The sequence below is a fragment of the Sorex fumeus genome, unplaced genomic scaffold, assembly GCF_029834395.1.
Source record: "Sorex fumeus unplaced genomic scaffold, SorFum_2.1 ptg000128l, whole genome shotgun sequence".
Lineage (NCBI taxonomy): Eukaryota > Metazoa > Chordata > Mammalia > Eulipotyphla > Soricidae > Sorex > Sorex fumeus.
The window spans coordinates 17,441,351-17,585,529 of NW_026606185.1; the positions used below are offsets into that span (position 1 = coordinate 17,441,351).

The following is a 144,179-nucleotide window of genomic DNA, read 5'->3' on the forward strand; positions in this document are numbered from 1 at the left end:
AAATAGGAGGAAATATTGACTGCAGAGGAGGTCCTTGTGCCCTCAGAGTTAGGATTGGGGACAGGGAGGTAACACATCTCTTTGGCTTCACAGTTGTATTTAAGTATGGATGTTCTGTGCTCTTGATACAGAGGCAGCCCATACACCCAGGTACTTCCTTGGATCTACAAAGTTGCTTTGTTTCATTAAGTTTAGATGCAACCAATTGCAGAATGTGCCATTATTTTATCTACCACTCATCAAAAAAGTTGTGCTGCCACTTCTAATTGTGAAATGCGACCACCACTATGGCATGCACCCTGTTTTCAGAGATGTGAACTTGTAAAAATGGGGAGAAGTGAAAATCTATCTCAGCATTGATGAAAAATAGTACTCATTGTTTGCAACTCTACTGTGCAGACTCTTGAAATAAAATAAGGAATGAACACAATCTAAACCTCTCAAAGACAAAACAAATGCAGAAATCCCATTACAGCAAGAGTCCTTAAAGACCAGAGAGAATTCAGAAGTTTGTATGAGGAGTTTGGGGGTTGTGCTTAAGGTGTGGGAGTCGGCACAGAATCTGGTATTGCTCAGGAATCTAGGTCGGGAGGCAGATGAAAATGTGTATTTGGAAGCTAGGGAAATAATGCAGCAAGTAAAGTGCTTGTCTTTCATTGCATAAAGCCTACTCGGGTTTGATCCTCAGCCCACATCCTACTCAGGTTTGACCCACGAGCACTGCCAGGAGTGATCCTTAGGTGCAGAGGCAAAAATAAACCCCAAGCACAGTTGGTTGTAGGAAGGAAGGGTGGAAGGGAGGGAGGGAGGGAGGAAGGGAGGAAGGAAGGAAGGAAGGAAGGAAGGAAGGAGGGAGGGAAGTAAGGGAGGGAGGGAAAGAGGGAGTGAGTGAAAGAGGGAGGGAAGGAGGAGTTGGGTCTTAGAGTTTCATGGGCTCCATGATGTGGAATAACAGCTTCACGACAGCAGGAAGGGTATGAGCTTGCCCACAACTTGAACTGTGGTTACTGCTTGTCCTGCAGCAGGATGGCAGCAGGAAGCTTCAGAGGTGTCCGGGGCTAGGAGCAGGAAGAGAGAGGTTGCGCTCTATCTTCAGGTTGGGTTTATAGTAGGTAACTTCTGGACAGGGTCATGAGACCATGTTTTTGGTAGTTACTTTGTACTCCATTCCCCTACTTAGGATTCTTGATGGAAGCTGATATAGAAGTAGCTATTTGAATCCACTAATCAATATGACTGAATTTTTGGCTCATTCAAGATAAGTATAAAAACAGTATCATTCTGATAAAGGAGGAGACAAAGATATGTGAGAATGAATCTAGGTGATAAATATTGTAAGGAACAGAACAAGAGCAATAGGCCACCCAGGATCACAGGACTCCAGAGCAGGAAAAATGGGAAAATCTCCATGTTTCTGTTTCCCAATTACTTCTTGGCTATACACCTTAGGTAAGTTACCTTCCAGGACAGGAAAAATTTACTTTGGACCATAGATATTGCACAAGGGTAAGGTGCTTGCTTTGCTCACCAAGTTTGATCCCTGCCTCCCCTAGGATCCCCCAAGTACCACCTAGAGTAGTGATCCTTGAGCACAGAGCTAGCAATAAGTCCTGAACGGCTAGGAGTAAGCAAATAAAACTAAGTTATTATGCTTAGGAGGACCTCTCTCTCTCTCTCTCTCTCTCTCCTCAGTGGCTTGCTGGAGGGTCAAGAATCCTGGTTTGTTTTGCTTAGTAAACTGAAATGCATTTGCACTTATGCTTGATCTATGGTTAAATCATAGATCCACAGGCTTGGTAAGAAATCTTTCATGTTAGGGAAAGAGATGGCTATTAAATAAGAGTAGACTCTAGATCAGACGGGGAGTAAGTTCCAGGAGGAGCTGATGGAGACAATAGGACAAGGCATCAGATATTACATTTAAATGTGTTTTTCAAAACTGATCAAGCTGAATAGAAATTAGAATGTGCAATCTTCAAACTTCAGTGAGAACATAATAAAATGAGGCGAGGAAGAGAATGCTCTCAAACAATACAAATATAGACCAGAAAGGGAAAAAATAGCAATCTAGAAGAGCTGAGACAAACAGAATGTATAAAATAAAACTAAATATTGTGGATGTGAGCTGCATTCACATACAAAAGTATTCACCAACAATAAGAATGTCTTAAATTTCTGCCAGACTAAACACACTCAAAAATCAGTTCTAGGTTGTATTTAACACTATAAGACAAGACTTTGAAAAGCTCTGACATACAAGGTGATCAAACGTATGCCAGGGATGTCAGTCTGTGCTGGTTATACTTGAGTTATGTTCCCAGACATCCCCTTACTGCTAGACCACAGCCCTGAATTCTAGATCCCTACTTCTTCTTATAGTTCTGGGCCAATTGTCTTCACTGACTATTTCAGAGTCTGAACAGCAAGAGACATCAGTTTCCTCATTTCTAGACAGTGCTGTGCTGCTCTGTATCAGACTTCTACTCCCCATGAAGGATCTGAGCAAGCCAACATCAGGAGTCATGGTCAAGTTAAAGGCAAATGACTAGCACTTGCTTTCCTTGAGTTTTCAGTCTCGGGGTATGGGCCTCTGCGTTCAGGGTCTCCTGCATCCCATTCCTCTCCCCATTGATCTTCTTGAAGTTCATCTGCATTTTCCATCTGTATGGTCCTCGTTGCTCACCTCCATCTACTTCTCACTTCCTCTTCCTTCTGCAGCTACAGCTTTACATTTCCCTCAAATTTTCTAACCTTTCTTTCTTCTTCCTCAAGAGACAATACATGAACTGGCTAAGGAATCAATTCTAAACATGTTAATTTTATGTTAGAGACATTTCTCCAACTAGGAAATAACAATTCAGTAAAATTTGGATTGAGAATCTGCTATGTATAAAACATAGCAAACATCAAACACTAGTAAAGGAATCTGTGAAACTCAATCATGCATAAATTTGTAATTCATAAACATAAATAAAAAATTAAAAAATATATAAACCCTTTAGCTACCCGTCATGTATTCGATATGCCAAACACAGTAACAAGTCTCACAATGGAGACATTACTGGGCCCACTTGAGTAAATCGAGGAACAACAGGAAGACAGTGTTACAGTGCATAAACCCTTTAATTTCTGGTCTTGCAGTTTTTGGAATCCAATGGATTAGCTATACAAGTAAGTAGCTATGTTTTGGGTTTTTTGCTGTTGTTTTGGGGAACACATTTGGAGTTTTTGGGGATACTCCTGGCTTGGCACTCAAGAATCACTCCTAGAAGGGATGGGGGAGCAATATGGGATGCCAAGGATGGAGCCAGGCCTGCTGCATGCAAAGCAAATGCGCTACTTGTGTACTATCACTTTAGTGTGCACCTGTTTTGTTTTGTTTTTAGGTCTTCTGGCTATCATAGCAGTAGAAGAGAAATATCCCTGACTTATCAGGGTCAAGGAAGGCTTATAGAATAAACATCCAGAGAAGGGTTTCAAGGATGAAGATAAATAAGACAGATATAAGGACATTTCCCACAAGCAAATTAACGTGAACAAAGCTAATTTGATGAGAAAAACATGAGAAAAACAACAAAGGCCTGGCTTAGGAAAGTGCGTGCAACTTAGTAACACTTTGAATGGAGTGCTAAAGAAGATGGCTGAGAACTGTATGTGCAGCATTTAAAATTTACCCGCTACAGAGTGGGAAAGTTTTATAGTAAAAATAACAATTGGCAGGTGGAGAGAGAGGTACTCTTTTTGAGGGTGTTGCAAATGTCTTGAGACATTTCCTATTTGTTGGGACAGGATAAAAGGTCAAATCCATGTTTGACTGGAGCATGAACTATCTAAAGGTACAGAGGCTGTGACAGGCAGCTGCCTGTCAGATCGTAGGATTGGATTCAGGAACATGAATGTCCCCATGTGGCTATAGCAGGGTCTGTCAGGCCCAAGGGATGCATGACCGTCTCCATTGTATAAAATTTGGAGAGAGAGAGAGAGAGAGAGAGAGAGAGAGAGAGAGGAGACAGACAGACTCACACATATGTCTCTATCTCCTCTCTCTCACTCCAAATTATATATATGTATATATATATATACATATATATATGAGCTGCAGTAATAACACAATGGGTAGGGCGTTTGCCTTGCACGTGGCCTACCCAGGTTTGATTTCTTCATCCCACTTGAAGAGCCTGACAAGCTACCAAGAGTATCCCGTCCGCATGCTAGAGCCTGACAAGCTACCTGTGTTGTACTCGATATGTCAAAAACAGTAACAATAATGAGCCTCACTTTGTATTCCTGGAGCGAGCAAATGCCACTGGGCTACACTAGTACATGACAGAGATGAATGGAGATGTTACTGCTGCCCGCTCTAGCAAATCGATGAGCAATGGGATGACAAGTGATACAAGTGATACATGTGTATGTGTATATATATATATATATATATATATATATATATGCATATGTATATATATATATAGAGAGAGAGAGAGAAAGAAGGGGGTTTGGTGTAGAAAATTGGGGACAGAGATAGAACTAAGAACTAATCTGGAGAGGTAACATCAGCCCAGAAGAGAAGATACAGGTGATTGTGGTGCCCATACAGGTGTTAAACCTCCATCAGTGCAGGAAAGAAGTACTCTCTGAGAGCCCACAAAAATGCCCGAGTACCAGCTTCCACACGTGCATGCCAAAGTTCAGCAAAGTTGGCCCACTCTAGCCACTCAGCTCCATTTTGTCCAATTACTTCTTCCTCCCTTCCTCCTGCTACTCCCTAAAGCAGGAAGGAGGCAGTAAACAAAGCCTTGTTAGCAGCTGGAAGATGAGAAGAAGGTAGTGCGGTGGGGAGGGGGTGGGGAGCCTGCCAAGAACTCCTTTTCTCTGCAGAGGACAGTCTTCTGAAGGTCCTGTTGAGACCTAATGTAGCTCTCAGGGCAATGCATGGCCAGCAATTCTAACTAATGACACATTATTTTGTGATGCAAATAATGGAAGGACTAGTTGAGTCATGAGAGTGAGCAGAGACATTATGGCACTTGCCTTAGAGCATATCTAATAAGCAAGAAGGAACTCTAGTTATTACATGGGCTTTCTAGTTATTACCTATGCTTGACAGCAGGCAAAAAACAAAAATTCTGGCTTTGAGAATGTTTACAACAGTTATCCAAGTAGGAAAGGAGCGAGTGACCAAAGGAACCATAACTGATTTAATGAGCCATTCGCAGTTTCAATGTACCAGTCGTGCGTACCTAGACATGCATGGCTTAGTCTTTGAGACAAGCATATTTTAAGGCTGGAGCAATAGCACAGCGGTTGGGCGTTTGCCTGGCATGCAGCCAGCCCAGCTGAGCCTGGTTCGATTCCTCCGTCCCTCTCGGAGAGCCTGGCAAGCTACCGAGAGTATCTTACCTGCACAGCAAAGCCTGGCAAGCTACCCGTGACGTATTCAATATGCCAAACACAGTAACAAGAAGTCTCACAATGGAGATGTTATTGGGCCTGCTTGAGCAAATCAATGAACAAGGGGAGGACAGTGTTTGTTTGTTTGTTTGTTTGAGAATGTTTATTTCAAGGTTATCTGTGGATGCTTCATACTCTACTGGAATTGCCATATTTTGCTTCAGATCAGAGATGGGGGTAGGAATATCTCAAGCTGGATCCTGTTTCATCAGTTCATTCTATACTCATGAAGTGATCTCTGATGATAAAGAGATCTGTGGTGAAGGACTCGATTTCCCTAAATTCAACTTTATGCATGAACTGAAATCAAATGAAGGAACGTCTGTTTATGAAAGGTTTAGATCTACATCGCCCAATACAATACCCATTAGTCACACCTGATAGTAAGCACAGGAAATGTAATGAGCCTGAATTTAGATAAGCTAGGAACACACATCAGATTGTAACAGTTTAGTATCTGCAAGGATCATGGGTACACTGGCACACTGTCCTCCCGATGTTCATCGATTTGCTTGAGCGGGCTCAGTAACATCTCCATTGTGAGACTTGTTGTTACTGTGTTTGGCATATTGAATACATCACGGGTAGCTTGCCAGGCTTTGCCATGCAGGTAGATTTTTAAAAAATGTTATTTAAATTTACTTCACCCACTTCTTTTTACTTATTTTGTTATGTCTACTAGAAAATTGAAATTATGTATGTAGTTTGAATTATATTTCTGTTTGACAGCAGTGACCATGCCTGAATAGTAAATACTCAATAGATGTTACTTCTCATTACATCACTTTTTGCCTTTTTAATAATGTAGGAGTACTGCTATTGGGCTGGAGCGATAGCACAGTGGGTAGGGCGTTTGCCTTGCACATGGCCGACCTGGGTTCGATTCCTCACTTCCATTTGGAGAGCCTGGCAAGTTACTGAGAGTATCCCACCTGCACAGCAAAGCCTGGCAAGCTACCTGTAACATATTCGATATGTGAAAAACAGTAACAAGTCTCACAATGGAGACGTTACTGGTGCCCACTCAAGCAAATTGATGAACAACGGGGGGGGGGGGGGGGGCGGGCAGTGTTACAGTGCTACAGTGCTACTGCTACATTTTCAGCCACTGATTAAGCTGATTGAATTGGGCAGGAACTCCACATTACTTTTTTTTTAAAATTATATCTCTGTGAGATAAAGTTACAAAGCTTTCATGTTTGAGATTCAGCCATATAATGATGAAACACCCACCCCTCCACCTGTGTACATTTTCCACCACCCACATCCCAATCCTCACCCTGCCTCTATGGCAAACAATTTTCCCAATACTATGTCTCTAATTTTGGGCATTATGTTTTGCTAGAAATTTCCCACCACCATTCAAGCCTACCTGCCAGGGGCAGATGCTAGAAAATTTATTTTCCACTGCTCATTTTGAATATCATGAGATATTCACATGATATCAATATCATGAGACATTATTGATATTGAGATATTCACAGCCACAATTGTAAATGTAAATTTCTAGATTGTTAAATGCTTGGGTTCCAGAGGCATCTCTGTATGGCACTAATCCATTTTGGGATTTAATTTGGAGTCTCTGGGCCAGGACTGTTGGTACACTAAGACGGCACCAGGAGGCAAGTTGTGGGCATGACCGTCATTCTACTGGGCAGGTGAGTACCCTGACAGTCCAGGTCTTCTGCTGCCATGTGGCCTGGAGATTTAGTCCTGGAAACCAAATTCCTGTGCCTTGCTTGTGGAAACTCTTGGTCACAGGATTCCATCTGGAGTAGGCAGAGACTGCACCTACTCTGTCTGGGGTGCCCTGGTGAAATTGGCTTGGTATAGGGCCTGGAGAGATCTCTGGTACTGTAGTGTCTTCCAGGACTTGCTGCTATGTCTCTGGGTCAGGGCTTTTGGTGCACTAAAATCCACATTACAAAATCTTCAGCAGATTATAACTTGGTGAAGTCTATCCTGAGACGGTGGAGTCAGTTTGGGGGTGTAGCAGTGATTTTGAATTGTAGCAGCAAGTGGCTACCAGGGCTCTGCTTGGGGGGGGACAGGCCAACCTGCCCCCCTCCAATTTACCCCAGTCTGTTCAGCCATGCACAGGTCCGAGCTTTTCTGTGACTTTTGATCTCTTTCGAGATTTATCTATGGGTCTCTGAAATAAGGTCAATAATGAGCTTGTATAGCTGAGCCGGAGATGGTTTGTGTCATCCACACTGATGCCACTGTTCAAGGCATCAGTATGGGGGGTGTGGGATGGGAGAAAGGGGAAGACTGATCCCAGGTTCTAATATTTCCCATTGGGAACTTTCAGTTTGCAGAGCTTACGTACACCCCCCACCCCATACACACACACTTTATTTAAATATCATGGTTTACCAAGTTGTTCATAATGATTTGCTACAGGCATTCAGTATTTCAACACACATCCCAATACCACTGTCAGCTTGGTTTCCACAGGCAAGGCCCAGAAATCCTGTTTCCAGGACTAAATATCCAGGTCACATGGCAGCAGAGGACCTGCGCTTTCGGGGAACTCACCTGCCCAGTACATTTGCTGTCATGCCCACAATTTTCCTCCAGGTGCCATCTTAGTGTACCAACAGTCCTGGCCCAGAGACCCCCAATTGAATCCCAAATGGATTAGTGCCATACAGAGATGTCTCTGGAACCCAACCATTTACAATCCCACATAACCTAACTTTTCGCCATTTAGTTTCTTAGTAAACTTGGTTCCAAGTTGTTGAGGTCCAGTCAAAGACACAGCAGCAATTTTTGAGGTATCAGAAGCCTGAAGGCAACATCAGGCTGCTGATTCACTTGCCTATCATGACAGGTTTACCTGCTGGTGGCACCATACCCCCTCTCATTACATCTTAAGATAATTTTTGAAAGCCAGAAAATATAATAAACTTTTGGTCCTGAGTAGTTAAAAATGTCTTAGAAGGTATTCAAATAATGGGTGAACCAGTCAATGCCTACCTAGTCTAAAGGCTGTCAACAAATATAGGATATATCTCTTGACTCAGTGCATTCTGTTGGTAGGTACCAATGGTTAATTGTACAAATTCTTCAGTAAACTACCTTAATTTCACCCTTAATCTCAATGATATTTGTTACTCAAGTATCACTTCTTCTAGAAACCTATTCTCAGTTCAATCTCTTTATTATCTCTATAGTGGAAGCCATCTCTCTCTTGTGTCCATCTTTCCACTGTAAAATTTTTCAGAATTATTTGTCCTAGCATCCTCACTTATTTCTCACAATCTTTGGCCTTCCATAGAGGTCTTGGACCTTCCACCCCTGATCTATTTAGGAAATAGCCTTATTATCTTTCTCAATTTAATACACCTCTGTGTTTAATATATTGATGTGTGCACAGCTTGGGGTTCAAGCCAGATCTTTTTTTAACTGAGCTGGTATTGTTATTGCATTTTTCTTATATCCTTATTTAGAGAACTTAGCTTTAGGATGGACATTTAAGAGTCCCAGGATGAATAACCTTAAGTGAAATGTCTGCTAAGTGGGGCGAAGTTAGGCATAGTTCTGGTGGGCCTGGAGACCATCCTTCTCCAAGTTTTGAACACTGACACCACTGTTCAAGGCATCAGTGTGGATGGGTGTGGGATGGGAGAAAGGGGAAGACTGATGCAAAGTTTGAACATTTTCCTTCGGGAACTTTCAGTTTGCATAGCTTATATATGCCCCCCACCCCATACACACACTTTATTTAATCATCATGGTTTACCAAGTTGTTTATAGTTACAGGCATTCAGTATTTCAACACATATCCCACCACCACTGTCACCTTCTCTCCACCATAGTCTCCATTTTCTGACTCAAGCCTATCCTCATGACAGGCTCAAAAAACTTAATTTTATATTGCTTATTACCCATAAATGGCTAACAGAGAGATAAAAAAATCTTCGTAGAAGAAAATTAGTAAAAATTGTTGTGTCTTACTGGGTGGATAATAAGTCCTTGTCTGAGGGGTTACTAAAATGTTACAACCTAAGTTTCTGTCTTAGCGTTTTTGTTAGTCGAGATTGTTTATCTTTTACATCACATCTTATCCAATCTGGTGTGCTACTATTGGATTGTCAATGTTGTGCAGTTTGAAAAGGTTTCCAGAAAATCCAGAGTTTTTAACTGGTCAGTTCCATTGAAGTTAATTTTTTTACTGTTGTGTTTATATGACAGTAGAAGTGGTTCATAGACATGTCTGCCTGTGCTACTGGAAGTACAGGGAAGTGGGGAGAGGTAATCCATCCTGATTCCAAGGAGGCATGAAGCTTTCAGTCACAGGGACATGAGTACCTGAGGTTTTGGCCAGGTTAAGTTCTCTGTGAGGCTCAGTAGTTCTAAGGCAATGCAGTCTGTCCAGAGGAACAGTGACAGCTTTGGGGTGTGGAAGTCAACAGCTGCTAGGGCTTAGTTTGTGTCCCACAAACCCCCTCCAAGAACAGCCTTGGTGTCTCAGCCAGAAATTTTTGTGGCTATTTGACATTTTTGAGATTCATTTATGAGTCCTTGGAACAAGGTCAGTAAAGATAAGCTTACCTGGCAGTGAAGGTGGTTTTGAGTACGTGTGTTTGATCAAGCATGAGCCCTTCTAACATTTACCCTCCTTTGCTCCCTGTCACAATTTAGTATTATATTTGAAAATCCGTGTTAACTAGTGACTTTCTCTGGGACCATAGTAGTACTGAGGACATATGTTATGATCTAACTCCAAGGTCCATGCAAAGCAAGGTTCAATAATTAGTCAATACTTAACATTAGTTAAAATAAACACAATGAAATAAAAACTAAACCATGATTACTGTGCAGAAGACAGTGAAACTGTACTCTTAATAATTTAGCATATCTTTACAAACACAGCAAAACAAAACAACAAGCCCCCAAAGCACTTCTTCACCACTAAAATTAAAATTTTAATTCAGCTACTTGCAGAAATTTCTTTCAAATTCTTTCTCTAGGAGAAGGGACACATAACCTGGAAAATAGCAGAGAAATTGGCCTGCTTAAGACCATATTGGGCAAGACAGGTTTTCAGCAGTTCCTTGTGCTGACTTTGGGGTCAGAAAGACTAGGTTTCAGATCTGAATTCTGCTACCCTCTGCCTGGACAGTTCTTTACAAATGATTCAGTCTGTTTGCACCTCATTTTTTCTGTTCTGTAATAATCACATCAGGTGACTAGATCTGAGAGCTGCTGTGTGCTAAGTGATAAAGGCTTCATCAAAGACTACAAATATTATTATTATCCTTGTTTTATGGGATCTGAGGTACAGAGAGGGTAAATAACCACCCTTGTCACACTGCATTAAACTGAGTTACTCTGTGCTTTGAAGAGTCAGAGCACTCAGCAGGTAGAACTGCACAATTGAGACGCAAGTGCTTGGCTTCCAGCAGGCACTGAACAGAGTAGAGATACACACAACTGAAGCCTCTTCACCTGCACCAGTGCCTGGTCCCCCTTTTTATTGTAATCTGTTTTAAGGGGAAAAAAAGCTAAAAAATTCTTAGCTCTGATTATCAAAAGAGTTTCTCTTGATGATCTACTATGAAGCAAAGCATATAGTTTTGACTTAGAGCATATAGTTTTGTCTCCACTTATGCTGCTAAAAATTAAGCATCATGAAAATGTTCCCAGTCACATTCTCTCTTGTATGGATAACAAGTTATTAATTTCCTAATCCTCTTGGGTCCTTCAAACACTAGGTGCAGCTTTTTTTGTCCATATAGAAAGCAGTTTTGAGAGACAGCTATTTCCTTTTTCTGATACAAGATGACACTCTATTTTGTCTTTTAAAATGATCATCCTGGTGAGGAGTTCTTAAGAATGCTTTGTGAAATGAAGCCAGGTAGGAGCTCAACTGGCAGCCCAGATACCTGTGGAGAATTAACTTGTCAAAATACGATCCAATTATTAGACATGCTCTTTTTGTTTCCCTCCTTTGTCTTTATACCATTCCAATTTTAGACCAAATCAGGGAACATGAAAGGGAGATGAGAGTTGATAACTCACAGTCTATCCTAGCCTGCTGCTGGACATTTGGAGACTTATTCATTCTGGCTGTAAACTGTGCATAGATCATGCCTGAAGTCCCTGTATTCAGCATCCTGATGAGTCTTAGTACTCAGTCAGGCAAATCTTTCACTATTTGCAGTGACTGTGGGTTTCCAAGCTCAGGTGGGAGCCCATGTCACAAAAAGTGCACCCAGAATATGTGTCAGGCTAGAGAATGTGAAAGATCATGGTTTCTCAAGCAAGAAACAATGTGCTTAACCAACTTGTCTCTAGAAACTACGTTTATTTAATCACATGCTGTTCATCTGGCAAAATATTCCTTATCATTGTCATCTAATTACTGAAATATTAATCATTGACTGAATCTGAAAACAATTTAAACCAACCCCCCCAAAGGATGGGGCTCAGCATTCCCAATGTCTTTACTGTTATCATTATATCTAGAAAAAGAAAATAATACAGGATAATGTGCTATTGTAATGGAGATCAGGAAAAAATTGCCTTGGTGTTTTGTTGTTGTTGATATACTTTTTTTTTCAAAAAAAAATACAAAATCCATGCCCCGAATTCATTGCCTAGAATACATCCTCAGTATGTTGAAACTAGAATATGACATATAGAGAGTTTTTTTAAAAGACAGTTTAAAGTAGAAAAATTTCACATCAAAAGGGTTAATGAACCAAGCTGGTTGAATAATAAAGCTGAAAACCTTGAAGATGCTAATGACAGGCCAAGGGGCACTGAAGAATTTCACCTTTCCAAAGACAGCTGCAAAAAAATGTCTCATGTCCCAGCTTTTGGCTTCCATTTACTGGAAAACAAATAACAAATTAGTCTGTATTGCTCACAAAAACTAAATCCCAAGAAAAGAAGACTTTCCCTGACATCCCGTTTTTGCTTACTCTTTCTCCCAAACCATAGAAAAGGAAAAATCAAGAAAGAAAATCACTGCCCAGAACATTTTTCTCTCCTGCCTGCCCCTGAGTCACACTTAGCTAATTCGTACTTGGCAAAGATGCATTCTGTTTCCATATGCGTGTGCTCTCACACATGCTGCAGATGAGCAACAGAGATTTCTCTGGGCACAAAGAGGCTTTCCAGGGAGACAGAGAAACAAGTCTGCTATAGATGTGGGAGCTCACACTCTTTCACCTATGTGGGAGATTGATGACCTGTTTATAACAGAAATCCACGTGGAACATTTTTTATTATAGAGCAAGCAGCTAATATTGTGCTACAGAGCCAACCATCAAGGGAACAGAAAAGAGAGAAAGAGAGAAAGACTCTCACATTAGAAAGATGTGATTCTGCTCTGACTTCTTTCCTTAAGGCATGAGTGAAAACATTTTATATTTTATAATTGAGGAAAGTCCTGCTAAATGTTCTCACTATGCTGTTTAGGAGTGGGTCTAAATAATGGTCTATTTGGGACTCTTTTGATACCGTTTTCTGTAGTTGAATCTAGAGGTATTAACTCTCATTCTAAGCCCAAATACAAGTTGAAACTGAATTTGTGATTGAGAGAGAAGGAATGAAGGGGTGGCAGCTTTAGGACTTCAGGGCAAGCATGAGAACCAATGTTTGAGGTCACTCTTAGTGTCATCTCCCAGGTACATCCCCAATCATGACTGCCCTGAAGGGCACCTTTGCTCCATGGTCGCACATTTCTTCACTCTATTACTCATCCTATACATACATCTTAACCTGATCTTAACCACACAAAAACACACAGTTAACAACTCTAAAGGGAAAGATCATGATGGTAAATCAATGCAGAAACCCACCAGTCTCAGTGACCAATGAGAATCAAAAAGCTATATAATCTCTATGATAAGGAATTTAGAATGGAATTTTTAAAAAAAATTTTTATTAGTGAAACACCATGAGGTTTCAGGTTACAGTTGTAGACTGACAAATTTTTATGCTTGGGTTTCAGTTATGCAATGATCAAATACCCATCCCTCCACCAGTGCCCATTCTCCACCACCACAAGTCCCAGTATCCCTCCCACCCCCCATCCCCTCTACCACTACCACTACCACCCCCTACCACTGTGGCAGGGCATTCCCCTCCGTTATCTCTCTCCTTTTGAGTGCTGTGGTTTGCAAAAGAGACATTGAGTGGCAATCTTGTTCGGACTATTAGTCTACTCTCATCACACATTTCCCATCCTGAGAGAAACCTCCCAACACCCTTTATTTGGTGCTCCCTTCTCTATCTGAACTGCCTTTTCCCCTAACGTGTGCGGCTGTCCTCAAAGCCATGGAGTAATCCGCCTGGTACTTATCTCGGCTATTCTTGGGTGTTAGTCTCCTATTTTGTTACTTTATGTTCCCTAGATGAATGCAATCTTTCTATGTCTATCCCTCTCTTTCTGACTCATTTCACTTAGCATGATACTTTCCATGTAGTACCACTTGTATGTAAATTTCATGACTTCATCCTTTCTGACAGCTACATAGTATTCCATTGTGTAGATGTACCAAAGCTTCTTTAACCAGCCATCTGTTCTTGGGCTCTCAGGTTTTTTTCAGATTCTAGCTATTGTAAACAGTGCTGCAATGAACAGACAACTGTAGATGTCGCTTCGACTATAAATTTTTTGCCTCTCCGGGGTATATTCCCAGGAGTGGAATTGCTGGGTCAAATGGGAGCTCAATTTCTAGCTTTTTGAGAATTGTCCATACTGTTCTCCAGAAGGGCTGAACCAGTCGACATTCCCACCAGCAGTGAAGGAGGGTCCCTTTCTCTCTACATCCGCACCAGCACCGGTTGCTTTTGTTCTTTGGGATGTGGGCCAGTCTCTGTGGTGTGAGTCATTGTTGTTTTGATTTGCATCTCCCTGATGATTAATGATGTAGAGCATTTTCTCATGTGTCTTTTAGCCATTCGGATTTCATCTTTGATGAAGGTTCTGTTCATTTCGTCGTCCCATTTTCTGATAGGGTTGGATGTTTTTTTCTTGTGGAGTTCAACCAGTATTTTGTATATCCTTGATTTCAACCCCTTGTCGGATGTGTATTTGGTGAATATCCTTTCCCATAGAATGGAATTGTTAAGGATGCATAAGGAGTTCAAAAAAAAAACATGGAAAGCACCGCCAATAAATGGATATGAGAGCAGAATTGATGAAAATGCAAATGAAAATACAAGCAGAAATGACAGACCTGAAAATCATGGTGAGTGAAATGAAAAGATCACTGAAAAGCCTCAACCGCAGAATAGCAGCTGCTGAGGACAGAATCAGTGAGTTACAAGATGAGGTACGGAGAACCTCCAGACTACAGCAGAATATGGAAAAGACCCTCAAAATAAACCAACAGATGACAAGAGAAAATTGGGACAATGCCAAGAGGAACAACATAAGAATTATTGGAGTACCAGAAGGGCAGTAAGAAAACTCCGATGAAGAAGCAAATGTTAAGGATATCATTGGAGGTGAAGAATGCATACACCCAAACCAGGAGGCCCCAAGGGTACCAGCTAGAAAAAAACAAATAAGAATACCCCAAGACACATCCATATCAGAATGATGAAATTCATAGATAGAGATAGAATACTGAAAGCAGCAAGTTCAAAGAAGGAAATAGCTTATAATGGATCATTCCTAAGATTCATGGCAGACATATCAGATGAAACCCTCCATGCCTGAAAATAGTGATAGAATATAGTGAACTTTATTTCTTATAATATTTCTAGCAATGTCATTTTGTATGAACACAGTAAGAGATATCACGCTTAAAGTTTGGCTCTTTCTGGGGACATCTTGCTATATATTCCAGACCACAGGCCTCAGGCAAGTTTAGTCTTTCCTAACCCCAGAAGGGTCCTCATTCAGTTACTTCTTTTGGGCCATGACAGAGTTTATCCATGACCGTGCTTTTAACTTATAGTCAAGTACCATGGTGCTTGGCCTGGTTCATTTTGATGCCAAGGTAGCTCACAGCTTGCTCCGGGTTCATCCAGGCAGTCATTGGGACCCTATTCTTAGATTGCTAGGAACTAAGGGCAAATGAGGCTTAAGTCAAGCAAATATGGATGCCCAGGAAAAAATAGTATTTTGGAGTCAATTAACTCCCATGTTAAAAAAGCATAGCATGAGCCGTCTTCCTGTGTCTATGCAAAAAGGACATTGTTAAATAAACCATGCAAATAATAATATTTATTTTGTATGTACACAGTAAGAGATGCATTAAGCGTAAAGGATGGCTTACCTGGGACATATAGCCATAGATCTCAGACTACAGTGTTCAGGCAAGATTAGTCTTTCCTAACCCTAGCAGGATCCTAATCCAGTTGTTACTTTTTGGATCATGACAGAATTTGTCCATGACCATGCTCTTACCTTATAGTTATGTATTATGGTGCTTAACCTGGCTCAGTTAGATGCCAGGGTAGCTCACAGCTTGCTCTGAGTCCATCCAGTCCCTCATAGGGACTCTGCTTTTGGGGTGCTAGGAACTAAGGCTAACTGAGGTTTAAGTTGAGAAAACAGATGCCCAGGAGTGAATATTATTCAGAGTCAATTAACTCCCAAGTTACAAAAGTCCAGCATTTACTATCTTCCTGTGTCCATACAAAAAAGACATAACTCTGAAGTAATCATGCAAAGTATATAAGAAGAAGAGAAAGGCAATATTTTACTTACGAATACAAGTCCAGTGTCCTTAGAAAAATCTGGCCTTACAAGTTAACATAGTCTGATTAGGTGAATGACTGGTTGGGGAAGCAGATCACAAGAAAAAGTTACAGATAAACACAGAATGGGAGTGACTTGGGAGCATTTTGATGGGTGTTACTCAGTAAACCTAAACACCTTGCAGTAGAGGAGAGGGGACATATCAATGTTACCCTACATAAATCACACAGAAATGAATAATCAAATAAAACATCTGGAATTTAAGCAGTTCACTACTGAACAACCAGTGGGTTAAAGAGGAAATCAAAGAGGAAATCTAAAGATTCCTGAAAACAAATGAGAATAAGGACATGAGCTACCAGAACTTGTGGAACATAGCTAAAGCAGTATTAAGAGGAAAGCTTATAGCTCTGGAAGCATTCATTAGGAAAGAAGAAATGCCCCACATCAATAACTTAACCTCATAGCTTAAGATCTTGGGAAATGACCAAGAAAAGGAGCCCAAATAAGGCAGGAAGAAGGAAATAATGGTATTTAGAGCAGAAATCAATGAGCTGGAATTTCAAAATACAACAAAACCAAGAACTGGTTCTTTGAAATGATGAACAAGATCAATAAACCATTAGTGAGACTCAGAAAGAAACACAGAGAGAGAAACCTAATAAGCCATATTCAAAATGTAAAGTGGGACATCACAACAGAAAGTGCGGAAATCCACAGGATCATCAGAGATTACTTTGAAAATCTTTACAGCACAAAACAAGAAAACTTTGATGAAATAGATAAATTCCTGAATTATTATAGCCTCCCAAGACTGAATCAAGATTTGGAATACCTGAATAGACCTATCACCATGGAGGAAATTGAAATGGTAATTAAAAGTCTTCCCAAAAGAGAAAGGTCAGGCCCAGATGGATTCACTAGTGAATCCTTTCAAACCTTTAAAGAGGACCTATTGGGACTGGAGCTATAGCACAGCAGATAAGCCGTTTGCCTTGCATGCCGCCAACCCAGGTTTGGTTCCCAGCATCCCATATGGTCCCCTGAGCACTTCCAGGAGTAATTCCTGAGTGTAGGAGCCAGCAGTAACCCCTGTGCAACACCGGGTGTGACCCAAAAAGTAAAAGCAAACAAACAAACAAAACGACAACAATAAAGAGGACCTATTGCCAATCCTTTTCAAGCTTTTCCAGGAGACTAAAGAAACAGAAGCAATCCCAAGAGTTCTTTTTTTATGTAAGACTATTGCTATTTATTCAGCCATTGATTGGGTGATTGAATTGGGCATGAACTCCACCTTTCTTTTTTTTCTCTTTTTTATTGAATCACTGTAAGAGCAGTTACAAAGCTTTTGAGTTTAAGTCTTGGCCATACAATGAAACACCCATCCTTTCACCAGTGTCCATTTTCCACCATCAAAAACCCCAGTATACCCCCATCCCACACCCTCCTTCTACTTGTGGGGCAGATGATTTCCACATTATTCTCTCTCTACTTTGATTACATTCAATATTTCGACAACAGACCCACCATTATTATTTGGGATTTTACCCCAACACTCAGATCTGCCAAAAAGGCAACCATAGACAATCTATTTTTTATTGCTGGTTATGAATAACATATGATGTCACATGGCCGCAGTAGTGGCTGCATGGTTTTGGAATTCCAAAATTTTAACAATTATATCTGGAGGGATTTCTGCCAAAACATGCTGCATTCACAGATTTGTTTCTGAGTCTCTTGGATCATGGCCGTTAAGCAGCTTGATCAGGAGCCAGAGAGGCCATTTGTGGGTGGAAAATCGGGAGCTCTCGTTGGAATGGGGAGGAAAAGGCCGGCTCCACACCCATCCCGTGAGGCCCCATGGGCCCAAGCCTGACCATCCAATGACCTCTGGAGGATGGCGACCCCCGAGCCGCTAAGGGGCAGCAGGTGGAGGGACAGCACCCTTTCCCCCCTGGGGTGGCATAGTGCCAGTAACCTACTGTGGGGACTGGATGTATTTCTGCCAAAAGCTGCTGGGTTCCGAGATTAGTTTCTGAGTCTATTGGATCATGGTCATTTAGCAGCTTGGTCAGGAACTAGAGAGACCATTCATGGGCGGTGACTCAGGGTCTCATAGGGGTGGGAAGGAAAGGGCCAGCTCTACCCCCATTTCATGAGGCCCTGTGTGTCTCGTCACTGAGGGTCCAAACTTGACTGTCCAATGGCCTCTGGATGATGGTGGCCACTGAGCTGCCAGGGGGAACAGGCCAAGGCATGAAATCTATTTCCACCTGGGGTGTCCCAACGCTGGTAACCTACTGCAGGGTCTGGACACATTTCTGCCAAAAGCCGCTGGGTTCCGAGATTTGTTTCTTCTGGGTCTCTGGGATCATGGTCGTTAAGCAGCTTGATCAGGAGCCAGAGATGCCGTTTGTGGGCAGTGACTTGGGGTCTCCTTTGAGCCAGAGGAAAGGACTGGCTCCATCCCCACTCCGTGTGTCTCATCACTGCGGGCCAAAACCTGACTGTCCAATGGCCTCTGGAGAATGGCGGTCACTGAGCTGCCAAGGGGAAACAGATGGAGGGACAACACCCTTTTCCTCCTGGGGTGGTCCAGATCCAGTAACCCATTGCGGGGACAGGACACATCCCTATCAAAAGCCTCTGGGTTCCAAGATTTATCTTTGAGTCTCTGGGATTATGGCCATTAAGCAGTTCGATCAGGAACTAGAGAGGCCTTGCCTCCAATTATGTAGCTGAGCCAGAGGTGGTTTGTGGGTGTGTCTCCCACAGACCTAACTTTTGGTCATTTACTATCTTGGCAAACTTTGTCACAAGTTTTTGGGGTCTGGCCAAAGGCACAGCAGAAATTTTGGGATATCTGGAAGTCTGAAGGTGCCATCAGGCTGCTAATGCACTCTCTTCACGGGTACAGATTGACTTTCTGGCGGCACCATACCCCCTTTCCAAGAGATTTTATGAGGGAAGTATCAGCCTGAGACCCAAAGCAGACAGACTACACACACACACACACAAAAGTTTTTCAAACCAATTTCCCTGATAAACACAGATGCAAAGATCCTCAACAATATCCTAGTAAATAGAATCGAATGACTTATTAAAAAGATCATACACAATGAATGACCAAGTAGGATTCATTCCTGGGATGCAAAATTATTTAAAATTCACAAGCCAATAAACATAATGCACCATATAAACAAAAGAAAAGTCAAAAAACATATGATATATATCATTAGCAGTGCAGAGAAGCGATAAAGGAAGACCTCAAAGAGAGAAGAGCAACACTGCTGGTAGATGTGGCAGAAGACAGGAAAAGCATTTGCAATGCCTGCTGTCCTTCGCCAACTACAAGACCAAGATTATTGCCCTCCAATGTCCTAATGGATCTATAACATCTTCCAGAAGAGCAATGGAGAAGAGACCTGCTGTCAGTACTCATCAATACACTGCGTCGGCTCTTCACACGCTACTTGTCTGAATGCGAGTTTCCATCCCAGTGGAAAACCAGTGGGACTGTACTACTGTACAAAAAGGGAGACATCCACGACATTGGCAACTATTGCCTGATCTGCCTGTTGTCTATCATCTACAAGCTGTTCACTCGAGTGATCCTGAATAGGATTGGCAGACCACTAGATGAAGGACAACCATGTGAGCAAGCACGGTTCCACAAAGGATTCAGCACCATCGACCATATCCACATGATAACCAAGCTCATTGAGGTTTCTCGGGAGTTCAAGATGCCGCTCCGTCTAACGTTCATTGATTTAAAGAAGGCCTTTGATTCTGTTGAGATGGAAGTGGTCATCGAAACCCTAGCCAATCAAGGCATTCAAACTCAATACATCAGGATCCTTCGTGAGCTGTATTATGGATTCACTACCAGGATCTCACCATTCTACAAAGAAGTGATCATCCATGTCAAGAGAGGGGTTCAGCAGGATGATACCATTTCAAACTCTTCAGTGCCACCCTCAAGAATGTCATGCGACGACTGGAATGGGAAGGAATGGGAGTGAAGATAGATGGTCGGCAACTTCACCACCTCTGCTTTGCTGATGACATTGTTTTAATAACACCAAACATTAGTCAAGTGGCACAAATGCTGGCTGACTTCGACCATGAGTGTGGAAAGGTTGGATATAGCTGAGTCTCACAAAGACAATGTTCATGAGAAACAGTCACATTCCTGACATTTCATTTGCTCTCAATGGAACGACCATCTCCGAATGCAACAGTTATGTGTACCTAGGTCGAGAAGTCAACATGACGAATGACCTGTCACCTGAGTTATACAGGAGGAAGAGAGCAGCTTAGAACACTTTCAAGAGCATCGAAGAAATAGCTAAGAGGACAAAGAACCTTCAGCTCTGGACTCATCTCTTCAATTCCACTGTTCTTCCTGCATTAACATACGACTCAGAGACCAGGGCCCTATTAAAGCAGGATGAGAACGCTATTCGGGTCTCCCAAAGAGGAATTGAAAGAGCTTTGCTTGGAGTACCACGCTTCACTCAAATGAGAGAAAGAATCCGGAGTTCCGACCTCCCTTTACAATCAAGAACCAGGGATGCTCTCTTGTTTGCCAAGGCATCGAAAATCAGATGGGCTAGACACATAACGAGATTTGGAGATGACTGCTGGACTAGAGCTGGTACCAACTGGATTCCATGGGATATCAAAAGACTGCATGGCTGCCCACCTATGAGATGGTCAGACTTCTTTATCAAGACCCTGAACGATTGGTTTGAGGCTCTTCATTTTTCTAGAATGAGCAGATGCCATTGGGCTACACTAGCATGCGACAGGGACGAATGGAGACAGTACTGGCGGCCGCTTGAGCAAATTGATGAGCAACGGAATGTCATGTGATCAAGTGACATATCATTAGATGCAGAGAAAGCTTTTGACAAGATTCAGCACCCTTCATGATAAAAAGTCTTAACAAAATGGTATTTGAAGGAACTTTCTTCAGTATAGTCAAAGCCATCTATCACAAGCCCACAACAAGCATCATTTTCAATGGGGGAAAATCTAAAAGCTTTCCCTCAAAGATCGGGAACAAGACAAGGTTGCTCACTCTCACCACATCTATTCAAAATAGTACTGCAATTACTTGTGGTAGCTGTTAAGGAAGAAAAAGGTATTAAGGGCATCAGATAAGAAAATAAGAAATCAAGCTATCACTATTTGCAGATTACATGATAGTATACTTAGAGAACCTCAAACCCTCTACCAAAAAGCTCTTAGAAAAAATAGATTTATATAGTACAGTGGCAGGTTACAAAATCAATACCCGAAAGTCTATGACTTTCCTACATGCAAATAATTAAAGAGAAGAAAGTGATATTTTAAAAAGTCTTATTCACAATTATAACACAGAAAATCAAGTACCTTGGAATCACCTTAACAAAGAGATAAAGGACCCGCACAAAGAAAACTAGAAAACACTCTTTAAAAAATAAAAGAGGACATGAGGAAATGTAAACACGGACCTCTGCTCACAGATTGGGAGAATTAACACCATCAAAATGGCAATATCCCACAAAGCATTATACAGGTTCAATGTCCCTATAGGTGTACCCATGACATTTTTCAAAGAAATTGATCAAACACTCCTGAAATTCATGTGGAACAATAAACCCCCATGAATATTAAAGCAATTCTCGGGAAAAAAGAAGATGGTAAGCATCACCTTCTCCAACTTCAAACTCTACTACAAAGTGGTAGTAATTAAAACAACATTATATTGGAATAAACAGAGATCTGCAGACCAATGGAATTGAGTTGTATATCCTGGCACAGATCCTAAAATATACAATCACCTAATCCTTGATAAAGGAGTAAAAAATGTTAAGTTGAGCAAGGAAAATCTCTTTAACAAGTGGTGCTGGGAAAACTGAACAGTCACATGTAAAAAAAATGAATCTGACCTCTACCTAACATCATGCACAGAAGTCAGATCAAAATGGATTAAAGATCTCAACATTAGACCTAAATCTATAACATACATAGAACAAAATGTAGGCAAAACCCTCCACAATATTAAAGCTAAAGGTATCTTTAGCTTTTTAATTAAAAATTTTTTATAAATTCAGCTATTTAATAAAAGATGAAACACCATTGACCAAGCAAGTAGAAGCAAAGATAAACAAATGGGACTACATTAAACTAAGAAGCTTCTGCACCTCAAAAGAAATAATGACCAAGATACAAAGCCCATGGAATTGGAAAAAACTATTCACCCAAGACCTATCTGATTTGATTAATATCAAATATATACAAGACACTAGTACAAGAAAAAAATCTAACTTCATCAAAAATGGGGAGAAGAAATGAACAGAAACTTCCTCAAAGAAGAAATTTGAATGGCCAAAAGTACATGAAAAAAAATTCTCTTCATCACTAATCATCAGGGAGATGCAAATAAAAAAACAATAAGATGTCATCTTATGCCATAGGGACTGGCACACATTCAAATGAACAGGAACAACCAGTGCTGGCATGAATGTGGGGAGAAAAGGACACGCATGCATTGCTGGTGGGAATGCTGACTGGTCCAGCCATTTTTGGAAAACAATACGGACATTACTCAAAAAGCTAGAAATTAAGCTCCCATTTGACCCAGCAATACCACTTCTGGGAATATACCTTGGGGGTACAAAAAAAAACCACACAACAGAAACACCATCTGCATTTCTTTTTTTATATTTTTTTATAATGTAGGAGCACTGCTGTTCATTCAACCATTGATTAAGCTGATTGAATTGGGTATGAACTCTATCCATCTGCACTTCTATGTTCATTACAGCACTATTCACAATACCCAGAAGCTTGAAACAAGCTGAATGCCCAAGAAGAGAGAGATAGATAAAGAAACTATGGTACATCTACACAATGGAATACTACACAACTGTTAGGAAAAATGAGGTCATGAAATTTGCTTATAAATGGATGGAGTTGGAGAGTGTCATGCTGAGTGAAATGAGTCAGAGGGAAAGGCACAGTTATAGAATGATGGTATTCATTTGTGAGATGTAAAAATAAAACCCAGTATGAAACTAATTTCCAAGACCAGGGAAAACAGGCTAAGGGGACTGGTTAATGGTTGGTCAATGGTGTGGGAGATGGAGGGTAGTTAAGACAGAGGAGGGTCCATTATGACAATACTAGTTGGAAAGGATCACTCTGGACAAGAACTGAGTGTTGAAAGCAGATAAAGGAATATAGATGATAGCCTTTCAGCATGTGTATCACAAATCATAATGCCTAAAATGAGAAAGAGAGAGAGAAGAGAGATGCTTGCTATAGAAGCAGGATGGAGTGGAGGGTGGCTTGAAGGGGTGGGAAGGAAAGTGGGGACACTGATGCTGGGAAATTACACAGGTGAAGAAACAGGTTTTGAAACATTGTATGACTGAAATGCAATCATGAACAATTTTGTAATGCTCTATCTCAAGATGATTCAATTAAAAAAAAACTTACCTTGCAAAGATCTAAATTTCACTCCAGAAAAGTGTTTTTAAACTTGTATTTATCTTTCTGATTTCTAAGACACAGTTGGGAGAGCTCTAGTATTTGGGGTCTGGCTGAAGCAAAATGAAATGGCAACATGCTGGTGAGAGTTCAGAGTTTAACACTGTAGGGGAAAAATGGCTTTAGAGAGAACTCAGCTGAAATAGACAAGAATCTATACTCACAAGGACATCAAAGGAGCAGAGAGCCAGGCCTGCCGAGACCCATTGTGCGGTGGCAGCTCTGGAAAAAACACAAACAATCTGCAGGAATATTGGCAGCGACCAGAAGAAAGAAATGCTTTCTCAGGGCTGGTGCTGCAGAATTATTCACCTATGTACAAAGGGACAAGAGAAACTGATCTCTGACAGGGACATTGCTGCATCAAACAGAACTTCAAGAGACTGCTTAAAAATGGGTCTCTGCAGTTCCTTCTGTGTCCTGATTTATAGGCAGTGGGAGGGGAGCTGTGGAGATGGCTTCAGTCCAGAACTTGGTTTGCAGTGCTGAAACATAACAAGTAATGAATTTAGAGGGTCCCAGAAAGAGAAAAATATCTATGTGGGCTATACAGTGAACCGCTATGATGGCCTGGCGTGAGTGTGACAACAGTGACTCAATGAATGGAGCTCTACCAAGGGACCCCAGCTGCTGCTGCCTGTAAGGTTCACTCACCTGTGGCCAGACCATGAAAGGGCAGAGACTTGACCTGTGCAGTTCTGAGAAGCCAATGAAGGGCCAGGCTTCCCTGCAGCTGAGATACTGAGGATTCTTCCAGGTCAGAGCCTGCAAGCTGAGATAGGACATAGAGACTGCAGGATGCTTACACAGGGAACTCTGGGATCTGCCACCAGTCAGGCAAGGTAGGAACTAAAGGATGGAAGGCGGGGAGAGTTGCCTCTGTATCTTCAGGGTGCATAAAAAACTAGGCTTCTCAGGGACAAATAAGAGCACTTTTATTGATGTACCTAAGAAGAGTTTTGAGAATTCTTGGCAAATAACTAAACATTAAAGTAGAGGACTTAAATAGCCATGATTTTAAATGGTAATATTAGTTGAACTCCTAGAAAATAATTGAGAGGTTATAGGAAGAGGCACACCTATTTAGAGAATTTGCTGGAGAAGATTTCAAGTGATTATTATGTGTTTTTTGTTCCAGTAATCACAGCTCTATTAGAAGCAATGTAAACTATGAATAGAAATAATAATATGGAGTAACCCAGTCACAAAAAGAATGTTGAAAGCTTATTTCTTTTTGGTCAAATTTTAGATTTTTCAATAAAAGAAAAGTAACAGGGATTGTGGTTTTAAAAACAACAATTTTTTCTTTTCCTAAAAAAAAACCATTTACTTTATGATTAGAATTTTTGGTTCAATACAAATATAGATGTATGGATACTTAAAATTCCCAACTGATTCATCTTGCTAAGAAGTCAGTCTCTCCTTAGGAAATTTGTCTTTAAAGGTCTCTTTGGGGATTGGATAATTCAGCTTCTTGAATGCCTAATGTTGGGCAAACTAACACAGGAGGTAGTGTCAGTGGTAAGATAGTCTTTGTTGTTTTAGTGGATACAGGTTCATTTAGAAGCTGCTCTGGGAATCAGGAGACTCCACTGGGTATTCCTATAAGTTAACCCAAAGCACCAGCTATTTAGAAACCTGTGAGCAGGAGCTGTGATTCAGATTCAGGTTGATACATTCTAATCCAGTTCAATTCAATACCTATTTCTAGAAGAGCCTGCAATCACAAGGAGATATAGAGCACTAGACTCAAACGTTTTTAGCTGAGATTCAGTGCAGGCAAGTGTAATGACTCAATTCATTTCTTTGCTTTGCTTTTTTTAAAAAATGCTTTGGCATTTGAGGCCTTGATTATGGAAGGAATGAATTTCTCAGGGACAGCTAATTCCACCTGGTAGCCAGAAACTGTCCTGAAAGATGATCACAAAAATACCATATAAACCAACCAAATGAAGAGCAAAGATCTCTGTCCTCTTCATCAAACTCTCAGATACCAAGCCAATATTCCCCCTGCCATAAGTCGCCTGATGGTCATGAAGGAACAATCTCCTAGCTAGAGCACTCTCCAAAAACTTCAACTTCTCCAATACTTTATTTAACCAGCATTTCTGCCCTGTCATATCCCATTCCCTTCTGCGAAAAGTCCAATCAGAGGGACTGGACTTGACTCTCTCCCTTCCAGATCTACCTTCTGGACCCTGTTCCTTCTCCATGTAGCTCTTCCTGGCTTCATTCTAGGGATCTGTGTCAACTTTTTCCCTTAAGACGAACAGTTCCATGTCTGTTGTTTACAGTCTTGGTTAAAACAGATCCCAGATATGTTTTTAACACAACAGGGCTAATGATCATGCAAGACTGGATTCATGATGTGCTTACCAAAACCTGTGAAAATGCGTAGCATGTAGACCCTGATGCTACAACTCCTGTGTTGGGTGTGGGGGCTCCAGGAATGTTCAAGTAATTGAGCTAAGGAGCGTAAGTGACAGAAATAACAGAATTTAAATATCTGGGGAGCAGAAACAGGTCAAAAGAAAGTATTTTACTTAAAATACACTAACTTTATGATACACTCTCTCCAATTCTAGACATTTTTCATAAAGAACTAACAAGATATGCACAAACATCCCTGGAAATATTTTATATTGCATAATGTTTGTAAGAGAAAATAAGAAAATCACCTTCAGAAGGTAGTGCCTATATTTGTTAAGTATATGATGAAATAAATAAATGATAGATTACTTATTAGTTGCCAGATATAATGTATCACATCATATTAAAATTATTATAATGGTATTGACCATTTAAAATCAGGTAATGCACATCTAATGACATAATTAATTCTTATAAAATAAACAAACAAATAATTACAGGTTAGAAGCTAAGGTTATCTTTGGGCCATGGCATGTATATTAAAATTGTTCCTAGGACAGAACAGATAAGTCCTGAATAAGCAAGTGATATCTGTAGAAAAAAATATGGAGAAAGAAATGCTCTTATCCTAAATATTAGAGCATCCTATGTTTAAGATTTTGAAAATGGTGAAGATTCAATACAACCCAGGAATTTTGGCTTATAGACAAAGCATGAAAAGTTTGTTTCCAAATTTCACCTACTTGTGAATGAGACGTTCCAGAAACAGACTTCTAAATCAGGTGAGGCTGATGGCTCCAGGTAATGAAACTCCCCTGAACCACCATCCACAGGGGTGTTATTAGACCCAGACAGGAAAGATGGTGCTCTAATGATACTCCAGTTGGTGGAGAGAACTCATAATTAACAACAGCAGGGTTTCAAAACAAGGAGCCAAAAAGAAAAGAAAGAAGAAATAACCTATCAACAAAGAGTAAGAACAATCCTCTCATGAGGTTCTCAATCCCTTAATAGTTATGGGACAATTGTACTTGCATTAAATGCAAGTTAAAGAGAATCAATGCAAAGACTATGATAAGAATGGAATAATTTGGAGAAGGATAAACATAATAGCATACAGTAGTTAATTTGCCTACAAGGAAAGGAAATCAATATTGATCAATTCATTACAAGACAAGATCTCCATTTTCATTAGAATACCATTATTTCTAAAATTTAAAGACCATGCTTGTAGTGCCTGTCAAATTCAATCCTTCAAGGATGCCCAGAGGAAAAACAAGTCAGGGAAACTCAGGTCCATTTGAAACAAATGCTCAGAAAATACTTGTTGCCTGTAACAAACCATGTGGCATTTTTATAAATTATGAACAATTATCATTAAAATGCAGGAATCCTAAATTTTAACATGCTATATTCACATGTCATGTGCTTTCTGACAAATAACCTGCGACAATTTCATAATGTTGGGTTCAGAAACCTCATTAGACCACATGCACGGTGCAGCTGAAGCACACGATGTTTCCAAGGGTTTGTGAAAATGTAATTAGGCAAACCACAGGCATCTGCAAATGTGGCACTTTCCATCCAGAGGGTGGAATCTCAGGTTGTCCAAGAGCTTTCAGGGGGACAATTTTCTCTGTGTCAGCGAATCAAACACACACCTAAGATGTTCTTTTAGCTTTTCCACAAAGAAGCATTAACAAATGCTTAAATTACATGAGGACGACTGTCAGGACTACAAAATGGAAGCACTTTGCCACTTTCAAATGGGTCCTTGCAAGATCTGTCTACAGGATTGGATGCAGATTCTAAGCAAAAATTACCATTTTATCTTAATAGCATGAATTCTTTCTGTTCCTCCCACAGTCAAGGAAGCTTTATTGGCTATGCTGAGGGTAGGGGTAGTGAGTTCTTCATTGGCTATACATTCTGGAGAAGCAAAACGTAATTGCAGATGGCAAGTAAGATGCAAAGACAATGTCTGAACAAGATTTCTAGAATAAAAAGTACAGTTCAAGGAAACCAGGAGAATGTGCATAGTAGACAAATCTCAATGCAGCCTTTGCCACCTGACAACTGAGTCTGGGTTCTGAGTATGCCACCTGCCACTTTTGTGATCTTTGATGTATTTATTATTTTGCATCCATGAGTCTCAGTTTCTCTTCAGTAAAATTAGGGTGGAATTATTTTCCTTATGGATTTTCAGTGAGGATTGGGTAACTTATAGAAAGATTGTTTTGAAAAGTATTAACTGATATGAGCTTCCAAATTAACACACAAAAACACTCTTTTGGCTTGTTTATGCATTACATATTCTGCTAATATTGAGACTCCATAGCCCCAAAGAAAGCTGAACAACAGAGAAATAAATTAAATTTTAACTGTTAATGAAAATAAATCAAACAAATAATTCATTCTATAAGAGAGGGAAAACTTGAGAAGAACAACTTCTTTGTTCCCTCTGCCTCCATTACAGTCCTGAACCTGAAACTCCCCGGTATACGAGACGGAATAAGACAGGCCAATGTGAGATCAATGACCTACTGAGAACTAGGCACAGTGGGTGCATAAGGTTCCCTTCTTGAAACATAGAAGTTGGGCAATAGTGGTGAAAACATTCTTGCTCTTTTATCAATACTAACAATCGTGAATAATGTTATGAGTATGGAAGTATAAATATTTCTCAGGCCTCTGCTTTCAATTCTTTTGAGAACATGTCTAGAGGTGGAATTTCTGGATCAATAAATCTATACTTAAATTTCTAAGGCAACGTCATACTGTTTTACACCACATTTGTGCCATCACTGGTTCCCACCAACACTGCACCAGGATTCCTATTTCTCCGCACCTTTGCCAACACTTGTTCTTTCTTACTTCCTCTTTTTTTTCTTCTCCCTTAACCTAGTTTCTGCCTCCAAGTATAAAGCTTCTGAAAATGCTCTAGTAGATTTGAGTATTCACCCAAGACTGAGATCCTCTGTTCTAGTCTCTGCTGCATGTACTATAGAGACTTAGCTAAGTGGAGACTCTGCCACCTTCTCTGACTAATCTCCTGGAATCCTGGCATAGAGGAGGAGACTAAAACTAATAGTATTAAGAAGGTTAACAAAAGAGTCAGCAAATATCATAATCATCTCTGAATCAAAGAAGTTAGTAAAATAAATTGTCCTTAGTAGCATAATAAAAATATGCTGGGATGATATTGTCACAAGACTTTTAAAGAACATGGTCATTGATATGTTTCCCTGCTCACAATCCCTGCTAAGCATGGCTCTGATATCAACACTGCTGTCTTTCATTTCCTTGAACAGTAGATCTTTGGCAGAGTAGAGAGGTATGGAATTAGAAAGGAACAAAGTCAAATATTTAACTTTTAAAATAAGAACAGCACATTTAGAAAAAAGATGTAATGTTTGCCGAAAAAAAAGATTATGATTCCACTTCCTCTCATAGTCAAATACAATTCCTCTGAAGTAGAAGTGGGGCAAGAGTGTCAGGAAAAAACAAGGGGATTAGATGGTATTGGAGCTTTGGTGCAATGGGTCATATATAGGGTCATGATAAAGTAAAAAAAGTAAAGGCCCTCCCGTTGTTCATCGATTTGCTCGAGCGGACCCAGTAACGTCTCCATTGGAGATTTTGTTGTTACTGTGTTTGGCATATCGAATACATCACGGGTGGTTTTCCAGGCTCTGCTGTGCGGGCGAGATACTCTCGGTAGCTTACTGGGCTCTCCGAGAGGGGCGGAGGAATCGAACTCGGGTTGGCCATGTTGGCTGCGTGCAAGGCAAACGCCCTACCGCTGTGTTAGGCTCATAATAGCAATGCTATAATCAAAGGCTGAGAACTATGGCCAGTGCATCTTGGACGTCTGTGTGGACAGAGCTAAGAAAGACACAAAGGGGGAATGGTGCCACCCAGCAGGGAAACCTGTACCTGAACGGTAAGTGCACCAGCATCCTGATGGTGTCTTCAGGCTTACTGATACCCCAAAATTGCCACTGTGCCTCTGCTCAGATCCCAACAACTTGGGACCAAGTTTCCCGAGAAATGCTAAAATTAGGTGTGTGGGAGTCATGCCACAAACCACCTCCGGCTCAGCTATACAAGCTCATCTATAGGCCTTGTCTCAGAGCCCCAGAAACAAGTCTCAAAAGAGATCAAAATCAGGCCATTTAACTGCATAATGGCCACGATTCAGAGAATCACAAATGAATCTCTGAAGAGAGTAGCATGCCTCAGAGATATCTCCTCACCCTACACCAAGCTGATATCACCAGGGCAGCACAGTAGAGGCAGGTGCATTCCTCCTCCTGCCCCAAATGAACTCCAGCAGCCTCAAACCTCCAGAACCCAAACACCATCACACTCATAGAGGACCTCTTACAGGCTCGTCCAGAGCCCTCCAATCATGAGAATGAATCCACTGAAAAAAATCCAGGTATCCAGAACTAGTGACTGAAACCTCCAGGCTTCATGGAGTCAGGGATGGGGGACCTCCCCCATTTCCCTGCCCTTCCGGTTCCTCTGGGCACCATTTAAGTGCTTTAATGACCAGAGATGCACAAATGAATCTTGAAAGAGAGCAGTAAGCTGCAAAGATGCCTTCAGACTTCAAATATTAAAAAAATAGAATTCCAGGAATGCTCAGCCACTTTTGTGGCTGTGTGACATCTAATAATATTCATAATAAGCAATACAAAAAAAGTTATTTAGCATCTGCCTATGGAGCAGATGAGGGTTGTGGTTGGAAAATTTGAAATAATGGTGGTAGAAAGGTATAATGGTGATGGGATTGTGTTGAAATGTTGAATGTAAATAATTATTGTTAACTACTTTATGAAAATAAAATTAATTTTTAAAAAGAAAGACAAAGATACTCTGCACATTGTAGTTACAGCCCCCCCCCCCCCCCCCCCCCGCCAAACCCTACTTGAAACCTACTTCACTTGGCCACTTTCTTTTCAGTTCTTTTCTACTACCCATAGGGCAGGGTTTTATTCCTGTCCTCCAATTGAAACACATAAGAGGGTACAAATTCCACAGATAAAAAGTCAAGTGTGTGTGGAGATAGAGAATAAGGTGTTTGGCTTGCATGTGGCTGACCTGATTTTGGTCCCTGGTAACACATATGATCCCTTGAGCACTGCTGATCCCTAAACTGACTCAGGGGTAAGCCCTGAGCACTGTTAAGTGCGCTTCCCTCAAAAATTTTCAAAAAATTCAAAAAATTTTCAAAAAGCAAAGCAAATATATAAGAATGAAACTTAAATTTTTTCACAACTGAATTTAGTACTTGAGTAGCCATTTATGCTAAAGAAAGATCCTTAAATAGAAATGCTTTACTCCCATAGAACTCCCAAACAAATTACCCTGTTGTTCTAGCAATACATTAGCATTAATGTCACAGAAAAATAGGCATCCAAATTGGGTCACTACGTTCTACACATCAACGTGTAAGACCCATCAATTTCCCTGTCTACTTTGTCTCTGCAAAGCTCAGACTTCTTCACTTTTAGTTTTTTTCCACCAACATTTCAGTAAAGTTCATAAAATAGTTTTTTCCAGATATTATTTTTATAAGCTTCATGGTCATCTTTGGACCAAGGTCATTGACCAATCTTCAGTCACTTATCAATCATTAGCTTGTCCCTCATCTTTTTGAAAATTGTAATTGGGGGGTGTGGTGTTATCCTGACTGATTTCACTCTTTCAAGGTGTGATGATCTCCTGTGTGCCCTAGTCATTGGAACCCTGCACTTTGTAAAGGCCTATAATCATTCTTCAGGAAACCCTAGAACATTTTGCTTCCTGTCTTTAAAAAATGCAACAAAGAACTAATTAGTGAAAAATTAGCCAAGCAAGTGACCTTTAGGGCTGAGCATAATTTTTCTGTCCTCGTAGACTCCAAACTGCACTTGAATAAGAATTATTTTAATTATCATTCTGAAAAAGCCACAGCCCTAGGACTAGGAAGCAGAAGATAACATCTGATGTTCCTGCTGCTGCTGGTGTCCTGTATGCCACTTCACCCTGAAGGCTAATAATAGATGTGATGCCTCCTTATTCTGATCCATGAATTTCCATATGAATAACTGATTGCCTTTATAATGAGGTGATTGTCTTAGACATGTTCAGTAACAAGCAATGAGGTGATGCCAACCAAGACCCGTGACTATCGGTTCATCTTTCTTTGCACCCATTCTATGGAGTTATGTTCCTTTCCTATTTTTAAGCACAAGCAAGATATAACTAATCTATATTTCTTTACAGATGCATGTCAGGGTGGTTGTTTTTTATTATTCTACTAAAATAGCATAATTATGTACCAAAAAATCCAATGAAGGCTTTGGAAAGGAACAAAGATAATAGTTATTGTTAGCTTATTTTATTTCTTCTTAGAGTGACTTCTTTTTGGAACACAGAACAACTAATTTTTAATGTGTCTGATCTACTGGACCATACAAAGGAAATTAATGTCAAGTGTGACAACCAATCCCTGGGCCATTTCAGGTTTTAATACTCTACAACTGTAAACATTTTTAAGATTCTATTCATAAAGAAGATTTTAACATGCTGATGTCCATGTAATTCTTATACTAATGGATAGTTTTCAATTTAATAACACCTTTGCATTTAATTTGACATGGGTAGTCTTTAAAGATCTGTCAGTCAGCAGTCTTTTATGTACCCATAACTTTTCAATAAAACAGACAGAGGTAGCCTCCCTGTTACAGCTGGGCAACAGAGATCAAGTTCCAAGAAACATAAGGGCTTGCATGGCTGAATAAGTGCCAGAACCCCACTAGAACTCAGTCATTTGATTACCATAAAAACTTAACGTGCATGCGGGAGAGTCATATTTGCTGTTAGATAACATATTTAACTTTAATCCTGGATTTGTTACTTATTACATTTGGAATTGCTTATTTCACTGAGCTATCGTGATACTACAGTGAGCATATGAATATTAAAAAATCATAAATGTGAACTATTAAGAATGAATCCAGACAGTATGGTTACAACAAGAAATATGTCCCTTCCACTTGGGACATATTTTCACAAAGATTGGTTATAATATTTTTATACCAGTTATTCTCAAGGGGGCAGGAGCAATGTCTGGAAACAGGTCTGGTTGAATCAAATTTGGTGAGGAGTAGGGTGTTGCTAGTATCTAGTGAGTTGAGGACAGGAAGCTATTAAACATCCTTTAATACACTGGATATTTCCATAACACACAAAAAGTATAGCCCCAATTTCAAAGTTGAGAATACTTTCACTGGAGCAGACCTTCTTAACATGTGTTCTGCGAACTCATGTGTGTTGTGAAGAAGAAACTTATTGTTTAAACATTGTATGATCAACATGGGGGTGAGTGTACATATTTCAGGTGTTCATGATTATCAGTAGATTCTCAGAGAGGTATATGGTTTAGGAGTGACTATGTTTTTTATTCTAGTTCTGTCTTAACACCCAGCATAATTTCTGCTTACACAGCTTTGTGTCTGAAGTTTTCTTTCACCTTTCCATTATAAACACAAAATAATTTTAAAATAGGTCATGGGACCTCCCGTGACCTATGTTATCATCAGCAACAAATATTTGTTTACTTAGCTCTGTCGACATTTAACATAGTCACAATTATCCTTGGCTTTAAATAAGGCAAAACTACACACAAATTCAATATGAGATTATACAATTTACTTAAGATTCGACAAGTGGTAATATGGCAGAGTTTCACTGAAATCTTACTTCTGATACCTATGTACATATTGTACTCGGCTTTTGGCTTTTTGTGTTTATTTGGATTGCATTTGGTGGTGCTCAACACAGGGGCCATTCCTCAGCTGAATCAACCCTTCAGCAAAGAATTCTTTGCTTAGAGACCATGTGGTACCAGAGAGAAAACCATAGCCTCCATGTGCTCCAGTCCACTGAATTGAAGCCCATCTCTTCTGTTCTCATTAAGTTTGTTTAATGAATAAACCAGCAATCCCCCAATAGTCACATGTTCTATATCTGCTTACCATTTTTCCTTTTCTCTCAACCAAAATTTAAATGCAGTGGGATAAAGAAAGATATAATGGGACTTGCAGCAGAAGGCGGAGTTGGCTGAGCCAAGACCAGGTGGAGAAGAGGCTGGGAGAATATTATTGCCACTCCACTTTTCTCTTTATTCAGGAAAAATTATGACCCTTGAAGGTGTCTATGTGGGAGGCCTGCTTATTTGGTGTGGAAAACTGACTTTTTAAAGGGCAATGATGTACTTTTGTTTAGCTCATTTTCTGCTGTGTGCTTACTTATATCCTGAGAATCTTACCTATGTTGTTTCCTTTGAGATTGTTTAGACTTTGTGATCATTTGAGACCTTAAGGAAGTATGCACTTACTCCAGGTCTAGATTAGACTTACTAGCAGAAGAGAAGGATGTCCTTCTGTAACCTAATAACCAATTCATACCTTAGAGCTAAAAGACCAGCAGATAGATGGTGTCATGATGAGAAAAAGTCAATACTTTGCTAGAGCAATGATTCATAACCTGGCAAACTATAAACATCCATTTAAGTCTGATGAAGCTTCAGTCTTCTCCTTAGAAAACTTCAGACATGCCCCAAAAGAGACTTATTAATGCCTTTTCAACACAGAAGTGCTCGTTTTCTCTTTGATACACAAGAAATTACTTCTTGATTAGTGCAAGCACGTACTTGTTTGCCCCTATATTCTGTAATTTTCTTTCATAAGATCTCAAATCAACACTAGCTTTTCTCTAGCTTAACTTTCTAAATTACCCTCCTAGATTTTTTGGCAGTTGGGGAAAGTAAGATAGAAGAGAACAGTTCAGGATGACTTTCAGACAGAATACTTTATTTTAATGGATATGGGTTGTTAAATTGTAATACATTTTTCTCCTCTAATCTCTATGCATTGAACATGTCCAAAATACAAATAGTTATTGCTGGTGTTATTGCCCATTTCATATTGTTTTCAGTGGTGCATGAATTCTATGAGTGAAAATAACCCATTTTTCTTTGTCTGTATCATGACTATTACTCAAGAATGCCATGACAGTAGATTATAATCCTTACCTTCCATTTTATTTGGGATTATTTAGTTCCATGTCCAGGCCTCAGTCACAGAACATAAATGAAGTTTACTGCAAATGAAACAGTTATAAAACCTGTTAAAGACCATCTTAATGTGAAGGTAATCCTTAAAGAAAAAAATAAAAATGCTAACCATATCTTCGGGTAGAAAATGGATAAAATAGAGAAGTACTAAAGGGTTATCAAGTTTATCAACCTGCGGTTTGCATCATCCAATCCTATCGTAGCTGAAGGTATTCACATTGTTTTATAGCCTCTCCGCTGCCTCTTTAGTCTCAGCCCAGCTTCTAATTCAGGAGCCCATGTTACAAAAGCTACTGTCAGCTGCCATTGGCTCAAGAGGGAGCAGTTGTGGAAGCTGAACTCTCTTTCCCTTAGTGAGCACTTCAGGGTAGATTTTGGGCTCATTAGTTGTAACAGACTATGACCCTAGTCACACAGTCCCCTTGCGAGCATAAACTGAAGAAACTTGTTTCTCTAGAGGTTTCAATACATATCTGTCTTTGCAGCAAAACTCATTTAAAGATGCTGAAAGAAAAACAATGTGTCTTCCATTAAACGTGTTGGTAATCCAGGTGAAAAAATAAGGGCTCCCCAAAGAATGGAAAATATGATCAGATCCTGAAGTCTATTGTTAGTTGTTTTTTATAGGCTAACTTCTTCAGATTTATTCCCTTCAAACTTTTCTGGAAACTTTTGGGCCCACCCACTACTATGCAAGGGACTACACAGGCTGTGGGTTGGTCCCCCATCTCTGACCTGCGGAGCATGCACTCAGCCCATTGAGCCTTGTTCCCTACTGATGGGAACTTATTTTAAAACCCCATCTACATAGTTTAGCTATTTTCATTGAATAATCAAATATTTTTTAATAAAACGCATCTTTTAAAAATTGTATTTTGGGGAACAAAGAGAGAGTACAGCAGATAGGGTGCTCACCTTGCATGTAACCAACTGGCTTTGATCCCTGCCATCCCCTATAGTTCTCTGAGCACTAGCAGGAGTAATTTCTAAGTGCAAAGCCAAGAGTAACCACTGAGCAATGCTGGGTGTGCTCTCAAAACTGAAAATGATACTTAATAAGGGTCACTTCTAACAGTGCTGGACTCATAACAGTGCTCAGCCCTTATCATGACGACCTGACAGTTTGATGTCAAACCCAACACTGCTCTGGGCACTAGAGCCATGCCTGGTGGTGCAGACCAGGTGATGTGGCACTAGGGATTGAACACATTTATTACTGAGCTATCTCCCTGCTGCCTAAACAGTTTTTTTTAATCAAGGGTAATTTGGGTGAGAGAGATAATACCAGGTTAAGGTTCTTGCCTTGTATGTAGCCCACCCCAGCATCTTATAGGGCTTCTGAGAACCACTGAGTTTGGCTCATAAACAACAACAACAACAAAAAGAAAGCAAAAAGTAATTTGACGTTTTTAAATTCCTTACTGAAAGTGAAAAATTTGGGTTGGGCCAGCGAGCTAGCCCAGGGTTTAAGTTGCTTCCCTTGCAGGTAACCATCCCTACCTAGTTCGATCCCCCTACTACCAGGAGTAAGCTCTGAACATGGCTGTGTGTGACCCCAAAATCCAATAAATTTTTTAAAATACAGTTCTATCATGATTTCTACTTTAAAATTGTAGCATATTGGGGCTGGAGCAATAGCACAGTGCGTAGGGCATTTGCCCTGCAAGTGGCTGACCCCAGTTCGATTCCCAGCATCTCATATGGTCCCCCGCCCCCAGAACCGCCAGGAGTAATTATTGAGTGCATAAACCAGGAGTAACCCCTGTGCATCGCCGGGTGTGACCCAAAAAGCAAAAAATAATAATAATAAAAAATAAAAATTGTAGTATGTTGGGCTGGAACGATAGCACAGCGGGGAGGGCATTTGCCTTGCATGCGGCCGACCTGGGTTCGATTCCTCTGCCCCTCTCGAAGAGCCCAGCAAGCTACCAAGAGTATTCCGCCCGCATGGCAAAGCATGGCAAGCTACCCGTGATGTATTCGATATGCCAAAAACAGTAACAACAAGTCTCACAATGGAGTTTTTACAGGTGCTCGCTCGAGAAAATCGATGAACAACGGGAGGACAGTGACAGTGACAGTGACAGACACAGGTGACTGAAAAGGGCAGAGAATGGCAAATCCAAAATATAATATTTCCAAAGAATCAGACCATTTACACTAAATATTCTAGAAGCAGGAAAACAGGTCTAGTCATGAAATATGCAGCAGAAAATAAAGTTGTTGGTGTGTTTTAGTTTAAATTAAGTATAAAGTATTGAATATATAAGGCAATGAAAGTCCTTGTACATATGATTAAGAGTGTATACACTGCAACCATACATAAGGTCTGAATTCTGAGTTTTTATTACCTCTTGATGAATGATATTGGAAAAAATCACTTCACTAAATATGCTCATCTGTAAACTGGTATGCCCACAATATTTGTTGTTTGAGTTGTTGAAGTGTAGGTGGTATAACATATGTAAAATAAGAGCTGATAAACAGCACTAAAAACATTCAGTCAACAAATGATAATTGGGTCTGGTGCTACATTTTGTCACTTGGAGAATTTCAATGTGTTAAATAAAGACAAATATCAGACACACCTGCTTCAACAACCAAAATGCTTACCTTCCACAGTGGGTGCTCAGTAAATATTCACATTTTATAACAAACATTCAATTAATTGATCTATTAATAATATAATTGAAATTTTCTACCATGAAAGGAGCGGTATTCCAGGAGGCCTAAATCCAGTTCTCTAGGCAGCATGCTCAGACAATCTGGCAGCCTACAGAGAATTTCGCTGCTTTTTTAATGACCATCCCCCATGTTTCCTGGACGTGTTTCATATTGCTTTAACTATGGCATCATCAGACTTCTAGGAAAACTGGTGTGGCTCATAGAACTGCATAGGTGCCAGGTTCTTTGTCACCTCTCAACACAGATGCTCCTTCTGTTGGGCACAGAGGCCCTGCCAGCAAGGAAATAAGCTTCACTCACTATGTTGCAGAAAATACAAGATTTGGGCTGCTGTGTGACACTTGAGCCTATCTGTCTTGATAGCCACAGCCCCTCTTGACCTTTAGCATGGCTTTGTCCCTACTTAGTGAAAAATGTGAATAAAGTCATTGTTGTCTTGTCTGACTGACAGCATGCTGGCAGGTGTGGGTTCAGCCCTTCGTCCACAAGTCACAAAGGTGAGAGGTGCTGGTTAAAGATACCTGAGACAAGGCCATCCTTCATCCCACAGGGAATGGACCAACCAAAATTGCTGACCCCTTTCCCAATACATTCTAATTTACTAGCGTTAATCTTTTTCACATTTAAGACTGCATGCACAGTTATGCAAATTAGAAATCTTATAAGCCCAGGATTTAAAAGAAATTGAACAGATCTTTAAAAAGTCGATGGACAAGTGAGAATTTAACTAAAAATTTAGAACACGATCCACAACCTTGAAGGAATAGCTCTGCCTACCACAAGAAAAAAATTCATATATTTGTAACTCTGTATATATATATATATAATTATAATACCTTTATGTGAAAGATCATTTTATATTAGTATAATGTCTTTATGTGAAAGATCATTCTAAGGTACCTAAGAAGCACAACGATATTACATTACAACATATATGATATCATAATATAATTACTATGTCTATATGCACACATGCATTACACATGTTTCTATAAATACACATGTAAAATGTGAACATATGTGTGATTTACTTAAATGGTATACAATTTGATGCATGGACATGCTTTATATGAATATAAACTCAGCTTTTGAGGATGGTGTATCTTTGGGATATTTTACTGATGCTTGTCTCATTAAGTAGGATATTGTGCAATCAATGAATTTGAGGGGATGAAAGGAAAGTAATATAAAAACTGATTTTGTGATTCATAATTATTCTCGTATTCCAAAATTAGAAAATATTCAAGTATGAAATTAATATACATATTTCTTATTGCCTTTAGTTTGTTGTATGATTCAATTTTTAAAAATCATATCATTTCTATTTGGTTAAGTCTGAGGCTCTGACAAATTTACAGTTTCTTTTGTTTCATTTAAGTTGCTGCCAAAAATTTCAAAAATTTAACTTTCATTAAGAGAGATCCATTTCTTTCACAAAATATTTGCAATAATAAGTTATAGAATGTATTTTTTGAGTTTTCATTTGTGTCATCAGTGACTATTGAAAAAGAAGGGGAAATAATACAATCCACAGATTAGATCAAAAACTGTACAGTAAAGTTGATTTGATAATTGACAAGATTTATGTCTTCCAAATTAAAAACTGAGCAAGAATTTGAATAAAATGTCAAATTATGTTGGTGTTAAGCCAGGACATTAGGACGAGCCTCTGGACGCTGCCCTGCAAGCAGGAAGCAGAACCAAGGCCCCACTTTTACATTAAGTGGACAAGATATAACTTGTGAGTCTAGATTATCTGGAAAAGTATAGCATGCTTTCATATGCCCGCCTGGTCATATGTTATATTGGCAGTACAAAGCAGTAGTTTCCACCCCCTCTTACGCATCCTTATCTGATTTGACCTTCAAGTATCAGTATGAGCCTTTTCTTTGTTTTTTTTGTATAACTGACCACAAGAATGTGGGGGACATAATCTGTAGAGCCTACATGTCCGGCTCCATATCTTCCTCTGACGTTTTAATCATTACAACATAGCTTTGACAAGACAGCTCTAGCAAGACAATGTATACCCTGATTCTTTTGAAGAACGCTTATCCTATAATTGTTTGTACTCTCCTTAGAGATTCTTTCTCTGTGTTGAAGTCATTAGGATGTAACCGATAAATAATAAAATAAAAAGAGGCCTCTGGCAATTGCTCTTCACCTTGAGCCTAAGCAAGCCTTGGCCCTTCCTGCTTCTACATTCTTCTTGTGTGTCTTCTCGCTGTACCTCTGACCGACTGATAGATATCATTTCAAGGAACAAAATTATCTATGAAAAAGGCAGAGAAGTGCTTTTGAAGTTTGACTTGTCCATCCCCTCCTAAATTGTTATTAAAATAAAAGTAGATGTTATAGCCTTGCTTACAAGTTTAGTTAAAATTCTATATAAAATGGCATTTTACACTTATGTAGGTAGTCAGTTAGGAATAAGATTCTAAAGGACTCACTCGTTTCTCTTTTTTTCTTCTTTTTGATAGAAGACATGTTAGAAAATTAGAATTTCTCTATAAATTGTTTTTAAAAAGCCTCTTTAAATGAAAATGACCCAGCTGTTAGGTTAAGAGATTTTCATTGTAGGGTCCTGAGAGAGAGTATCGTGGGTAAGATGACTTACCTAAGCTGAATCCCTGCTCTCCCTTATGGTCCCCAGAACACTGTTAGGAGTGATTCCAAACACAAAAGCAGAAATAAGCCCTGAGCACAGCTGCCAGTGTCACCAAAAATAAAAATTGCAGTTTTAAAGTAAAATATATAACTTTTCCCAAAAAGATAGTATCTTTCTCCTAGATTTAGCAATAAATACCTTAATACATTCTACATTTTTGTGTTTTTTTATTCTTAGTTTTCACAGCCTGATCACAAAGACAATCAGTTAAATAATGGTTTAAAAGAACCATAGAATAAATGAGATATCATTTATGCCACATAACCCAGACTAAAGGAAATATTTGCAAGAGATACGAAAACTATAAATAATTCTTTTACAAATATTAGTTCTCTACTTTCATTACAGTTCCTTAACTTGACTTATTAAAAACCACAGTTACTGATTTAAAAATTTTATTTATAGGAATTTGTAGATCTGCAGAGTCCATTCAGAATTATCTCCTCACTTTACCCATGAAAGAAAATAGATTGTGGAAGTGGAGTCACTTACCTGAAACCACAGTTAGAAACTGCTCAGCTTAATGTTTTTTTAATGTCCAGGATACACACTGAATTACTTGTCCTTGTTATCAAATTTGAAATGTCTAAAATACCTGGGAGAAGAAAGAGGGAGTATCTGGTCCCCATTCCACCTCTACTATTAAACTGTTCAAGTTCTCCTCTTCACCTATGTCCTATCTGTTTCGTGTAACATCAGAAAAATGAGAAAGACAAAGTGAAGACTAAGTTTCTCTAAATTTCTGTGAATTCACAACTGTGAATGACACAAGCACTGGAGGTCTTCCAATATTCTCACAGTGGCTGCCTGGTACTCCTCACCAAAAGTGGAAGCAAAACATATTTCTTTTATCGACCTTCCTTCCTTCCTTCCTTCCTTCCTTCCTTCCTTCCTTCCTTCCTTCCTTCCTTTCCCCACACCCAGCCATGCTCAGGGCTTACTCTTTGCTCTGCACTCAGAAATCTCTCCTGGAGGCCCACCAGGGATCAAATGAGATGCCAAATAGAACCCTGGTGGACCACATGCAAGGCATGTGCCTTATTCATTGTACTATCTCTCCGGTCCCATCAAAACAAATTTTATTATTTTCTTGTGGTTGTAGGTAAAGGGAGGGGTAGATTATAAAGGACTAAGAGTATTTGAGAATGATGAAAATGTTCTCTTTAGTTGTGGAGGTATTGTGGTGTTTTGTTTAGGAATCGGTAGCTATCAAAGCTTGCAAATCTGAATTAATGAATTTATTAAATAAGTTCATCATTTAAATGGAAAAGTCCATTCATTTAAATGAATCTTAAATGAACTCAGATTTGTACAAAACTTCTTCATGAAGTTTTATTTAAGAAAACTGTGTCAGTAATCCTATCATAAAAACTTCTTAGTTAATCTCTCTTGACATTTAGTGATCAAAATAAGTTTTAGTATTGTTCATGAAGTTTTAATAATATAATCCTGAAATAATTTTAAGCAAACAAAACCACCTACCCATATAAGTATTGGAAATAAAAGATATCTAAGTATTTCATTCATTTCATTTCATTTCATTTCATTTCATCATCCTGTTAATCGTCGATTGCCTCGAGCAGGCCCCAGTAACGTCTCTTTCATCCTAGCCCTGAGATTATATTCACGGCTCTTTAGGAGAATGAGACCCATCATTGTTACTGGTATTTGGCATATTTGGTACGCCACGGGGAGTTTGCCAGACTCTGCCCTGTGGGCAGGCTACATTCGATAGCCTGCAAGTTTGTCCAAAGTAGGAATGAGATAATAAGATGTCATAAAGAAAGATGTCATCTAAGTATTAACACATTTTAAAATATAAGACTCTAAGAAGGTGAATTCCATTCAAGATTCTACCCTTTCCTACTCAGGAAAGAACTGGAAACTGATCTTTGTGGATATGAGAAGCAGTCCTATCTTTTTACCTCTTCACTGACCAAGTGTCCACTTCAGTCTGCCGCTATCCACAAACAAAATGAGAAATATCTTTTAAAAGCTTACTCCTCTCCTTTACTGATTTTATATTTGCCCTGATATCCAAAAATACACAGCTATGCCATTGTTCCCTTTCTCCATCATGGCAGATAATTAATCTACCATTCTGGTCAACGATGTTAAGTTCACGAATTAAATGCTATCTTTGAGCAGCATTTCATTTAGCCTCTGCAAAGTCTCTAGGGACAATGTCTAAATGCTGTGCCCTATTTTCATGCAACCTAATGCTCCTAAACTTGATACCATCTCCTGCATCTTGGATTAGGCTTGTTGTGGAAGGCAGAGTCAAAGAGCTGAAAAAGCCTAAATGGTCTCATAATACCCTGGAGAGTGGACAGGAATATTAAGAATTGGAGTTTTAGTACATTAAAATGGATGGAATTTTACAGAGCAAATAGTAAATAAGACCAATTTGACCTCTCAGCAACTGCAGTTGGATATAAGATCAGAAGCAGAATGCCTTCAGGGAGACATTGTCTGTGTACATAGGCAAAATGGAGGGTCTTACTAGCCTGCTGCCCAGATAGCCATATCTTAATCCTGGACTCCCCAACCAGTCAGAGATACACTTTTTTCCTGTTTTTGAAAAAATTTAGTAGTGGCTGGAGAGATAGCACAGAGGGTAAGGCACTTGCCTTGTGTGTAGCCTACTTGGGTTAGAGCCTTGTCACCCACGATGGTCCCCCAAGTACAGCCAGGAGCAATTTCTGAGCACAAAACCAGGAGTAATCCCTGAGCATTTTTGTGTGTAGTCCAAAAACAAAAACAACAAAAAATTTAGGAGTATTTATTTATAAATTATTTTGAAATAATAATAATAAACTTATTAACAGTTAAACATAAGTATAACATATTTATAAAAAAATTCCAAATGGAGAAAATTAAAACGCTGACATTATTTCACATTTTAAAATATCATTGTTGTTTAAAATAGAGTTGGATTCTCATACTTGCTTCTACTTCCTAGCAGTTGTAATATGCTGTTTTAATAAAAATGCATGAATGCATGGGTGCGAACGCATGTGTGTGTATATTTGTGTGTGCTTGTATGAAGAAAATCCAGCATATATATATATGAGAATTTTATAATTGTAGTATATAATGTGGATATTCTTTTCTATTATACCAAAATGCAAAAAGTGACTTGGACTCTAAGACTCTATCAATGAGCTTTTCATTCTCTGCTACATTAAAATTCTTCCATCTGAGACATGATTCTTTTTGTACTTCTCACCTCTGCTCTGTTCCTATAGAAACTCACATAGTGCAGCTCAAGAGAACTCAGATTAGGCAATTTAGTGACCAGAGAAGTATTTTTCTTTCTCTGAAGCCCTTCCACTTAAGTCATCATTGAATTTTGGAGTTGTGGTTTTATTTTATACTTCCATAAAAGAAGGTAATGTTTATGAAATATCTTTCTCTATAGATAAATACTTCATCTATGTTCATAAAGAGATATAGTAATAGGGATGGCTCTCAGGATAAGGGAAAATCAAATTTGTTTTTTTGATTTATTTTTTTAAAAAATTTTATTAGTGAAACACCTTGAGGTACAGTTGTAGACTTACAAATTTTTATGCTTGGGTTTCAATTGTACAATGATTGAGTACCTATCCCTCCACCAGTGCCCATTTCCCACCACCACTGATCCCAGTACCCCTCCCACCCCCTATTCCCCCCATCTTTGCCTTTGTGGCAGGGCATTTCGAAAATCAAATTTGTTATGTATAAATCATAGCTATATCCTAACTCGACATTCTTGTTTTGTACTGGTGTTGCTTAAGAAGGCAGGAAAGCTCAGAAAGTGTTAGGAAAGACTCCTGCAGAAATGAATCAAACTCTGATACTTGCTTCTTGAGAAGTGTTGAGCACACATTTCACTCAAACCATTTCCACATTTGAAAGGGAGAAAATAATTTACCTTGTAGTTATTAAAACAACACAATGCACAAAAATCTCCTAATTTTACTAAGGTAAAAGCATCATTAATTGGAAACTCCAGGAGTTGACTTTCAGTTGACTTCTGAAGACACCATTCCCCTTTAAATTTCAAGATTCTGCTAGTTTGAATAAGAGATTATTCTTTTATTATGGAAATCAACATCTCACATTGTGGACCAGAGCACCTACCACAGTGGGAATTGCAAAACATTGTTCTAGAGAGACAATGGAGCCTGGAAAAAATAGCAGGAATTTGGAGACACAAGACTGCAAAAGGCAGAGAAGCACCAACAGATACACAATATGATCATCGAAAGAGGTTTTTTTGTTTTGTTATTGTCAATAAAAATGGTATTCCTAATCCACTCTCTAAAAAATGAACAAACAAAAAGCCAGAATTTTGATATACAGACTTGGTTTTAATACCTTATTTTATTTTTAATTTTTTTTAATTAGCAGGTAGGGCGTTCGCCTTACAAGCAGCCAACATGGCCGACCCGAGTTCGATTCCTCTGCCCCTCTCGGAGAGCCCGGCAAGCTACTGAGAGTATTCGATATGTCAAACACAGTAACAACAAAGTCTCCAATGGAGACGTTACTGGGCCCGCTCGAGCAAATCGACGATCAACGGGAGGACCTTTACCTTTTACCTTTAATTTTTATTAGCAAAACACCATGAGGTACAGTTGTAGACTTACAAATTTTTGTGCTTGGGTTTCAGTTATACAATGATCAATGCCAAACTATGCAACAGCAACTGTTTACAATGCACTGACACCTCAGTTGACAACAAATCAGAATCCAAAGCTAACACCAGAAATGGGTTGAAGATGTCACAGGTGAAACATCAGTGCAACAGGAAAGAAAATAAATGGGAAGAAATCACCGTTGGGAAAAAAAAGTGCCTGGGGGTTGGAGCAATAGCACAGCCGGTAGGGCGTTTGCCTTGCATGCAGCCAACCCAGGTTCGATTCCCAGCATCCCATATGGTTCCCCGAGCACCGCTAAGAGTGATTCCTGAGTGTAGAGCCAGGAGTAACCCCTGTGCATCACGGGGTGTGACCCAAAAAGAAAAAAAAAGTGCCTGTGTGAAGCATTGGAAGCAAAAAGATGCAGGTCAATAGGAAGCTTGGAGATGTGGTCAAATTTACTAAAGTAAGACTTCTCTTATGCACGTGAAAATGGTGGTGGGGGAGGAGGGGATGAGGGAATTTACTGAATGTTTGGAATTTAAGATTTTTGCTTCACAATTGAAAAAGGAATCTCAATAGTGTTTAGCATTTGTGAATAGATCTCAGTGGACAAAAAAACAATGAACAATGGACATACAGGGTGAGAAGACTCAGAAAACAACCAATCAAGCTAATGGCCATAGTTATTTTCAGTGCACTGCTTGTTCTTAGAATTGTAGTTTCATATTAACAACAGATAAAAGAGTCACATTTTCCTATAAGAACCGTGGTAGCTAAGATCCACAGTCTGTCTGTCTTCCAAGAGACTAAGTAAATGTTTTAAAATGATTGTTTTAGTCATCCTGATTTACAATACTGCTAGTGAAAAGATTTCATGAATAAAAAATTCCAGTCTTACACCTTAGTCCCTTTAATCAAATGCGTTTTAATCCTCCAACCATCCAAAGACTGGTTTCAATCTTTGGATTGAAAGATTGATTGGGTGCAAGATTGGTTTCAAATTTCAGAAAGGAATACTTTCACTAACTCTGTAGTCAGATAACACAGCAGAGTAACTAGCAGGTATGTGATGTTGACCCTACATCTCTTTACAATAGAAGCCAATCTCTTCAGGGTCTGCCTTGCAAGCAGCTGACTCCAGTTCAGCCCGCAGCACATGTATGATCTCCCTATTCCTACCAGAAGTGATCCCTGAGCATAGAGCCAAGAGTAAACCCTGCTGAGTGTGACCCCCAAGCCAAACCACCACCACCAACAACAACAACAACACCCACTTAACCCCCTCCAAAAAAACCTCTGATTTCTTCATTTCTGTCTACACATCTCTTTATCGCCAAACTAGTCTTCAGTTCAAAGGGCTGCTTTGGGGGAAACACAGAAAAGGAGATAGCTGAAAATATTATCTAAAACAGAAACTATTTTACCAATCAATGTGCACAACAAGATTACCACGGGCTAATTATATGCTAGTTAAAATTAATTTTAAACTTTTTGGACATTCAAGCATATTACTAATTTTTAATGTTAACTAAGATACTTCAGCCTAACATAAGTTATTTAAATAAAACAAATAATTAGCATGGAAGAAAAGGTTTGCCAGTGTGGCTAAATCTCAAATATGTAGCACTGAGAATAAAAAAGCAAATAGTGGGAAGTTATATACTATTATTTCTCCTGTTTGATCCAATCTTTAGCATACAAAGTGAAACTATATATTATATATGAGTAAATAAACATTTGGTAAAGTTATGAAACCATGGATCATGTTGACATTCATATAATGCCAGCTGTTCTAACAGATAGTTCTTAGTTTTTAATGGTTTTAACACAATGAAAGCTTATTTTTATTTTATCGCCATCTAATGTGTGTGTATTCTTAGTTTCACATGGCCACCCCAGGTCTCTGACTTATTCCATCCAATGGCCCCACCTCTTCAAGTGGCAAATAGGGAGGATAATGAGAAAAACATAGCGACCATGTCACTATCTGTGCAGAGTTCCATCCTTATTCCAGTGGTGAGAACTCTTAATCACACACTCACCCTAGCTACATTGAAATGTGGGTGACTAGCTTATCTCTTAATCAAGATTTCAGCCCTCCTAGAAATATCTTGCTATGGTGAGTTGCCATAGATGGAACAGATGCATGTACATCTGGATTGTTGCTATGTGTAGTCAGAAAAAATGGGCAAGCTAAACAATCAAGCAAATTTTTAATATATTTTTAAGCTATTTGGAGAAGGGAATATAGCTCTGTGGAAGAGTACTGCATGTGTGAGAGTCTCAGTTGATTCCTAGCACCGCAAAAATACATAATAATAATCAAGCTGGTGAAGGGCAAATGGGTATTGTTATTCTCTATATTTCTTACCATTCATTAGCATGATTTAAATATGATGCATGTCAGTTTAAAAAAGAAAAGAACTAGGACTAAAGAGATAGTTTAGCAGGTAAGGTGTTTAGCTTGCACACGGCCAACTAGGGTTTAATTCACAGCACCACATATAGTACCTTGAGCTTGCTAGAGTGATGGCTGAGTGCAGTGCTAGGTGTGGTTAAAGAAAAGAAGAACAAAAATGTACAGAATAAACATTTCCTTAGATACTAGTTTTTATTTTTCCTGGATTTCCAGACTTTTTTTTCTTTTTTTCTTTTTCTTTTTAAGAAGTTTTTTGGATCACCGTGAGATACAGTTACAAACTTGTATGATTTACGTTTCAGTCGAACAATGCTTGAGCACCCATCTCTCCACCAGTGCACATTACCATTCTTCCCAGTGTCCCACCTGCCCCCACCCCACCATACTCCCTGTCTCTGTGGCAAGTACAATCCTTCTTACTTTCTCTCTAATTTGGGGCATTATGGTTTGCAATACAGATTCTAAGAGGTCATCATGTTTGATACTTGGGCTACATTCAGCACACATCTCCCATCCTGGGCAATCCCTCCAATCATCATTTACTTAATGGTTCCTTTTCCATCCAAACTGCCTTTTCCCCCAGCACGTGGAGCCAGCTTCCAAACCATGGCGTGGTCCTATTGACCCTTGTCTCTACTGTCCTTAGGTGTTAGTCTTATATTGTACTATTTTATATTCCACAAATGAATGCAGTCATTCTATGTCTGTCTCTCTCTTTCTGATTAATTTCACTTAGCATGATACTCTCCATGTCCATCCACTTATATGCAAATTTCATAATTTCATCTCTTCTAACAGCTGCATAGTATTTCATTGTGTAGATGTATCAGAGTTTCTTCAACCAGTCCTCTGTTCTCAGGCACTTGGGTTTTTTCCAGATTCTGGCTATTGTAAATTGTGCTGCAATAAGCATACAAGTGCAGATGTTATTTCTACTGTATTTTTTTTTCATCTCTGGGATATATTCCCAGGAGTGTTAATGCTGGGTCATATGGAAGCTCAATTTCTAGTTTTTGGATGAATGCCCATACTGTTTTCCAAAAGGGCTGGACCAGTCAGCATTCTCACCAACAATGAATGAGAGTCTCTTTCTCCCCACATCTGTACCAGCACTGGTTGTTCTTGTTCTTAATGATGTGTGCCAGTTTCTGTGGTGTAAGATGATACCACATTGTTATTCTGATTTGCATCTCCCTGATGATTATCTATGTAGAGCATTTTTTCATGTGCCTTTTGGCCATTTGAAAAAAATTTTTATGGAAGTTTCTGTTCATTTATCCTCCCCCATTTTTTTGATGAGGTTAGAGGTTTTTTTCTTGTAAAGTTCTACCAATGTCTTGTATATCCTGGATATTAAGCCCCTGTCTGATGAGTAGTGGGTAAATATTTTTTCACATTCTGTGGGCTCTTTCTATATTTTAGTTACTATTTCTTTTGAGGTACAGAAGCTTCTTAGTTTAATGTAGTCCTATTTGGTTATATTTTTTTCCACTTGCTTGGTCAGTGGTGTTTCATCCTTAAAGATACCTTCAGCTTAAATGCCATGGAAGGCTCTGTTTACATTTTCTTCCATGTACCTTATGGATTCAGGTCTGATTCCGGGGTCTTTAACCCAATTTGATCTGACTTTTATGTTAGGCATTAGACAGAGGTCTGTGTTCATTCTTTTGCATGTAGTTGTCCAATTTTCCTAGCACCACTTGTTGAAGAGACTTTCCTTGCTCCACTTCACATTTCTTACTCCTTTATCAAAGATAAACTGATCGTATGCTTGAGATGCTGTGTCAGAATGTTCAACTTTGTTCCATTGGTCTGCGGGTCAGATATTAGTTATTATATAGTTACCTCACCTGTGGTTTTGATAAAAAGGAGTTGTCAAAATAAAGCCAATAAGCAAAGTTTCTACATAACTTAAAGTTTCTACATAACTTAAGGTAAGGTAAAGGTAAAGGCCCTCCCGTTGATCGTCGATTTGCTCGAGCGGGCCCAGTAACGTCTCCATTGGAGACTTTGTTGTTACTGTGTCTGGCATATCGAATACTCTCGGTAGCTTGCCGGGCTCTCCGAGGTAACTTAAAGTGAAATAATAAAGGTCTATACAAAAGAGAGTATGTCGCTAAAAGACTAAAATATTTACCATCTTGGCCTCCCATAGAAAAATAAGAAGCTGCTAACCTTTGTTCTAAAACAATAAAAACATAATTTTATATCTTAAAAACATAATTTTAAGACTATGAAATTGTTTTAGATACTTTATGAGTGTGTATTTCCAATTTCCACATTTTATGAAAGTGTATTTCCTTTTATCTTGAAATTTTTTATCCCTGTGCAAAATTTATGTCATATAGTCAAAGTTCTTAATATCTTCCTGTGAAGTTTTTTTAATTTGTTGCTGGCTGGAATCAAATTCCTCACAAAAAATACATTCTCCATTATATTATTCAATTGATTAAAATAACAACTGTGAAGCAATGCTCACATGAATTTCAAAATATTTAATCCTTACAATAAGAATTTCTTGTCAACCATTTTCATGATAAATGTATTATCATATATGCATGAGATATTATATGCTAAATATATTCTGTTATATAGAGCTATTAATGTATGTAATTAATTATCATAAATTCATTAAATAGTAAATTAAAGCACAGAGAGGTTACGTGACCACAAGACCACGCAGCTATTAAATGAGATTTAGTGAAATTCAAATCCTGACATCTGGTTCTAAACTCAAGGTTCTTCACCATTGTACATTCGTCCCCCCCAATTTATGTTTTGACTTCTTATATATTAAAGTATTTTTTGAAGAAAGTATTTTCTTAATCTCTGTGATGAAATCATATCATCATTAATCCTGAAATTAAAGTTCATAATGTCGTAGGTTTGCATTAAATTTTTATTTGACCTTTATATGTTCATATAAAGATATGAACATATATCTATACATTTTTAGCAAATGATACAGAGTCAATGCAAGCTACCGAGAGTATCTCGCCCGCACGGCAGAGCCTGGCAAGCTCCCCGTGACGTATTCGATATGCCAAACACAGTAACAACAAAGTCTCCAATGGAGACGTTACTGGGCCCGCTCAAGCAAATCGATGAACAACGGGAGGGCCTTTACCTTACAGAGTCAGTAGTAGTTATGCTAACTACTAATTTTGCTTCATAGTAAACGAAGCATTGTGAAATATTTACACTTAGATGTTGTAAATGACCTGGCAAGAGAGTCTTGCTGCTAGCATAGGTGATGCCTGAAAAACTTTTTTTTTGATTAAATATACTGCATTGATTCATAACAATATATCATAAATGTTTTATCAAGCTATTTAAAACTTCAGAAACATTTTCAATGACTGCATAATGTTCTTTTTATAAAGTACTATTTCTTTACCATTTTTATTGAGATACTGGGATGAATAATACTGTTAGACTTTTCATACTTTCTGTTAGGTGCAGGAGGCTTCTTTTGTAGAAGTCAAGAAGATGCAACCGAGTGAGCCTGCAACCAAACTATTGCACCCTAAGTGGAGTGTTAGATCTTTAGAGTCCCTGGAGGTCGCCAATGAACTGGGCTCTCTTCTCTCCCTCTCTGTAGTATCCTAAAGGAAATTCTCACTCAGGGTGCCAAAGGTCATCTTCCTTCACTGATCACATTAAACAGCATAAGTTCAGTCAGGTGGAACTGGGGGCAGGCGGAGGGAGTGCATGGGAAGGAATGGGGCTTTTCATGGCATCTAAATGGACATGGTGAGTTTTAAGACACATTATCATTTTTATGTCCCCCCCCCCAAAAAATTAAACTTTAAAATTTTAGTAAAATTGTAACAAGTATCCTGGTTCCTGAGATATTAAGTGTGAGAAGTTTGTCCCTTCAAATTGATGAAATACAGCATATTCAGAAAGTGAGATATGGGATGTTCATAGATTGAGTGGAGGAAAGGTTTCAGCATGAAGATGAAGACACATAAAGGGAGACAGTGGGATCAATAATGGAGTGAGGTCCCTGCAGAGGTCAAAGGAGACAGAACAAAGTTATCATTGTCCTGAAATCACTCTGAGCTAGGAGATGCAGATGGAAATAAACGTAGATGAAAGAAAATACGTTTAGGATGCTCAAGCTTTGGGCCTTATTCTCCACAGTTATTATGAGGCAATTTTTATTTCATCTTAGAATTATTCCAGGATCTTTTCATATGAATTCTTTTATAAGCTTAGACTCATGTTTCTGAGTGATAACTGCATTTTACCAGTGATTTTAAGAGATGGCTGAGAACATAAAGAGGTAGAATTTAGTGTTTAATAAAGCACAAACAAGCTATAATACAAAAGTGCTGCTTATATGATTAGGCTGTACTTCTAGCAGAATTTTTAACAAATTTTATCTGATCTTACCAACTGAGGTGATCTCCAATCATGTTGTTTAATGAAAATATACCATGCTTGAAAGTAGAACGCTAGAAGATCCAGAAAACCTGTGCCCACGTGATCACTTCACAAAGACCTAACTGTTCAAATGAGCTCATCACCATATGCAGGTGAGGAAATGAGGCCAGCAGGGAACAGAACTTGCCATTCAGAGTAAATGGAAGGAATCAGGACTTCGGAGCATCCTAGAGCACTCGTAGTCAAGGGTGCTACCTCCACTCCACTACATCACTAACTTGACAATTCTGTAAGTTCTTTCTTTAGATTTGTATTTTTATTCATTTTGAATAGTTGTGTGTGTTCACAATTTTTTTTTCTTCAAAAAGAAATCTTACTGCTTTTAGTAACTAAATAGCTAATTCTTTAGGTCAAGGTGATGAGATTCCTGAATTTGGGATTTGACACTCAGTGTATCAGTGCCACATTGATGCATCATTTTGAATTATTGTCAATAGACATAAGAGCACCAACAGAGGTGATGAGTTGCAACAAAACACCTGACATTTAGTTAACATCTGTTTGCAGGTGCTGACGCATCATTCTACGGGCTTAAGAATGATGCCAGGAGCTCCAAGTTTATAGTCCAGTGAAGAAAAAATATGCCAGGCATACAACCACACAAAAATATGTCCATTATCATAAATGGACTGAATAAAAAGGGAATCCTCTGCACTGCTTGTTGGTTTTGAAAGGGCCCTTTGGGAAATCAAAAGCCAGAATGAATTCTAAAAGCCCCTGAAGTTGCAACATTGACAAGTTCTTCATTCTCAACAAATTTCATGGCATTTCCTGACCGGATCCTTTGGTCCATGGTGTCCCTGCATCTAAAAACTGCTATGCACCCGTGCATTTCCTCTTATAAAGTTTCTGTCCTTTGAAATGTTCCTGGATATTCTAATTCTTAGCTTAGGGTCATCTCTTCAGAAAGTTTCCCAGTTTTGGGCCTCCAATGACTTCAGGGCACGAGGAAACTGCTGTCATAGCATTTACTACACTGTGCTAACATTACCCACTTGAGCACCATACCCCAACCATGTTCTTCAAGGCCAAACACCTGAATCTCCCCATTATACCCAGACTCTGTAATAGTTTATGTTGAAGAGCTATATACAGGAACTTTGCCAATGTTCTTGAGATCCATGATTAGTTTATCCAATGGTTTGAAGGATACTGGACAGTTACAATTCTCAGTGGTTGAAACAAGTATAGGAAAACAGAATTTGGGGATGAAAATTAGCTTTAACAGAACATTTTTAAAAATGTGTGCTTGTCCACAAAATTTGTAAGTCTACTACTGTATCTCATGGTGTCTCACTAATAAAAAAATAAATGTGCTTGTCTGTTTTAAAGATTTCAAGACTCAGGAATTGTTTCTATATTTGGGGGATCAGACTATAAACCAGGGGGCAAATCTTACAGGGAAAAGGCTATGGATTTGTGGTCACTCTGTCTCAGCTCAGTGTCCTGTTCAGCTGTGGGTCTCGTGTAAGCAACTCCCTTCATCAATGGTCCATGTTAGCATCTGCATTAAAAGAAATGCGCCATTATCTGTCTTTTAATAAAGCTCTTAGAGGAGACAACAAGTGTAGTAGTTGTTTATCATGATAATATTTATTTGTTATATGTAAAAGCATTGTTACAAAAACCATGAAAATAAATTTTCGCCAAGGCTGTCATTGCCCCCTCCCTCAAAATATTTTTTTAGTTTTTTAAAAATTTTTATTAGTGAGACACCATGAGGTACAGTTGTAGACTTACAAATTTTTGTGTTTGAATTTCAATTATACAATGATCAAATACCCATCCCTCCACCAGTGCCCATTTCCCACCACCACGGATCCCAGTATCCCTCCCACCCCCCATACCCCTCCATCCCGCCCTGTCTCTGTGGCAGGGCATTCCCTTTTGTTCTCTCTCTCTGTTTGGGTGTTGTGGTTTGCAAAAGAGGCATTGAGTGGCAATCATGTTTGGTCTACAGTCTACTTTCAGCATACCTTTTTTTTGGTATTTTTGGTATTTTTGGTAACATTTTCTAAATAAAAAAACTGCAAAGTATTTAATTTTGTCTGGTTTGAATTTTGATAGTCTTTAGGGAAATAAGTAGGCACAACAGTTAAACTAGATTATGTCTGGTTTCTGGGAAGACAACAGAACTAAAAAGGATTATACCATTCATTTATGTTCTTTTAAAAATTATTGTATATTCAAAATCTATGGTTGGCCAAGAAAAATTATGATAAAATTTCTTACCATGCAGAGACAGCCAAACGGATCAAAGGAACATGAGAGTGAGAAGGGTTCTGATTAGATTTCAGACTAGGCTCCTTAGAATCCAGTTGTCCAGTTGTATGTTGATGTGTGTGTGGAGAGGGGCAATGGAGTCCTCTGGAACTCAATGTCATTGTTGCAATACAATCCAACAGCCATTTTGTGCCCCTAACACCCATCCCCATAATAAACTTTCTTGGGAATGTCCTCTTCTTTGTCTCTAAAGCTCTGGTGATTCATGTACACTTATCTACTTCCCTGACACTCCAATTAATTTATTCTAAGGTCTGACTTGAATATGCACTGCAAAATGTTGATTGCTTACTTAACTTATTACCCTCATCTGTATCCTTCAGACTCTGTCTGCTCCTTTCCAGGAGGAAACCTCTGCATTCTCATTTGATACATAGTGACCTCTGCTAGATTAACATTCTCAGATTTGGAAGACCTATGAAATTCTGTTTTATTAAAGTACTATGCTGGGCTGCAACCTAAGCTGAAATGTACCAGGGCATGTGTGCATCATCTTTGGTGGATGGGTATGTAAATGGCCCCTTAAACCATGTAGTGTCTAGCACCCAGCAGGTCAGAGGGAGACATACAACTCATTCACTCCATTAAGTAGGAATCATTAACTGATTTTTTAGAGTTAATTGCAATAAAGTAAAGAGTTTTAATAATTATTAAATATGTGTACTTAGTGGCAAATATTTTGTTCAGGAATTCTAAACAGATCATTTGTGATTGATCAGTCGATTATGAAGGTTAATTATATATATATAACAGGCACATTTGCCTAGACTGTATCCTACAATGCCAACACACATGTGTATAATCCACCCTCCCCCCCCACCACCCAACACACACACACACACACACACACACACACACACACGCACATGCACACCCCAAACCCTTGCCATTTCAGGTACTCAGTCCTACAAAGTATAGTTTCTAATTTTGCGTCCCAAAGCTGCAACTTCAAATGTTTCTTAAATTTGTTCAGTCTTACTTTCTTCATTCCTCATTGCAGAATTTTCTATCCTTTCTCTTATCAAACATTGTGTATTCCAGAAGGCTTATGACACAGATACCTGGATTTTGTACTTGTGAGTGTTTGGGGCCAGCAGTTATCAAATTTCAGCAGATATGGAGGGTGATCAACTGTTCAGGATCTCAGGTATTCAGAGGTAACTGTGCACTAATATAGAGAGGCCCTGAGTTGATGAGCCCTGATCACTTAAACCCAACATAGTCAGGGTTTAAGTGGGCAGAGCCCAGAAGCCCTCAGGTTTCCCTGCTGTGGTCCACAGGCCTGGGAATGATTGGGAACCTGGGGAGGGTGACTTTATGGAGAGGCTAGAGCCTTGCCTCAGAGCGTGCTTTTCAGGACGAACAGCGTTGAGGTAGTAGGAGCCCCCTTGCCTACTGGTTACATGCTGGGAAGACTGCTCAGCGCTCTTTGGGTTAGGAGCTAATGACTGCTTGATAGATTAGATGTGGCCAGAGATGGTCAGGATCTGTTTGTCTTCTAGGCTTAAGCAAGTGTCTCTCAGCCCCAGTTAGCTCAACCATTAAGTTTGGGTGAATGAGCTCACCTCAGAAATTTGATCTCATGGTCTGTTAGAGGAGAGATACAATATGCCATGGCCATGTATCCACCAGGTTGAGTTATGACCCCAGAATGGTGTCTGCTGGTAAATGTTGCTATGGCAACTGGAAAACAGGATGGTACTCACCAGCAAGATTGCTTGAGATCAACGAGATTAAGCCTGCTGCGATTCCTATCCCTGTTTCTACCCTATAGTGTCTTGCTTCTCATTTTAGTGTTGTAAGTATAGGATTATAGGACAGGGGTGCCAGGTATTTGGTGAAACTCTCTCTGTTTCAGAAGACAAAATTCCATCCCTGGTAAACCTCTTTCTGATTCAAGTTTGTTGCTTTTTGATGGTGTTTTGGGGAATTCCTCAGACTCCTGTACATTGGGAGCTCCCCCCACCCCTACCACCCTGGCCATCCCCTGTCTATTCCCTGTATGCCCCTTGTCAGTTCAGGCTTCTGCACATTTCTGTGATTAATCTAAGGTTTGGTGTAGTTTTGCAGTGCTTACTGAGGGAGATAGACACAGGTTCCCCCTATTTGTCTATCTTGCTTCCCTCATATGCAAACAGATTTTAAAATACAATTTTACTTTAGAATTAACTTTTATTTGCCACTTGTGTGTTCCTGCCATTATGTATTACCTCTTGAGGCAGAGATGATATTGGTCAACGACTATCAGTTTTCCTATCTAAATTATAACCAAAGTATATGGTGGTCAAGACACTTAAAAAGCACCAGTTGGACTCAAGTGTTTGGGTTTTTGTTCTTTTTTACTCATGTTATACATTTTTTATCAAAATTTTAATTTTTATGAAGATACCATGGTTTATAAAGTTATTCAGGGTTGAGTTTTAGGCATATTATGTTCCAATACCAGTCCTACCATCAGTGTCAAGTTCCCTCCACTAGTGTCATCAAGTGACCCCTCACCCCCACTCCCAGCCTACTTCCTCTACAGGCACATTTTAAAGTTTGGTTGCTGTGGTTTGGATCTCCTGCTTTCAGTGTAGTTGGCTCTGTGGTTTGGATATACAGCTCTAGGCTCCTCTCTATATTTGCCCCATGCCCCCCATGACTTCAAGTGTTTTTAAATGATACGGTTGGTTTTAAGCCCACTATTTTTCTTTCCCTGTGCCACAAAGATGACCGTAAACTCACAACTTTGAGATTCTTTTACTAATGCATTAGACACAGAAAGAAAAATGCCTAAATTGGTCTTTTAGCTTTACTTTTCCAAACTGAGGAAAATTCAGAAAATTTTAAATATAAGAACTTTTTAAAAAATAGCCTGTAAATCTGACCAGAAGTCTTCTCCTCCTCTATTGCAGATTCCTACAGAACAAAATAAAAGGGGGAACATAGGGCCGTACGCTTATCAGTATCCATAGAGACAGACTCTAAACCCTGGCCTGGGAAGCTGGTTGGAGGGCTGGTGTTCTCAGTGCAGCAGAATGAAGAGAAAAGCTTTTAATCTCTCCTCTTCTTCATTCCTGAGCCACTCCCCTAAAGCAAAGACGTTTTGAGTCACATAGTATTTACAAAAGCTAGGTGCTCTCAAATGTCTAATTGTCCAAAAGGTTTCTGGAAAACTCCCTAATGTTTTGGGGCTGATTTTTAAAAATAAATTTCTAAAAGGAACAAGAAGAGGCCAGAGAAAGTACAGCAGGTAGGGTGCTTGCCTTTCATGCAACCAACATGGGTTCAATCAACCAAATCCCATAAGGTCCCTGGAGCACAGCAGAGAGAGCAAAACCAGCAGTAATCCCTGAGCATCACCAGGTGTGGCCCAAAAACAAAGCTTGGAAGAAAAAGAAACAAGATGAAGAAGAAAATAAGCAGTAAAACAATAACTTTTGCTAGAGCTTTCAAGTAAAATCAAATATAAATTCTTATATAAATTCTTGATGGACTAATTATCTATGACAAAAAGACTAATTTTTCACTCTTATCCAATTGTGAATATAATTTTTACCTTATGGAACTCTTTCAATTTAATTTGACTCCTCTTAGTATTGAAGCTGGCACTGTAGCACTGACCTCCCATTGTTCATCAATTTGCTCGAGCGGGCACCAGTAATGTCTCACAACAAACTGTGAGACTTGTTACTGTGTTTGGCATTTCGAATACATCACGGGTAGCTTGCCAGGCTTTGCCGTGAGGGTGAGATACTCTCAGTAGCTTGCCGGGCTCTCCGAGAGGGGCAGAGGAATCGAACCTGGATCAGCCGCTTGTAAGGCAAACGCCCTACCTATTATGCAATTAATAAAGATAAAAGACAAATTGAGTCTAAGCATTTGTCTAATGGCCTTCAACAATAAGTCAACTGTGGAATGAGAGTGATAGTACAGTGAGTAAGGTGCTTGCCTTGCACAGGAATGACCTGGGTTTGATCCCTGACACCCTATGTGGTCCCCAGAGCCCGCCAGAAGTAATCCCTGAGCACAGAACCAGGAGTAAGCCCTGAGAACTTCCTGAGATGTGTCCCAAATAGTAAGTTAAAATTTTAATTAGAATAAAATCTTTTATCAGAGTCAGATAACTGCAAAGAATGTAATTTCTGACATATGAATACCCACACTGCCAATTAATCTGTTGGCATTACTCCTTTTCAGAAAAGGCATTACTCCTTTTCAGAGTAATGCCTGTTGGCATTACTCCTTTTCAGAGCCCCCATTGGTGATTTGTGGCTAACCAGGCCAGCAGTTCAGTCAGTGCAAGGGCCAAAGGATGTCATGTGATGCTGCTTAGGCCCTGTGGTGCTGGGCTACCCAGGCCACTCCTCAGGTGCTGGGGAACTCCAGGTCATAGTGTAGTAACATCACTCTTAAATCTGTGCGGTAGAATCCAAACCCTGGAGATGTGACATGCACCTCAACCATGTATGTGTATAGATGTGTGTCTATGTGCATGCATCTGTGCTGCCAAGGATCAAACCCAGGACCTCACACATGCAGCAAGAGCTCCACTGCCAAGCACAACCCCAGCTCTAAATGATCCTTTCACACCTTGCGGTTTCCCCTTGAGTACTTCTTTTCATTCCATTTGTCCTGCATGCAATACTTTTATGCTCCAAAGTCTATTATTAATCAGTCATACAAGTCTGTGGTTTAAGTAGAAATTTTTCTAAATTCCAGTTGACCAAATAATTTCCAAAGTTGCTCTGACTTTAACTCCATTTACTGGTAACAGGACAAACTGATTTAAATGAAACATAGATTTGAAGGCTGGGGACAGAGCTTAGTGTAGAGTAAGTGTACTCATCTGGAACATGTGTTGCCCTGGGTTTTGATCCCTGGGACTGCATGGTCCTCCAAGTAGTACCAGAAGTGATCTCTGAGCACAAAGCTGAGAGTTGTTCCTGAGCACTATCGGATATGAGTGAATTCCTCTCCCAAGATAGATTTGATAATAATAAAATTTAAATTGGGGGATGGGCAAAGGACTATACCCAGTGCCACACCCAGCAGCATTTACAAGTCGCTGCAGAGATGCTGCCTGAAGTGTGGGCAACAAGCAGGGTTGGGAAACAGGCCTGAAATGCTAGCATACAAAATAGGTACTGCAGCCTCTGAGCTCTCATTCCAGCCCCACACACAGGTGAAATTGCTACTGGACGTATTTTTCTCTTTTTTTGAGTGAGATGATCTGTATTATACCTTTAAACTCTGTCTCCCAGGACTTTTGTTGACGCTGCAGTGGCTTTAAAGAGCTGCTGTAGCCACAAGGAGTTCAGGGGCTAGTACAGCAGGTAGGACACATGCCTGGCACATGGCAGACCTGGGTTTCATCCCCAGCATCACATACAGTTATTAAAGCTCTGTCAGGCATGATCCCTGAGCACAGAGCCAGGAGTAAGCCCTGAGCACTGCTGGGGTGACCCAAAAAACAAACAAACAAACAAACAAACAAAAAGGCAGTTTCCTTGAGTCACCACTTGTCTGTCATAACTGATATGCAGCATGTGGGGGAAAGATGGTTCTCAATTAATCTAGCTTTTTAAAAAATTTTATTATCAGCGTGGCTAGGAGTTTACAATAGGTTTGTTACCAACAAAAGATATTGTGGAAGAAATAATTAATGATCATGATAGAACTAAATATGAAAAAACTCAGCTGTTTTTAGTGCCCTTTCTACCTTTCCAAAGAGCCTGACATGCATATAACACCATTTAATTCTGATTAAGTTTTACCTAAATATTACCCAGAAGAAACACATGGTAAATGTGTTTTTTTAATGTATTCACTAAAATTGAATGAGTTATTGCAAGAGTTACCTTTCTTTGATAGGTACAGATTTTGTATAAATGAAATTAAACTGTTAGAAAATGATAAGTAGATATAAAAAAGGAGACTGAGGAGAAATGGGAATATGGACTACTTTACAAAAATATAATTATTTTTCAATTTTATTTGTTTTCTATTAAATTTTACTTTTAATTTATTTACAGTTTTATTTACTTATCTTTATTAAGTTAATGTCAGTTTATAAGACTGTTTATGTGTTAAGGGTATAATTTCAACTATCCTAAAAGCATATATTTCAACACCATAATCATTGCCACTGAAAATGGGATGATCAAAATTGGTCTGATATAAGTGGTAACACTTGAGCAAGGACTCAACAAACCATATAGATCTCAGGCTTAGGCACAGAGAGTGCATACATCCTGAGCTTAGTGGCAGCACAGCAATTAGAACATCATGAATGGTCTGAGTGAGTACGTGAATGGTGAATACAAGGAATATTGTATCACAGAGGTTAGATGAGCTGAGAGTTAGAAGAGGAAACTTAGAAGAGGAAATAAGAATTCCATTTTTACCCTCTTAGTGAGTTAGAATACTTAAGTAAAGGAATTATAATGAGATCTGAATTGCTTTCAATATAATCCTCTTCATCTTAGGGCTGAAAATAAGTAAACAAGTATGTGAGCAATTTTGGAGAGTGACCTCCTATTAGAAGCATATTGCAATAATTCTTGTGAAAACAAAAATATCTGGGCCAGTATGTTTTCCCCCAGCTCATGAGGCAGGTTTCCAACCATGGAGCAATATTCCTGGTCCTTGTCTCTACTACCCTTGAGTGTCAGTCTCTATTATGTTATTTTATATTCCACAAATGAGTGCAGTCATTCGCTGTCTATCCCTCTCTTTGTGACAATGCCACTTAGCATGATACTATCCATGACCATTCACTTATAAGCGATTTCATGACTTCAACTTTCCTAACAGCTACGTAGTATTACATTGTGTAGATGTACCAAAGTTTCTTTAACCAGTTGTCTGTTCTCAGGCACTCAGGTTGTTTCCAGATTCTGGCAATTGTGAACAGTGCTGCAATGCACATCATGAGCTGAGGGAGGAGGCAGCTGGAATAGAGAAGGGATCGCTGAGTCACTGATGGTTGGAGGGATTGTTCAAGGTAGGAGATGTGTGCTAAAAGTAGACAACGGATTAAACGTGACAGCCTCTCAATAGCTGTATTACAAACCATAATGCCCAAAAGTAGAAAGAGCATATGGGAGAAATTGTCTGCATAGAAGCAGGGGGAGGGGTGGAAGGAGGGAGAATACTGGGGACATTGGTGGTGGAAAATGTGCGCTGGTGGAGGGATGGGTGTTCAATCATTGTATGAATGAAACTCAAACATGGAAGTTTTGTAACTTTATCTCATGGTGGTTCAATAAAAAAAATACACTAAACGTAATTTTGTAGTTTTTCCATAAATAAAAATATTTCAGTAGCATCATTAAAAAAAAAAAAAAAGACCCTCTGGCTACTGAACCAGCTGCTTAAACCATGATCCCAGAGACTCGGAAACAAATCTCAGAACCCAGCAGCTTTTGGCAGAAATCCATCCAGATTTAATTATTAAAATTCCAGAATTCCAAAATTGTGCAGCCGAGACATCATATGCTATTCATAATCAGCAATAGAAAAACAAATTATCTAATGTTTCCTTTTTGGCAGATCTGAGTGTTGAGGTAAAATCCCAAATAATAATGGTGTTTCTGGTGTCAAAATATTGAATGTAATCAAAGTCGAGAGAGAGAGAGAGAGTAATGTGTAAATTATCTTCCATATAGGTAGAGGGAGGGTGTGGGATGGGGGATATCCTGGGGTTTTTGGTGGTGGAATATGTACACTGGTGAAGGTATGGGTGTTTCATCACTGTATGACTGAGACTTAAACCAAAATCTTTGTAACTGTTCTCATGGTGATTCAATAAATAAATTTATAAAATACAAAAAGAGTTGAGGGCAATTCCAAGTTGGTATGCAGTATTCTTGTCTTACAGGCAGATTCTTGAGAAGTGTGATCCCATTTATTGACATCTTTGGACTAGATTGTTTGTCTATTAGAAAACTATCAATTTACATTTCAGTCAGCTGTTTTATATGTGTTCTTTAGTTAGTACTAAGCTTAAGCTTTTTCATATGTTTATTAGAACCTTTAATTTTTATTATATAATCATTTTCTCCTGTGATATGAATATCACATCATAAGATACTAAATTTCAAATATGCTAGATTTATCTTTTGGCTTTTTATTCTATACATTCTCAATCCATTACCATGTTCCTTTACATATTGCTTATTTACTTATTTACTTATTATTTTTATAATATACCTTAATACCTAATAGAGCTTTCCCCTAGTGCCCTATTACATTTTATATGCAGAAAATTAATTTTTTCAAGAAATATGATGTTGTTTTCTTTAAAATGCCATTTTGCTATACTAGAATCATATTTAATTTGAAGACTATTTTAGAGAGAACTTGCATATTTCCTTCAAATATCTAATTTTTTATGCTTATTTTTTATTAACCACTTACAAGTTTTCTTGTTGTTTTTAACTTCCATCCATTTTTTAATTTTGGGTTTTTTTTGTTTTTGGGGTCACATCTGGCAATGCTCAGGGGTTACTTCAGGCTTTGGACTCAGGGATTACTCCTGATGGTGCTCGGGGGACCATATGGATTGCTGGGAATTGAACCCGAGTTGGCCATGTGCAAGGTAAACACCATACCCGCTGTACTACTGCTCCAGACCCTTTCCATCCATTTTTAATTCTAGGTTTTTGGTATGTAAAAGAATGCCATCAGATAATAATAACATTTTCTTCTTTACTTTGTTACTAAACTTTGTCAAATTACATTTGTCTTTATGTCCAGATTGATTTTAAAAGAAATTTGTTTTAGTTAAACATAAACTTTTTCTAACTATAATTGGAAGGCTAATTAATGTGTGGGATTTTAATTTTGACCATTGTTGCTACTTCTAATTTTATGTGTGTACATATAAGAATGATTTTTTAGGATAAAGATTGGCTTTTGAAGATGACCTTTTGATTGCTATTTATTAAATATTTTTCTTTTAGCCAACAAGGTAAATTACAATGATAGTTTTTATTATAATGATCACCTTTGCTTTTCTGACTTTGCTTTTATGAATCCCCTTTGGTTAATTATTATTTTAAAATAAACACTTTTCAATTAATGCTATAAAAATAATCACCAAATCAGTACAACAGCATGTGCATTTTCATCTTGTATATAAAAGCACCTATTAGGTTAATTATTAAAAAGAGCTACAGATAAAATGCATTTTAATGTTACATTTTGTATAGTTTTGAGAACATAACACAGACTGAAAGCAAAAGCTTACTATTTCAGCTTAACAATATAAACTAAAATATGAGATAAAACTACTTTAGGTTTTAGGTAGAATAGCAAATCATTATGCAACATTCCAAGTAAGAGGATGAAAGAAAAGTTATGTTCCCACTAAGTATATATTGGAAAAGGCCAGCAAGAAGAAACCTGTGACAAGCTTTACTTTCCAAAATATATATGTTTAATCAGAAAATTCAACATACAAAAGAGCAAGCTATTTGGTGCTATAAGTTGTTATCTGTCAACCTCAAAGAAAAGGAAAAGAAAATCTCTCAGAGATGCATTTCAGCAAGGAGCAAACCAAATTTAATTTACTTTCTCTCATTGTGTGATTAATTGGATCAATTTTCAATCTCCAGTTTTGATTTAAAAGGCAGCAAAATGAGACGGAAGAGATGAACAAGAGGAACAGAGAGTATTTTTAGGGAAGTAAAAATATTCTTTGCAGTACCATAACGATGGGTACATACCCACCATTTATACATGTTTCCAAATCCATAGACCAAGTGAGTGGCCTGTACTGTGAGCTCTTGGGAGATAATTATGCATCTGTATAGCTTCATTGATTTTAAATATTCTAGTGAAGGATATTGGTAATGAGGGAAGGTGTGCATTTGTGGGCGGCAGAGGGGCATGAGGAAAATCTTTGTGCCATCTTTCCAAATATATATGAACTAAAATTGCTCTGAAGAAAGTCTTACTCAAGTAAAACAGCATGATGAAGAGTCTTCCAAGCACTCTGTCTCTTCCCCACCAATCTGGTTCTTTTAGTTTTCCTCTCAGCTTCTGTTGCATCCAGTTTCTTCTCAGGTATTTCCAAAACACAAGTTTCCATCCTTCCCTTTTAGTATTCTCCCACCAACAGACCCACTTCCCTCCTCCTAGAAGCTCTTAGGTCAGGTGAAAATGACACTTTCTGGTTGTCATGGGAAAAGTTAGGGACAATATCTAAGGGAAAAGCTCACAAACCACTTAGAGGGTGAGGGTGAAAGACAGCTCAGGTTCTGCTTCAAAAGCTGCCTTCAATATTTATAAGGCTGGAAAGTAAATTCAATTATTCAACCCTGAATCCATAACACTGATCAAGACAGAGAGACAATGTTGTGCTTGCTCCTGAAGGTCCAAGCCTCATGCATAAACGCAGACAAGCAGTTTATAGTGAGCTGTTCTGCAGAGTGGGATGCCAAGCCTATCTTCAAAGCGAGAGAGCAAATTTTGTTTACCAGATAGAAAACAATTTTTTCTCTTTCAAATATGCATTTTAAAAGATCTTTCAATTCTAAAAACGTTCTTGAAGGCATGAGTTTAAGGCCTTTTTCATCTGTCTTTATGCAGACTACTTTTATCTGTCTTTATGCAGACTACTAAGACCTTCCTGAGGTGTCCATGTGATTCCTAGGGAGAAGCCATGACTTGTCTATTTATCTTCCGCTTTACAGAATAGTGGGGACACCACGTTTGCTGTAAAATGGTACAAGTCTTGTTGTACTTCTCTTCTCAATCCAAAGTTACACAATTAAAGGGTTTAGAATTGCAAACAGTACTACTATTCTTGTGGTTGGGTGTCTAGAAGTTTATCACCATGGAAGAGATAAGCCTCCCCAAGTCTGCATTCAGATCGAAAGGATTCACCCAATGGGCTTGTGGGGAAAACAAAAATTCTCTTTTTGACATAAAAATGGATACTTTAATATGGTATTTGTGGTGTTTTATGATTCCCTGCACACATTTTTTAGGGATGGATGCTTTTGCTTCTTAAACCTGCCCTTTTGTTTCTCTTCTTCCTCTCAAAAACATAATAAGGGGCTGGAGCAATAGCACAGTAGGTAGGGTGTCTGCCTTGCACACAGACAACCCGGGTTCAATTCCCAGCATCCCATGCCCCCCAAGCACCACTAGGATGAATTCCTGAGTGTATGAGCCAGTAGTAAGCCCTGTGCATCGCCGGGTATGACTCAAAAAGCCAAATAATAATAACAAGAAGAAGAAGAAGAAGAAGAAGAAGAAGAAGAAGAAGAAGAAGAAGAAGAAGAAGAAGAAGAAGAAGAAGAAGAAGGAGAAGGAGAAGGAGAAGGAGAAGGAGAAGGAGAAGGAGAAGGAGAAGGAGAAGGAGGAGAAGGAGAAGGAGAAGGAGAAGGAGAAGAAGAAGAAGAAGAAGAAGAAGAAAAAGGAGAAGAAGGAGAAGAAGGAGAAGAAGAAGAAGAAGAATTATTTCCCTCCTCATTACAAGGAACGTTTGTACTTATTCCCAGACATATAACTAAAAATAAAAAATCCTATGCAAAAACATGAATAAAATAGACAAAATCTTTAGTGACCAATAAAAGAAGACACAAACTACTGATATCACAAATAAATTATAAATATTATTTAAAACTCCACAAATATAATAAGTGAGACCTGAGGGAGGCCTCGGGGGTAATGTACAGGGTAATGTACATGAGCCTACCCTTATTCAGTCAGTCCAGAGTCCCAGACTTGCCATTACCAAGTGGATGAATCCCACACCCCTGACCACCACTGGGGATGGTCATTCTAACATAATAATGATGAATAACCAGAGAATACTATAAGCAACTATGGCTATATGGTGAGCTACAACAATCTTCACTAACTTTCTATGAAGGAAACATTTGTTGATCGTTTTGATAGCAAATTATTTATGATAAGCAACATAAAATAAGTTACTGAGGGCCTGCTATGGGAGCAGGCTTTAAGTGGTAGTTTGAAAAATTGAAGACAATGGTAGAGGGAAGGTGTAATGGCATTGGGACTGGGATTGGAATATTGAGTGTCTGTAACAGATCATTATGACCAATTTTGTAATCCATCATGTTTATATAAAGTGTAAGGGGGGATTAACAAACTAAATAAAAGTGAATATATGTATAAATCAAAATTTTCTATGAAATTCTTTAGTGTCTAATTTATGTTAAATGAATAAAATAAACAAGAGATTGTTTTTCAATGCTTTTGAGTTAATGAACTCTTCTCTGGGCAGGGGTGGGGGGAAAGGAGGGGGCAGGAACTATCAGAGCAAGGAAAAGGGCACCTAGTAATAAATTATGTGTCCCTTCCTAGTTTCTGCCACAGGCATTTAACATATCTAATAGATTGTAATAGAGACCTGGGCCCTACGAAAACAGGATGAGAAGGCTATTCGGGTCTCCAAAAGAGGAATCAAAAGAGCTATACTTGGAGTATCATACTTCACTCAAATGAGAGAAAGAATCTGGAGCTCTGACTGCCATCGACGATCAAGAATCAGGGATGCTGTCTCATTTGCCGAGGCATCGAAAATCAGATGGACTGGACACATAATGAGATTTGGAGATGACCACTTGACTAGAGCCATTACTGACTGGATTCCACGGGATGTCAAAAGATCGCGTGACCGCTCACCTACAAGATGGTCATATTTCTTCGTCAATAACCTGAATGATTGGTTTGAGGCTCTTCGTGTTCTTAGAATGAGCAGATGCCATTGGGCTACACTAGAACATGACAGGGATGAATGGAGACTTACTGGTGTCCGCTGGAGCAAATCAATGAGTAACGGGATGTCAAGTGATCAAGTGAATATATTGTAAGGCTATGAGAAAACAGTTGGAAAATTGTTTTTCTATCTTTAAAATCTATTTGTAAAATCCTCATGAGGGCCCAGAGTAATGGTACAGACGATAAGTCACTTGCCTTGCATGTGACAGAGCTGAATTTGATTCCTGATACTCCGTATGGTACTCCAATCCCTGCCAGGAATGATCCCTTAGTACCGAAGTAAGAGTAAGCCCTGAGCTTACTCCAATATTTTTTAACAAAAAATATTGTACATGATACATATTTGCACTGCTTCTCTACACTGCTGAGACGTGATAAAGGAAGACCTGAAGAACCAGCCAGCAATACTCATCAATACACTGGCTCGGCTCTTCACACGCTACCTATCTGAATGCAAGGTTCCGTCCCTATGAAAAACCAGCAGGACCGTTCTACTGTACAAAAAGGGAGACATCCACAACATTGGCAACTATCGCCCAATCTGCCTGTTGTCCATAGTCTACAAACTGTTCACTCGAGTCATCCAGAATAGGATTGGCAGAACACTGGATGAAGGAGAAGTTTGCTAGCAAGCCAGGTTCCGAAAAGTATTCAGCACGATCAACCATATCCACACGGTAACCAAGCTCATTGAGGTTTCTTGGGAGTTCAAGATGCCACTCTGTCTAATGTTCATTGATGTAAGGAAGGCCTTTGTTTCTGTTGAGACTGAAGTAGTCATTGAAGCCATACCCAAACAGGGTGTTCAAACTCAATACATCATGATCCTCCATGAGCAGATTCACAGATTCACTATCAGGATCTCACTATTCTACAAGGGAGTAATCGACATCAAGAGATAGGTTTAAGCAGTGATACCATTTCACCAAAAATCTTCACTGCCACCCTCGAGAATGTCATGAGATGACTGGAAAGGGAAGGAATGGGAGTGAAGATAGACCGTTGGCAACTATACCACCTCTGCTTTGCTGATGACATTGTTCTAATAACACCAAACATTAGCCAAGTGGCACAAATGCTGGCCGATTTTAACCGTGAGTGTGGAAAGATCAGACTTCAGCTGAATCTCACGAAGACAATGTTCACGAGAAACAGACTCGTTTCTGACGTTCCATTCGTTCTCAGTGGAACAAACATCTTCAAATTCAGCAGTTGTGTTCCGCGATCAAGAACTCAACTTGACTAATGACCTGTCACCTGAGTTACGCAGAAGGAAGAGAGAGATGTGGAATGCCTTCAAGAGCATTGAAAAAATAGCTAAGAGGACGAAGAACCTCCGACTCCGGCCACATCTCTTCAACTCCACCATTCTTCCTGTATAAACATATGCCTCAGAGACCTGGGTCCTACGAAAACAGAATGAGAAGGCTATTCGGGTCTCCCAAAGAGAAATCAAAAGAGCTATGCTTGGAGCATGAGGCTTCACTCAAGTGAGAAGAAATCTGGAGTTCCGACCTCTGTCGACAATGGAGAATCAGGGACACTGTCTCGTTTGCCAAGGTGTTGAAAATCAGATGGGCTAGACACGTAATGTGATTTGGAGTCCACCTCTGGACTAGAGCCATTAAGGACTGTATTCCACGGGACATCAAAAGATCACATGGCCGTCCACCTATGAGATGTTCAGACTTCTTGGTCAAGACCCTGAATGAACGGTTTGAGGCTCTTCATGTTCCTGTAGTGAGCAGATGCCATTGGGCTACATTAGCACATGACAGGGATGAATGGAGATGTTACTGGTGCCCACTCAAGCAAATTGATGAGTAACAGGATGTCAACTGATCAAGTGATACATATTTGATGCTAAATTTATCACTGTCACTGTCCTCCCATTGTTCATTGATTTGCTTGAGTGGCCCCAGTAACATTGTGGTAGACTCAATTCTATTCCTAATCCTCACTGATTGTGGTAATTGCCTTTCAACTTTATAAGAAAATCAGTAACATAGTTGTTTGAGATGTAGTCACATTGGTGATAAACAGAGTTAAGGAAATGAACTAGATGACTTTTTCTTTTCTTCCAGAACTTTTCACTTAAAATTCCTGCTCTCCAAAACTGTTGCACTATAGACCCAACCCATTCTTTCCATCTATAATAATTAGTTATTGGTATAACACTCTTAGCAATGCTGAACTCTTTTTAATGAAATTGAAAGTATATCAAGAGCCCCAAGATCTTTCTGGAGATAATTACCCGAAGCATGGGTTTTAAGGTAATTTCTATACAGAAATTTCATATATGTATATATATAATTATATACAATTTATGTATAGAAATTTTATATATGGAATAATTTCTTTAAAAGTTTAAGCATTTAAGAAAATAGTCAACAGTGATATATAGATCCAGCTATGTAAAATGCCTTTACAAAGGCACGTACTAGAATTATATTTAGATTACTGCTTCCTAATATAACAATTAAAACGCCATATCAAGTAACACATACTTCTGCTAGAATTGAATGAAAAGGCAGTGTTCTCCCAGTGCGACACGCCTTTGGCAATTCATTCCATTTGCAAAAGTCTCAGGTGCCAAATTTGCTGCTAATCAGGTTTTCTATCTCAGCTGACAGTTTTGGTAGAGTGCCATGCTTTTATTTTCTTGAGCTATTTAATGTCATGATTCAGAACTTTAGAGAAAGTGTAATTATCTCTACTTAGTACACAGTGTAAAAGGACAACCAGGTTTTCAATGCGTTCTCCCAACCCCTTCAGCTCATTTTCTGGAGAAAAAAAAATATTGATAGAAACTTTTAAAATCATTCCCAGAGCATTCTAACAATTATGCAAATTTTAGAGTGTAATCAGTTCAAGGATCATCCTTTTCTTAGAATTATCAGAGCCAGTGAGAGCCCATCTCACTGCATTCAATGCACAAAGCCTTAATATTATGTCTGGACTAAAATACAATTCCAGGGGTTGTCAGGATTCCGAGATGGATACAATAGTATTTAAATATCATTGATATTTCTTCTGGATTTTTATTAATTGTGTTCTGTTTGAAGGACTATTCCACATATTTTCTGAAAAAAAAAGAGCCCAATGGAGCAAAAAGCAAAACAGAAGCTTTAATTTCACCTATTTCTGCATATTTTTGTTTTCTTTGTCTTGTTTTGTTTCAGAGCCACATCTGATGGTGCTTAGAACTTATGTTTGACTCTGCTCTCTGCACTTGGGAGACCATCTGGGGTGCCCACTGTCCTGTCTCTCAGGTCCCTTTCTGCAATATTTTGATTAGTAAAAGCAGGTGAAGTCTGAGAGAAAACAGGAGATAAAGTAATGCCGATGTGACTGAACTTTGCTGGACTTCCAGTTGATCTCATGACTTCTCATGTGGAAATGATCCATTGTTCCTTGAAGATTCTGGGAAGGGGCATTGTATGGAATCAAAGTTTATTCATGTAGTCTTTGAAGTTTATCTTCTAATGCATTGGGACTTTTGTTTTCCCATAAGGCAGGAAGATAATGGAGCAATTTTTCATTGGTGAGATCCGGGTTCTTGGTGCATCGTTTGATTCATAAGCAAGACACATGACAAAATGAAAAAAGAGTCTGTATACTCCTAGAGCAATCAAGACATGGATGTAAATGAAATGCTGGGTAATTTGGTTTATGCCAAGCTTCTCCAGTCACTCTGACTGGGATTTGCATATTGAGGTCAGGCCATATATATGAATTTGATTCACTTTGTTGTCTCCTTTCTCTGAACTGCCCATGATCTACAATACATTGTTATCAATTTACAACCTGCACATCATGCATTCTGAGCAGTTCACACTGGCTGCAACACAAAACACATACTTATTAGTGACATAAATCAAGACTTTCTATGCTCGAATAAAGATTAATCTACAATCCATATTCCAAAAGGAGAATTTGGAAGCAGCGCAGCCTGACACTGAAGAGATCACTCCATTTCCTGAACACAGACCTCATATTTGAGAAGGACAAAGAGTAAAGTCTGTCCATAGTTAAACCCATTTAGGAGTTGGGATATAGGAACTTTCTTTTTCTTAACTATTATCCATGCTTACGATGGAAAGAGAACTGGAACACAAGAGATAAATGATTGGCATAAAAGATATTTTCTGGGACAGAGCTAACTTGTTTGTTTCTGTAAGAGTGTGAGTCAGGTGAGCAACTTGGTTTTAAAGGAGGCAGCTAGTGGATTAATAAATATTCAGTGACTTTCAAGGTTCCAGTGAGACCTTGGGCATTTGGGAGTCAAATAACTAGGAATGGTGAATATTGCTTAGAGGACACCTAGAAAGCCTGTGAAGGTTTTTGAGAACTTCCATAGCAAACCCTGAGCACTAGAGTAGGAGTATCCCTGATCACACTAGTTGTGGTATCAAAAAAAAAACTCAGAAAAGCAGTCCAGATTCTGGGTAGTCTCCCTGGCCATGTAATCAATGATACTATTAACATGAATAGGAAATAGAAGGGAAATAAATGGATCTCTTTGAATACTCCTTGACAGCTGATGAGTATATTGCCTTTATTTATACAAGGATAACTGGAAACATGTCATCCTAATGGGCACATAATAAGTGCAAGGTCAAAAGAATAATCTGAATAAAGGCACCCCAGTCCCCAGATCAGAGTTCCCAAGGCTGTGATTTGTTAGGTATCTTTGAGGTTAAATGTGTTGATTGTACAATACCTCTATTGCAAACCACAACACCTTAAAGGAAAGAGAGAGGAAAAGGGAATGCCCTGGGTGGGGGGGATGGTGTGGGGAGGGCTATTGGGATCATTGGTGGTGGAGAATGGGCAGTGGTGGAAGGATGTACATTGTATAACTGAAACCCAAGCATGAAAGTTTGTAAGTCTACAACTGTGCCTCATGGTGTTTCACTAATAAAAATAAATAAATAAATGTGTTGAGTGTAGAGGGTCTATGTGAACACACTTAGTTCTCTCCTAAACCACTTTTCCAAGAGGGCTATTGATATAGTCAAATCGGAATGAAATCTGCTGTAGTCAATGGTGAACTCCTCCACACCTTTTGCTGTTAGAACATTCTTGGAAGAAACAAACTTTATGCTTAATTGGAAGGAACTTAAAATGTTCACTGTTGTCACATTTATTAGGTTTTTTCTCTTCCCACATACATTTGCTCACAAGATGGGATAAGCAATGTATGAGGATCTTGCTCTCTAGCAAGGTGTATAACTTTACTGTATGTGTAGATTGACATTCCTTTATTTTGATTTCCTTTTTTTACAGGGCCATGTAAACACAAAAGAAGCAGGATCATTTCTTTCACTTCAAATGAACCAAACTTCCTCCCATCCAGTTGAGACCATTAAAATCAGCACCAGGAAACAGAACACACTTCAAGCTCAAACAATATTGCACTGAAGAAACAGAAGCCAGTGAAGGCTCTGATTGGTCTTCTGGCCATGCTTTCACAATGGCCAGCTTCTGAAGTCATGTCCTTTCCCCCCATTACTATGGCTAAACTGCACATGCATTTCTCTAAGTTGGGCCCACCTCTCAGGTCTCTCATCTTTTAGGTGTCTCTCCAGGTTCGACTCCCGCTTCTCTCCGCACACAAAAGCAGCTTTTACTATCACCTTAAAAAAGGAAACAAAGAAAAGAATTCTTATTAACCATACCCCAGATCCTACTGCATCTGTGTGCTCCTTTACAACAAAGCACCCGAAGGAGTAACTATGCCTCAAATTCCCTCCTAGTCTCTCTTCAGCCCGATTTATTTGAGCTCTTGTCTCTTCCGTACACCACCACTGTTCTTTCGAAGGTAAACAATGCCTATCTGCAGTAGGAAAAGGTTCTTCACATCTCTCTCTTCAAAACTATTCACTAGATTCTAGTGAGACCTCATTTTGCTGTTTTCCCTTCAAATTCTCTCCTTTTTATTATTCTTCTCTGCTGGATTCTCTTCATCTGGCTGGCTTCTTGCCTGAAATGCTCTATGCTCCAAGATTTGTGATCTTATCTACTCTTTTGATTTCAAATACCAATGGAATAGCCAATCTTTTAATTTCCTTGTGCCAATGCTCTGCCCTTGGCATTGTGGAGCTAATAACCATGGAAGGACTGCCCATCCTGGTGGTGAGTCAATCTGAAGAAAGGGTAAACAGCTTCCCTGCCTCCAAATGCACCTCACGAAGCAAACCAACTGATCCAAAACCACCATTTCATTTCCTGTTTATTCCAGGGACCAGGGACCAAACACTTGCCAGGCACCAGGTATAGAATTTATGCCTCAGATTATTCCAACTACAAGACCTGCTTACTCTGCATTGCCCGTTTTGTCCCATAAAAGCCACAATAAAAGCTCTTGCTCATAATTTCTTTCTTTTCCCACCTATCTCAACTTGTGCTTCCTTCCAGGTATGATCCTGTGCACCTTACTTCCTGTTTTTAGGGAACTGACAGCTATAGGAAACTTCGTCGCTCAAACAATAATTCCTTGTATGTCTTGTCATACTTGCATATAACAAATTTCATGTATCCTTAAAAAGTCATAATCACACAGAAACACACACAGACAGAAGCACACCTGCAAGCTTAGGTATCTACCCAAGAATAAGGTAAACTCTGACTCATATATTCATTGCTTTCCTATTCAAACTCTGATCTTCTGTTCTTCACCCTAATTGGGCCCACCATAGTCTTCCCCATATTAGTTCATAAAAATTCAATCCTTCCTATTGCTCATGCTCAAAAAAGAGCCATGTCATCATTCTCTTCCTCTTGTATTTCACATAAAATCTATTAAAAATTCTGCTGGTTTTACCTTCAAGTGATATCTAGAACTTATTGTTACATCAATCTTCAGTTTATGAAAACTTACCTTGAAGATAGAATATGCTCAATAGTTAGTTATGCACCCAATGACTCTCAAAGTAAATATAATCTATATATTTTATGAATAATTGATAAATTAATATGTCCTACATTATTTTAAATGAGACAATTACAGCACTTGATTTTAATCATTTTAGACTTGAAAACAGATTAAAATGTATTGTCCCAAATTAAGCTGAAACTTTGAAATCAAGATGAGATTGATTCAAGTCCAATTCTACTCTTCTTAGAAGTTCAAATGCTTTCTAGAAGTTTCTGAGAGGTCCCAAAGAGTCTGATTCTCAGGAGCACTTCTTTCTCTCATGTCATGGAATTGAGTACATCTACAAATTATCTTTCCAATATATGAATTGTATTTTTTATAACATAGAAGCAGACCCCTGATTTGTTTTTGAGCATCATTTTGAGCATGACACAATTTAATGAATAATTTTATTTCACAGAGGAGGAAAATATATTTTGGCAATGTAAGCAATTTCAAATGGAATTCAATGAGTTAATGTTGATTCCACAATAGGGATTGTTTGACGTCCATTTCCTTCTGTGCAGGCTACAGCATCATGTTTTTTCCCTTCCTCTCCCATTTCCTTTCTCTTAGATTGTTGCAATAGCTCCCTCTGAAGTTTTCTCATTTGTTTCAGTAGCAGAATAAATGAAGTTTCATCCATCTTACAAAATCTTCCAAGGGTGGGAATTGAGGGTTTTCTTGCTTGTTTTTATTATGAATTGCTTCTTATTGTGAAAATATTCAAGTAAAATGATAAGGAATAGGGTTAAAGAGATACTACAACAGGTAATGTGTTTGCTTTGCATACAGCCAACCCAGGCTGGATTGCAGACACTGTGTATGTTTCCCAGAGCACTGCCAAGAGTAATCCCTGAGCACAGATTCGGAAGAAGGCCTCACTAGTCAGATGTGGACATACCCCACCAAAAAAAGATAAAGAACATTGGTATATCATTATATTCATATCTAAAGACTGTAAATATTTTGTCAGACTTCCTTTACCTATATTTTTGCTAACCCATTTTAAAGTAATTTATATATAAGTCTAATGTTTTGTACCTCTAGCATTATCTTTCTTCAAATGAGAATATCCTCACATATAAAAACAAAATGGTTTACACATACAGAATATTATTGGTATTCCTTAATTGGTATTCCTATGTCTGGGCTGAAGTGATAGCACAACGGGTAGGGCATTTGCCTTGCACACGGCCGACCAGGGTTCAATTCCCAGCAACTCATATGCCCCCCGCCAAGCACCATTAGGAGTAATTCCTGAGTGCATAAGCCAGGAATAACCCCTGAGTACCGCTGGGTGTGACCCAAAAAGCAAATATACATATATATATATATATATATATATATATATATATATATAGCGGGCTGGAGCGATAGCACAGCGGTAGGGCGTTTGCCTTACAAGCGGCCAACATGGCTGACCCGAGTTCGATTCCTCCGCCCCTCTCGGAGAGCCCGGCAAGCTACCGAGAGTATTCGATATGCCAAACACAGTAACAACAATATGCCAAACACAGTAACAACAAAGTCTCCAATAGAGACGTTACTGGGCCTGCTCGAGCAAATCGATGATCAATGGGAGGGCCTTTACCTTTTACCTTATATATATATATATTACATATGTATAGATATTATCCTATGTCTGATTCACTTTCAGATTTCTCTGCTTTCTCCTAAACTGCTATAATTTGAAACAAAAATTTTATTCATTTTCTTAGCTAAACTTTATTTAAAACAACAGAAATAATACACAGGTTAATTCACTTGCCTTGCATGCAGTCCTTTCTTTGGGCACCACCTGAGTAATCCCTGAGCACAGAGCCCAGAGTAACCTCTGAGCACCACTGGGTTTGCCACAACACCTCCATAAGTAAAAATAAATAAAACAAAAAATCAATTATTTTGGAACATTTAAGAAATCAAACAATAATCACTTTGGAACATTTTGATACATTTGTAGGCTCTTTCTAATGCTTCCTTTTATATGAAGTGGAGACAAATATCAATAATCAAGTGTTGTTTATTAAATTACCTGTTAGAATAAACCAATATCACTAAAGTGGGGTCTCTATTTTGCACAGCTGTTTAATGGCACAAGATATATGAACTCATTTGTTAAATTGGGATCTGCAAACAAAAACAAATGGGAGGAAGAGCAGTACAGACAATGAGTAATGGAAACATTTTCCAAACTGCAGAAACTAGGGTTTTAGTAGAAAATATCAGCAGTCTGTAGGAAAAGGCTTTCTGGGGTCCCTGTGTCAGTTACCTAGCAACAAGCCCATTATACAGGGGCATGTGCAAGTCCAGTTACCAGAGCTCAGAAAGAGCAGGTCAGTAACAGCCAAATTTCTCCTGTTAGACTATGTTAATAACTCGATTTTGAGGCTCTCTAACAGAGCCCGCTATATGAAGACATCATCCCTGTGTGCTTTCCCTGTGCAAAATCCCTAATAGAAGAAAATGGATCTAGCTTAATTTACTGTGCATATGTCATTACTTATTTGTCCATATATCTATCTGATAAGAGTTAAATATACCATGTGAAAAAGAAAATCATCCAAACTCAAATTAGTTTTGATTCATAGTGTAAGGCTCCAAGACCCATCCAAATACATTCCTAATAGCAAATGAAGTCTGTGCACAAATTTACTGTTATTATGTGGTGCTTTTTTTGCTTTTAAAATTGCTTTTAAGTAAATTACTGCATTTTTCAGGTTTGCCCTCTCTCTTCTATTAGGTTGTTAATCTGAGCTGACAGGATAGTTTCTCCACCATCTGCTTTTGCCTAAAATTTGTGAAGGGAAAAACGTTTGTTTCGTGGATACAACATTTTAATAATATAATTATGCCAGTGGTCATTAATAACAATACCAGACTTTTAAAAATGCCCAAATGCTCATATAATATTGGTTCTCATTATTTTTTTAGCTAAAACTAAAATATGCACTTATCAAAGTTAAGATAGGAGCCCCTATTCCTCAGGTTCTTTGTGAGATTTTCTATCAATTAAACTGGTCTTCAATAGTATTTAAGTTGTGTGTTTCAAAGTTTTTGAGTTGTGGTAAAATACACAACAAAAGTTTTCAATTTAAACTATTTTGTATGTGCATATCAATAGTGTTAAGTAGTCATAATGCTGTTCAACCAACATCCAGAACCATTTTTTAAAAAAAACTTGCAAACCACAACGCTATACTTGTTGAAATACTCCCAGCATTGGCAGCCCTAGGCAACCACCATGCTTTTGGTTTCTATGAACTTGACTATGGTAGGCCCCTTGTATAAACAGAATCATAATTTATTTCTCTTTTCATGAATGACTTACTTCATTCTGCATTAAGTCCTCTGGGTTCATACATATTACATCAAGTATTAGAATTTTATTTATTTTTAATGTTAATATTCTACTGCATATATATAGCTCATTATGGTATTATCGGGCTGGAGCGATAGCACAGTGGGTAGGGCGTTTGCCTTACATGCAGACAACATGGCCGACCCAAGTTCAATTCCTCCACCCCTCTTGGAGAGGCTGGGAAGCTACCGAGAGTATCTCACCCGCATGGCAAAGCCTGGCAAGCTACCCGTGACATATTCGAAATGCCAAATACAGTAACAAGAAGTCTCAAAATGGATACGTTACTGGGCCCACTTGAGCAAATCAATGAACAATGGGAGGACAGTGACAGTGATGGTATTATCAATGGACCTGGTAGTTTCCACCTTTTTGGTATTGTGTATAACTTTACAAACATGGATGCAAACGTAGATAGATAGATATAGATATACATTCATATATATATATATACTCAGTTATTTTGAGTAGACAGAAGTAAAGCTACTCCATCAAATAATAATTCTGTGTTTAATTTTTGAGCAACCATTCTGTTCCTTTGAGGAAAATTGTGCCATTTCACAAAGGTATAGTGGCTATACCTTTACATTCCTGTCAATAGGCACAGTTTCAACTTCCCCAAATAGTACCAACATTTAATATTTTCTGTTGCTATTATTTCATCTGATAGCTCACAATAATGGTACAAGGTGGCTTGTCAGGGTTTTGATTTTCATTTCCCTAAAGACTAGTGATATTGAATGTCATTGTATATATATATTTTGCCATACATATATGGAGACATATTTATTTAAATATCCAAGCTTTTTGTCCATATTTGAATCATAATTTTTATTGTTGTTGGTTACTTATATATTCCTGATGCCAATCCATTATCAAATATATGATTTACAAATATTTTCTCCCATTGTGTGAGTTGCTATCGCACTATGCTAATTTGCTCCTTTGATGCAGTTTTTAAAAATAGATATAACCCAAGTTTACTTCTTTACACTTTTGATAGCTCTGTTTTTAGTGTTATATCCATAAAAATCATTGTAAAACTCAATGTCATTAAACATTTATCCTATATATATCCTATATGTTCAGAATTTTATAGTTTTAGCTTTTATATTTAGTTCTTTGATATTAGAGTTACCTTTTGTATACTATAAGTTAAAGGTATAACTTGATTTTTTTACAAGTGAATATATGTAGTTTTCCCAATATTATTTATTAAAAATACTAATCTTTCACACAGTAATGGAAACTTAATCAAACACCATTTAGCTGCATATGTGAGAGGTTATTTCTGGGCTCTCCATTTTTTTTAATTGTTCTAGTTGACTTTCTTTGTGTCACTATTTTTATTATTGCAGTTTTGCAATAAGTTTTTTTTGTAATAAGTTTTAAACAAGAAACTGTGAGACCTCCAACTATGTTCTTTTTTAAGATTGTTTTGTTTATTCAGACAAGCTGCATATGAATTTTGGGGTGGATTTTTCCATTTTTCAAAAAAATAGGTCAGGTTTCTCAAGTCAAAAATAGGATTTTGGAACTTCCTGTCCATCCCAACGCTGTGCCTGGTTTTCTCCCTCTCCCGGGTCAGTGAATAATCAAACCTGGGACACCACCTCCTCCCTGTGCCCACACCCCACGTGTCCTCTCAGACCCTGGGCCGCCAACTCTCCCCGAGCACTTTCCTGTCCACCCAACGCCTTGCCGTGTTTTCACCCTCTCCCAGGTCAGCACACCCCCACACCAGGTACTGTAGGAGCATGGACTCTGCAGAAGTGGGTGTGGCCTCTGCAGAAGTGAGTGTGGCCTCTGCGGAATTGGGCGTGGCCTATTTGGGGGCCCATGGGCTGTAGGTAAATTACCCAAACCCAGCAGTCTCGTGTAACATCTCAGTCTCCATACCACCACAATATGAAGAAAGAGCACATTCCCCACCATGAGGAGAGGACAATGAAAAGAGTCCAGAAGCCTTAATAGATGTTACTCACAAAAGAATTCAGAGACAAAGCAATAAAGATGTTCAAAGAACTGGTGAAGGGGGTATGGTGCTGCCAGCAGGTCAATCTGTACCTATGAGGCGAGTGCATCAGTAGCCTGATGGCATCTTCAGACTTCACCAAGAATATTTTACCCAGCTAAACTCTCACTCAAACTCGAAGAAATGGTATACTATTTTGTAGATAAACAACAGCTCAGGAACTTTATAGACTCAAAACCAAACCTAAAAGAAGGGCTAGAGGGGCTACTGTAAGACAGACAAACCCCTACAAGCACAACAAACCTTTACAGAAAGATGGCACAAAACCCCATAACAATAATCACTCTCATCGTCAATGGTCTAAATTCACCAGTTAAGAGACACGGAGTGGCAAAATAAAGAGACAGAAAAGATAAAGAGACAGAAACCAACATTCTGCTGCCTACAAGAAACACATCTGAACGCTTAGAACAAATGCAGACTCAAAGTCAAAGGATAGAAAACAATCCTGCAAGCAAACAACGCCCTCAATAAAGCCGGGGTAGCCTTACTCATATCAGACAACATAGATATCAGGTTGCAAAAGATTGGAAGGGACAGTGAAGGCCATTTTTTTGTGAATCAAGGGATATGTACAACAGGAAGAAATTACACTCTTAAACATACACGCATCCAATGAGGGACCAGCCAAATACCTACAACAACTGCTAACAGACCTTAAGAGGGACATTGGGAGCAACACAATAGTAGTTGGAGACTTCAACACCACCTAATCTCCTCTAGATAAGATCAAGAATATTAAAACTCAGCAAGGAAAATATGACTCTGAAGGAAGAAATAGAAGAGAGACGGCTAATAGATCTATACAGGACTTTATATGCCCCAGAAAAGACTACACTTTCTTTTCCAGTGCACATGAAACATTATCCAGAATAGACCCATGTGCTAGGACACAAAGCATACCTCAACAGAATCAGGAAGATAGACATCGTATCAACTATCTTTTCAGATGTTAATCATGTACAGATGAAGAAAACCAACTCAAACACCCGGAAATTAAACAACTCAATGTTAAACAATGAGTGGGTCAGGAAAGAAATTAAAGAAGAAATCAAAAGAAACCTGGGAACAAATGAGAATGAAAGCACGAGCTACCAGAACCTGTGGGACGCAGCTAAAGCCGTGTTAAGGGGATAATTTATAGCTCTGCAAGAATTTCTCAGGAAGGAAGAAAGGGCCCACATAAACAACTTGACTTCACAGCTCAAGATCTTAGAAAAGGACCAACAAAAGGAGTCCAAGCAGGTAGAAGGAAAGAGAAAATTAAACTGAGAACAGAAATCAACAACATGGAAACCCAAAAAACATCCAAAAGGTCAATGAAGCCAAGAGCTGGTTCTTCGAGAAAATAAACAAGAGAGATAAACCACTAGCAAAACTCACAAAGAAAGAGAGAGATAACACTAATAAACTGAATCAGAAATGAAAAGGGGTATATCACAACAGAAACCAAACAAATTCAAAATATCATCAGAGACTACTTTGAAAGTTTGTATGCCATGAAACAAGAGAACCTAGAAGAAATGGATAAATTCCTGGATTCCTATAATCTCCCAAGGCTGATTCTAGAAGATCTAGAATACCTGACATTCTAGATCTATAATGTCCTATTAATATTAAGGAAATTGAAACTGTAATAAAAAGTCATCCCTAAAACAAAAGCCCAGGTCCAGATGGATTCACTAGTAAATTTTTCCAAACATTTAAAGAGGACCTATTGCCAGTTCTTCTCAAGCTTTTCCAGGAAATTGAAGAAACAGAATCTCTCCCAAAAAGTTTCTATGAGGCTAATATCTCTCTAATATCAAAAGGAAACAAAGACACCACAAGAAAAGAAAACTATAGGCCGATATCCTTGATGAACACAGATGTGAAGATTCTGAACAAAATACTAACAAATAGAATTCAACAACTCATCATAAAGATCATACACCATGATCCACTGGGATTCATCCAGGGGATACAAGGATGGTTTAACATTCAGAAATCAATCAACATAATCCATCATATCAACAAAATAAAAGACAAAAACCATATGGTCATATCAGTAGAGGCAGAGAAAGCATTTCACAAGATATAGCAACCGTTTATGATGAAAACCCTCACCAAAATGGATATAGAAAGGACTTTCCTCATATAGTTAAAGCCTTCTACCACAAGTCAATGGCAAGCATCATCCTTAGTGGGGAAAAACTAAGAGCCTTCCCTCTAAGATCAGGGACAGGACAACTATGCCTACTCTCTCCACTGCTGTTCAATATAGTAACTGGAAGCACTTGCAATAGTGGTTAGGCAAGAAAAACATATTAAGGGCATTGAGGTGGGAAATGAAGAAATCAAGCTCTAACTATTTGTAGATGATATGATACTATATTTAGGGAACCCTATCACCTCTACCAAGAAACTCCTAGAAACAATAGACTTGTATAGTAAAGTTTCAGGCTATAAAATCAATACCCATGACATTCTTCAAAGAAATGGAGTAAACACTCCTGAAATTCATATGGAACGATAAGCATCCACGAATAGCTAAAGAAATTCTTGGAAATGGGAGGAATCAACCTCCCCAATGCCAAACTTTACTACAAAGCAGTAATAATTTAAACAGCATGGTACTGGAACAAAGGAAGAGTCACAGACCAATAAAACAGAGTTGAATATATTGACAGCCCAACCCCACAAATATATGATCAACTAATCTTTGATAAGGGAGCAAGAAATGTCAAGTGGAGCAAGAAAAGCCTCTTTAACAAATTGTGCTGAAAAAACTGGATAGTTACATGCAAAAAAAAGGGCTCAGATGTCTACCTAAAACCATGTACAAAAATAAGATCAAAATAGGTTAAAGACCTCGACATCGACTGGAATCCATAAGGTACATTGAAAACAAGGTTGGCAAAACTCTCCACGACATTGAAGCAAACAGTATCTTCAAAGATAGCATGCCACTAGCAAAACAACTGAAAACAGAGATAGACAAATGGGAGTATCTTAAACTAAGATGCTTCTGCACCTTAAAAGAAACAGTGACCAAAATACAAAGACAGTCTACAGAATAGGAAAGGATATTCACCCAATACCCATTCAATAAGGGGTTGATATCAAGGATATACAAAGCACAGGTTGAACTCCACAAGAAGAAAACATCCAGTCCGATCAAAAAATGGGGTGATGAGATGAACAGAAACTTTCTCAATGAAGAAATCTGAATGTCAAAAAGGCACATGAGAAAATGCTCTACATCATTAATCATCAGGGAGATGCAGATCAAAACAACAATGAGATATCTTCTCACAACACAGAGACTGGCCCACATCCAAAAGAACAAAAGCAACTGGTGCTGGCGTGAATGTGGCAAGAAAGGGACCCTCCCTCGCTGTTGGTGGGAATGTGGACTGGTTCAGCCCTTTTGGAAAACAGTATGGACGATTCTCAAAAAATTAGAAATTGAGCTCCTATTTGACTCAGCAATACCTACCACTCCTGGAAATATATCCTGGAGGGGCAAAAAAGTATAGTCGAAGTGACATCTGCACTTTTTTATTCATTGCAGCACTGTTTACAATAGCCAGAATCTGGAATAAACCTGAGTACCTGAGAACAGATGACTGGTTAAAGAAACTTTGGTGCATCTACAAATGGAATACTATGAAGCTATTAGGAAAGATAAAGTCATGAAATTTACAGACAAGTTGTTCTATATGGAAGTATCATGCTAAGTGAAATGAGCCAGAAAGAGAGGGACAGTCATAGAAAGACTGCACTCATCTGAGGAATATAAAGTAACAGAATAGGAGACAAACACCCAAGAATAGTTGATATAAGTACCAGGAGGTCTGCTCCACAGCTTGGATGCCGGTAGCACATGCTGGAGAAAAAGGCAGCTCAGATAGAGAAGGAAACACCAAGTAAAGGATGTTTGGAGGATTCGCTTGGGATGCAAGATACGTGCAGAAAGTAGATTATAGAATGAACACAATGGCCATTCAATACCTCTATTGCAAAACACAACACCCTAAAGGAAAGAGTGAACAAAAGTGAATGCCCTACCACATATGTGCGACGGGTTTGGGTGGGGTGGGGAGGTGGGAGGGCTACTGGATCATTGGTGATGGAGAATGGGCACTGGTGGAAGATGGGTACTCCATTATTGTATAGCTTATACCCAAGCATGAATGGTTGTAAGTCTACAACTGTACCTCATGACGTTTCTCTAATTAAAAAAATAGAATTTTGATAGAGATTGTGTGTTTTTGAAAATGTTTGAAGTTGCAGAAGCTCATTAGTTTGAATTATGCTTCAAAATTTAAAAATTTTGCAGACAATGAAAGTAGGTCTTGCAATTAATTTAAAAATCAATTATGATAATGGCTATACTTTTTTAAATACTCCTTTTTGATGTTCAGTTTACTCTAAGCACATATTATACTGTCAAAGTTTTATATAGGACTTATGTAACCAGTATTTTATTTGTTGAATGCACTAAATTATTTAACCCTCAAAATAGTGCAATAAAATAAATAGTCCTATTTTGTAAGTGAAGAAAAGAAGTTACAAAGAATTTTATTTGCTCAAAATCAGGGATTAGGAAGGAATTTCGAATTCAAGTGTAAGCAAAATATATTCCCAAGTCTGTTCTTTAAAAAAATTTTAAATGTTTCTTTAGGCATCATTATTTACAACAGTTTAAGTAATAGAATTTAAGGCATATGATGTTCCAAATTCATGTTTTTTTAAACTTTGACACATAGTGCTTTTACATTGTTTATTCATTCATATATCCAAAAAATATTATTGCTGGACCTGGATATTCAAGGGCGAGCAACCTACATACTGTCCCTACCTGCTTCACCTCACTGCTGATGGGCATAAGTGTCAAATTCTTATAGGCATTGCTATCTTATGTCATATCAACTAACAAATTATCATAAAACTCAGGTGAGTCATTGCCAAACTGTCAAGGAGTAGAGTTTTTGTTAGAGACGCATTACAGATCACCAACATTCATGGATTCATTTATTGAAGATTGCTTAGATATACTCGTATGTGCCAAATACTGAGTCAAATGTTAACAAACAGTAATTCCCAGATGTTTGCACATATGCTTAGTTTGGGATTTTATGAAAAGGTTCTTTAAGATGTATGGGAAGCATAGACTGTGCCCTAGAAGGTGTGGTAAAGAGGATGGCTTGGGCTAGAGCAATAATATGGCAGGTAAAGCACTTGCCTTGCATGCAACTGGTCAGGTTTGATCCCCCAGCACTCCATATGGTCCCTGAGCCTTCCACAAGTAATCCCTGAGCACTGCCACAAAACAGAAGACGGTTTCTGTAATGGAATGTCTTCATCCTCCTCTGTTTTTTCTGAAGGAATATATATGTAAACTTTGAATTTTCTGTCAACTTATGGAAATGATGTACAGGAAAAGTTTTATTTCTATGGGTAAGGCTCTTGCTCTTCTGGAGCACTCAGAAAATGCTTTTTTTCTTCAGAAAATCAAATTTTTCCATTTTTATTCATTATTTATTCCTGAAGCAGGAACACTCAGCCATGTTTGGGACTACCAGAGCAACATCAGACTTCCCTGTGGGGCATGAGTGGTCAAAATTGAATTCAGGGCCTCAAGCAGGTTAGTCATGTGCTCTACCTTCTGAGAATGAAAAGGAACTAGGAAGATTTTTATTTTTAAAGTTAATTACGACTCGGTGATTTGCAAAGGTATTCATAGTTTCATAGTTGAATTTTAGGCCTACTATTTTCAAGCAACAATTCTACCACCAGTGTCAACTTCCCTCTGCCAGTGTCCCCAGGTTTACTCCCACCCTACACTCTACCCCACAGTCCCAAATTCACTCCCACCCAACTCCTCTCGACCCTTTTAAGTTTGGTTGTTGTGATTTGGATCTCTTTCAGTGTTGTTGACTCTGTCATTTGAATACACAGCTACTACACTCCTCTTCAGCACCAATATAAGGGTCCTTGCCCCTTACCCCTTGCCCACACGTCATTTTGTCCCATTCACTTCTTCTTGCTACCCCTCTCAATTCCCAACAGAGAGATGTTAAATTTCTAAATACTTGCCTCTCCCTATTTTCTTAACTCCATAATTTTCAATAACTGTTAGTCAATGAGTCAGCTGACTCTTAATTTCACTTAATAGTATCTGGAGGAGAAATTAGAAACTACAAGGAACCATGCAGACCATCAGCCTCCTACACATACCTAATGCCTTTGTTACCTAGATGGTGGTTTATGTCTGCTGGCAGTTACTTTTATTTTTTCTCTGAAGGCATTCACTAGACTCTAGACTCCAGTGCAAATCTTGTCATACCAAAACAGAATCCATATTGTGGGACAATAATAGACAGATGTTCAAAATGAGATGAAATGAACCTCTAATCACATCCGCCCTGTGAGCTACTTAACTCTTTCTCTTACTTTTCCTCTCTTGTTTGCTTATTACACTATTGATGCTGCTTGGATGCCATCCTAAGTAAATTTCATCTAAATTGTTGTCTGGGATTGTTTCTGAGGAGTCCAAATGAAAAGAGGCACAGTTGGAGGAGTGTACCAGGGACTGCCATGGTCCTGATAATATTCCCACCAGGTCTTCATTTTGGACTCCATACTCACTTTGCTAGCATGGCCATTTGGCTATGCCAACAAATGATCTCCATGCATACCACATCATATCTACCTTCAGCCAAAGACAAGAATCTCAAGCAGATGGAGATTTGCCTTTTGGAAACTCAGTTCTTCCCACCACTGCTTCATCTTCCCATTTGTTGTCAGTTCCTTTACTGTTGGTTAACATGCCAGTGTAAGCATCCATGAAACTACCTGGCAGCTTTGCATCCGGTGTCTCCAGCCTTCACATTATAACAGCTTGAGAGACAAGGACGTTTCTCTAGTCATTGTTGTGTACTTAAAGCACAGATAAAATCTATGCTTGAAGTTGCTTTCCTAGGAATTCTAGTAGTTTGAGGATGTTTAGTTTCTTATGTTTATCCATAGCTTCTAACACAGAAGAAAAACTCTACTAGGCTTAAGGAAGATCAACCTGACATCCCAACATATAATATGTTAATAAATCAAGGATGGAGGTAAGCAACTGAAGACAGAAATGATTGAGGGTGGGGATATTATAGTGGCAAAGATTCTCAAGACTAAGAGGGAAATTGACAAAAGTTGGAGGAGACAGAGAATCAGGAGCTTAAAAAGAAAGGTAGTCAAACATCCTTTTGGTCTAATTTGCTGCTCTGCAATAGACCTCTCTGCTTGGAAGACAAAAGGAATTGGAAAGTGGTAAAAAAAAAAAATACATTAATGATCAAGCAACCTCTATCACTGTCCTGGACCGTGCAGTAAAACTCCTCGCAGGTTTTCACAATCCTCACAACGCTCCAAATGTCTGATAATAACTGCCCTCACAGCTAAGCGAAGAGGCTTGTTTTTCTATTACATTCCACACAAATGAACAGTGTTAAATCACAGTCTGATTTGGACTCTGCCTCTACAAGTGACTGCTTGAAGTTTTCATGGGAAATGAGGAAGTAGCCAAGGCCAGCATTTGGGCTCTATCTTATAACTACATTCTTTCCCATACTCCCTCTCTTTCTTTCCCACCCCCTGGCTGCCCCCCATGTAGGGTTGGAAGATGACAGCATCAATCAATTTCTCCTATGCTGTGCACTCTACTTAAAAAAAAGTGAATTGCAAAAGAGCAAAAATTTCTTATTTTCAAATGTATAGGCTCCCTACCATTGAAGGAATCAGATGTATCCACTCGATGGAAGGCAAGACATCTTCTCAAAATGGAATCCTCTCACTCTGAAATTCAAGTTCCTTAGAGCAAATCGCCAACCATAATGGTGTGGTTTGGATTCAAGATAATTGTTCTCTTTCAAGTGACTTCTGGCCCTCATCACTTCAAAATCACCAACACACACAACCCACTCACGATGCATCTCATTCTATGTCTTTGGAGGGGTGGGGTGGGTAGAATTATCACCAAGAATACAGAAGCACAAAGCTCCTGCGTGTCTGTGACAACAGAACTTGCAGCCCTGGAGTCTGTGATAAACTTTGTTCTGTGCAAAGAGCCCAGAGATATTAAATGTCCACAAAGAGCAGATGGAGCCCTACTTCTCTGAGGTCTGTTCCAAAGACCCCTCCACCCACACCAGCAGGATTAGCTGCCTGCCTCCCGAGGAAGAAAGGGAGGAAAGGCTGAGTTGATTTTGCTTCTGTTCCAGTCTGAGCTTTTGTTTCCAAATCTGACTCCAAAGGGAGGGAAGCAGCTGACTGGGGTGGGGGTTGGGGAAAGAGTTCAGTTGAGAGCACTATGGGCAGTGTAGAGTGTTCTTATTAGCTGGACCTCTCACCAAACCTGTGAAATGGGATAGTGACCTCTGAGAAATGTGGAAGATTTAAGTTTTGTGTGCAGGTCTTTGAAATGCAGCGCAAAGGTGTGAGTTGTCCATATAGCCTTGTTAAGACTCCTCCCTCACTTCTGCCAGCTCGCTCTAACTGCTCATTAGTGACCAAGCTCCAGGATTCTCTTTGGAATCTGTTGCTTTTTGTCTAACACTCACACAATCTGTCCTCTGGCTTTCCTTACCCATTGAGAGGGTGTCTGTCTATCCTTTAATGTCCCACACAATCCACAGAGACTCTGAGATTTTTGCTCATTAATTCAAAGAAATCTCAAAAGACACACACAAAGATGGTGATTTCCCAGAAATGCCAGGAAAATTTCTGCTTTGGAATTGAAACAAAGATCTCCTTCACTCTTTCCTCCCCCCCCCTTGCCCCCGTGTGTATGCTGGCCATGGTATCTTTCTGCAGAGCACACAAGTGTAGAATAGCAGGAGGCCATGTTGAGGGCATCCCAAAGTACCTAGAGCTTGTCAGGATGTAAGGTTGCCAGATACTCAGACCCTCAGTGCTCAGGGATTGAAGGAAAGTGACTCTTTGCTATTTCCTTTTTTTATATATAGGATGACTCCAAGCAGACGGCTCCTTCTTATGATTCTGCTGTTTCACGTTTAGTTTGTGGGTGTGACGAATATCATGTCTGAATGTTCATGGAGTTTCTATCCTCATTAAGATTCTGAAACTTAGGTATATTTGCTTAGACTTTATTTTCTTTTCCTGGAGGGTGGCAAGAGGTTGCTTTTCCTGTGGACACCCTGGTGATGATTTGGTGGGGCTGATTCTAACTTCCAAAGGACCATTCCTACAAGCTTTTAAGGCATTTTAATGTTTGCTGAAGAAGAAAAGCTTCTTGTGTGCAGTTGTGGAGAATAAGAAAAATTCAACAAGGTTATGGCTGCTTCTTCACCCCCTAATACCCGTGAAGGAGCAGAAGAAGGAGAAACAGAGGAGGCCCATCTGGGTGCTGCGCATTCAGACAGCAGATGCTGCTGATACATATGCTTACAACAATATCTTTGGGGATCAAGAGATGTCCTAATCGTCTGAGTGTGGGGGAGATCAAACACTGTATTTTTGAAAGGATTTGATCCATTTTTTTGTCTCACACTAGTCATTTTGAGGAAGTAGTTTTGAAAGAAAGTGGTTCTGGTGGCCTTAGAAATAACATTTCACAAAGCCAATGGGTTGTGTGTGTGTGTGTGTGTGTGTGTGTGTGTGTGTGTGCGCGCGCGCGCGCAAGATTTCTCAAGAAAAATTTTTTTACTTCAGTGAAGTATTTAATGACATACGACTTACAGTTACTTAAATGTCCACAAACACCCTTAGCATACCTTCAAATTCTACCCCAAATCCTTCCCTACAAAGCCATTGTTTTTTCCTATCTGAGAAAGCTGAGAAAGCTGTCTGCTCATCTGCCAAGATGGCCAAATCTGAAACCATTACTCCCTTTTGCCCGTTGTTCCCTGTACATCTCCATTAAACAATCTACTGAACTATGGGTTCTGACCTAGAGTTCCCTCATTTCTCCTGCTATTCTCAAATCAATTGTTATCAATTGTTATCATTTCTCCTGCTATTCTCAAATCAATTGTTATCATACTCTCTCTGTATGCTATTCTCTACTCATTGGGCTTAGGCAAAAAGTCTCTAGGCTGGCCCATCCACTTCATTCTCCAAGAGCAGTAGTGACCTTTAAGTGCCATAAAACCATTATTGGCTCCCTGCAATTTTCCAGTAAGGGTCAAGCTGTATAAATTGGCTTCTAAGACCCGCTGTGATCTCGTTCCTCTTACCACTTCTTAGCAGCAATAGTGGTAAGGCCATATTGAATTTCTTGCAGTTCCCAAATCACCCATTTCCAAATTGGCTTTTGCATATGTTTTTCATCCTTCTCAGAGCAATATTTCTCTTCCTCTACGAATTCAGCTTCCAATTCTTGACTTAGATGCTACATCTTTCAGGATATTCTCCTTGCTCAGAGAATGAGCAAACTCTTCTTCCACTACATTCCTCTTACAATATTCACTTAAGACTCCTTCCCAAACTAGAGATAAAGCCAATCCAGGATACAAGAATCAATCAAAATTAGGGTTTTATTTTACCTTTATTTGTTATAGCAAAGGTTTTTGTTATTTATATGATTTTATTATTCAATTATTTGCACATACTATCGTTTACATTATTTTTTATTTTAATATGATATTGCATATTAATAAAACAATATTAGCACTGTCTTCCCATTGTTCATCGATTTGCTTGAGCAGGCGCCAGTAACGTCTCCATTGTGAGACTTGTTGTTCCTGTTCTTGGCATATCGAATATGCCACGGGGAGCTTGCCAGGATCTGATATTATTATATATTATTATTATTGTTTTAGTATTTATATACCATTTGTTTATAGTAAAGGGTTTTATTTTACTATTGGTTATAGTAAACAACTATTGCAGGAAAATTCCTACTTTGAGGACTTTTTCTAAACTCTGTACTGCTGACCATGATTCAAAAATGGAATCTGAGAAGTCTTAGTTCACAAGCAGCCTTCCATACTTAATGCCACTTATCAGCATCACCAGATCAGATCATGCTGTGATGTAACAGCCTCTTGACACCCTGATAAGAGGTGATGAGCACTTTCAGGAATGCAGGCACTACACTTTCTTGATTTTATTGTTGTTCTCAGCACAAAGCGTAGCTTCAAGCACCTAGTCAGCATTGGCATATTTCTATAAAAACAAGCTTGAGTCTTTTTATATTAAGCTTAATGGTTTCCATACACAATGGTGTCATTTCTTCTAATTTTTCCTATATTTAACTGCTATATTTTGCTGTTCACATTTATACCTCTATAAAGAGCCACAGTGTTGGGCTCCATGCAAAAGTGTGATTCCTCTATCCCAAGTAGAAAACAGGTGCCATTACAGTAAACCAGCAGCAGCAGCAGCAGCAATGAAAGCCAAGGCAATACTTTATGAACACTTGCAGTATATTTGTTATTGTTCACTTAATTATCATCAGAACCCTAAGAAGGAGGGACTAGCAGTGTTTGTTTCAAAGATAGAATAATCAAGATATAGATAAGTGAGATTTATATAACAATTATAAAATGGTAGATGCAAATTGGGAAGAACAACTTTAGAAAACAGTCTTTCACTCAATAACTTGAGCTTTGTAGAGTGAAAATTGAGTTAGAATATAATATTGTGAATATTTTCTGCAGTGAATTTTGATGAAGAGACTCAAATAATCCCACTGGATTTATATTATTAGCAATACCTGGAAGCAATTAAATTTCAAGAATTTTATCCTTTCAGGAAAATTGTTGTTTTCCGTTAGGAACTAGAGACATAGTTGTCTTTTGAACAAAGACTTCTTTAATCCTTACAAGATTGTAGGGTCACCTGTCGTAGGAAGGGTTTTAAGAAAAGTTCTCAGGTGTATATAGTCCTTAAGTCTTTCTGGTCACAACCCTTTAAACTGATTCTATCTTTTGTTTAAGAATACTGTGTAAGAATCATAAGCAAAGTTTACTGCTATGAAAATTCATAGCAAATATTTTTTGTTTACTACTAACCAGGGTTGAAGCTAAAGTTTCAACATATTAAGAATAACTTGGGGTCTGAAATAATTCCCATAAAAAAACTGCCCAAAATATCCCAGAATCAGGGCATAGAACAAATGGCAGAGAAACCCATATGAAGAAATAAAATGCCTTACCACACAGACTCAGGTGTGCCATGGCCCCATGACAATGCTTATTAGAGTATAAAAAGACTCTTCAAAGGTCACCTCAAATCAGAACTTTTCTTTGCATGGTTTTCTCTTGAGAACCCTGCAGCCTGCTCATCTCATGATTTAGACACCCTGTCTTTTAAAACTAGACCTTTCTTCAGCAGTATTAAGCCTAGTGTTCAACTAGTAGAAAGCAAGCTAATTTCTTCTCTCTTCACTCTACCTCTACTATTCCCAACTTCTTTTCTTTCTGAGAAACTCACTGTGTGAGGAAAGGGAGAAGTAATAAGCATTCCTCAAGAAGCCTTAATCTACCCCCTATGCTTAAGGTTCAGATCTCTCTAATCTAAAGGTTACACAAAATTCTACGAAGTGCTTGAAGAAAAATTACAAATTTTGATTAGTTTTAACAAGTAGGCCAGTCTCAAAAAAAGTTAGTAGGTTAATTTCTGGTGCCTAAATGTCAAATTATTGAGTCAACATTTCTACCAGGAGAAGATGACTTCCAGATGAAGCTTCTGGCATCTTAGCTCATATGAGCATATGTGTTTACTATGTCCAGATAAGTCAACACTTTTATTGAGCATCTATCTTGTGCCCAGTACTGAACTGAGTCAAATATGAGTTTTTGGCAGCAATAATTCATATGTTTACCTTTAGCCTAGTAACAACAGAAAAACAGATGGAAAAAAAGGCAGTCATGCTGAACAGAATGAGTTCTAAAGTTTTCTTCCAGTGGGTATTCTTGTCCAGTTTCTTCCTTCAAAGTTGCTTTCTTCAGTGTAATTTTGATTGTAAGTTTTACTTCTGCCCCCTCCATAGATTTACCCAGTAAGTTTAATTGATTAGGAAATGCAGATGCTATCTAAACATGAAGACTGGGAGAGATATCAAAAAGGAAGTAGCTGGACATATGCACTGGCAGGAATTTCCTTATTAATTTTTAATGGTCAAAACACAGTGTTTAATAAATATTCAGTCTCTATTCATTGTTAACTATAACTATATGCTCATTTTAGTTCATAAGAACCGTATACCAAAGAAGTAGTATTATTCCTATTTGGTGGAAAAGAAAATTCTAAAGCACAGAAAAGTTAATTGCTTAGGTTACACAGATTTTATTTTGTCAACATTTATAAAATTGCATATTTCTTTAAAGGAATAAAATCGCAGGAGGGGGATCATCTTTAGAAATTTAAGACTTGATGACACAAGATCCTATGGAAACCAAACTAAATTATTAAATATAAGCATTAGATTATAAGCATATACAAAAAGTTGTATCCAAATTTTGTGAAGTTCCTACTCTTGTATTTTCAGGTACTCTGAACAATGGAGTTTATGAGTGATTCACTCAGACAAAAATAAGACAGGGTTCTAATCTCTGATTCAGTCCTCTTCTGGTGAAAGTAAGTAGCATTTAAATGCGATAAATTCTGGGATAAAGAACTAAATAGAGTTCCTTACTAATGGTGCTATACCCAAGGTATTGGGGTATAGGACTTGCACAATTCTGAAACTTCACTTATTCATGCTAGGACATAAGATCATGAATAAAATTTATATATTACACCAATAAGAAACTAGCTCTTAGAATCCTTATGATTAGAATAATTTTAATGTTGTACTGGATTTTAATACATTTTAGTATATTTGTATAGCTTTAATATATTTTTTAAATATTTTTAATTTAATAGATTTTAATTTAAAATATCTAACATAGATATTAAATTTTAAATATCTAACCGAAAGTATCCTGCCCACATGGAACATTCTGGCAAACTACCCGTGGCGTATTCAAATGCCAAAAATCAGTAACAATGATGGGTTTCATTCTCCTGACCCTGAAAGAGCTTCGAATGTGGAACTTTCTAAAATCTCAGTGCTAGGACAAAGGAGACATTACTGGTGCCTGCTCAAGGAAATGGATGAATAATAGGATGACAGTGATACAGTGATCTAACATAGATATTATAATAATGAAAGTGGTTGTTCATTGCCTCTCATCTTCAAATCCATCTTCCATTGCCTGCTCAGCCATAAAACATAATGAACCCTGTGGTCATTCTCTTAGCTCCTCAAAGTGTTATTTTGCCAGAGGGACACGGTGGACAGAAGGAGTCTTTTTTTACCTGATTCTGGATTGCTCCTGTCTCTCCAGAGTTTTGCAATATATATCTTAATCTAGGAGCACATGGTAACCAGCAATACCAGAAGCTAGTAGCTTCTTGCACTAATTTGACAGTTTTGTAGGCAAAATTCACCAGGGAGTTACTTGTCTGCATAGCTCCATGGAACTCTCTTCTAACTTTGTGACTAAATTTTGAGGTACAGAAGCTCTTCATAGAGCTTCCACATGTCACTCTAGAAGGCACAATTCTGTCAAGGCCCACTTGTTTGGCACTACTGTCCTGAGTTTCTTTGACATTCAGTGAACTGTGGCCATGTGCTCGTCAATAAGCCTGGTATTCAAGCCTAGAGTAAGGGATCATTTTCCTTACCTGTGTGCTGTTTCTTCGAATGGGGGAGCAAAGCTACATGTTATTTAGGCAATTTTGTAATTTTTTATTATATTAAAAAATTCTTAACAATTTGCCTTTGTTTTAATCTCTGATGAAATACCTTTTTGTACAAAAATTTCCCCATACAAATTACTGCTCCCTTTTTGTTCACAAAACAAAAATTTCTGACTGAATAAACTGATTCACAATTGGTGAATTGTGAATTGGTCCTAGGAAGATTCTCATAAAGATGGGTCTTGAGAATTGGTTTTATGGTGCCCTTTGGTTTGAACACATTAATAATGAAGTTTGGGGTGGTGGCAAGCCATGGTACAAGTGGTATCACTACTAATCAATCTATCATGGATTGTGATAAAACTCTAATTTAGGAATATAGTTTGGGAACCCAATGACTGCTAGAGTTGTCCATTATGGTAATAATAATTATAATAGGTATGTCATATGAGATATGGAATACATTCTTCTGAGTGTACTTGAATACATACAGGAAGATAATGACAGGCTCAGGTCCTTTAACTTTCTGTTCAAGTCATATTTGAAAATCAGAGAGGATGTCCATGACAGCCTAGAAAAAAATTTATTTGCTGGGGCCAGACCCTTCATACAGGGATCAAGAAGTTTTTCTTCCATGTAGCTGACCCAGTTTTAAATCTTGAACACTGTGCTTGTGACCCAGTCAACCATCCAAGCCCCACAAAAGTTCCACTTCTTGTCGCTGAAAATTTAATGTGATTTTAATTAAATTAGTTACTGAATTCAACAACTGAATTCATGATCACAGTTTCTTATGTAAAAAAAAAAATCAATAACAACAAACAAAAAACAGGCCATTGAATAAGAAGGAAAAGATTCTTGAAACTTAAAACATGGACAACTGGTTGGGTGTATTTTCAGAAAAAAATGACATCCAGGTCTCATCAGAAATGTTGTGAAATGAATAGATTTGGCAGCTTGAAACCCCATTGATAAGTGATTGCAGAAAAAAAAATTCATTCTCAAGACTTTCTAAACTAACCCATGTTGCCAGTAGGCCACAAAAAGCATCAAATCACAGCATGCTCTAGGGCTATAGTACATAAAATGGCTTAAGAAAATAGGTTATACACTAGAAGGGTTACAAGATTCTGATAATACATATTTACAGAAAACTGGAGAACACACGAAGATGCTGAGGAAGTTTGTCTAGGGGAAAGAAATAGAAGAAAATAGCAAATAGGGCCAAAGTCATTAATATTGGGACTTTTGGATTCCATGTGTCTGCTCATGCCATTGGTGATGACTTTACAAACTGTTCGATTAACTCAAACTAGGACATAGCAGTGGCCTATATTTAATGAAATTTAGATACCAGCATAATGTTGAATAGAAACACCAAAGTCTTGGGAAGATAAGATTTTGGAAATTGACCCACACATTTAATCGACACATCTTCTCACATCCAATTACTCCCACCAGAAGGTCTTGAAAACAATCTCTTGACTCAGATCTTAGAAAACATATTCACAAAATGAGTACTTGCATCTAGAGAAAGCTCTGTGACTTTTTTCTTTGTAGGTCTGCTGTGATCATAAGGGATTTTGTTATTCACATGGGCACCTTAATTTCATTGGGAGTTGGAGTCCTGCCTGTAGTTAGAGAGGCCAACATAGGAACATGTGGTTCTATTGAATTGCAGCTGCAGACCAGAGAGAATAATACTAACTCCTCTTAGAATTATTAATGAACCATTTAGTACAGATTCATACAAATATTTGAAGTGTTTGTCTCCAGAACATAGACGTTTGATTGGGGTCTTTCAAATGGTAACTAACCACCCTTGGAGTATGGATTCCTAATTTGAAGGGTACTTGAAATGTTAACTGACTGCACCTAGGGCATAGATTAAAATTAAATTGTATACACACACGTATCTCACTGAATGTTCTCAAGTATTTTAAAGTAAATTGTAGGCAATATAATCAACAGGCATTTTCGTGTGATAGTAACCAATTGCAGCTGACTGACAATCACTCCCTTAGATGGGACCTGCAAGTCCCCACTTGTAGCCTTACCATTTTCAAGACTCTCCTTTCAATAGTATCAGTAATCTGTCATGTTCTCTCTGTCAGTTTTTAAAAAGTAAATGAAATACAAGGAATATAAGACACTTATTCTATATTTCTAATATGTAAAATAAAACAAACAGTAGACTTGAAAACAAGTGTACAAACAGTACACTTGTTTTTCAAATAATAGAAGAAAGCGATAGATGAGAGATATTGAGCTAGGGAGATTGAGAGAGTAAATGAGAGACAGAAAGACTGAAAGATAAAAGATAAACAGAGACTTCCTCTCCTCGCGGACACTGCTGCCGCAAGCATAGTGAAGGTACCAAAAACCCGCCAGACTTTTTGTAAGAAATGTGGCAAACATCAGCCCCACAAAGTCACACAGTACAAGAAGGGCAAGGATTCTCTGTATGCCCAGAGAAAGCGTCGTTATGACAGGAAGCAGAGTGGTTACAGAGGTCAAACTAAGCCTATTTCCCGGGAAAAAGGCTAAAACTACAAAGATCGTGTTGAGACCAGAATGTGTCGAGCCCAACTGCAGATCTAAGAGAATGCTGGCTATTAAGAGATGCAAGCATTTTGAACTGGGAGGCGATAAAAAGAGGAAGGGACAGGTGATTCAGTTCTAAGCTTCATCTTTTATTATGAAGACAGAAATCCTGGGCTGTGTTAGACTGATGGAACAATCCATGTTTTAGGAGGGAAATTAAGTAGTGTTATGAATAAACTCCCTGAGAGAAAATTTGCTTGATAAAAAAAAAAGATAAACAGAGAAAGAGTGGTAAAGTTCAAAGGAAAAGTTGGAGATAAATGCATAACATGCAGATGAAACCGTAGAGAATAAGAAGAAATAAATGTACTTAAATCTGAACTCACCTTTTGACAATAAAATGTGGAAATAATGATATGTGACCTCTGTGGGCAGGTCCCCTTTGAATGAAGTCAACCAATGATAACAAGAGTGATGAAAATAAATTGTTGTTTGAAGTCTGTAAGTCTGGGTGTGTTTTGTGCAGTAATTGACAACCAAAAATAGACTCATTATGAAATAATCTTGTTTTCTACTTACTGTATCCCCTTCCTTGACCTTTTAAACATGTTAGCTTGAGATGATTCACTTTAGAGGTTTTTCATTAAGAGACTGATGTTCTGCACCTATATCAACAAACAATTACCAATCATGAATATTCATAATTCATAAATACATACTCAGCTGGCTTCAGTCATGCAATCTTTTTTGTTTTGTCTTGTTTAAGGCTTTTTCCTTGAAGAAAAAAAAATCTCCAAATTTCCTTAATATCTCTATTCAGAGATAGAGCTGTGGACCCTACAGTTTTTCAGAATCATTTATATTTAAGAAAAATAGTTTAGAAAGAGGAGGAGGAGGCAGGGTCAAGGTGGAAGAAAATAAAGCATTCTAAGGGCATTCTTCATGACGCCAAAACAAAAATGCAAAGAAATAGAATTAAATATAGAATCCTGCCCCCAGAATGTTCGCTGGAGATCCCAACCACCGTACCTGGGAGATTCTCTACTGTGGAACAAGGAGTTGCAGCTGACTTAAAATCTAAGATACTTGATACCACAGGAGAGAGAGAGGGGGGTAGAGTGGAGATTGGAAAGGCAAAAAACTTTGGCCTAGAAAAGAGAGGAGTGAACCCCAAATGGGAGGCCCAGCCTTAAAATGCTACTCTTTACAAAACCTGATTTGGATGCAAGAACTGAAAAAGGCAAGATAGTAAGAGCAGGTGTTTACTGTGGTCATATATCAGAGAATCATGCAAACCAGAAGAAAATCAACAATTTTGAACCTTTTCAGAGCAAAAACCAGTCGAAGGAAAAAATTCATAATTTCAAGTACTTTTTTGAACATTTAGTTGGGTCCAGGCCTGTTCAAACTTCGGATTAAGATCACAGGATGCTTTCATGGTTAGACTGAGCCTAGATTCCAGAATCAGACTTCCACACACTGGCAAATGAAAATACCCGAGAAGATAGCAGATCTCTTTGGAATTGCGGGTGTTTTTTATTATTATTGACCACAATTCCTTACCTGCAACCCCATTCTGATAGAAATGTATATGCTATAGCCACTATCAGACACAAACAACAGTAAACTCTGCGACATAGATTGTGCTAGTCATCCTTAGGGACATTGCTGATGCAATTAGTATACGACAGCAAATTTCCAGCAGCAATTCAGAATGACACCAAGTATTTGTATGGAATTAGTGCAGTAGAATGCCACATTGTGATCTGGGCCTCTCAAAACCAGACCCTTAACCCAATTCTCATGTCACACCAGGTGCAGTTAGAATCAGAGTATTCACCTGTATTGATGGGGCAAAGCAAAGCCTAGGAAGGACCCCAGGCACACAAAATATCTCTAATTCCCCAAAGACTTTATTTTTTGCTTTTTTGGGTCACACCCGGCAATGCACAGGGTTACCTCCTTCCTGGATTTGCACTCAGGAATTACTCCTTGTGGTGCTCAGGAGAATGGGATGCTGGGAATCGAACCTGGGTCGGCCACCTACAAGGCAAATGCCCTATGTGTACTATCACTCCAGCCCCTCCCCAAAGACTTTAAAGTGATAGTAATAAGAGTTCACTGAATTGAGGAAAGCAATAGAAATAAACTCCATTAAAAGAAAGTATAAAAGAAAGTATGTACAAAACTTCAAGCAGAAGACATTGAGTTGAATAACAAAGTGGGTGAACTATAAACACAACAGAAGAACTCAAACAGAATGATAAAAAGCAAGAAACAAATCAGTATGTTTGAGAGTAAGGTAGGCTGTCACTGTCACTGTCTTCCCGTTGTTCATCAATTTGCTCAAGCAGACCCAGTAATATCTCTATTGTGAGACTTGTTGTTACTGTGTTTGGCATATCGAATATGTCACTTGCCAGGCTTTGAGGTGCAGGCGAGATACTCTTAATAGCTTGCCCGGCTCTCTGAGAGGGTTGGAGGAATTGAACCCCGGGTGGGTCGGGTTGGCCATGTGCAAGGCAAATGCCCTTCTGCTGTGCTATCGCTCTAGCCCTAAGGGCTGGAGGGTAAGTTCTATTGAAAAAGAAATAAGAGGGAAAAAATTAAATAATAAAAAATTTTAAAACAAGGCTAGGAAAATAGTATAATCACTATTATAAGAAATGGAAGAGGAGACAGAAAATGAAAAATCATTCCATGTTTGTGGTTTGGAAGAACTAACATTGTAAAAATGATCACCCTATCCGAAGCACTATACAGATTCAGTATAATCTCCATAAAAATTCTCATGGCATTCTTCAAGGGCATGTAACAAATAAAACTGAAATTTATATGGACCTATAAAACTTCCTATACAGCCAAAACAACTCTGAGGGAAAAAAAAGATGGAAGACATTTTATTCCCTGACTTTATACTCTAAAACTATAATAATCAAAACAGTGTAGTACTGATATAAAAGCTTACTCTTAAACCAATGAAATGGAATTTAAAAGTCAGAAGCAAATCCTTAGATATATGTATAACTAATTCATGACAAAGGAGTTAAACAACAAAAGTTGGAGGAAGAAAATACTCTTTAACTAATGGTGTTGAAAACACTGGTTAACCCATGTGTCAGAAAATAAAAGTGGAAAACTACCTCACAACAAGAAGCAATTAAAAATGAATTAAAAATCTTTATGTTTAACCCTAGTCTATAAAACAGCACTGTCCTCCGGTTGTTGTTCATAAATTTGCTCTAGCGGGCACCAGTAACATCTCACAACAAATTGTGAGACTTGTTTTTACTGCTTTTGTCATATCAAATACGTCACAGGGAGCATGCCAGGCTTTGCCATGCTGGCAATATATTCTCGGTAGCTTGCCGGGATCTCTGAGAGGGGTGGAGGAATCAAACCTAGGTCGGTGCATGCAAAGCAAACGCCTTACCCACTGTGCTATCGCTCCAGCCCGTCTATAAAATATATTGAGAGAAATTTAGGTAGAGCTCTCCATGATGTCAGTTTCATAGGTGTATTCAATATTTTGACACCATTGGCAAAGAAAGTAAAAGCAGAAATAAATTAATGGGATTACATCAAACTAAACATTTCTATATTGTGAAACTTGGGATAAAATTTAAAAAAAGAAAAAAACCCTACTGGATAGGAGAAATATTTACATACCACACAGCCAGCAGAGGGTTAATAGCCAAGATACAGAAATCACTCAAAATTCAAGAACCAAAAAATAAACTCCATAAAAATACAAAAGGAGGAGCAGTAATTTTTTTAGAAGACATATATTTCCTTTTCTTTGTTTTCTATTTTGGTATTTGGTCTATTCCAGGAAATGTTTAAGGGACCATCTGATGCTGAGGATCTAACTCAGGGCTCCTACAAGCAAATCAATTACTCTTGAAATTTGACCCATCTCCCTATATGGAAAGCATATAATTTCACGTTGCCAACAGGTGTATGGCAAAGTGCTAATCATCACTGATTATCAGGGAAATGAAAATCAAAACAACAATGAGATATACTCTCATACCAATGAAAGGAACCTATTTCAAAAAGTCCAGAACAGGGTTGGAGAAATGGTACAGCATGCAGGGTACTTGCCTTGCACATGGCCCACCCAGTCAGACCAGATTCAATTTCTGGCATCCCATATGGTCCTCCAAGCCTGCAAAGAGTGATCCCTGAACTCAGAGCCCGGAGTAAAACTGAGCACTGCTAGGAGTGGCCTCAAAACAAAAAAAGTTCAGAAACAATCAGTGCTAATGTGGTGAAAAAGGAGCCCTTGCTGTTGGTGGGGAATATAATCTTGCTTAATTTATAGAAAACTAACCTTGTTTTAGTTTCTATAGAGAAAACAATATAGAAATTTCTCAAGAAAAAAAAGGAAAGAGAGAGAAAGAGAAACTACCTACTTCATATATCCCTTCCTTGGCATATGTACCAAGAACACAAAATCATTGACTTGAAAAGATATATGCATGCCTAAATTCACTCCAGCATTATTTATAATAGCAAGATCTGAAAATAGTACAAGGGCCAAACAACAGACAAACAACAGTATATCAGGGGTTATGGTGCCGCCAAAAGATCAACCTGTACCTGTTGGGTGAGTGCATCAGTAGCCTGATGGTGCCTTCAGGCTTTCTGATACCCCAAAATTGCCACTGTGCCTTTGGGACCAAGTTTACCAAGAAATTAACTACTTGGGACCAAGTTTACCAAGAAATTAAACAGCCAAAAGTGAGAGCCACACCCACAAACCACCTCCACTCAGCTCACTTATTGACCTTATTTCAGAGACCCATAGATCAATCTTTAAAGAGATTAAAAGCCACAGTTAATCTTGGACACGCACATGGCTGAACAGACTGGGGTAAATCGGAGGAGTCGGGTTGGCCTGGTGGCTTGCCTAAGCAGAGCTTCCAGAAGCCACTTGCTTCCACAAACCAAAATCACAGCCATACCCCAGCCTAACTCCACCGTCTCAAGATGTATCTCACCAAGATACAATCTGCTGAAAATTCTGGTTTGCAGGTTTTGTGATGTAAATCTCCAGGCTTTCTCAGAGTTGACATGAACTACCTCCCCCACTTCCCAATATGCATGGAAGCACCGGCAGTCATTCCCACAAACCAACTCCAGTGCCACCCACTACTGGCCTTGCTTCAGAGATCCCTAAATTATCTCGAAAGAAATCAAAATCCGCAGTTAAGCTCGTACCCATGCATGGCTGAACAAACTGGAGTAAATTGGAGGGGGCAGGTTTGGCCTGTGCCCATCAAAGCAGAGTACTCACCAGCCACTTGCTTCCACAATCCAAAATTGCTGCCATACCCCCAGTCTGACTCTACTGTCTCAGAATGGACCTCACCAAGATATAATCTGCTGAAAATTTTGTAATGTGGATCGTAGCGCACCAAGAGTCCTGGCCCAGAGACACAGAAGCAAGTCCTAGAAGACACCACAGTGCCAGAGACCTCTCCAGTCTCCATACCAAGCCAATATCACCCACCAGGGCACCCCAGATGGAGCAGGTGCAGTCTTCCCGCTATTTCAGATGGAATCCTGGTGATCAAGAGTTTCCACAAGCATAGCTCTTGGTATGCGGATTCTAGGACTAAATGTCCAGGACACATGGTGGCAGAGGACCCGGACTTTTCCTCCCTGGATCCCCACCTGCCCAGAAGACTGACTGTCATGCCCACAATTTGCCTCTGGGTGCCATCTTTGCACACCAACAACCCTGGCCCAGAGACTCCGAATTGAATCCCAAAATGGATTAGTGCCATGCAGAGATGTCTCTGGAACCAACCATTTACAATCGTGGCTGCACAAGCTCTTATGATGTTCAAAAGAAACAATGGAAAATAAATTATCTAGCATCTTCCCCTGGCAGGAAGACTTGAATGGAATGGTGGTGGGAAAATTCTAGCAAAACATAATGCCCAAAATTAGAGAGAGAGTATTGGGGAAATTTTCTGCCACAGAAGCAGGGTGAGGACTGGTGTGTGTGTGTGTGTGTGTGTGTGTGTGTGTGTGTGTGTAGGGGAAGACACTTGAAACTTCGGCAGTGGTAAATGTGCACTGGTGGAGGGATAGGTGTTTCATCATTATATGCTGAATCTCAAACATGAAAGCTTTGTAACTCTATCTCACGGTGATACAATAAAATAAAAAAGTAATATGGAGTCCATGACCAATTCAGTCAGCTTAATAAATAGCTGAACAAATAGCATTACTCCTACATTATTTAAAAAAAAAGAAACAGTATATCTGAAATATGGAATGCTACTCAGATTAAACCTTGTCTCCTGCTACATCTTGGAACTAGATGGGGTCGTGTTAAGTAAAATAATCCAGAAAGAGAAAGGCAAATACCTTACAATCTCACTCATATGTGGAATATAAAGAAACAAAGAAATAGAGTAGACAATGGCCAGTGAAAACAAGTTCTAATACTCTTCCTATAGAACTGAATTTACCAAGTGAAGTGGAGATATGGAGGGAGGGAGGGATCTACAGGAAGGGACATGGCCCCATGGGAGAAGGACATTGACATGTTTCAGTATCATTGCATGCCTAAGACATAAATATTAATACTTTGTGAATCATGTTACCTCAATTTTTAAAAATAATAATTAATTTTTCACCTTAGCAAATAGATTTGCTTCACATTTCCAAAAGTTTTTTCAAAAGAGAGTAGATGTTGCTGTTTCACGATACTGTTGTGTCACTGACCACATAAAGGTGGCATGGAGTCTAGAGCTTCTGTTTAACCCCAAGTTATAAATTATTTTGAATCATCATGCTACCAGGAATAATCAACCATTCCTGAAGCTTCTCTTACCTTTCCTGACTTTGTGCCTTATATTGAACACTTATATTTGACCTCCTTATAATCATCTCTAATTCACCCTTTACAATTTTACTATCAATTCTGTTTCTCTCTATGTTTCTCTCTGTCTCCGTCTCGTCTGTTTCTCTCTTTCTCTCTGTCTCCCTCTCTATACTTCTTTCTCTCTCTGACCTCTCTCTCTTTCTTAATTATTTTCAATAATGACTCACATTCTGGGCAATTCAGTGAATATAGCCAGCTTCCACAGGCACCTTTTTACCAACCTGTTCTTCATGAGCACTATATTGAGAGTCATAAGATCTAGACCTAGGACCACTATAAACTGAATAGTCACAAATAAAGCCATGTCACCTCCATCTCCTCATCTTTAAAAATGAAGTAGTGACCCCATTCTATTCCCATGATCTTGCCACCACATTTTCCTTTCTCATTCAAAGTTTGGGCTTCATCAATAGTGAGTGAATTTCTTTCAGACACTCACTGACTGAGGATTTCTGTTGAACCTTTAGTGGATATACAGTCGTGGTGTCTGACCACTGTAGCACTGTAGCACTGTCCTTCCATTGTTCATCGATTTGCTCAAACGGGCCCAGTAACATCTCCACTATGAGACTTGTTGTTACTGTGTTTTGGCATATCGAGTACGTCACGGGTTGCTTGCCAGGCTTTGCCATGAGGGCGAGATACTCTGGGTAGCTTGCTGGGCTCTCCGAGAGGGGTGGAGGAATCAAACCCTGGGAGGCCCAGTGAGCCGCTTACAAGGCAAATGTCCGACCACTGTGCTATCACACCAGCCCTGGGATCTGACCACGTGATTTTTTTATTTCTCTCTTCTTCTTATTTTCCTTTTGCACTCTGCTCTTAACTGTTTCAGAAATCTCAGTGAATATCTCTAAAGATTAAATCCAAACCTGTTCTAATTCTGGTATTTCAGAACAGCAATTGCTTCATCCATCATTTAGCTCAGCTCCACACTAATCAAACTAGGAATCACATAATAATCTTTTTCATAACACAACAAAACAGTTGAGTTCAAATATTGCCTTTACCCAGGACCGTATCTATTGTCCCCAGCAATTAAACAGCTCTCCTATCAGAGAAGGCCATCTTTTTCCTGCCCAGGCCCACGGCCGACTTTTGGAGAGATACATGCAGACAGGAAGCCACTCCTCTTCCACTTCCTCCCTCCAGCGTCGGTGCCAAGACCTAGCTGGGAAAAAGGCCATGGTGGTCCGGGCTGTTTCAACCCCTCTGCTCAGTGGGACTTTGCTGCTGCTGGGGTTCTGAACATCTCTGAGATCTTGCCTCTGCACACAGTCCGGTCACTCAAAGGTGACTCTCCCACCAGGCATTTATCTCATTCTTTTTCCTGATCCCCAGCCTGGCCAACACAGTTCACTAACACTATCAGCATTCTGCTTCTTCCCCTGCAGATACGCTTGGGAACAACTTCTGAATATAAAGACTTCAAACAATGAACGTCATTTGAGATAGAATTAGGGCTAAGTCCTGAGCAAACAGCTGGATGAAATACATCTTTATCTATGACTGTCTCTAAGTTAAATAACCATAAATTGTTTGTTCAAAACGCTGGCCATATCTGACTGTGCCTGCTTTTATGAATTCTCCCCCTGCCCCTCCTGTCAGCTGCTGGGAGAAAATGACGTCTTTTCCTGAAAGTGGATGACTTCCCCTCTCTCAGAATGAGCTAGCCCCATGGTTTGTGCAGGGAGGGAAAGAGGTGGGGGAGGTGCTTTCTGAGGGTGGTTGTCTCCCCTGCCCACGGTAACCCAGGCAGTAGTTAGAGGTGGGCCTGGTGCTCAAATGCTCTCATTTGGGGGGTGGCACCATTGTGGGGTATGTTTTTCCCTTCACCAGAATTATTTGGTGTTTTTCTATCCGCCTGGGTTTTTCTGATCTCTGGTTCAGTTTTAATGGGATCCTTTGCAGAGTATGCCAGGGGAAGAACCTTAAAAGCGAAAAAAAAAAATCATCAGTCTGATATTTACATGTCATTAGTAATGTGAGTGAGGAATTTGTGTGAAAACTTCGGAAGGGAAAGCAGAGAAGGATGGATGCTGCATACACAAGGGCTGGGAGAGGAACCTCAGGAACACTGTAGATTTTATCTTTGGGTTTTACATCTGGAATGAGTAGGGTACAGATGCTGAGAAGGTTAATGGCTCATTGATCATCTGAGTTCCTACTGTCCCCCCTGCTGTCTCCCTCCAATTTTGGTATCAAGAGACGCTCATTCTCAGAGTTTCTTGGCCAAACTTCACTTTGTCTTTAACTTCCAGAAAAAGAGGTCTGCCTGCATTTTTGCATAAGTGTATTAGTTGGTCGTTCCTCCATTTACACAGTTAGAGTGATGGCTCACTGTAGGATAACACTGCTTTGTCCTTCCTCAGGTAGTTTAGGTTTATTGGGTTGCTCCCATCACAGTGCTCCCATTCCTCTGTGTTTATTTGTAACTTCTTTCTTTGTGCTCTGTTGACTTGTAAATAGTTTTTCTCTTCTCCCTAAGTCCTTTGCATAGTTTATTCAGAGCAATGTCCTTTTCTAATGGACACAAGAAGACATGCTTTTGTAATGTGATGCTCAGTGATATTTCCCTCCTGGGCATCTGTTCTCTCACCTAACCCTCAGCTGCCTTTACTTCCTAGCGCCCACAAAAGGTGGATCCCTACGAGGGACTGGATGGAACCAGGGCAAGCGGTAAGCTATGTGCTACCGTGGCATCTAGATGGGCCTGCCAAAGCGCCATAATGCTTAACTATAAGTTAAGAGCTTGGTCATGGACAAATGCTGTCATGATCCAAAAAGTAATAACTAGATTTAGACCCTGCTAGAGTTAGGAACGATTAATCTGGCCTGAGTGCTGTAGTCTGAGTCTGTGGCAAGATGTTCCCAGGAGAGCTGCCCTACAAGCCTCAATGTGATCTCTTACTGTGGCCATACAAAAATAGCTAGTACTGATATGTTGGTAGTTATTGGACTGAGGAAAAGAGAAAAATACTGTAGGAGGTATTTTGTCCTTGGGCTGTCAGGAAGGGCTTTAGAATACCTTAAGGTGGGCCCTCATGAAGGGCTTTCATGTTGATTTTGCTACCTGCCTGGGTGCAGTGTCAGCCCAGATGGCAGAAGAGGTGGAGGGCAAGAGAGCTGGAGAGAGGAGAGAGCAGGGCGGCAAAATGGACCGCAGAGAGGCTAGCAAGAGGAAAACGTGCTTGAGAGAACCTGGGCCCTCCATAATATAATGGGATAAACTTCTTTGTAATAAACTGGTATAAAGACCAACCAGCCTGGCTCTCGCGTCTTCCTTTATCTGCCCTTGGCCAACAGCTGTCCCGATCCAGGACACACATAGTGACTCAAGAGCACTAAATGCGGGCAGTGAAACAGAGCCATCCAGAGAGCCTGTGAACACATAACCTTCAGTGTGCGTAGTTTTTTACAGCTCACAAAGAGGTTCTCACAATTGTGTATGCCTTTCTGGTCCACTGCATCCAAATCTAAGGACTGTCTGAAAATTCCAGCACTAAGAGCAAAATAAGAAACCATTGGATGAGACCCAAGCTAGGAATGAAGTAGTTAACTGACTACATGGCCTCAAAGCATCTCTTTCACTTAGACTAAAAGACCCTGACCCCTTCCCAAGTATACTGACTGGTCTCATTCTGGTACGTGAGAAGCTGGAAAACATTTCTGACTTAAGCGTGCTTTCTAGAGTTGCAAAGGAAATTGACATGCTCCAGTTTCTTTTTCACTTTTTCCTGGATTCAGAAACATTTCCAGGGAACGGAATCTGACCAGTGACACAGAGGAATCATGTACAAATACAAAGGACCTACAATGTGGGTGTTATAAATAAGCTGAATGCCCTTTCATGATGCTGATCTATGGCCTTTCCTGTCTGCCTGTCATAGTAACTCCACCAAATTTGATGAACAAGACATCTAGAGTACCCAATCTGCTATCCTAATAGGAATAGGTGTTTGGCGCTATACAGAGCTGTAATTACCAAGTACCCTATTACAATATATTTGTGCAGCACCAATGTTCATGCTCCATTCAGAAGCCCCTAAACATCGTCACATTACTAATTATAAATGTAGCCGCCAACATCCCAGCTTCCTTCTATTCTTCTTACATCCTGCAGATGGTCAAAGTTAGGAGCTAATCACCATATTCCCTAGGAATGGCAGCTGGTGGCTTGGTAAAGCAGTGGTTGGGCTTTGGAGGATGGGCCCTCCATCACAGCATGGGTCCTGCTTCTAAATAGTGAGGATGCCACAAGTGCATATCTCTGTGCCATGCCCGGACGCCCCACGCTGAAGCTCTCCAGGGCCATAAGTTGCTGTCCTCAATTCATGGGTCTCCTATTTTAACTATCGTTTTGTCTGGAAGGACCTAATTTCCTTTTAATGTGACTTCCCAGAGTTGGGATTATGGCTGGAACATGCATCATTTTGTCAATCCAGAAACCATATTTGATATAAATATGTAGACCCAATCTTAAATAGTGTTTGTTTGTTTGTTTGTTTGTTTTTAAAAATAGGGCTTAGTATCATCTTTAGAGCAATATAGAGATTTAAACAGTCTTTAAAAAAAATAAAGCTTAAGATCATCTTTTGAGCAACATAAAGATTGGATGCCTCCATCTTTACACTGACAACTCAGTCTCTCCCCACCCCCCACCCCCCACCATATGGATATATCCTTATAGCCCTGTGGCTCAGAAGTAGTTAATGGTTCGGATATTTTTTTCTTCATGATGATTGTTAACATAGCTGGAAATCCGCCAGCTGTATGCACTCAGCAGAGAATCAAAACAAGGACACATCTAACACTTGGTTTCCAAGGACAGTGGAAAGATCAAGTGACTGGGAGTCAGTCGAGAAATCATTCAGAGTTGCTCTGCCCTTGCAGGGTGGGTGGCTATGTAGAGGTCATTTAACTTAGTTCTTTCTTCCTGTACAATGAAGAATGCACTAGGATAGTTATTTAGGCATTGATACTAAATACAAAATTATTTGACATTTAATAATTGCTTTCCTGTGCTAAACAATATGTTGATACTGAATGCTGACCAACCTCAGGCCTCTGCCCTTGAGGAGCTCCCACTGCACTGTAGGGTATAAACAAGTCCACCAGTTCACATTCTGAGAAGAACTTGCTGCCTAATGAGAGGGACTCTGTACCTAAGAACATATCCTCTGGATAACTTGGTAGGTGGGAATATAAATCCCCAACTCAGGATCACTTGGGACACTTTTGTTCGAGAACTTTCTGTGTCCTTGCAGGGTCTAAACTGCGTTGGACTTCTCCTTTGTCCCAATCCTCTTTGCACTTTCCTTTTCACAGGTGCCCATTCTTACCTGATACAAATCTTGTCCTCCAAACTTCATCTCAGCATTTACTTCCAGAGCACTCAACTAACATAGCTAGAAGGCTCAGGTGGGGTCTTTGTGGTGATGGAAACAAGAGAGTGTCACAGATCCACCTGGCCTAGACAAGTAGAAATTGGAAAGGGAACAGATACAGGCAGATATTAGCTCAAACAAGGCTTTGTTCTCTAAGTTGGAACTTAAAGAAGGCAGGCCTGAGAAGTTTTGTTCTCTCACTACTCAAGGGGTAGCAGTGATATCCCTGCATCCCATACTCAGTAGAGTAGCAGAGGTGATGCCTTCTTTTGGTGCATGCCTGTGAAAAATGCTCTGAAAGGGATTGCATGTCTGGCTAGCATACTCAATCTCCAATTCCTATACTTGAGTTTTAGTATTAAAATGAGGAGGAAAGCCAGCAAGGAATCAGTGCTGGAATATCTCTTGGCACATGTTTGTTTAGTACTGTTGATCCAATGTAACTCCTTTCTCTCCAATAGCATCCTCCCCATGCCTCCCCACACACCTCTAAGATAAACTGCTCAGGGATGCAGAGCTTTGGATTTTCCTTCTAAGATGATAACCAGAAGGTCAAATTGTAAAATCTGCCATTGAGGTCTTGTCCCCCTTAACTCCCAGGCTTCCGTAAGGGCTTCTCCAAGCTTCCAGCTGGTCATAGCAGAAACACAGAAGAAGCTGACCAAAGGCTTTCAATTCTGCCCCCATTGTCTACCACACAATGACGCCAACAAAAAGCTTCCTGTTTTAGTTTGGTTTCTTCCCCAAACAGACCCCACAGCAAGGCCTTGGGTGCAGGAAATTGATCAGGTGATGAGAAAAAGCATTTCTCTTAGAGGGGGACCACTAGACCAGTTGCCTAATCCTGCAGGTCATGGGGTCAATCCCCATAGGGTCTATCTGGCCAACAAAACATGCTGCATCATTTCCCTTCAGTTTCCTTCTCTCTCCTGACTCCCAATCCTGTGTAGGTAAAGAGCTGCTTTTCCTCCCACCTTCTCTCCCCTTGCTTTTGGACTGTTTTGTTTGAGGGCTGGTGGAGCTCTGGGGACTGTAGACAGGAAGCCAGACTTCAAGACAATTAGGAGCCCCTAAGACTCACAGAAAATTGTTCTAGAAAATGTTTAGCACAGAGGCAGTCCAGAGCCTGTGGTCATACTTGTCAGTGGTTTGTGTTATTAGATCTTTAACTGAGTATTTTTCTTAGAATGAGAGTGAAGATTGTTCCCCCAACCCATAGTACAGCTGCAGCCTAATGTCCTATTGTCCATATAACAACCCCCCACTCTTACAAGAATGCAGACATATTTCCTCTACTGTTGTGAGAAGTAGCCTTACAAGTACTTCCTTCTCAGTGTGCAAAAGGGCAAAAAGGCATTGTTGACATAAAGAATAGACTGTGTCTCCAGATTCTTGGGCAATGTCCCTTGCTAACTCAGTCTCTCTGGGGCCACTCATACCAGTAACTTGCTTCAAAATAACTGTTTTGATGCTTGCACCCAAATCACCCTTTATGCATCATGAAGCAAAATACTATAAAGTCATCTTTCAGAAGATTTGTTTGGGGTTTACTAAATTACTTATTCTACAATAAGCCTTATGAACAGCATGCCTCATTATTCTTGAATCTATCCTAGAAAAAATATAATAATCGTGGATTCAAGCATTTCTAGATTGCTTATATGTTTCATTCATCACTTAACTCCTTTCCTCCATCTCAGCAATTTGTGTTACCCTACACACTGGTACATCTCATCCTGCTGTGACTGGGTTATTATTTAAAAAGAGGAATCCCTCCCCATTGTCTCAGTGGCCTGATCAACCTTCTGAAAAATACTCACTTGAACAACAAAATGGCAAATAGTAACACAAAACAGTTACAATCAAGGACAGTTAACTTCAAGCCTAAGGTTCAAAGATAAACTATGCTACTTGGGAGGGAATTTCATTGAGATTAATAACATACATATGACCTTGTGAAACATTTAATACAATCCTGGCATATATGAAGCTAAAGACATGTCCTGTTTAAGCTCAAACATAGCATATTAGAACTAACAAAAATTTTGAATTTGAACACATGTGGTTGACCCTGAAATGAGCACTTCAAAATTCGGTTGAAAATCATGAATTGCAAAACCCTATTTAAAGCATTTAAGCTGTGCTTCATCAAATATTGTGAACAACTTTCTCTCCAAGAGTGGTGATGGGTAAACCAAGAAAAGAACTTTGAAAACTTATTTGAACTACCGCTCCCTATACAGAATAAAAATCACTGAGTGCCACTGGAAAATCTACCCCTTTAAGGAAACAAACAGAGAATGTCCCCCAGTGGCACCTGAGACCACTCCCACTCCCAATGTTTCTGGTACTCCTCAGAGGGGCAGTATCACCTGCCTGGGAAAAGACTGATTGAGGAATTTTTTTAAAATACTGCTTATTGGGGCTGGAGCCATAGCACAAGGGGTAGGGAGTTTGCCTTGCATATGGCCGACCTGGGTTCGATTCCCAGCATCCCATATGGTCCCCTGAGTACCGCCAGGAATAATTCCTGAGTGAAGAGTCAGGAGTAACCCCTGTGCATCGCCGGGTGTGGCCCAAAAAGCCAAAAATAAATAAATAAATAAATAAAATACTGTTTTTTATTTGTCATTAAAGCTTTTCATCAAAAATCATTGTATCACTGTCATCCCATTGTTCATCAATTTCCTTGAGCAGGCACCGGTAACGTCTCCATTTGCCTTGCATTTCTGGAAGCTTGGTTTTATAGTCTTGGGGTCTTGGCCATTGATGGGATTACACAGCGCTGGGGGCAGCTGGTGGGTGTAAGGACTAGCTACTGGAAGATGGGGGATCTGGGTGGAGAAGGCCCAGTCCTGATCCAGGCAGCCTTGGAGATCTAAGCCCTGGGTCCCACACACCTGGGTTCCTCTTCCTCCATGTGTGAGGCTCGTCCAAACGTGTGGAGAGTGGTCTTAAGCATGGCTGTGGCTGGTTCCAGAGGTCTTCATATGTCGGGGTTTTGCTCAGGGTGGGGAGGGAAACTCAACCCACCCCTTTTCAAGGGGCCCCATGAGGACAACCAGGCATGGGGGCAGGAGACCAAAAATAAATGAATAAATAAATAAAGTCGTTCATCACTGAGTTCAGGCACAATAAAGGGTGAGATGGGGGAAGTAAACATGCATATTGGTTGGGGCTTGGAGATGGCATAAGGAGCTGTTACTGTCACTGTCACTGTCCTCCCGTTGTTCATCAATTTGCTCAAGCGGGCTCAGTAATGTCTCCATTTTGAGACTTCTTGGAGCAAACATCTCAAAATCTTATCCCTAGCACTGTCTCTGTCTTGCTCGTTAGAAGACCCTTCCCCAGATGAAAGAATACGTGACAGTTCTCTGAACACTTTAAGATTGATTGAGGTGCTTCTCAGACAAAGGGAAGCAGGCAAGCAAAGAAGCGAATCTAGAAGTTGTTTGTGAAGATACTTTATCCCCAAAGTAACTTGACTACCTTACTCTTAACCACAAATGGAAGAGGCAGAAGCAAGTAAGGATCATTCAGAAATGGAAGGAAGCCATTACATCATTTAGATCTCAGTCACAGGGCCCCAAACCCTTGCAAAGCCGCCTGAATAACACAGGATTCTTGAGGGCCAAGACAAGTAAGTAGTACTGGTGAGCATCCAGCTACTCTGTGGTAAGCAAGACTTCTTCTAGATGTTATTTCAGTCTATCCCTTTGAGCTTCAGCATTAGAGGCATGAATTAAACCACCCAAACTATTTTCCTGTAGCTTAAAGTTTCCTTGACTTGGGTGTTTTTTCAAGCCTGAATAATGTACTCATATGCATATAATAATATATAATAATAATGTACTCATAATATGATAATATTTCAAATAATCACCTAGATAAATGCAACTATAGAAGTAGGTAAACTGCTGTGAACAAGAAAAAAAGAAAATAAAGCAGGTATATTGATGAGAGATCACTGAAGACATTGGGGAATTGAATACATGTGGAATAATCAGCAAAGACCCAGAATAGAGCTGATGTTATGGGATGCTGCAGTTATCCATATATCTACAGCTATTTAGGGAGAAGTAGTAGAAAGAATGTAACCAAATGTCCTCGAAGCCTCAGGTCTGCACAGTTATGGAGGACTTCAGAATCCTGACATTGGAATGATTGTTATTTTTTAGTTTATGTTTATTTTATTTGTATAAAGTTGTTCACAATTTTTATTGCATTTAATATTTAAACGCCAATCACACCACCATTACACCTTCCCACCACCATGTTTCAGGTGTTTCCAACCCAAACTCTGAACCCTGCCCTCAAAGTAGAACCAAAATAATTTATTTTGTATTGATTGTTATGAATAAGGAATGTTATGTTCTATGTGTGATTTATCGGATATAGGATATTTCTAATAAAATATAATGTATACATCACATTGACATTAATTCAGTTTTAATTATGATTTTTCTATTAATTTTTAAAAAAACAGGAAGTTCTTTCTAAGACAGGTATTATTATACCATCACACTTGGTTCCCAGAATCCCTGATACTAGAGTGGAGAGGTAGCACTGTAGCATTGTAGCACTGTCCTCCCATTGTTCATCGATTTGCTCAAGCGGGCACCAGTAATGTCTCCATTGTGAGACTTGTTGTTACTGTTTTTGGCATATAGAATATGACATGGGGAGCTTGCCAGGGTCTGCCATGCAGCGAGATACTCTCGGTTGCTTGCCGGACTCTCCAAGAGGGACAGAAGAGTCGAACCCCAGTTGGCCACGTGCAAGGCAAAAGCCCTACCTGCTGTGCCATCACTCCAGTGCAGTTTAGGTTTAGTTTGGGCATGAAAAATTCTCTCCAAAAGAGCAATACAATAATACAGGAAAGGAGAGAAAGGAGAGGACTTTAGTATCTAAACTGCTCCAGGTATCTGATTTCTGTATATGTTATATATTTAATTCTAGAATACCCTTAAATACATGAACTTTTGAACTGAGAAGACATAGCTTAAAGAAGGGAAAGAATTTACCATTTTCTTAGAGTTCCAGCAAAGGTAGTGCTGGCTTTCTCTGATTCCAGCACCCACTCACTCCTCTGGAAACAATATTGTGATAGCAAAGATGTCCCTACCCCTTCTCTACCCTTCCAATATCCACTCTTATTTGCAGATCCTGAAATTCTGTGATAGAAACTTAAAATTTTAAGGCTTCCATTTGTGGAGAAAAAGCTCCTTTAGATTTTGACCTAGCAAAACTTTCCAAAACTAAGGAAGAATTGGGATCCAGGTGACAACATTTTCTAATATGTGACTGGTGGCAGTAAATTGTGCAGTCAAGAGCAAGGTACCAGTGTTACTGGAGTTGGAATAAATTATGAACCAGCCTGAAGATTTTGAGTGCTTATTGGTCAGTAGACATAGACCTGTTTACAGGAAAATGTGAGAAAAGCCAATTTCTGGGGGGGGGAAAGAGTTTCTATTTTGTGTCTACCACCATGCATAAAATGTGAAGGACATAACAGCAGACGAAATAAGAGCAGTAAATATTAGCAAAAGTTAATATTTAGTGAACAATATTTTGAAAGGGCTGGAGCAATAGCACAGCAGGTAGGGTATTGGCCTTGCATGTGGCCAACCCAACAGCCAATATAGCAGTGAAAATAAATGAAGTAGAGTTACGCATACTAACATAAATAAACATCAAAGACAAATTTATTAAATATTACATGTTGCATTGGGCTGGAGCGATAACACAGCAGGTAGGGCATTTACTTTGCACACAGCCAACATGGACAACCTGAGTTCGATTTCTCTGCCCCTCTCGAAGAGCCCGGCACGCTACCAAGAGTATCTCAGCCACACGGCAAAGCCTGTCAAGCCACCCATGACGTATTCGATATGCCAAACACAGTAACAACAAAGTCTCATGATGGAGACGTTACTGGGCCCGCTCGAGAAAATCGATGAACAACAGGAGGACAGTGACAGTGACATGTTGCATTATATTGTTCATACTGTGACACTTGTTGCTGTGTTTGGCATATCGAACATATCATGGGAGGATTGTCAGGCTTTGCTGTGTGGGCGAGATACTCTTGGTAGCTTGCTGGGCTCTCTGAGAGTGGCGGAGGAATCGAACCTGGGTCGGATGGGTCAGTCTCATGCAAGGCAAATGCCCCACCCACTGTGCTATCTCTCAATTTTAAAAACATACAAACATTTCATGTTGTTTAAAAGTGTTTTTGCATTCAACATAATTCTACACTTGCATGAGATCAATAAATATCAAATACAGAATTTCTGTTAGAGATGAGTAAGAGTAAATGGGTTTTGTAATCTAAATTAGACAATAACACAAGAAGTTGACATATTTATTTTTATAAGTTCATTGTTAAGCTGATTAGGAACAAATTGACATTTGCTAAATTATTCTCAGCGTGTCTTTGATGTTTAAAATAGTTCCCCTCAAATGAAAGAGACAAATAACCAAGATTAAGTAAGAAGAAAAAGTACCGTCAAGTTGACATGGAGGAAGCAAAAGATCCTAAGAATTCCCTAGAATTGTTTTTTCAGTGTGTGGGGTCCTGTTATATTGCATATTTGGCTAGCAATATAAAGGCAGCTTAAATATGACATTTGGAAATTGTTTTGCTGATGAATCAGACACTTCATGTGACTTAAGATCTCACTTTATGCAAATATGATGTCAGCCTCAAAGAATAAAAAATCTCTTGTGGGTGATTCATTATAAGAAACTGATATGTTTTCTTCCCTCATCTTTTTTATCTTGACCACATTATAAATATTTTAAATGTCAAAAAGAAGAAAGAACAATGTCACATCAAGTTCATTGTAGAGAGAGAGATAATTAAACAATAAAAAGTGGCATACAAGATGAACAGACGTTTTGCATTCAGTTGTGGCGTATCCCAAAGCTTGTGAATGTAAAGACTCAGAAACATGTGTTATTGTAAAAACAATATATATATATACATATATATATCCTTTGTTTTATATCAGGATATTTTGCTAATAAAAATACCATAATAACTGATTCCATATAAAGAACCTTTATGAATTCAAAAGAAGACAACCACCTTTATAAAATAAGAAGGAAGTCTGGGTAAGGTGCTTGTCTTGCATGCAGCAGACTCAGGTTTGATCCCTAGCATTGCATATCATCCCCTTGAGCACTACCAGAAATGATCCCTGAACAACAGAGCCGGGAGTAAATCCTGAGTACTGCCAAGTGTGCAGCAATAGCACAGCAGGTAAGGTGTTTGACTTGCATGCACCACTCACCTGGGTTTGATTCCTCCATCCCTCTCGGAGAGCCCTGCAAGCTACCGAGAGTATCCTGCCCTCACAGCAGATCCTGGCAAGCTCCCCATGGCGTATTCGATATGCCAAAAACAGTAAAAGTCTCACAATGGAGAAGTTACTGGTGCCCGCTCGAGCAAATAGATGAACAATGGGAGAACAGTGCTACCGTGCTACAGTGCTACTGCCAGGTGTGCAGTCTCACTAAGAACTTTCCCCCAAATAAAACACAAAACAAAGCAAAATCAACAAGTAATATGAAGATACAATTGACTAAAGATAAAAATGTCTAAAGTTATAGGGGACTAGAGTGATAGCACAGTGGGTAGGGTGTTTGCCTTGCATGCAGTTTACCCGAGTTTGATTCCCAGCATCCCATATGGTCCCCTGAGCACCGCCAGGAGTAATTCCTGAGTACAGAGCCAGGAGTAACCCCTGAGCATCAACTGGTGTGACCCAAAAAGCAAAAGAAAAAGTCTAAAGTCATATTAAAATGTTCAGTTTCAATAATAGTTTATCACTTGCAAGACAAAATACAATACTGATTTCATTTCTATTTTCACCCATCAAATTGTGAAAGATTTTAAAAAATAAAATGAGCACTTTCTTATAATGGCTGAAATTGTGGGGGGAGGGAGATTTTCAAAATAATTATATACAAGGTCCCTGTTCCTTTCTACTATGTTACCTCCAGTTCTCTCCTTGATCTTAGTTCCACCCAAATTTTAAGCAAATTGAATAGTTTCATTGTTCCTTGTGGCTTCTTAGTAATCCCACTTTGTATACATAAGTAAAGTAAAGTAAAGGCCCTCCCGTTGATCATCGATTTGCTCAAGCAGGCCCAGTAACGTCTCCATTAGAGACTTTGTTGTTACTCTGTCTGGCATATCGAATACCGGTAGCTTGCCGGGCTCTCCGAGAGGGGTGGAGGAATCGAACTCGGGTCGGCCATGTTGGCTGCATGCAAGGCAGACACCCTACCCGCTGTGCCACAACTTTATATCCTACTTTCTCTCATTGGACACTTGCATTGTTTCCACATCTCAGATATTGTATTGTGCTACAATTAATATCAGTGTGCCTTTATCTCTTTTGAATGAATGTTTTTGTGTAGGGGAGATGCTAAGCAGTAAGATCTCTGGCTCATAGGGAGTTCTTTGTTAGATTTTTGAAGAATCTAACATGGGGTGAAATTACTGTGCATGAAAGCTTTTTCTTTCTTCACCACTTTCCCACCAACAAGTGTTCCTATAAGGGAGCATCAAAAAACAACTATCAGCTACGTTTCAGAGCCTAGAATAGTTCCTCAAATTGTTGAATGAAATCATCTAGAAGCTGTGCTATAAAATAAATTTCTATCAGTACAGACAACCTTCAGTGATTTAGAAATATGTTGCATGTATTTATATAGTATGTTATTGTATATTATTGTACATTAAGGAAGTTAAAGTAAATTTAAAAGCTCTAAAACATTGTACATATTATTTTAAGACCCCAGTGGCATATTAAAAATTATATTTTTTGTTGTATACATTTTGTCTCTTTTGGAAATAAAAGTAACCTCAGAATTGAAACACTTGGCTTGGTGCATTGGTGGTATATCTCCTTACTATATCATTGGGATTTTGGCTACCAAATGTTCTGGCTACCTATCTCCCTATTAAGAGCAATATTCATGAAACTACACTGTTAATATCCAGTTTGTACTTTTCAATAATCCTTAAGGTTTTAAGCACTTAGGTTTTTGGAATTCCATAAATAGTATCAATTATATTATGATGGGGCTGGAGCGATAGCACAGTGGTAGGGCGTTTGCCTTACAAGCGGCCAACATGGCCGACCCAAGTTCGATTCCTCCACCCCTCTCAGAGAGCCCGGCAAACTACCAAGAGTATCTCGCCCACACGGCAGAGCCTGGCAAGCTACCCGTGACGTATTCGATATGCCAAACACAGTAATAACAAGTCTCACGATGGAGACGTTACTGGGCCCGCTCGAGCAAATCAATGAACAATGGGAGGACTGTGATATTATGATGAATTATGTTAGGCTTGGGGGGTCAGTCTGAAAATCTGACCACCTCTGAGAACATTTTGATTATTGTGAGTCGTAATTGTGAGCCAATAATTCAACAGAATTATTAAGACTGCGATTCTGGAGCAAGTAAAATATTAATGTCCTGACATTTGTTAGGAGTGTAAACTGGGAGTTTTGCTACTTCTTACATCATTTTTCTCATCTGTAAAATGAGAACAATAATTTTAACCTAACTTATATGTCTTTATAGTATTGGGTTCCTAAAATTCATTTGGTATACTCCTATCCCCTAGTAACTCAGAATGTGACTGCACTTGAATTTATCTGTAATGAGGTAATTGAATCATAATGAGATCTTAAAGATAGACCCTAATTCTGTGTGATTTTTGTTCTTATAGGAATAGGAATTTAGGAAATAATCAAATACACAAAAGGAGACCATTTAAAAAGATGGCCATCAGTTAGCCAAGAAGAGAGAATTCTAAGAAGAGAATAATCCTGCTGATAAACTTGATATTGAACCTGGCCTCCAAAATTGTGAGAAAATTAATATTCCTCAAACTACCCAGTCTGAGAAACTTTGATATGGTGAAACTATCAACGTAATATGGGTTCTTTGGAGGATTCCATGAGACAATACACGCATCCATTACTTAGAAAATTGTCAATATAGTATATACATGATCAATGTTAGCAATCCATTATTTAGGCAAATATATTGGTAATTCTAAATAATTTCCTGGGGAATTAGAACTTAGATCACAATCAGTTCATACTGTCAGTCATCTAACATCTTATGATTACCTTGAAAATTGCCTTCTGTGCATTAAATTTGTTCATTTGTCATTAAATAAGCATGTATTCATTGCCAACTTAGAGCCAAGAACTCTTTTTGGAGCCAGGAGTAAAATATGACTAGGACCCAGCTCTGATAGGTTTATGTTATCTGGAAATAATCCAACAGGGTGCTTGGCATTATTAGAGTGACAGTGGTAGATGGAAGCCAGTAGGGTTGACATCAGAAATGAAGGAAAACAATTGTCTGCTATAGGAGCAATGGGAGATGAGTTCTCCAAGTAAGTTGAAACCCAGCCCAACACTTAATAACGATGTGGATTTTCTAGGAAAATTCTGCAATCACCTAGTGCTGACCTGCAACATATAGAAAAAGATTGCTTTGTCAGAGCAAAATCTTCATGCTGAGCTTAAGGTTAAAAGGTTGAAAACAAAGGCCAATTTGCTGATGTAATTGTAATGAGGGCACAGGGTTATGGCAGATGTATAATCTAACAGGGGGAAAATGCTGATACATCCCCTCTACCTGGTCACCCTCTCTGGCAAAGAAAGATTGGAATAGTGACTTACATTCTCCTTAGGGAGACTGTTTGCATAGCTAGGTCAGAGGTCTTTGAAGTTGGGCCATTAATAAATTTCAGAATTTCTTTATTTCTAATGCCAATTGATGTAGGTATAATTAGAAAATTATACACAGATTTAAAATACAAAATTTGATGTATTTACCTTAGTAGCACCAGTGAAGCATCTTTCATCATCAATATAGTACATATAACCATTGACCCTCAAAGTTTCCTCAAACTGTACTGATCCCTCCTTCTCTTAATTCCTTATCTGTTTTTTTGTTACTATAAATTAGGTGGCAATTAAACTAAATGAGAAAGTTGATATATGTGTCTGTACACACATACATATGTGTGTATAAAAGTACTATGAATATATGTTTTTATTCAGCACACTTATTTTGAAATTAATCTGAGGTTTTTGTACTTTCTAGTATTTTCCCTTTTGCTGCTGAGTAGTATTCCATCATATAAATTGAGAGGCATAGTTATTTCCTAGTTTGGATCTTAAAAATAGAAATATCCTGAACAATTATGTACAGATCTTTCTATAAATATGTGCTTTTATTTGCCTAGGGTAAATACCTAGAAATGGTATTGTTGGATCATGTGATGCTAAATCACTTGATCACTTGATCACTTGACAACCCCTTATTCATCGATTTGCTCAAGCAGGCACCAGCAACGTCTCCATTTGTCCCTGTCACGTGCTAATGTAGCCCTATGGCATCTGCTCGTTCTAGGAACACGAAGAACCTCAAACCAATCATTCAGAAGTCTGACCATCTCATAGGTGGGCGATCATGTGATCTTTTGATGTCCTTTGGAATCCAGTCAGTAATGGCTCTAGTCCAGCAGTCATCTCCAACTCTCATTACATGTCCAGCCTATCTGATTTCGACGCCTTGGCAAATGAGACAGCATCCCTGATTCTTGACCATTGATGGGGTCAGAACACCGGATTCTTTCTCTCATATTATTGAAAAGTGATACTTGAAAATACCTCTTTAGATTCCTCTTTGGGAGACCCAAATAGTCTTCTCATCCTGTTTTCGTAGGGCCCAGGTCTCTGAGGCTTTTTGAATGCAGGAAGAACAGTGGAATCGAAGAGATGTGCCCAGAGCTGTAGGTTCTTTGTCCTCTTAGCTATTTCTTTGACATTCTTGAAGATGTTCCAAGTCACTCTCTTCCTTCTGCTCAACTCAGGTGCCAGGTCACTCGTCATGTTGACATCTCGACCTAGGTACACATAATTGTGGCATTCGGAGATGTTCGTCCCGTTGAGAGTGAATGGAACATCAGGAAAGAGACCATTTCTCATAAACATTGTCTTTGTGAGATTCAGCTGTAGTCTGACCTTTCCACACTCACGGTCAAAGTTGGCCAGCATTTGTGCTGCTTGGCTAGTGTTTGGTGTTATTAGAACGATGTCATCAGTGAAGCGGAGGTGGTGTAGTTACCAACCATCTATCTTCATTTCCGTTACTTCCCATTCCAGTCATCTCATGACGTTCTCGAGGGTGGCACTGAAGAGCTTTGGTGAAATGGTATCAACCTGTCGAACCCCTCTCTTGACGTCCATGACCACTTCCATGTAGAATGCTGAGATCCTGGTAGTGAATACATAATACAGCTCATGGAGGATTCTGATGTATTGAGTTTGAACTCCCTGTTTGGCTAAGGCTTCGATGACTGCTTCAGTCTCAACAAAATCAAAGGCCTTCTTTAAATCAATGAACGTTAGACAGAGAGGCATCTTGAACTCCCAAGAAACCGCAATGAGCTTGGTTATCATGTGGATATGTTCAATTGTGCTAAATCCTTTGTGGAACCCGGCTTGCTCGCATGATTGTCCTTCATCTATTGTTCTGCCAATCCTATTCAGGATGACTCAAGTGAACAGCTTGTAGATGAACAGGCAGATTGGGCGATAGTTGCCAATGTCGTGGATCTCTCCCTTTTCGTACAGTAGTATAGTCCTGCTGGTTTTCCACTGGGATGGAACCTTGCATTCAGACAAGTAGCGCGTGAAGAGACGAGCCAGTGTATTGATGAGTACTGATGGGAGGTTCTTCAGGTGTTCGAGTCTGACCTTGTCTGGGCTGAGTGCTGTTTGCTTCTTTACCGAAGAAATGGTGTGTCGGATTTCAGAAGGCAGAACTTTGGGAACAACATATCCATCCTGTGGAATTTGGTATGAGGGCAGGTGGACGTGGCTATCAAAGAGATCCAAGTAGCAGTCATGGATAATCTTCTCCATTGCCCTTCTGGAAGATGTGATAGATCCATCAAGATGTCAGAGGGCAGTCCTCTTGATCTTGTAGTTGGCAATGAACAGGCGGGCATTTTGAATGCTTTTCCCAGCTTCTGCTGCATCTGCCAGCACTGCTGCTCTTCTCTCTTTGAGGTCTTCCTTTATCGCTTCTCTGCACTGCTTTGCAAGCTCAGATGTTTGCTTGCAGTTGCCTGAGGCCCGTGCCAAGCCACTTTGGTGAATGAGCTTGAGAGTTTTCGAAGATAGGCGTCTTTTTTTTGGCTCTCGGGATTCTTCATACAATAATGGAGGTGCTGAACCAGTCGATCTTATTTCTCGTCAATGTTGTCAATGATGGCATCTTCCACGTTGCCGCAATAGTGCCAAAGAGCTCCCAGTTGGTGGTTGTTCTGGGAGTTCTCTTCTTAAACTTTGAAGCCCTTTCTCCCTTCTCTGTGAAGTAGAATTTTGCACGAAGGAGATGGTGGTACAATTCCATTTGGAATTTTGGAACAATAGCAACATCGGTCCGGCAAAACTGTCAATTGAATATGATGTGGTCTATTTCATTGTGGAACCGTTCACTGGTAGACTCCCATGTCCAACATTTAGATTCAGCCTTCTGAATTGTGAGTTACCATAAATGGTCTTGGTCGACATGATGAACTCAGACAGTCTCTCACCCTGTTCGTTCCATTCTAGGCCGTGGGTCCTGATGTAGAGTTCTTTGGCTGAACTTCTTGGTCCTATCTTGGCGTTAAAATCACCGACAATGATCTTGTAGAAGGTGTGGTCTTCTTTATAGAACTTCTTCAGTTCCATGTAGAACTTCTCAATTTCTCCATCATAATTGGATGTTGGTGCATAGACAACAAAGATAGAAACTGCTGGCAGTGAGTCACATCTATTCAAGTGTAATCATCTGATTCAGGTTGTTAGGCATTCAAATGAATCAATGTTTATGGCCAAGTTCATGTTTACAAGGACACCGACACCACTGACGCCTGTTTTGTCACATGTTCAAGGAAGAGTTCTTCCCCAGTGTCAAAAATGGCATGATGTGATGACGCTTTCTTGTCTCGGTCAGACCAATGATGTAGTACTTGATCTTTCATGCTTGCACCATCAGGTCCTCGATGGATGCATCCAATGCCACCGTACGTGCATTGAAAGTACAGACAGTCATTTTTGTCTTTCTTCATTGTGGCAGCCTAGGTCGGCCCTGAGATTTTATCAGTCTCTCCTTCCTCATCCTTCTTAACGCTGCCATATTGGTGGCTCTGTCAGGGTCAGGGTAATGAGATCCATTGTATATACTGGTTTTGGCATATCGAATGCACCACAGATAGCTTGCCACGCTCTGCCATGTGGGCAGAACATTCTCGGTAGCTTGCCAGGCTCTCCAAGAGGGATAAAGGCTTTTAGGGAGGCGTCTAATTGCCTTTGCAGATGTTCCTATGGTTCAAACCATATTTCAACACAATCAAATATGGTGTGGTAATCTTGTATTAAGTGTTTTATGATGTGTCACATGGTCTTGTTGTGGCCTTGCTGTCCAGAAAGTGTACTGGAGTGTGTCGGCGGCCAGTAGTGGAGGTAGTGAAGGTAGTGGAGGTAATGGAGGTCTGCTGGGCTGCTGGGAGCAGGCAGAAGATCTCTGTTCCCGGGTCCATTGATCCTGGAGTCCGAGGTCCAGAGTTCTGCTTCCCTCGCTCTGTGGGGCTTCACTTGTGCATGTGATGCAAAATACATGCAAATATATTTTTTAGAAAATAAACCTTTTTCCAAAATGTCTGTGTTAATCTACTTCATCACCAGTAGTGAACAAAGTTTCTATTTCATGTGTGTGTGTGTGTGTGTGTGTGTGTGTGTGTATTCCTCAATATATTTAGCCTTTTCAGATTTTACTCATGGCAAAGTTTACATAATGATATAACTGTCACTGTCCTCCTGTTGTTCATCGATTTGCTTGAGCAGGCCCAGTAATGTCTCCATTTTGAGACTTGTTGTCACTGTGTTTGGCATATTGAATACATCACGGGTAGCTTGCTAGGCTTTGCAGTGTAGGCGAGATACTCTCGGTAGCTTGCTGGGCTCTTGAAGAGGGGCGGAGGAATCAAACCCAGCATGGCTGGGCTGGCTGCGCACAAGGCAAATGCACTACCACTGTGCTATTGCTCCAGCCCAGTGATATATATTGTAATTTTTTTATAATGTAGGAGTACTGCTATTTATTGAGCCACTGCTAGAACTGACCGAGCAGGTATGAACTTCTTTTAAAATTATCTTCTTTTAAAATTTTAAAATTTTATTTTCATAAAGCTGTTCATAGTAATTGCTTACATTCAACATTTCAAGATTAATCCCACCACCTTTACACCTTCCTACCATCATTATTTCAAATTTTTCCACCTCCACCCTTGCCTGCCCCTTAGGCAGATACTGTAGCACTGCAACACTGTTGTGCAACACTCCCGTTGTTCATCTATTTGCTTGAGTGGGGCCAGTAACATCTCCATTGTGAGATTTGTTGTTACTATTTTTGGTATATTGAATATGTCACGGATAGCTTGCGAGGCTTTGCCGTGAGGGTGGGATACTCTCGGTAGCTTGCTGGGCTCTCAGAGAAGGGTGAAAGAATCGACTCCACATCAGCCACGTGCAAGGCAAACGTCCTACCTGCTGTGCTATCACTCCAGCCCATAGGCAGATGCTAAATAATTTATTTTGTATTGCTTGTTATATGAGATGTCCTACGACCATAAAAGCAGCCAAGCGCTCCTGGAATTCTAAAATTTTTTAATATTTGGGTTCCAGAGGCAAATTTGCAGCATGCTGATCTCTTCTGAGATTCATCTATTTCTGAATCATGGCCATTAATGCACTTAAATGGCGCCCAGAGGCAGTACTTGGGAGTGACTACCAGGGAACTGGAAGGGCAGGGAGATGGGGGAGGTCCCCCCCATTAGTCCCACATACTGTTTTTTGTTAATAAAAAATTTATTGGATCACCATGAGATACAGTTACAAACTTGCATGATTGCATTTCATTCCAACAATGCTCTAGCACCCAAGACTTCACCAGCACACATTTTCCACCACTATTGTTCCCAGTGTTCCAATTGCCACCCCCACCCTACCCCACTCCCTGCTTCTGTAGCGGGTACAAGTCCTTCTTACTCTCTAATTTTGGGCATTGTGTTTTTCTAATTAATGTTTCATAGTCTGTGAAAAAGCAGCCAAATTTGTCAAGAATGATTATATGGTACTTCTGTTCTTAATTTTTTCAGGAATCTCGATATTATACTTCATAGTGGCATTGCCAGTTCACAATCCCACCAACAGTATTCAAGGGTTCTCTTTTCTCCATATACTTACCAACACTTAGTGTTCGGTCTTCTCAAACTAACGAGTCTCACAGTTGTGAGATTTCTTATACTTTCTGAATTAAGGTCATTTATCAGACATTACTCTGAAAATATTTCCTCTCAATTGTGGCTTGACTTTCTATTCTCTAAGGAATACCTTTTGATAATCAGACTTTTTATTTTAATAAAGTCCAATTAACACATTTTTATGGCTTATTCCTTAGATATCTAGAAAAATCTTTGTTTCATTTTGGTTTAAATTTTTTCTTCCCTTTTCTAGGAGTTCTGTAGGTATTTTGAATAAATATCAAGTTAAACTCATAACTGTGTTCAAATTTTCTTACGATTTTTTTCTAAATACTCTATCATTTTTGAGAGAGAAGTACTGAAATATTTGATAATATTATTTTTTCTTATACATCTAATATTTTCTATTTGTATTTTGAAACTCTAATATTAAGTTTTTATGCACAAGTGTTATATTCAATTGACACATAGCCAAAGAATAGCCCCTGAGCACCACTGGGTGTAACCAAAAACCATATGAATCATGATTAAAAATTAAATAGATCTTCATTAAATAGAAAAATCAAAAAGGAAGATAAAGTGTTTCGCCCCCCCAATCCTTGGGGTGTTATTTTTACCTACATGTGCTAATCATGTTCAAGTTCTCGCAGAACACTGAAACATAACCTTCTGCAAATCTCTGGGTTCTCTCCATGTGCATTTCTTTCCTCTCCAAAATTCTATAGTACAATTTTTAGATTCTCAGCTTAGCTCCCTCACTCTGAATCTGGACCTTCTGGTCCCTCTTCCCCCATTTCCCCATTGCAGATGGAAACTCTCAAGCCAGTGAAATTAAATAGTCATATAGGGTTCCTATCATCTGCTTTCCATCTCTCAGCAATCACATTCCTCCATGAAAGTTTAGTGTCTTGTAAACCAATATGTTATGCATTTTATTCACAACAAATATATATACATATATATCTTACATTCTGCTTAGAAATTACACCTTGCCATTTTCACAATATCCCACTGGTAGTAAAAGCAGTCATCTTCAAAGTGTTTTGGGAAAGGATGGGAGATGGCAGTATGAAGAGAGTCACCAGAGCACATAAATGTCTGAAGTCAAGAATTACTGAGGCTACTCACTCTCATATTTTGTGAATACCTAAACTTGGGGAGTGGAAAACTTAGTCTGACTGGGCAGGATGGAGCCAGATGACAATAACGATAAATGACAGAAACTGCTGATATCCATGAGGAAGAGTTTTGACTGAAGTCATTTCTTTCTGCTCTGCATTTCAATTGAGCTCTAGTCACACTATTTCACTATTACTTAAATTCTTGTTTCCTCTACTAAATTGAGAATTTCTGGAAGACAGACAGATAACATGTCTTATTCATAATGGATTCCCCAAGCACCTTGTATTATGCCTAGATAAAATGGGAGCTCAAGCATGAGTTATATGATTATAATGTTGAGATATACTAAGCTAAAATGTGGCATAACAAAAATAGTGCTTTGGGAAAGCTTTCTAGAACCAAGATATTACATAGAAAGGCCACAAAGGACTATGTCAAGGCTGATGTGACTACTCAGGCATGAAATAATAAGATTTGGAATAGATGAGAGTAAGTGAGACCATTAAAATAGAAAACTTGACTCTTATAAAAAGTAGAAGAAAATAATAAATATGATTCACTGACAATTGGATTTGATGGAAAAAAAGGTGAAGATGACTACTATAAGATTTTAAGCCAAAAAGTTCTGAAAATTATATTCTCACCAACAAATTTTAACATTACTCAGCCGAGAGAAATTGCTCCTTTCCCAAAAGTGTTAGTCTTTATTTCCTTTTGGAATAACTTAAATTGAAATTCTCAACTTTTCTCTGTTCTTCACCTGTGAATTGCAGCTTGGGTTCGATGGGAGGTCGACTTAATGGTGTTCAGTGTGCAGAATATTTATTCAAGTGGGCTCCTGAAATCATCCCTGAAGAAAGGGAAAAATAAATTAAACAACATCTGGTAATTCTTTAGGGATCAGTCGAGCTAGAAGGACCCTTAGGAGTGTGTCCAGATTGGATCAAGTAGGCCATATCTTCAAACTCTTGTAAGGTCAACAACACTGAGACAGGATGTGACTCCAGGCAAGTAGTCCTGTATAATTAACTCCAACAATCCTAAAGACAGGTGGCAACTGAGGATGGTCTTCTCACAGCACTATCAGTTTCAGGGACAACGGGTTTTTTTATGAACAGGGCTTTGGGTGTCATATCACAGCCTCCACTTCACTCCCATTCCTGCCTTCATTGCCAGCCTTGGAGGTTACTTATTTGGAATTCTCAACACTTTTTTCCCTGCATTATCCAGCAGTATCCTGCTTTTCTCTATACTTACTTTCTTTACTTTTTCTCAAGTTTATTTTTCATACAGTTGCTATTATAATCTTCCAAAACACAGACACAGTTATGTCATTCTCCATCTAAGATATTCAATGACGTCTCACCTCCTGTGGGATTTAGTGAGATTCAAACTGCTCTGGCTTTGATAAACTCCTAGAATGGGTCTTGTTCTCCCTTGCTGTTGTGCCTTTTTCATGTAACTTCCCCCTCTGGCCTGGGAATTTGTTTAACTAACTCTTTTTGTCCTTCTAGACCTACCTCTTTAATGAAACTTCCATGATTCTACTAGCCTGGATTTAGTTGCACTTCAAAATAATAAGGTAGCCTTAATTATTTTCCTCTTGAAGAACTTGTTATGTGATACTACAAACTTTATTACCTGGAACCCACATCAATAGTAGCAAAGACAGCTCTTTAACCCCGCACTGAGTGTGTTACCTGGCCATTTGCAGGCTAGGCTCTCCAATGTTTGGATAGTAAATGAATCAAATACCAATTTACAAAATACAGTCATTTAATTTCATCCTTCTGGCTAGCAGCAATTCTTTTTTTTGACATTGAAACAGACATTTCAAAAGTAGAAATCAATTTATGAAATGAGGCTTATATATTGATCATTTCTAAACTTGCCAGCAAAAAAAAATGTGCAGCCTATGAAGTTTAGCCAAGAATCTTAATTATTGAAGATATTCCTAGTGGCTGCTGAGTAACGTAGTTGTAAAGAAATTACTGACTCTTTTAATCCATCTCTAACTTTTTTTAGCTCCATCCTCGCCCCTCTATCTTTCTCTCTCCTTCTTTCTCCCTCTGTCTCTTGCTCTTTCTCCATGGAATAATTCTATAAAAAAAAATGAGTCAGGAATGAAGCATCCCTTTCTCTCCCAGAGAGACTGCAGAACAATAAAGACGTCTTCTACCCTTGGTTTCTGAGTTCCAAGTTTCCTCCAGGCTGAGAAGAGACGGTCTCACCTGAAGAACACTCCTATTTCCACCCCTAGCCTGGTCTGACTCAGATTCCACTTTCTCAATTGTCCTTGCCTGAAGTCATAAAAAAAATCTAGTATTTTCTATGCTACAATATTTTTGCACCTCACTGAGTTCTAGATGAGGTTTATATTGTTGGTTAGTCATTGCTGCCCCCATGAAGCCCTGTAGTTTTTCTGAGAGACCTATATATAGGATCCAAAGATAGTTGTATAGATGTTAATGACCTTTCAATAAATTCTCACATATTATCCATCTTTATTCATTTAGGATTAGTTCTTTAAAAGCCATTAAACAAAATCCCATATTGCTTCAAATACTATTGGCTTTTGGAAGTAACAAAGATGTCATGGGAAATTTTAAGTAATTTGTTTTACAAGGACATCCCCTGTCCTGGGAGGTTTTCAAGTTGAATTCTATTAGCAGTTTTTGTCTTTTGCTATAATGCATATATTAACAATTAAAAGTCATTTAAAGTAATTGATTCAATTCACAAAAGCCAACAAATTAATTAACTGATGCATATTTAATTAGAGCAGCAAGGCATTCCTTCTTAAGAGACCAGATAGGAATACTGTGATTTGCGTGTTCATGAAAAGAGTTGATAGCAGTCAGCTGTGTTCTTAAACCAGATACTGATATACTCAGGGTCAGAATTTAAGAGCAAATATTGTTCGGTCCATGTAAGGAGCATTTGGCCATGGCTGCTCTGTGCTTGGGCTGGGTCTTGAGATAAATGTAGAGATGTTCCAGGCAAACTAACTTGCAGTAGAGAGGTGATCAACTTTAATTTTTACTTTGGCTCAGTGAATAATGGCTGCCAAACTGACTCAGAATCTTAAAAACAAAACAAACACAGATAGAACAATGAGTTCTTTGTTGTTTTAAGGAGACTCTTTAAGTGATAACTGCAGTATCTTTTAAACAGTAGAAATATACATTGCCCTAACTAACACTGGAAATCTTTTATTTCAGAAGGAGAAAAGAACATCTAAAAAAATTCCATATTTAGATTTTTCATTTTAATGACACTAACCAAAAAACAGCTAAAACATTGGAGGTATTTAACATACTGATCACTTGACATTCCATTACTCATCAACTTGTTCGAGCGAGCACCAATAACGTCTCCATTCATCCCTGTCATGTGCTATTGCAGCCCAATGGTGTCTGTTTGCTCCAGAAACACAAAGAGCCTCAAGCCATTCAGGGTCTTGACAAAGAAGTCTGACCATCTCGTAGGTGGTCAGCCACATGATCTTTTGACATCCCTTGCAATCCAGTCAGTAATGGCTCTAGTCCAGTGGTCAATTCCAAATCACATTACATATCCAGCCAATCTGATTTTCGATGCCTTGGCAAACGAGACAGTGTCTCTGATTCTCGATCGTCAACAGAGGTCGGAATTCTGGATTCCTTCTCTTACTTAAGTAAAGCAAGATACTCCAAGCATAGCTCTTTCAATTCCTCTTTGGGAGACCCGAATAGCGTTCTCATCCTATTCCTGTAGGACCCAGGTCTCTGAGGTGTATGTTAATGCAGGAAGAATGATGGAGTCGAAGAGATGTGCCCAGAACCAGAGGTTCTTCATCCTCTTAGCTATTTCTTCAATGCTCTTGAAGGCATTCCAAGCCGCTCTCTTCCTTCTGCTCAACTCAGGTGCCAGGTCATTTGTCATGTTGAGTTCTTGACCTAGGTACACATAATTGTTGCATTCAGAGATGTTCGTCCCGTTGAGAGCAAATCAAACATCAGGAACGAGACCGTTTCTCATAAACATTGCCTTCATGAGATTCGGCTGTAGTCTGATCTTTCCACACTCACAGTCGAAGTCTGTCAGCATTTGTGCCGCTTGGCTAATACTTGGTGTTAGTAGAACGATGTCATCAGCAAAGCAGAGGTGGTGTAGTTACCAACTGTCTATCTTCACTCCCATTCCTTCCCATTCCAGTCATCGCATGATGTTCTCAAGGGTGGCACTGAAGAGTTTCGGTGAAATGGTATCACCCTGTCAAACCCCTCTATTGACATCCATGATAACTCTCTTGTAGAATGGTGAGATCCTGGTACTGAATTCGTAATACAGCTCACAGAGGATCCTGATGTACTGAGTTTGAACGCCCTATATGGTTAGGACTTCGATGAGCACTTCTGTCTCAACAGAATCAAAGGCCTTCTTGAAATCAATGAATGTTAGACAGAGCAGCATCTTGAACTCCCAAGAAACCTCAATGAGTTTGGTCACTGTGTGGATGTGGTCGATCGTGCTGAATCATTTTCGGAACCTGGCTTGCTTGCATGGTTGTCCTTCATCTAGTGTTCTGCCAATCCTATTAAGGATGACTCACATCAACAGCTTGTAGACAATGGACAACAGGCAGATCAGGCAATAGTTGCCAATGTCGTGGATGTCTCCCTTCTTGTACAGTAGAATGGTCCTGCTGGTTTCCGTTGGGATAGAACCTTGCATTCAGACAGGTAGCATGTGAAGAGCCAAGCAAGTGTATTGATGAGTATTGATGGCAGGTTCTTCAGGTGTTTGGATCGTATCTTGTCTGGGCCATCTTTACTGACAAAATGGTGTCAGATTTTGGAAGGGAGAACTTTGGAAATGACATATCCATCCTGTGGAATTTGGTATGTGGACAGGTGGATGTGGTTCTTGAAGAAACCCAACTAGAAGTCATGGATAATCTTCCCCATTGCCCTTCTGGAAGATGTGATAGATCCATTAGGACGTAGGAGGGCAGTAGTCTTTGTTTTGAAGTTGGCGAAGGACAGGCAGGAGTTTCGAATGCTTTTCCTGGCTTCTGCCACATTGCCCAGTACTACTGCTCTTCTCTTTGAGGTCTTCCTTTATTGCTTTTCTGAACTGCTTTGCAAGCTCCGACGTTTGCTTGCAGTTTCCTGAGGCTCGTGCCAAGCCACGTTGGCGAATGAGCTCGAGAGTTTCCAAAGACAAGCATCTTTTTGTGGCTATCTCTCTCTCGTGTTTCTCGCACAATCATGGAGGTGCTGAACCAGTCAATCGTATTCCTTGTCAATGTGTCAACGATGACATCTTCCCATGTTGACGCAATAGTGCCAAAGTGCTCCCAGTTGGTGGTTTTTCTGGGAATTCTCTTCTTAAACTTTGCAGCCCTTTCTCCCACCTCCATGAAGTAGAATTTCACATGAAGGAGACGGTGGTCTGATCTCCTTTGAAATTTTGGGACAACAGCAACATCAGTCAGGCAAAACTGTCGATTGAATATGATGTGGTCAATTTTGTTGTGGAACCGTGCACTGGAAGACTCCCATGTCCAACGTTTAGATTCATATTTCTAGAACTGTGAGTTATCATGGATGGTCTTGGTCAATATGATGAACTCAGACAGTCTCTCACCCTGTTCGTTCCATTCTTGTACATGGGTCCCCATGCGGAGTTCTTCGACTGATCTTCTTGGTCCTATCTTGGCATTAAAATCACCGACCGATTCATCCAGGTATCTGCCCAGCGGCAGGGCCCCTTCCTGGGGCTGTGTTTCTAACTAGATCCCCTGAGAATGGGTGGTTTTCACCCTGGCTCTGCGGGGGACGGGAATTGAGGCACACCCCACGAAACCAAAGCTGAACCGTTCCAGGCACCCTCTCCTCATTCATCCAGTCTACAACTGTACCTCATGGTGTTTCACTAAAAAAAAAAAAATTTTTAAAAATCACTGACCATAATCTTGTAGAAGGTGTGGACTTCTTTATAGACCTTCTCCAGCTCCATGTAGAACTTTGCAATTTCTTCTTCACCATAATTGGATGTTGGTGCATACAATAACAAAGATAGAAACTGCCCACAGTGAGCCACATCTATTCAAGTATAATCATCTGATTTGGGTTGTTAGGCATTCAAATGAGTCAATGCTCATAGCCAATGTTCATGCTGACAAGGACACTGACACCACCGATTCCTCTTTTGTTGCATGTTCCGAGGAACAGTTCTTCTCCAGTGTCGAAAATCCAGGTGTGATGTGGTTGATGTCTTCTTGTCTCTGTCAGACCAATGATGTTGTACTTGATCTTTCGCACTTGCATCATCAGGTCCTCAATGGATGTATCCAATACCAGCGTACATGCATTGAAAGTAAAGAGAGTCATTTAGTCCTTCTTCATTTTGGCAGCCTCGTTTGGCCTTGAGATTTTATCAGCCTCTCCATCGTCATCCTTCTTAACACTGCCATATTGGTGGCTCTTTCATGGTTAAGGGAATGAGATCCATTGTATTTACTGGTTTTGACATATAGAATACATCATGGATAGCTTGCCAGGCCCTGCTGTGCAGGTGGTATACTCTTGGTAGCTTGCCAGGCTCTCCAAGAGGGATAAAGGCTTTTAGGGAGTCATCTAATCGCCTTTGCAGGTGTTCCCATGGTTCAAACCATATTTGAACCCCATCAAATGTGGTATGGTAATTTTGGAAGATAGGCATTAAATGTCTTATGATGTTTCATGTGGCCACTTTGCGACTGTATGGTCTGGAAAGAGGCCTGCAGTGTAAAGCATAATTTTATGCTTTACTTTTATAATGTTTTATTTAAAAAATATGTATTAAAGGCCTGGGGCAATAATACAACTGGTAGAGCATTTGCCTTGCACGGGGCTGACCCCATTTTGATTCCCAGTATCCCAGATGGTCCCCAGAGCACCACCAGGAGTAATTCCTGAGTGCAAAGCCAGGATTAACCCCTGTGCATCGCCGGTGTGACCCAAAAAGCAGAAAAGAAAAAAGTATTAATATTCAATAATTATAAATGGTTTAAAACAAAATATAACCAAAATGATTCTTTACCACAAATATTTCTAGAAACACTTTCTTGGTTTATTCAAAAATCTTTAAACTCAAACCTTGATAAAGACTGTTTGGCATGAATATACTGTAAGGGAGAAAATATGAGCTCTTCTATCCCTTTGCAACTTTGTTATCCCTTTGGAAAACTTGGTTGTATTTGAGATTACCAGCATTTGTTTCCGAATGTGCCCCTATATTCTGAGAAGTCAATGATATCTAGAAAATAAGATGAACTAAGATTTATCAAAACCAAGTAATCTGTAAATAGCTAGCACAGCTACATTGATATTCATTTTGAATAGAGGTCTAACAAAAGAGTCACAAGTTAAATACAAACATAATGTTATCATTTTGTTATTGCTGCTTTTATTTTGGGGATTTTAGGGCCACACTTGGCGGTGCCAGAGATCTAACCAGGGTCATGTATATGCAGGGCTTTAGCTCCAGAATTATTTCTTTAGCCTAAAAGCAATATTACTGTACAGGCACAATTTTACAAGCTGAGCATTAGTGTACTTTCGTATACTACAGTAAATTAACTAATGCTTCTAACTCCCACATGAGTGAAAGGAATGTGATTGACCCAGGGTCTATTCCTGGCACCTCATACTCCCTTGAGCACCAGAAGAAATTCCTGAACACAAAGCCAGGAGAAGCTTCCAAGCACCACTGGGTGTAGCGCAACCCCATTCCCTTCTCCGTCCAAAAAAGAATGGCAGGGGTAGATGCTCTATATATCAGAGTTCTTTGCTAGTCAACAATGGAAAAGAATCCTAGAGTCTTCATTTAGGATAATAGAATGTTGATTAACAGAGATGATTAGCATACCCAGACTTCACTAATAAAAGTATTTGGCTTATTTGAGTCCCTCCCCCACCAAAATATTGTAAAATGTTAAATTGTCATTCTTGGAGATCCCAGCAAGCTACCAAGAGTATCCCGCCTGCACGGCAGAGCCTGGCAAGTTCCCCGTGGCGTATTTGATATGCCAAAAACGGTAACAACAAGTCTCACAATGGAAATGTTACTGTGCTCACTCGAGAAACAGGAGCTGAACAACAGGAGGACAGTGGTACAGCGCTACAGTGCTACAGTGCTATTCTGAAAATAAAAGTTGATTATTGCAAAACATGTCTCATAATGCCTTGTCATAATCAAAGAGAAAACTCATCACCTGAGATTATAGATGGGATATGTTTATTCCTATAAGTGGATAAATCTTAGATACCAGTCAGGAATTTTCACTTCCCCAAGTTATACTTACAATGAGTCACTCAGTGTAACATCTCTGATTTTTTGGCATTACCTATAGAACAACATAGAAAATAAGATTTGTCAAGTTTCCATTTTAACTCTCTTTCTCTAGCTCTGAAAACAGCGCAGAGTCTCCTGCCCCCGTGCCTGGCTGTCCTCACCGAGGCCCCTTGGAGGGGGACGAGTTGAGTTTCCCTCCCCGCCCCGAGCAGAGCTCCGGCAGCCAAAGACCTCCAGAACCAGCCACCACCATGCTGAGACCACTCTCCACACGCAAGAAGGTACTGGCAGAGGAACAAAGGCATGCGGGTCCAGGGGCTGAGATCTCCAAGCCTGCTTGGATTGGGGCTGAGCATCCTCCACCCAGATTCTCCATCCTCCAGTAGGCAGGGGTCACACCCACCAACTGACCCCCAGTGCTGTGTAATCCCATCAACGGCCAAGACCCAGAGACTATAAAACCCAGCTCCCAGAAGCAACATCTTATTATCTAGTTCTTACTCTGGAGAACCTGGGCAGCTACCAAATGTAACCTGCCCACACGGCAGAGTCTGGCAAACTCCCCGTGGTGTAGCCAATATGCCAAACACCAGTAACAATGATGGGTCTCATTCTCCTAACCCTGAAAGAGCCTTGAATATGGCACTTTTTAAAATCTCAGGGCTAGGACAAAGGAGACGTTACTGGTGCCTGCTCGAGGCATTCGATGAACAACAGGATGATTGTGATCATGATCTCTAGCTCTTCAACGTTGGACCATTTATGAAACTAACAGAGAAGGAGCTGGATTGATAGCACAGCAGTAGGGCATTTGCCTTGCATGTGGCCAACCCGGGTTTGATTCCCAGCATCCCATATGGTCTTCCCAAGCACCGCCAGGAGTAATTCCTGAGTGCATGAGCCAGGAGTAACCCCTGTGCATCACTGGGTGTGACTTAAAAAGCCAAAAAAAAAAAAAAGGATTTAAACTAACAGAGAAAAGATAATAGAAGTCTGGCAATAACTTCTTGAGAAATAATAAAACCAATATGAGATTCAAAGTAATGCTGTCACTAACTCTAAAGTAGAAATTTTTAAAAAGGCATTGAAGGCCTAACCCACCTTGTGGATATGGGAACTGAGGTTTATGATGCTAATTAGCCCAGAGAAGCCTGAGCTCTTACAGAAAAAAGCCCCATCAGGAACAAAGGGCTGCAATAAGAACATGAAAGTAGATTACCAAATCTTCAAAGCTTTTCCCTTTGATAATGTCTTAGCACAGACTCTTATCTTCATAGAAAGTCCAAGTGAGGGAAGTTTGGGCAGAAAACCTATAAACCAACTTTGCAAAGGAAAGCAGCTAACTTCCCCATTCTGGGGGGTCATTTGTATCTCTGCTTAGTATACAGTATCCCTTTCTTATACTTTATGGAATATTGTTGGCTCTCTCCCTCTGGAAAAGCTTGTATTCTTTCTTAAATACATTACTCTCTGTCTTTTGGTTCTCAAAATATCTAAAACAAAACCACTTTACATTTATTGGTCTCCTGAAATTCAAGAGAAAGTGACAGACATGTTAAGAACCTGGGTAGGTACTAGGGATGATTTTCATTTTCCTGCAAAAAAGCAATTCCTCACTCCATGGTGCCCCAAGAACTTGTGTGGCAGGAATCAATTCCCACACTGCGGTGAGAGGTGGAACTCAGGCACAGTTTGATGGCTGCCATATAGAGTTGGTGAGATGCAAATTCGAAGTCAGACAGGGCCATAGAATATACCAGATTTTTGTGAATCCTCAATTTCTCAGACAATCTCCCCAAGTGACATAGTGACTAGAGGAGAAAGAAATAGACTCTCCTCTTGAGACTGCTGCATCTTTTCACCTCACTTCAATAAGTCACCTGCAGCACTTTACTTGAGCTTTGGGTCCAAATCTGTAAAATGGGATAACACTTGAAAAGACTGACACAAAAGAGTCCTTATATAGTAGTCCCTGTGGTATTTACATATATTTTTTCACTTATTCTCACAGATAATCTTTTATAAATGATATACAATAATGATTACCTGATACCTAAGTCCAAACATACAATCATAGATTTAGAAATAAAGTATATAAAGAACTTTGCATGGTGTCTGATGCATAGTAGTTAATATGTTCAGATGCCAGCCTATTATTATTATTATCATTATGATGATGATGATGATTATGATTATTATTATCACTACCACTGCTCAGGGAGAAAAAGCCAACATGGGAAATGAAAATATGTCCTGATTTTTGCTTTCAATCCATTCCTTTACTGGGAGAATCCACGGCTGCTCTGCTTTTATGTGATAAGGGTGGTATGGGCTTCAGATTTTTCGGACCACTGCCCTTGCCCCGGGCAGGACTGTAGGAAAGCAGCTTTACCTTCAGGGCATGTCTTGGGCAGAGAATAATTTTAGGACTACTAGAAGGCTTTATGGCCTCCTAAGAATCCCCCAAAGGCCTGAATGTTCACTTAAAACTCATTTCGGGGGAATTATGCCATTCATTCTGCCAGGATAGCAAGAAAGCTCAAATATACCAATCCCCAAAGGTTACACAAAGGTGTGAATAAATTTCAGGCAAAGTAAAAAATGATAGCAGGTCTTACTAGCTATAGCAGGAGAAACTTTAAAACCCGGTAAGGGTTAGAGCAGCTGCTTCTGAAAGAGAAGGGAAGCTGGCAATCGTTTTTGCAAGTGTCTCAGTTTGAGATCTGGCTGCGCTCCTTAACTTCATCTCTGTGAAGATCAACTAAATATTATGAGAAAAGAAAAAGAGACCTCTGGAAGAAGTATGCCTGTCCCCCAATGCATATGAATGAGAGGCTATATTTGCCTCTGGGGCCCAAACAAGCTCTACTCTTCTGTCATTAGCCTGAACTTGTGGCCAGGCAACTTCCGTCCATCTGCCCTTTGTTACTCAAACAACCTGCAGCCCCATCAACAAATTTCATTATGTATGGAAAAACAGCTGTTCTCATCTGTCAGTGTAACTCTCCACTTAGTAGTGCCTCACTCTAGTCAACTACTTAGTCTCTATGTAAAAGGAGGTGTGCTGCATAGGTCATGCAAATAACACAGAAACAGTTTATGTGTCTCAATGCCCCATTGGAGTCTGTCACCCACAGGAGGGGACAGGGAAGGTCCCATCCCACCTGAGACTGGCCATAATTCTTAGAACAAATATGTTGTTCCCAGTTATGCATTACACATTTCATGGTGAGGAAGTTATTCATTCATAGGGACTATAGTTTCAAAATGTTTCCTCTCTGTGTCACACAAACCTGTGACTCATCCCTCTTTCATGAATTTCTTCATAGATACAAACCATTCAGGACAATAGAAAGGGGTTCCAACTGCCATACATTCTCTCTGACCCCTGAGGAATCATTTCATCTAACCTCTGACTTCTTGATGTCATCCGAGGTGAAAGGGAAGAGGTTGATGAGACAATCTTTCAGAGCTTTGGCATTAACTCTCCCTGGGGACTGCACGTGAGCTAGACCAATCTGAAAACAAACCCAGTAAGCTGATTCAGTAAATATGCATTTAAATGTAATCAATTAAAAGTATTCAAAAAAGTCTGTAGGAACATCTTATATATATTAAATATCTATGGGGCATCTACCAATTTCCTTGAATAAATTTGAATTTATGTCCTTATTGTAAAGACATTTGTAGTATATAATGGGCAAGTAAGTACACCAAATTAAATAAATTTAATTGAAAATTTATTGGGATAAATTCCACAAAAAGACACAAATTAAGTATCACCTGAATTCAGGAGAGAATGTTCCTTGAAGCTTGTCCCTCGTAGCTCGGTAAAAAGACTCCCTTACACTTGAAATGATAGTTGGTGGAAAGTTGTGGGGAGAAGGCTAGGAAGATGAGCCCTGAGAGTTGGTGGTATGAGACCTATGAAGAGTGTGTAGAAGTGAGGGTCCTGTGGAGGAAAGGAAGGGAAAGGACTATTTCAGATCTAAGGCATGGAAAGGAAAAGAAAAGTTCAGAATAAACCCATGGGAAGTAGATGCTGCCATTTGATTGTCTGATTCTTTATAATAAATTAATAAAAATGTTGGATGAGATCTCAGAAAAACCTTAAATTCTGGATAAAATCATTGATACCCTATTTTAAAGTTTTTAGAAAGCACTGGAAGCTTTGTACCAGCAGAAGATGAATAGGATGAGACAGAAGGGGAAATGTATGGGAGAGATAGTACTGTGAGATTATTTTACTAAAGTGGAGGAGGTGTGTCAGTTTCTGTTAAGACTCTACTGGTGAAGGGAAGAAGAGAAATTTAAAGACAGAGGGACCCCCTGTTCCTCCAGTTTGCTGGGACAGCAGTGGCACCAGCATGCTATGGTATAATTATTAAGTCTCTTTACAAGTTGTACAGCTTAGGATAATAAATTATATGATCACCCTAGTTGAAGTTTTAGTTTAATGACTAAAAGAGTGAAAGAGAGAAAAGAAAATGGTTTTGGATCATGAATCTTGGTTGTAAACATACAAAGTTTGAGGTATTAGTGCTTCTACAGGACAAAGATAGCAACAAAAATAACCAACATGTTTTAGCACTGATGCATTTACTCATTTATCCATAATGATAATCTTATGTGATAGGAATTATTTTTTTTTGTAGGAGTACTGCTATTTATTCAGCCACTGATTAGCTGAATTGTGCATGAACTCCACCTTACTTTTTTTCCCCATTTTTTATAATTTTATTTATTGAATCACCGTGAGAGCAGTTACAAAGCTTTTGGGTCTAAGTCTCAGTCATACAATGAAACACCCGTACCTTCACCAGTGCCCATTCTCCACCACCAAAAATCCCAATATACCCCCATCCCACACCCTCCCCCTGCCTGTGGGGCAGATGATTTCCACATTACTCTCTCTCTACTTTGATCACATTCACTATTTCAACACCAGACCCACCATTATTTGAGATTTTACCCCAACGCTCAGATCTGCTGAAAAGGCAACAATAGACAATTTGTGTTCTATTGCTGGTTATGAATAACATATGATGTCGTGTGGCTGCAGTAGGGCCATGTGGTTTTGAAATTCCGAAATTTTAACACTTAAATCTGGAGGAATTTCTGCCAAAAGCCACTGGGTTTAGAGATCTGCTCCTGAGTCTCTGGGATCATGACTGTTGAGCAGTTTGATGAGGAGCCAGAGAGGCCGTTCGTGGGCGATGACTTGGGGTCTCGTTGGGGTGGGGAGGACAGGCCCGGCTCTCCCCACTCCCATCCCATGAGGCCCAACAAGTTTCGTCACTGCGGGCCCAAGCCTGACTGTCCAATGGCCTCTGGAGGATGACAGCCACCAAGTCGCCAAGAGGGAGCAGGCAGAGGGACAGCACCCATTCCCCCCTGGGGTGGCCCGGTGACAGTAACCTACTGCGGGGTCTGAACACATTTCTGCCAAAAGCCGCTGGGTTTCGAGATTTGTTTCTGAGTCTCTGGGATCAAGGCCATTGAGCAGCTTGATAAGGAGCCAGAGAGGCCGTTCGTGGGCGATGACTTGGGGTCTCATTGGGGTGGGGAGGACAGGTCCGGCTCCCCCAACCCCCATCCCATGAGGCCCAACAAGTTTCGTCACTGCGGGCCCAAGCCTGACTGTCCAATAGCCTCTGGAGGATGACAGCCACCAAGTTGCCAAGAGGGAGCAGGCGGAGGGACAACACCCTTTCCTCCCTGGGGTGGCCCGGCGACAGTAACATACTGTGGAGTCCGGATGCATTTCTGCCAAAAGCCACTGGGTTTTGAGATTTGTTTCTGAGTCTCTGGGATCATGGCCATTAAGCAGCTTGATCAGGAGCCAGAGAGGCTATTCATGGGCGATGACTTGGGGTCTCGTTGGGGTGGGGAGGACAAGCCCGGCTCCACCTCCATCCCGTGAGGCCCTGTGTGTCTCGTCACTGGGGGCCCAAATGTGACTATCCAGTGGCCTCAAATGGATGGCGGCCACTGGGCCACCAGGGGGAACAGGCCAAGGCACAAAACCTATTCCTACCTGGGTTGGCCCAGCACCGGTAGTCTACTGCAGAGATCAGACGCATTTCTACCTAAAGCCACTGGGTTCCGAGATTCGTTTCTGAGTCTCTGGGATCATGTCCATTAAGCAGTTCAATCAGGAACCAATGAGGCCTTGCCTCCAATTATATAGCTGAGCCAGAGGTGGTTTGTGGGTGTGTTTCCCACATACCTAACTTTTGGCCGTTTGCTTTCTTGGTAAACTTTGCCCCAAGATTTTGGGGTCTGGCCAAAGGCACAGCAGAAATTTTGGGGTATCTGGAAGTCTGAAGGCGCCATGAGGCTGCTGATGCACTCGCCTCACAGGTACAGATTGACCTGCTGGAACCATACCCCCGGATGGGAATTATTTTTAACCTCATATCATAAAGGAAAAAACTGGGCAGAAATAATCATATGACAAATGTACAGTTGAAAATCCAGACTTGGCCTCATAAGAAAATTCAGAATAGAGATAAGCATTTGGCAACTTTATACTCAGAAGAAGTGGTGGAGGTCAAGAGGTTCAGAGAGGTTAACTAAACAGGCGGTAAAGCAAAAGATGAGGGTCAGGAATAAAAATGAAACTAGCTAGAGGAAGAGGAGGTCAGAAGGACCCTCAGGGAACTTCAGTTTAAGAGGTGAGAAAGCAAAATGACAGTGTCATAGAACCAGGGCAAGAGAAAAGGGAATAACTAGCTCATTAGCACAGAATACCTTAAAGAAATGGGGGTGAAGAGGACAAAGGAAGAAGGTTAGACTGGTGATTTCTGACCCAACAGCATGACTGTTCACTTTTGCACTGCAAAAGTGCTTCTTTTGCAAAAGCACAATTATACCTGATTGTTGTGCTATCGCCTAAGTATAGATGCATGCTGCTCCTGATATCTGCATGGTATGGAGATTGCTTCCTTTTCTCAGGTTTTTTAGGCCATGCAGGCTGTGACAAGTGGGACAACAGAAGCAAGGAGGGAGAAGAGTTGCATGTATGCTGGAGACAACACTCCCCAGAGCAGGGATTCAATGGGACTTGAATTTGGTAAGCAAGATGGTTAAGCAACTCCCTCAGAATCTGAGCAGTATATGTAGACAAAGATAATATAGAAGACTTTATATATGTGTATATATCTACACACATATATAAAGTATATGTATATACATATGCATATGTATATGAATATATACTTTATACACATATTGTATACATATATACATATATGTGGGAATATATATATTGATTGATTGAATATCCATGAGATAGACCATTACAAATCTGTTCATGAATGATTGAGTTTCAGTCATATGATGATCCAACACCCTTCCTTCCACCAACATGACATTTCCCACCACCAATATTCCCTGTTTCACTCACACCATCCCCCAACAGCCTACCTCCACACCCCCCTCAGCCTGCCTCTATGACAGGTACTTTTCTTCTTTCTCTCTCTCCTTTTTGTGCATTACTTATAAATCATTGTGTTTGGTCAGGGAGTTCAGTATTTCTATCGGAAAGGTAAGGCTGGAGTAGCTTTTTTAACTGTGTGGCAGCTTTGGGCTGTCGAGGTGACTGATGAAGCTTGCGGAAGTACAGGGAAGTCGGTGGAGGAGAAACCCATCCTGACCTCAAGAAAGCCTGGAGATATCAGTCACAAAACTGCATACCCAAATTTTCAGCAGATTATATCTTGTGACATTTGTCCTGAGATGGTGGAGTCTGGCCAGGAGCATGGAGGTGATTTTGGATTATGAAAACAAGTGACTGCCAAGGGCTCTTCTTGGGCAGGCACCAGGCTGACTGCCCTCTCTGATTTACCCTGGTATGTTTAGCCTTGCTTGGGTCCGATATTAACTGTGACTTCTGCTCTCTTTCGAGATTTATTTACAGATTTCTGAAGCAAGACCAATAAATGAACTTACATAGCTGGGCCAGAGAAGGTTTGTGGGTGTGGCTTCCACATATCTAACTTTTGGCAGTTTAATTTCTCAGGAAACTTGGTCCCAAGTTGTTGGGGTTCAGACAGAGGCATAGCAGCAATTTGGGGGAATCAGGAAGCCTGAAGGCACCATCAGTCTGCTGATGCACTTGACATGATGGTGGCTCCACACCCCCTAATATAGAAGACTTCAAAGAAAACAGACTAAAGTCGATTATCTTGCCTTTGACTATTGAGGAAACCCATTAACCCTTAAGGATTTCACCAATCTATAAAAGTCTAACTTGGTTTTCACCAAACATAAGCTTAGAAAGTATATGTTCTGTATGTTAGGAGACGACAAAATGAAATATTAGTGTTTTTGTTGTGTTATGTACCTGGTAGTATTTTGAATATTTGTTTTGTATGCTGTTAGAGGTTGCATTCAATTAGTTGTGAAGTTCTTATTTTTCTTGGTGTTAAATATAATGTCACTGTGCTATAACTACTGGTATTTGAAAATCTGGAGCAGGCTATAAATTATTTCCTTTCCTAGTTTCATCCCCCCACCCCCACCCCTCCATCTTCACCTCCTTTCTCCCTGAGCAATTTGATTCATCTATGATGGCTGTGCCTCTTCCTCAATTTGCCTGCAGACTTTGCCAAATGTCCTTTGGGAATAAGCGATTATGAGAACCACTGGGTGATACATTCACTCACAGTAAAATGTTAGTATTTTAGCATGTTATTTCTTCAGTGAATATTACAAGTGGAATTCAGGAGGAGCAATTTAAAGCAGAAATGTCAGCATCTCTATTTTGCTCTAATTAGGTTAATCTCTGATTTAAGTGTCCTGGTGGCAAAATAATAATCCAATGGATAAGGTGAGTCATCTTGAGAATTAAAATCAATGAGTTTGATTCTTAATTTCTTGCTCAGTTCTTGAGACATTTAAAAAAATGTTGTTGCAGTGTCCTTTAAGAAGGAGCCATACTTTTAACAATGTTAGTGATCTCTTAAGAAAATAAGGGTTGGAGGAATGGGTTGGGATGGGAGATGTGTGCTGAAAGTAGATAAAGGACCAAACATTATACTCTCTCAGTAACTGTATTGCAAATCATAATTCCCAAAAGTAGGGAGAAAGTATGGGGAATATTGTCTGCCATGGAGGCAGGGGGAGGGTAGGAAAGTGGGGGTATTCTGGGGATATTGGTGGCAGGAAATGTGCACTGGTGAAGGGATGGGTGTTTGATTATTGTGTGATTGTAACTTAAACATGAAAGCTTGTAACTATATTTCACAGTGATTCAATAAAATAAATTTTTTTTTAAAAAAACAATATTAGTGATCTCCTATAGAAGGGCTGAATGGTCGCTGGGTGAAATACAACAATCCTCACACTCCTCTAAGAGTACTTTTTGTAGCATTTTCAGTGGTTTTTCATAACAAACAATAAGGTAAAGGTAAAGGCCCTCCCGTTGTTCGTCGATTTGCTCGAGCAGGCCCAGTAACGTCTCCATTGGAGACTTTGTTGTTACTGTGTTTGGCATATCGAATACGACACGGGGAGC

At 39.5% G+C, this 144,179-nt stretch overlaps 1 pseudogene; it reads left to right on the top strand.

Annotated features, from left to right (window-relative positions):
- Positions 1–14,657: 14,657 nt before the first annotated feature.
- On the top strand, positions 14,658–96,826 carry LOC130045502 (60S ribosomal protein L36a-like; annotated as a pseudogene).
- Positions 96,827–144,179: the final 47,353 nt, after the last annotated feature.